We start from the raw sequence: 144,179 nt of genomic DNA on the forward strand, positions 1-144,179 counted from the left end.
TTTTTCTAACTATATATCTTTGTGATACTGAATTTTCTTCACATACTTCAACCAAAACAATATATTGCAACAGATTGAATGCAGAAGCAGATATGAGAATCAAGCTGTTTTCTTAAGCCAGACATTAAAGAGATTTTCAAAAATGCAGAGGGGTTGGCCCGGTGGCGCAGTGGTTAAGTGCACACATTCCGCTTTGGCGGCCCGGTTCGCCGGTTGCGATCCTGGGTGTGGACATGGCACCGCTTGGCACGCCATGCTGTGGTAGGTGTTCCACATACAAAGTAGAGGAGGATGGGCACGGATGTTAGCTCAGGGCCAGTCTTCCTCAGCGAAAAGAGGAGGATTGGCAGCAGTTAGCTCAGCGCTAATCTTCCTCAAAAAAAAAAATTTTTTTAGGAGTGTAAAGGGGTCCTAAAACCAAAAAGTTTGAGATCCACTGAAAAATGGAGAGAATGAATAAGTCTTCATCTCACTCCCGAATCTCAGCTTACAGTTTGTTTCTCTCCAAAGACAACCACTGTGGCCAATATCTTACCTTCCTCCACATTCTATGTATTTCTACCCAAAAGGTACTCACAATTCTGCACCTGGTTCTTTTCAGTAAGAAAAGAATGGACCACAGGAACCACATCAGCACCCACAAAGCTGCTGCATTCTTTTTAATGGCTGCATTGTGAGCCTATTTTATGAATGTAATGTGATCTGTTAAACCATTCCTCTGTTGCTGAACATTTGGGTTGTTTCTAAATTTTTTTTACTAATTTAAACAATGATGCAATGAACATCCGGAAAGGTTTTAAACACATAAAGGATAAGATCAGATTCACTTGTTAAAAAAAAAGATCACCCTGATGTAAAATCTGAACAAGATCCGTGGATTGTATCAATGTCAATTTCCTGTTTGTGGATATTGTGAATATTCACATATGAATCTGCATATGAATCTACAATTATCTCAAAATAAAAAATTTAATTAAGAAAAAAACTGACACCCATTAGGATGGCTGTTATCAAAAACCCCCACAAAACCCCAGAAAATAACTAGTGTTGGTGAGGATGTGAAGAAATCAGAACTTTTTTCCCCTTTCTTTTTTATTATTTATTTATTTATTTATTTATTTTTTGAGGAAGTTTAGCCCTGAACTAACAGCTGCTGCCAATCCTCCTCTTTTTGCTGAGGAAGACTGGCCCTGAGCTCACATCTGTGTCCATCTTCCTCTACTTTATATGTGGGACACCTACCACAGCATGGCTTGACAAGCGGTGCGATGTCCGCACCCAAGATCTGAACCAGTGAACCCCAGGCCGCCGAACCAGAACATGCGAACTTAACCACTGCACCACTGGGCTGCCCTGAAATCGGAACTTTTGTGTACAGTTTGGTAGGAGTGTAAAATGGTACAGCCACTGTGGGAAACAGTATAGAAGTTCCTCAAAAAATTAAAAATAGAATTACCATATGATTCAGCAATTCCACTTCTGGGTAGATACCCAAAAGAATTTAAAACAGGGTCTCAAAGAGATATTTGTACACCCATGTTCATAACTCCATTATTCATAATAGCTAAAACATGGATGCAACGCAAGTATCCATCGACGGATGAATGGATAAGCAAAATGTGGAACATACAATGACATATTATTTAGCCTTAAAAATTCTGCAACATGCTACACCATGGATGAACCTTGAGCACATTATGCTAAGTGAAATAAGCCTACAAAAAGACAAATACTATGTGATTTCACTTATATGAGGTATCTAGAGTAGTCAAATTAACAGAAACAGAAAGTAGAACGGTGGTCACCTGGGTGGGGTGGGGAATGGGAAATGAGGAGTTATTGTTTAATGAGTACAGAGTTTTGGTTTTGCAAGATGAAAAAATTCTGGAGATGGGTTGCACAGCAACGTAAATATACTTACTACTGACTGTACATTTAGAAATGGTTAAGATGGTCAATTTTATGTTGTGTTTTTTACCATAATTAGAAAAAAAAAACCTGAAAGAGAGCTGGTGAAACAAAATCACTCTGGCCACAGCAAGGCTTGGAGAGACCAGACTTGAGGCAAGGAAGTCTCGTAGCAGAACGTTCCTATTGTCCAATGCTGCGGCTTGAACCAAGGCAGTGGCATGGAGCTGAAGGGGCTGTGATAGACTGAAATATTGGTCCAAATCTTTGCTCCCTTGTAATAGAATTCTCTATCCACACCCTTGTCATAGTGGACAGAGAATACTTTGCCACCTTTGACTTTGCATTTGGCCATGTGACTTGCTTTAGCCAATAGGAACTCTATGAATCAGACGAGAGGAACCTTGAAATGTGCTTGCTCAGTAGGACTTGCTCTCTTGTGCTGCAGTTATCTGCCATGATAAGAACATGCCCCAGTAGCTGCTGCTCCTTCAGTCTGGGTTCTGGAACGAGTCTCTGGGAACAGACCATATGGGAACAGCCACTGGTCCAAGGAGAATGAGAGACATGTAGAGCACACCTGAACTCAACCTGTAGCTTGAACCTGAAGCTAAATCAGTCAAGCCACAGCTAACCCGCAGACCCATGAGTATGATAATACATGACTATTGTTTTAAGCTTCCGGTGTTTTTGTTTGTTTGTTTTTGATATAGCACAAATAATCATTTTATAACAGCATTTAGTGGGCTTTTACATCCTTAACCATCATTTTGCTGACAGCAAAGCTTGCCATATAGCAAAATATAACCCCCAAATACAGAAGATGCTCCAAAGGTAGTCAGGAGAGTGCTGAGATAATTAAATTCATGTGCAGACTGCTAGTGAAAGCAGAGTAAAGAATCCCAGGAGATCATTTCATGGATGGGAGCATAACAGCCTAAGACCTCAGCTGTAGTTCACGTCAGGATGTTGGTATAATCGCAGTAGGAAAACACGATCAATAGCTCTTAGCATAGTTTTCTGGAGTGACTTGAGTCTGTGGATTGAAACGAATATATTTATTACTGGTTGGGATTATTTGGTTAAGATGCCATTTGGAATAAATATTACCCTGTGATAATGAATCACGGGCCCTTGCAGGATGGATGGGGCCCAGAATAGTTAACTTGTCCCCAGATTAACTTACCACCAAGGAGGCAGTTGGTCTCCTTGAGGAAGAGTGTTACATGGAGGACCTGGTATTCATCTCTGTTGCTGGCAGGTTGGACATTCATTAGCAACAGTAGCCAAGTCAGCCTTGGTTTGGGAGCCTATGCTGTTTGTTGGGTCCATGCATAGCCTCCATTCCTTTGACTGTGGCTGCTTCCCTCATGTGTCCATTGTGCCAGCATCAGAGTGGCCAGTGACTGAACTGGCTGATGTCAGAGGGCCAAATCATCTGGTAGACTAGTGCCTGTGCCATGGTGGATAAGCTTCTGAGTTTTGGGGAGTCATTTATTACACAGCCACATTGTAGCTATAACAGACTAATACAGAGGTATTATCAAACTTATTATGGAAAATCTCAAACATATACAAAAGTAAAGGAAATAGTATAATGATCCTCTTCTGGGTACTCCTGTGTCATATGGCCAATCTTGGGTGGGTTGTTTTTGTTTTTGTTTTTGTTTTTGAGGAAGATTAGCCCTGAACTAACTACTGGCAATCCTCCTCTTTTTGCCGAGGAAGACTGGCCCTGAGCTAACATCCATGCCCATCTTCCTCTATTTTATCCGTGGGATGCCTACCACAGCATGGCTTTCGCCAAGCAGTGCCATGTCTGCACCCGGCATTGAACTGGCGAAGCCTGGGCCGCTGAGAAGTGGAACGTGTGATCTTATCCTCTGCGCCACCAGGCCGGCCCTAGCCAATCTTGTTTCACCTATACCCTTGCCCACTCCTCCCTCAAACTCTGGCTTATTTTGAAGCAATCTCAAGACATCATACCATTTCATCTATAAATATTTCTGTATGTAACCCTAAAAGATAAGGAATTCAACGAAAGAAGACAACATATTATTATATTAAAAAATCAATAATAATTCATTAATAGGAACAACTATCCAGTCAGTGTTGATATTTCTTCAACTATCTTATAATTTTCTTGTCTTTCATTTTCCTTTTTTTTGTGTGAGGAAGACTGGCCCTGAGCTAACATCTGTTGCCAATCTTCTTCTTTTTGCTTGAGGAAGATTGTCACTGAGCTAACATCTGTGTCAATCTTCCTCTATTTTCTGTGGGATGCTGCCACAGTGTGGCTTGATGAATGGTTTGTAGGTCCATGCCTAGGATCCAAACCCATGAACCCGAGGCTGCCGAAGTGGAGCATGTGAACCTAACCACTAATGCCACCAGGCTGGCCCCTCATTTTCGGTTTTTTAATAATTGTTTGAATTGGGATCCAAATAGTATCTATGTATAGTGCTTAGTCGACAAATCTTAAATCTGTAAATCCCCCCACCCCCACCTCTCTTTCCTTTCTCTCAACACTGTTTTGTTGAAGAAATTGGGCCATTCATCCTCGTAGTTTGCCACAGTTAGGATTTGGCTGATTGCATCCCTGTGGTACCATTCAAAATGTTCTTGTGTCTTCTGTATTTTCTGTAAATTGAACAAATTCAGGTTCAACTTTTTTGAATCACAAAACAACATTTTTGTCAAAGACAGACTGCATATATGACGGTGGCCCCATAAGATTAGTACCATACAGCCTAGGCGTACCCTAGGCTACACCATCTAGGTTTGTGTAAGTGCACTCCATGATGCTTGCACAATGACGAAGTCGCCTAACGACACATTCCTTAGAAGGTATCTCCACTGTTAAGCGATGTGTGACTGTACTCTAGGTGGTGACGTGTGCTTCCATCAGGAGGCCCCTAATCTCTGGCTGGCTCTCTTTTTGTGACATTTGCAGTCATTGATGATTGTTGGCAAGATTCACGAGGGGTTGCAAAATAGTGATATTTTAAGCATATCATTTCTTCTTCTTTTTTAGCAGAAATACTTTTACAAAGTGAAACTTCCCCACATTGTTTATTTAGTTACCCTGAGGGAGAGATCATATACAAAGACATGATAAATATTTGATGCTTTCCCTTTATTTACCAATTGCTTAGAATCGCCCTAAAAATGACAAATGAGTTATTTTAAAAAATGTATATGAATCAGTGGATTTAAATACATTTGATGGGTGTCAATCAATCCATTAAAGTTATTTGTCTCAGTGATACCCAAATAATCCTGCCTTTGGCTAGTGAAAGTGTATTCATGTTGGCTCCTGTGTTCTTTCGACATGATCCTGGTGGTGTTTCATAGCATCTTATGCTATGACAGGATGTCTATGACTCATCCATTACACTTCCTGTCCCAAACCCTGAGTGATCTACTTTCTAGAGGCGCTTCTGCATCAGTAGTGCTTGGTGATTGATTGAATGTCAGCAGTGCTACGGAGGTAGGTTGACTCCCAGTTTTATAACTTGCAGAGTTATATGGACAGTGGTTTTGCTTGCTGTGAAAAAAAGGAGCAGGTTTGGGGTCAACATTGAGGTTGGGCCACCTGGGCTAGAGGCATGTCTTGTGGCTCTGCAGCTCCATACCCCTCCATGCCATCCCCTCCTTTAGATACACATTTATCAATCCACCATCCTTGATTAAAATGCCAGGTCTGTGGGGGCCATACAAGAAGTGATTCTTGCCTCTGAGAGCTCAAGGTCCAGGTGGAGAGACAAGATTCCTCCTTCTGAAATAACAAGGGCTGGGGTCAGGAGACCAAAGTGGTCAGAGAAGACTTGAGGGCACTGTGGAGGAGGACAGACATCTCTGGCCATCCCAGAGGGCCTTGGGGACTTGAGCAGTGCAGCCCCAGTGCATAGGAAGGTTAATAGCTGTCACTTAAGGTGGCCACGGGGTAGCTGAGGATAATGGTACTCCAAGGCCCCAGCCAGCCACAAGCTTTCACATGGTCTACGGCACGTGTCAGCACAGCCATGTGGGTCAGCCATGTGGGGTCACTTTCCTCCCCTGGTGCCTGTGCATGAAACAGCACTTGTCTTCCCTAAATATGGCTTGGGCCCAAAAGAGGGATACATGTCCTATTGTTGCAGTCTGCTCAGCCTGGTAATATAACCCTCCCAGCCCCCAACTATGCACATACTTGCGCATTCACTCATGAAACACAAAGCACACGCATTCAAATTAATAAACACATTTACACACACAGTCATGCACAGCCACTGACTGCCACATACGTATACAGAGGTGGTTCAGAAGAGGAGACTTGGCTCTGCTCTGAGGGTGAAAAGACCTGCACTTGAATCTGAGCTCCTTCACTAGGCCACTGGTCTCTGGACCTCAGTTTACTGATCTGAAAATAAGATGTTAGCCTTAATGTTCCTGTCCCCAAGGTCCTTGCCCACACTGACAATAAGGTTCTATGGTTTTCAATGTACATACACAATTCATAGGAACTCTGGAGACCCCCCAAGAAAGGGGTTATCCCAGAGATACTCTAGTTCCCCTAGAATCTTCCAGTGATCTGCCCCCCACCCACCACCACACAGACATGTTTTAGCCAGAAGGAACCCTACACCTTCTGAAAACACAGCCCTCAGGCTCAACCTTGCTTTTTACCTTGACTACATCAACCTGAGGAGAGTGAAATGCTCACCAGGTGGGCCCTGGGCTGAGGTGAAGGGGGAGCTGGCCCTAGCTCTGTACCTGCTCCTGGATTCCCCGTCCACTTCCTCAGAGCTCCGGTGGAGACAGGAACTAGTCTACAAGGTTGAGGGGTTCATGATCTGCCTGTGGAATTGGGATTTGTCAGCATTGGCCTTCAAAGGCCTATCTGGGCCCTTGTACGTTTCCAGGACGGGTGAGAAAGCTGTGTGTGTGCCTATTGGCTCCTTCAAGCTCAGCTTGCCACTCCCAGTCAGCTGCCAAGGGACTCTCCTCTGGGGTCGAGGGTGTGTTTTGGGAGAAGTGCTATGGGGAGAAGGGAAGGCTTTTGCATAGAAAGGCAGACTATATAGTGAAAGGAGGGAAGCTCTGGGCTAAATCCTGGCCCAAAAACTTATACACTATGTGGCCTTGGGCAATCTCTCCAGGCCTCAGTTTCCTCAGTTATAAAAGGGGGACCAAAGTGATTAGCCTAGTATGGTTGTAAGGATTCACTGAGTTAATCCTGAAAATTAACACAGTGCCTGGCACAGTGTCTGGCACATAGCAAGTCTTAGAAAACAGGTAGCTGTTTATTTTATTATTACCGACTGGCCTGTTTTCAAAACAGGGCACAAAGGTGGGTTCTGGGAACTCCAGAAAGAGATGCTTGATTTCAACATTCAATAAATTTTAAAAGGAATATTAAAGTACGTGTGTCAGCATTATGACATTTACTTCTTTTTCTTCTTCTTCTTCTCCCCAAAGCCCCCCAGTACATAGTTGTATATTCCAGTTGTAGGTCCTTCTAGCTGTGGCATGTGGGACGCCACCTCAGCATGGCCTGACGAGTGGTGCCATGTTCGTGCCCAGGATCCGAACTGGCAAAACCCTGGGTCATCAAAGCAGAACGTGTGAACTTAACCACTTGGCCAGCCCCGACATTTACTTCTGTATCTGGCAATATGCAGACTAATTGAGTAGTGAAATCCCTCCCTAAAAATGCTGAATATCAGAAACTTGTATATCAAAGCACAGATGAAGTGGTGTTAAGTAAGAGAGCCAGTCAGAAGCCAGAATAACAAGAGAGCATGATCCCACCAGGGGAAGCCGGCAGTAGAGCCTGTGCTCCCCTGAGGGCCTGGGTTGTAAGTGACACCTCCTGGGCACCACTTCAGTCCTTCTGGGCCCCCTCTGATTCCGGCCACTGCAGAGGTGACCAGTTTTGTGTGGACTTTGACCAGCCTTGTGCAGGTGCCATTTCACCTTGGGCACTTGTGGTCTACCTCTCACTTCCTGTCTGAGTCTACTCTGACTCCACAGGGTACAATGTCCTTGGGAATCTCTTGGACCTTCACACATGTGCAACCAGGAAGGTTAATGTCTGTAGGGACACTCTTTTCTTTTTTTTTTCCGGTGAGGAAGATTCACCCTGAGCTAATATCTGTTGCAAATCTTCCTTTTTATTTTGAGGAAGATTAGCCTTGGGCCAACAGCTGTGCCCATCTTCCTCTATTTTGTATGTGGGTCACCGGCTCAGCATGATCCACTCCCAGGATCTGAACCTGCGAACCTGGGCTGCTGAAGCAGAGCGCAGCAAACTTTAACCACTATGCCATGGCTGGCCTCTGTGGGGACATTCTTGATCAGTGGGTGACAGAAGTAAATAATAAATGCTCCTCCCTTTAGTCCCAATTTCAGCAGGCTCCTCAGAAGATCCTTAGAGAATCAAGAACATATCAAGGTTGATAAGGGAACCTTGCACCGGCTTCTCTTCTTTCTTTGTTCCACTCTCCCCATGCCTCACTCCTGCTCCCTGAGATAACTTCCCAAATTAACTACATGCAAGCCTTTGGCTGAAGCTCTGCTTTTAGAAAAACCAAAACAAAGCAGGAAAGAGAAGAAACGGCCTTAGGTCTGGGTCTGGGAGGGAGGTTATCAAACACCTCTCCTCTTCTGCAAATTTGGAACTTCTCAAAAGGCAAGGCTCTAGGGGTGAAACAGGGAAAAAAGGAACTCACTCACAGAAGACTTTCCTGCATCCACTTAGCTCTGGGTGGAGCAGGAACACAGGGAATAAAAGAAGTCCACTGGGATTCCTGACACATGCAGAGAGAAGCCCCAGATCAAATTCCCTGTGCGACTGGAAAACCCCCAGGGCAAAAATTTGTTTAAAACTGGTTCTGAGTTGGAAGTACCCCTAGGTGGCTGGCAAAAGCAAACAAAAATCCTCTCTGGAAGAATACATTTTAAATATAGACTTCAAAGAATTCCAAGGAACATAAGCTTATAACCAAAAAGTAATAAAGTCATGAGGAAACAAACCAGAAGGATCATGAATTAGCAGAAATAACACATAGCAGGGTGAGACCTACAAATACTACATAAAATGAAATGATAAGATACAGTATAAAATAAGTATTTTAATTTGTTTAAAGAAGTTAAAAAAGATATTGAATATATGATGACAGAGCAATAAACTAATAAAATTAAGTAGGCATATTTGAATATGAATCAGATAAAGCTTCTAGAAATGAAAGCTGTAATAATAAAAATTAAAAATCTCAAAGGACAAGATCAAAAGCAGAATAGACAAAGTTGAAGAGAGAATTAGTAAATTGAAATATAAAGCTTAAGAAATCACCAAGATTCAGTAATGAATGATAACAATGTGAAATGTGAAATACAAGTTAAGAGACATGGAAGAAATTCAACATTTATTCATAATACAACCTCTCAGGAAACTATGAATTAAAAGGAACTTCTTCAATTCAACGACATCCACTAAAAACCTACATTTCCTGTCATATTTTGTGGCGAAAGACTGAATGCTTTCTAAGTTCAAAAACAAGCGAGGATGTCCACTCTCACCACTTGTATTGAACATTTAACTGGAAGTTCTAACCAATGCAATAAGTCAAGAAAAAGAAATAGAAAGGACACAGATTGGAAAGGAAGGAATAAAATTGGCTCTGTAAGCAAAAACATAATTGTCTATGTAGAAAATCACAAAGAGCTACCAAAAAGCTATCATAAGTGAGTTTAGCAAAGTTACAGGTCAACACAGAAAAATCAACTGTATTTCTATATATCTGCAATGAAAAATTAAAATGGAAATTTAAAAAAAAGTACCATTTACAATAGCACAAAAAACATGAAATACTTGGTATAAACCTAACAAAATATGTGCGAGCTCAGTATACTGAAAATAAGAAAACATTGATAAGAGAAATTAAAGAAGGTCTAAGTAAATGTTTATGGAGGGGCCAGCCCAGTGGTGTAGCAGTTAAGTTCATGTGCTCTGCTTCGACAGCCAAGTGTTTTGCTGGTTCAGATCCTGGGTGCAGACCTTCACACTTCTCATCAAGCCATGCTGTGGCAGCATCCCACATAGAAGAACTAGAAGGACTTACAACTAGGATATACAACTATATACTGGGGCTTTGGGGAGGAAAAAAAAAAAGAGGAAGACTGGCAACAGATGTTAGCTCAGGGCCAATCTTCCTCACCAAAAACAAATAAACAAACAAACATTTATGGATTGGAAAAATCAATATTGTTAACTTGCCAATTCTTCCCAACTTGATCTATAGATTTAACACAATCCCAATCAAAATCCCAGCAGGCTTTAACCAAAACAACTTAGAAAGAAACAAAAAAACACTTACCCTAATTTATTTCAAGACTAACTATAAAGTTACAATATTCAAGAGAGTGTAGGGTCTGGCCCCATGGCCAAGTGGTTGAGTTCACGTGCTCTGCTTTGGTGGCCCAGGGTTTTGCCAGTTTGAATCCTGGGTGTGGACATGGCACCGCTTGTCAGGCCATGCTGAGGCGGCATCCCACATGCCACAGCTGGAAGGACCCACAACTAAAAATACACAACTATGTACCAGAGGGCTTTGGGGAGAAAAAGAAAAAATAAAATCTTAAAAAAAAAAAGTGCAGTATTGACAAAAGATAGATACACATGTCAATGGAACTGTTAAAATAAACAAGGAGGCCATTAGACTGAGGTGGCTCTAATGCTTTGGCACCCTATGTGAGCAAACCAAAACCCAATCCAGAGTATATTCCTACAAATACCTCAAGGTTAAGAAATTGAAACCTAAGAATAACCAATCACAAACAGCCAGCTAGGGTTTCTCAAATAAGGCAATTGCTTAAGCTATAGCAAATCAAATAATTTCCCTGCTTTGCTTCCCCTTCTGCTCTATAAAAGCCTTTCCCCGTAGCCCTGCTGGTGGAGCACTCCTAACCACTTTCAGTTTGGTGCTGCCTAATTTGAATTGATGTTTGCTCAAATAAACCTCCCACAACTTAATGTACTTTAGTTTATCTTTTAACAGATCAGAATTGACAGTCCAGTTATACTCACACATATATGGTCAACTGATTCTTGACAAAGGTGCCAAGTCAATTCAATGGACAGACAATATTCTTCTCAACACATTGCACTGGCACAACTGGACATTCATTTAAAAAAAGAAATAAAGAACCCCAACCCATAAATCACACTATATTAAAAAATTAACTCAAAATGGACCATAGAAAGAAATGTAAAACCTAAAAATATAAACCTCTAAAAGAAAACATAGTAGGGGGGCCGGCCCGGTGGCACAGCTGTTAAGTTCACACGTTCCGCTTCGGCGGCCCAGGGTTCACCAGTTCGGATCCCAGGTGCGGACACAGCGCCACTTGGCAAAAGCCACGCTGTGGTAGGCATCCCACATATAAAGGAGATGAAGGTGGGCATGGATGTTAGCTCAGGGCCAGTCTTCCTCAGCAAAAAGAGAAGGATTGGCAGTAGTTAGTTCAGGGCTAATCTTCCTCAAAGGAAAAAAAAAAAGAAAACATAGTAGAAAAATCTTTGTGACCTTGGGTCAGGAAAAAGTTTCTTAGATACTACACCAAAAAGCATAATCCATAAAGAAAAAAATTAACAAACTATATTTCATAAAAATTTTAAGGTTTGCCCTTCAAAATACTATTAAATAGACAAAAAGGCAAGCCACAGCCTAGGAGAAAATATTGGCAATACTGTACACATATCTGATACAGTATTAGCATCCAGAATGTATAAAGAATTCTCAAAAGTCAATAACAGGAAGGGGGGCTTCTGGCTGAGGTGGCATGAAGTGGTTGGCAAAGACTCTCCCAGCAAAGTGTTAATCTGGACTTATTTTTCAGAAGACAACCTTTGCAGGGTTCTGGAAATTAACCAAAATCAAACAACAAATTGAGAAGAATTTATTCATGACAAAATATTCCACCTTGGAGTGAGAACAGTGGAAGTTTGCAGTCTTCCTGCTGCAGGCTGCTCCCATTGTCCCCTAGCTGGGTCACAGAGAATGATAACGTTACCAGGGTGGGGCCAGCCATGAAAACCAGAAGCAGATCCACGAGACGGGAGACACTTGGATTGAAGTAGGTGAAAACTTCAGCTGGCAGTATTGTCAGTAAAAGTGGGAAACAAATGGGAAAAAGCTGCAGATTTGCTAGCCTGGTTGGGGTGAGCAGCAGACCAGTGAGAAATTTAGTAGGGAGATCCTGGAAATTAGAGAGCCATAGAAGGGCTAGATCAGCTCTCCATACAGGCCTGGCTGTGGGAAAGTAGGCACATTTGTGGAGATCTATGAGAGCCCTAGTGGAAAGGGAAAGCCAAGGTAGTCTTGAGAAACTCCACAAACCACACACAGATCAACTGGCAGAATGGAAACCTTACAGATCCGAGGTGTTTGAGCACACCCTCTGTGCAAATTATTGGCTGATCACTAAGCTATGCAGATTCAGGGCAATCACTAGGAAGCCAGGATAAACATGAAAATAAGAAAGAATGGAAAAACACCCTAAGCAGATACACTGGTGGATGTAACCATAGGGAAGACAGAATCTGCAGTTTAAGTCCAGGCAAATTACAAACAAAATCAAAACTAAACCAAACCAAACAAACAAAAAACCCTTGGGAAAAATAAAAATCTTAACCCAGAGTTTCTATAAAATATTATCAATAAAAAATTATGAGATATACAAAGAAACAGGGAATGACCCAATCTGAAAAACAGAGAGAAAAATTGAAGAAAAATGAACCCAGTTTCAGAGATGTGTGTGACAACATTAAGCCTATGAACATACATGTAATGGAACTCTCAGAAGAAGAGAAGTAAGGGTAAAGGGCAGAAAAATGTTTAAAGAAATAATGGCTGAAAACTTCCCCAAATTGATTAAACATTAATCTACAGATCCAAGAAGTTCAACAAATCCCAAGTAGGATCAACAGACAGAGATCTGCACCATGATACATCATAGCCAAACAACTGAAAATAGAAAACCTTAAAAGCAGGAAAAGAAAATTACTCATCAAGTACAGAGAAACAATAATAAAAATAATGACTGAATTCTCAGAAACAACAGAAGTCAGAAGGCAGCAAGATAACATATTCAAAGTGATGGCAGAGAAAACACCTGTCAACCAAAAATTCTATACCCAGCAAAATTATTCTTCAAAAATGAAGGCAAAATAAAGACATCCATAAATAAATCACCCAGAGAACTGTTAGCAGCCTCACTCTAATAGAAATAATAAAATAAGTTCTTCAGGTTTAAAGTAAATGATAGCAGGTGGTAACTCAAATTCACAAGAAGAAATGAACAGTATTGGAAATGGTAAACATTTAGGTAAATAGAAAAGACTAGTTCTATTCTTTCTTTTCTTCTCTGAATTCCTTTTTTAAAAGATCTAAAAAATTGTGGTAAAACATAAATTTTACTCTTTTAACAATTTTTAAGTGCATACTTCTGTGGCATTAAGTACATTCACATTGTTGTGCAACCATCACCACTATCCATCTCTAGAAGTTCTTCATCTTCCCCAACTGAAACTCTGTACCCATTGAACACTAACTCCCTATTCTCCCATTCCCACAGTCCTGGAAATAACCACTGTGCTTTCAGTCTCTACAAATCTGACTACTCTAGGAACCTCATATAAGTGGCATCAGACAATATTTGTCTTTTATGACTGGCTTATTTCAATTAATTTCTTTTTAAAAATTGTATAAAGCAATAATTATAACATTATATTGTTAAGCTTATAGTATATATAAATGTAAAATATATATGAAAATAATAGCACCAAAGAAGAGAGAGGAAATGGAGCTGTATTGGAGAAAAGTTGCTATATTTAACAGAATTAAGTAAGTATAAGAGTAGATAATAAGTTAGAATTTTAATCCTTTAAGCAAGTACTAAGAAAATAACTTTAGGGGCTGGCCTCGTGGCCAATAGTTAAGTTCCCTGGCTCTGCTTCAGTGGTCCAGGGTTTCACTAGTTTGGATCCTGAGCGCGGACATGGCACCACTCATCAAGCCATGCTGAGGCAGTGTCCCACATGCCACAACTAGAAGGACCCATAGCTAATAATATACAACTATGTACCAGGGGGCTTTAGGGAGAAAAAGGAAAAATAAACTATTAAAAAAAAAAAGAAAAGAACTTTAAAGATACGGTTAAAACAATCAACAGAGGAATGAAAATAGTATACTAAAAATATTTGTTTAATGCAAATGAGGGCAGTAAAAGAGTAACAGAGGAACAAAAAAGACATGAGACATAAGAAAATAAATAGCAAAATGGATTGACATAAATCAAATCATATCAATACTTACATTAAATGTGAGTAGCATAAATACTCCACTTAAAAGATATATGGATAATAAAGTAAGATCCAAACAGATGCTGTCTACAAGAGGCACATTTTTAAATCAAAGGTATAAATAGGTTGAAAGTAAAAAGGATGGAAAAAGATATATTATGTTAATAGTAACCATAAAACAGTGGGAATAATTAAATTAACATCAGACAAAATTAGAGTTTAAGACAAGAAACATTACTATAGACAATGAGATACTCCATAATGATAAAAGAATCAATACCTCAGGAAGAAAAAACAATTATAAATAAATAAATATGCAGTTAATAGCAGAGCCCCAACATTTATGAAGCAAAATTGAAAGAACTGACAGAATTGAAAGGAGATACAGACAGTTCAACGACTACAGGAGGAGATTTCAATATGCCTCTCTCAGTGACTGATAGAACAAGTAATCAGAAAATCAGTAAGGATATAGAAGACTGGAAAAACACTTTCAATCAGTTTGACCTAACTTTTATAAAAAACTCAAACCAACAACAGTAGAATACACATTATTTTCAAGCAAACATGTAACATTCTCTAGGACAGACAACAAGACTCAATAAATTTTAGGCCTTTATGTTTTATACACAACTCAAGAAATTTAAAAAGATTGAGATAATACAAAGTATGTTCTCTGTACACAATAAAATTAAGTTAAAAATTTTAAAAGGAAGAAAATTGAGAAATCTCCAACTATTTGGAAATTAAAGCAGTCACTTCTTAATAACTCATGAGTCAAAAAAGAAAACAAAATGGAAATTAGAGAATAAATTGAACTGAATGAAAATTCAAACATAGCATATCTATATTTATTGGATGTCATTAAAACAATACTTAGAGACAAATTTATAGTTTTAAATGCTTATATTAGAGTGGGAGAAAAATCTAATATCAATAACCTAAGCTTTCTCTGCAAAGAGTTTGAAAAAGAAAAGCAAATCAAATCCAAAGTAAGAAGGAAAGGAATAATAAAGATAAAAGCAGAAATCTATGAAATAGAAAAAGCCCCAGGAAATCAGTGAAACCAAAAGTTGGTTCTTTAAAAATCTCAACAAAGTTGATAAAGCTTACTGGCCTGACCAAGAAAAAGAGAGGATACAAAAATTACCAAAATCAGCAATGAAAGAGGGGACACATCATTTACAAAAAACCTACAGCTAACTTGATATTTAATAATGGAAACTAATTGTTTTCGCCCTAAGATCAGGATTAAGGCAAGGATATTCTCTTCCGTCTATTCAACATTGTACTAGAGGTTCTAGCCAGTGTAATAAGGGAAGAGAAAGAAATTAAAAGCATGCAGATTGGAAAGTAATAAGTAAAACTGTCTTTAATCACAGAGGACGTGATTCTGTATGTAAATAATTCTAAGGAATGTACTTTAAAAACTAGTAAAACTGGGGCTGGCCCATGGCTGAGTGGTTAAGTTTGTGCACTCTGCTTTGGCGGCCCAGATTTTCACCAGTTCAGATCCTGGGCGTGGACATGGCACCACTCATCAGGCCATGCTGAGGCGGCATCCCACATAGCACAACCAGAGGCATTTACAACTAGAATATACAACTATGACCTGGGGGGCTTTGGACAGAATAAGAAGGAAAAAAAAAAAGAAGATTGGCAACAGTTGTTAGCTCAGGTGCCAATCTTAAAAAAAACCCAAACAACTAGAAAAACTAATAGACAAGTTTAACAGGGTCACAGTATGCAAGATGGATGTACATAATAAAAAACTTCCCACAAAGAAAAGCCAAGGCACAGACGATTTCACTGCTGAAGTCAGTCAAATGTCTGAAGAAGAATTAACACCAATTCCCCACAAACTCTTCCAAAAGTTAGATGAAGAGGGAACACTTCCCAACTCATTTTATGAGGCCAATATTACCCTGATACCAGAACTAGACAAAGACATCACAAGAAAAAAACCAAAACAATAGACCAATATTTCTTATGAATATAGATGCAAAAATCTTCAACAAAATACTGTCAAACTCAATCTAGCAACATCTGAAAAAGATTATACACCATGACCATGTTAGATTTCCCCCAGGAATGCAAAGTTGACTCAACATGAAAATCAATGAATGTAAGACTCTATATTAATAGAATAAAGGACAAAAACCATACGATCATCTCAATCACGCAGAAAAACTATTTGAAAAAATCCACCATACTGTCATAACAAAAATACTCAGAAAACTAGGAATATCCTTAATCTGATAAATAGCATCTATGAAAACCCCATAATTAGCGGTCAAAGATTGAAACCTCTCCCTCTAAGATGAGGAACCAGAGAACGATGTTCAATTTCACCACTTCTTTTTTTTTTTTTTTTTTTGAGCAAGATTAGCCCTGAACTAACTACTGCCAATCCTCCTCTTTTTGCTGAGGAAGACTGGCCCTGAGCTAACATCCGTGCCCATCTTCCTCTACTTTATATGTGGGACGCCTACCACAGCATGGCTTTTGTCAAGCGGTGCCATGTCCGCACCCGGGATCTAAACCAGTGAACCCTGGGCCGCCGAGAAATGGAACGTGCACACTTAACCGCTGTGCCACCAGGCCGGCCCCACAATTTCACCACTTCTATTCAAACCTTGTACTGGAGATAATAGCCAGGACAATTACAAAAGAAAAATGAAAGAAAAGGGTTTCATATTGGAAAGGAAGAAGTAAAACTTTCTCTATTCTCAGGTAACATAATCTTATATATAGAAAATCCTATGGAAGCCACACAAAAAAACCCATTAGAAACAATAAACAAATTCAGCAAGTTTGCACTGTACAAGATCAATACACAAAAACCAACTGCATACAATAGCCATGACAAATCCAAAAATGAAATTAAGAAAATTCCAATTATAATAGCATAAAAAATAATAAACTACTTAGGAATATATTTAACAAAAAATGTTCAAGACTTGTACACTGAAAACTATAAAACATCATTGAAAGAAATTAAAGGAGACTTAAATAAATAGAAAGATATCTCATGTTCATGGATTGAAAGACTTAATATTGTTAAGACACTGACACTCCTCAAATTTGTCTATAGATGCAGTGGAATCCCAATCAAAATCCCAGCTGCCTTTTTTGCAGAAATTGAAAAGCTGATTCTAAAATTCATATGGAAATGCAAGAGACCCAGAATAGTCAAAACAATCTTGAAAAAAAAAGAACAAAGGCAGAGGACTCACACGTCCTGATTTCAAAATTTCCTACAAAGCTACAGTAATTAAGACTGTGTAGCAGTGGCACAAGGATAGACATGGAGATCATTGGAACAGAATTGAGATTCCAGAAATAAGCCCTTACATTTATGGTCAATTGATTTTCAAAAAGGATGCCAAGACAATTCGATGAAGAAAAGATAGCCTTTTCAACAAATGATACTGGGACGACTGGATATCTACACGCAAAAGCATGAAGTTAACCCCTTCCTTACATCTACACAAAAATTAACTCCAAATGGATCATATGCCTAAATGTAATACCTAAAACTATAAAATTCTTAGAAGAAAACGTGGACATAAACTTTCATGACCTCGGGTTAGGCAAAGCCTTCTTAGATGCAACACAAAAGCACAAGCAACAAAAGAAGAAATGATAAATTACACTTCATCAAAATTAAAAACATTTGGCTTCAAAGGACACTATCAAAAAAGTGAAAAGACAACCCAGAGAATGGGAGAAATTTTTTGCAAATCATATATCTGCTAAGGGACTTGTATGCAGAACACAAAAAGAGCTCTTACAACTCAACAATAGGAAGATAAAAAATCCAGTTAAACAGTGGACAAAAGGTTGAATAGATATTTCACCAAAGAAAGTTTCTTAAAAAGTTAAACATGGGGGCCGCCCTGTGGCCGAGTGGTTAAGTTTGCGTGCTCCGCTTTGGTGGCCCAGGGTTTCGCCAGTTCAGATCCTGGTGCAGATCTAACACTGCTCATCAAGCCATGCTGAGGCGGTGTCCCACATAGCAGAACCAGAAGGACCTACAACTAGAATATACAACCATGTACTGGGGGACTTTGGGGAGAAGAAGAAAAGAGAAAATTGGCAACAGATGTTAGCTCAGGTGCCAATCTTTAAAAAAAAAAGTTAAACATGTACTTACTGTACGATCAGATAATTCCATTCCTAGTTATCTACCCAAGAAAAATGAAAACATGTTCACAAAGACTTGTCTGTAAATATTCACAGTAGCATTATTCATAATAGCCTAAAACTGGTAACAATCCAAATTATTTGTCAACTGATGAACAGATAAACAAAATGTGGTATATCCTTATAATGTAATACTATTCAGCCATAAAAAAGGAATAAACTATTGGTAAATGCTATAACATCAAAGAATCTCAAAAACATTATGCTACATGGATAAAACCAGACACAAAATACTACATATTTTACCATTCCATTTATACAAAATTAAAAATGCAACTCTATAAAGACATAAATCAGTAGTTGCCCTGGCATTGGGGTGAGGGCAGAGATTGAGAGCAATGGGCACAAGGGAACTTCTTGGGGTGATGAAAATGTTCTAGAACTGTATTGTGGTGATGGTCATAGAACTTCACACTTACAATGAGTGAATTTTATGGAATTTAAATCATACTTTATTATAGAAGTTTTTTAAAATCTTCAATCATAAGTCAAAAAAAAAAAACCACTCAGCTTAAAAAATGGGGGAAAGATTTTAACATAAACCTCACCAAAGAAGATATATAGATGGCAATAAGCACATTTTAAATGCTCAATATCATGAGTCATTAGGGAAGTGTAAATTAAAACCACAATGTGATACCATTACACACCTATCAGAATAGCTAAAAAAAAAAAAATGGAAAGAACAAAGAGCATCTGGAATTCTTATGTGTTACTGGGTAAGATTGTAAAATAGTGTGACCATTTTGCTGGGTAGAATTGTACAATGGAATAGGCACTTTGGAAGACACTTTGGCAGTTTCTTATAAAGTAAAACATACATTTATCATATGACCTAGGGAGATGACTCCTAGGTATTTACCCATAAGAAATGAAAACATATATCTACAAAAAAATCTGTATGTTAATGTTTATACCAAAGTTGAGGAGACAGAGTTGAGAATTTGGGAAGGAGAAGGCGACTGGAATCTGCAGGGCAGAGTACCACAGGCAAGAAAACTTCAGAGAGAAAGAGAGCTCCAGTGATCTGAAGTCTTCAGCTGAGTACTGATCAGCACATATTTGTGAGGAAGCGACCAAGGCCAAGGAAAGAACCACTGCAAAGGACAGGGGAAATAGTCACCAGAACCCACGGAGCTGGGAATAGGTCACATACTCAACAGCTGAATGGAAAGACCTCCTGAAAAACCAGGCATCAGACAGAGGTCTCAGAAGGGTATTGGCCAATGAGCCCTAGAATAAAGACTGCTCCAAACTCACGTAGAAAAGCTCATAAGCAAGTCTCAAAAGGGTCAAATTGTTTCCAAATAACTTACCTGTACCCAAGATTAAAGCTCAAAACTAAGGGACTAAGGCAGCTGTGCACATATTCCTGCAGCAGCTTGCACACAGCTTTTGGGATAAAGGATGGGCAGAAAAGACTCTCTCCTCCAAATATCAGGGATCTCTACTCTGCTCACTAATTGCTGCTTCTGATCACAGAGGTACAGACGAAAGGTGGGCAGCCATTGTTGTTGCACCTTCCCCATTGTTGCAAGCCCCTCCCCCTCCAGCTGAAGTGACTTCCATAGGATTTAAAGGGATGACATCCTTTTTTCCCCTTCATTTTTCTCTTTTTCCCCTTTCAGGAGCAAGACATTAAAGATTAGGACATTCAAAAACAACTGCACATAACAGGGAAAACTAGAAAGTGACCATGTAGGCCCAGGGAAAGGCTCAGAAAGATATGAGAAGACATTAAGTTTACACCTCAGGCTGTTCCTCAGCACAAAGACAGCAGGCAACAATCAAAAAAATGAAAACAGTAAACAAAAACAATAACAAAACCCAGCAAATTCTGGGGAAAGGGGAAAATCTGATTTCCAGAACTAGCATATTATTATATTCAAATATCCAATGTTCAACAAAAAATGACAAGGTATACAAAGAAACAGGAAAGCATGTGTGACCCAAAGGAAAAAAAATAAATAAACAGAAACTATCCCTGAAAAAGACATAATGGCAGATATACTACACAAAGACTTTAAAACAACTGTCTTTTTATTTAAATTTAAAGATCTAATTGTCTTTATTTAGTGATTCATGAATTGGGCAACATCCTATCCAGCAAATAGATAGGAATTCCAAGGAGTTGTACAAAATTTAGGTTTTTATAGGAAGAAAGAGGATGGGACAAAGAAGTTAAAAGAGTGGCTTATTTCAGGCAATGTCATCTTCCCTTAGGGGAAGACAGGGGGTCTTATCAGGCAGATTACTTCACTAGTGTTGATCAGGAAATTCCAGACTGATTGGTTTAAAATTCTACTCCTGGGAGAGGCTGAAACTGCAATTAGGTTAGGTACTAAGTCTTGCTGCCTCCTCCTCCTCATCCTCCTCTCCACCCCTCCCTCCCCCCCACATATTTGTAGGTCCTTCTGGTTGTGCTATGTGGGATGCAGCCTCAGCATGGCTTGATGAGTGATGCCATGACCACACCCAGGATCTGAACCAGTGAAATCTGGGCTGCCAAAGTGGAGCACGCAAACTTAACCACTTGGCCACAGGGCTGGCCCCCAGGTATTAAGTCTTGGTGAGGCTTAGCATAAGTGACTCCATTTTGATTCTGTTGTAAAACAACCATTTTAAAGATGCTAAAGGAACTAAAGGAATATGTGTAGAAAGTCAAGAAAACAAAGTGTGAACAAAATGGAAATATCAATAAAGAAATAGAAAACCTAAAAAGGAACCAAAAAAAAATTCTGGAGCTGAAAATTATAATAACTGAAATGAAACATTCACTACAGGGATTCAATGGCAGATTTGAGCAGGCAGAAAAAAGAATTGGCAAACTGGAAGAGACAACAATGGAAATTATTCAGTCTGAGGAAGAAAGAAAAAAAGATTGAAGAAAAGCAGACAGATCCTAAGGGACCTGTGGGACACAATCAAGTGGACATACACACATTTCCTGGGAGTCCAAAAAGGAGAAGAGAGAAAGATGTGGAGAGTATACCTGAAGAAATAATGGCCGAAAACTTCCCAACAATTATAAAAGCTAGTATCACTGCAACAATGGTTTGTAACTGCACTTTTTGTTGTCTACATGATTTAAGAGAGAATACATTTAAAGAAAAAAAGCAATATTAGTATAAAAACTAGTATTATTATAACTTCAGTTTGTAACTCCAAATCTTGTTTTCTACATAATTTAAAAGATTAATGCCTTTATTTTTATTTATTTATTTATTTAATTTATTTTTTTAAAGATTGACACCTCAGCTAACATCTGTTGCCAATCTTCCTTTTCTTCTTCTTCTCCTCCCCAAAGCCCCTCAGTACATAGTTGCATATTCTAGTTTTAGGTCCTCCTGCTTCTGCTGTGTGGGATGCGTCCTCAGTATGGCTTGATGAGCAGTACTAGGTCCACGCCCAGGATCTAAGCCAGTGAAGCCCCGGGCCACCAAAGCAGAGTACGTGAACTCAACCACTTGGCCACAGGGCCAGCCCCTGTCTTTAAAGAATTATTAGTTTGTTTTTGGGCACACAACGTATAAGGATGTAATTTTGTCACATCAGCAACCAAAAGAGGTGGGGACAGAGCTATAAAGGAACAGAGTTTTTGTGTGTTATTGAAGTTAACCTGGTATAAATTCAAATTAGTGTGCTACAACTAAAATGTTAAATGTAATTCCCATGGTAAACACAAAGAAAATAGCTATAGAATATACACAAAAGGAAATGATAAAAGAATTTAAACATTTCACTACACAAAACCAACTAAAGACAAAAGAAGACAAGAAATCAGGAAACGAGAGACAAAAAAGCAGTAAGGCATATAGAAAAAAAAATAGCACAAAGACAGAAGCAAGTCCCTCCTTATCTGTAATTCCTTTAAATATAAATGGATGAAAACTCCAATCAAAAGACAGAGATTGGCAGAATGGATAAAAACACATGATCCAACTATATGCTGTTTACAAGAGACTCACTTGAGATCCAAAGATACAAACAGGCTGAAAGTGAAAGGATGGAAAAAGATACTCCATGCAAATAGTTACCGAAGGAGAGCACAAGTGTCTATACTAATATCAGACAAAACCAACTTTAAATCAAAAAAGGTTACAAGAGACAAAGAAGGACATTGTATATTAATAAAAGATTCAATACAGGGCCGGCCCGGTGGCACAGTGGTTAAGTGCGCATGTTCCGTTTCAGCGGCCTGGGGTTCACCGGTTTGGATCCCGGGTGCCGCTTGGCAAGCCATGCTGTAATAGGCATCCCACATATAAAGTAGAGGAAAATGGGCACGGGTGTTAGCTCAGGGCCAGTCTTCCTCAGCAAAAAAAGGAGGATTAGGAGCAGATGTTAGCTCAGGGCTAATTTTCCTCAAAAAAAAAAAAAAAGATTCAATACAGCAAGAATATGTAACCATTATAAATATTTACACACCTATTGACAGACACTAAAATATATGAAGCACAACCTGACAGAAGAGAAGGGAAAATAGGCAGTATTACAATAATAGTTGGAGGCTTCAATGCCCCATTCATAACAATGGATAGAACAGCCAGAGGACTTAAACAGCACAATAAAGCAACCAGATTCAATGCACACACAGAACGCTCTACCCAACAACAGAATGCACATCCTTCTCAAGTGCACATGGGACATTTTCCAGGACAGATCGTATGCTAGGTCACAAATTAAGTCTCAATAGATTTTAAAGACAGATATCATACAAAGTGTCTTCTCTGATCAAAATGGAATATTAGGAATCAATAACATAAAGAAAACTGAAAAAACTCACAAAATTGCAGAACTTAACATGCTTTTTTTTTTCTTTTTTGCCAAGGAAGGTTCGTACTGAGCTAATATCTGTGCCAAGCTTCCTCTATTTTTTTTAAGATTGGCACCCGAGCTAACATCTGTTGCCAACCTTTTTCTGTTTCTTTTTATCCTCTCCAAAGCCCCCCAGTACATAGTTGCATACTCTAGTTATAGGTCCTTCCAGTGATGCTGTGTGGGATGCTGCCTCAGCATGGCTTGATGAGTGCTGCCATGTCCATGCCCAGGATCCAAACAGTGAAACCCCGGGCTGCTGAAGCAGAGTGAGTGAACCCAACCACTCGGCCCCAGGGCTGGCCCCAATCTTCCTCCATTTTGTATTTGGGTTGCCACCACAGCAGGGCCACCGATGAGTGGTGTAGGTCCATGCCCAGGAACCAAATCCAGGCCACCGAAGCAGAGCACGTTGAACTTAACCACTAGGATACAGGGATGGCCTTTCAATCAACACACTTTCAAAAAACCAGTGGATCAAAGATGAAATTATTGACCGGCCCTGTGGCTGAGTGGTTAAGTTTGCATGCTCAGCTTTAGCGGCCCAGGATTTTGCCAGTTCAAATCTGGGCATGGACATGGCACCGTTCATTAAGCCATGCTGAGGCAGCATCCCACATAGCACAACCAGAGGGTCCTACAACTAGGACATGCAACTGTGTACTGGGGGGCTTTGGGAAGAAGAAGAAAGAAACAAAAGATTGGCAACAGATGTTAGCTCAGGTGCCAATCTTAAAAAAAATTACAAGATGAAATTACAAGAGAAATTAGAAAATACTTAGAGATGAATGAAAATAAAAACACAGTGTACCAAACTTGTGGAACACAGAGAAGGCAGTGCTAAGGTGGCAATTGCTTACATTATAATACAAGAAAGATCTCAAACCAACAATCTAACTTTACAATTTAAGAAACTAGAAAAAGAAGAAAAAAATTAACTGAAAGCTAGCAGAAGGAAGGAAATAATAAAGATTAGAGCAGAGACAAACAAAATAGAGAATAGAAAAATAATAGAGAAAATCAATGAAACTAAAAGTTTGTTCCTTGAAAAAATCAACAACATTGACAAACTTTTAGCTATATGGTCTAAGAAAAAAAGAGAGAAGACTGAAATAACTAAAATCAGAAATGAATATGGAGACATAACCATTGATTCCATAGAAATAAAAAGGACTGTAAGAGAGTACTATGAAAATTGTATGCCAACAAATTGGATAACCTAGATGAAACAGAAAAATCCCTAGACACACAAAACCTACCAAGATTAAATCATGAAGAAATAGAAAAATCTGAATAGATCTATAGCTAGTACAGATATTGAATCAGGAATAAAAAAATCTACCAACAAAGAAAACCCTGGACCTGATGGATTCACTGCTAAATTCTACCAAACATTTAAAGAAGAACTAATACCAATCCCTCTTAAACTTTTCCAGAAACCTGAACAGGAGGGACACTTCCTAACTCATTCTATGAGGCCAGCATAACCGTGATACCAAAGCCAGACAAAGGCCCTACAAGAAAAGAAAACTACAGACCAATATCCCTTATGAACATTGCTGCAAAAAAACCTCAACAAAATACTAGCAAATAGAATTCAGCAGCATATTAAAAGGATTATACACTATGACAAAGTGGGATTTATTCTTGGAATGCAAGGATGGTCCAACATAAGAAAATCAATCAATGTAATACTCACGTCAACAGAATGAAAGAAAAAAAAAAAGCACGTGATCATCTCAATTGGTGCACAGAAGAATTTGACAAAATTCAACGCCCTTTCATGATGAAAACACTTAACAAATAGGAAACCACCTCAACATAATAAAAGCCATGTATGAAAAATCCACAGCAAACATCATACTCAATGGTGAGAGACTGAAAGCTTTTTCTCTAAGATGAGGAATAAGGCAAGGATGCCCACTTTCATCACTTCTATTCAACACAGTACTGGAAGTTCTAGCCAGAGCAGTTAGGCAAGAAAAAGAAATAAAGTCATCCCAATTGGAAAGGAAGAAGTGACATTATCTCTATTTACAGATTATATGATCTTATATGTTGAAAACCCTAAAGATTCCACAAAAGAACCCTGATAGATATAATAAATTAATTCAATAAATAGCAGGATACAAAGTCAACACATAAAAAAATCAGTTGCATTTCTATACTCAAACGACCAATCTGAAAATGAAATTACAAAAACAATTCCATTTACAATAGCTCAAGAGCAATAAAACACTTAGGAATTGACTTAACCAAGGAGATGAAAGATTTTTACAATGAAAACTACAGAACATTGCTGAAAGAAATTAAAGACTTAAATCAATGGAACTCATTCCACATTCGTGGATTGGAAGACCTAATACTATTAAAATGTCAATACTATTCCCAAACAATCTATAGATTCAATGTAATCCCTATCAAAATCCCAATGACTTTTTTTCAGAAATAGAAAAAGACATCCTATGGGGCCAGCCCGGTGGTGCAGCGGTTAAGTGCTCATGTTCCACTTCGGTGGCATGGGATTCGCTGGTTTGGATCCCGGGTGCCAACATGGCACCGCTCGGCAAGCCATGCTGTGGTAGGCGTCCCATGTATAAAGTAGAGGAAGATGGGCATAGATGTTAGCTTAGGGTCAGTCTTCCTCAGCAAAAAGAGGAGGATTGGCAGCAGTTAGCTCAGGGCTAATCTTCCTCAAAAAAAAAAAGAAAAGAAAAAGACATCCTAAAATTCAGATGGAATCTCAGAGGACCCTGAACCCCCAAAACAATCTTCAAAAAGGAAAACAAAACTGGAGGACTCACACTTCCTGATTTTGAAACTTACTGAAAAGCTACAGTCATCAAAACAATGTGGTACTGGCATAAAGACAGATATATAGAACAATGGAATAGAATAGAGAGCTCAGAAACAAACCCTAAGATATATGGTCAAATAAGTTTTGGCAAGGGAATCAAGACCATTCAACAGGGGAAAGGACAGTCTTTTCAACAAATGGTGTTGGGAAAACTAGATAGCCACATTCAACAGAATGAAGTTAGGCCCTTACCTAACACCATATACAAAAATTAACTCAAAATGGATCAGGGACCGAAGTGTAAGACCTAAAACAATAAAACTCTTGGAAGAAAACATAGGATGAATGCTTCAGAGCATTGGATTTGGCAATGATTTCTTGGATACCATACCAAAGGTACAGGTAACAAAAAAAATAGACTTAATCAAATGTAGTTCATGAAAATAAACCATGAAAATTAAAAAATTTTGTGCATCAAAAGACACACTCCACAGACTAAAAAGGCAATCCACAGAAAGGGAGAAAATATTTGCAAATAAGTTATCTGATAAGGGATTACTATCCAGAATATATAGAGAACTCCTAAAACAACAACAAAAACAAACAACCCAATCCAAAAACGGGCAAAGGGCTTGAATAGACATTTCTCCAAAGAAGATACATGAATGGCCAACAAGCACATAAAAGATGCTCAACAGCACTAATCACTAGGGAAATGCAAATCAAAACTACAATAAGTACCACCTCACACCCATTAGGATGGTTACTATCAAATAACAAAAAAGTGGCCAGCCCCATGGCTGAGTGGTTAAGTTTGCGCACTCCACTTCAGCGGCCCAGGGTTCACCAGTTTCGATCCTGGGCACAGACCTACACGCCACTCATCAAGCCATGCTGAGGTGGCATCCCACATAGAAGAACTAGAAGGATCTACAACTTGGATATACAACTACGTACTGGGGGCTTTGGGGAGAAAAAAAAAAGAGGAAGATTGGCAACAGATGTTAGCTCAGGGCCAATCTTCCTCAACAACAACAACAAAACTGTTGGCAAGGATGTGGAGAAAGTCAAATCCTTGTACACTATTGGTGAGAATGTAAAATTGTGGGGCTGGCCCCGTGGCTGAGTGGTGAAGTTCACATGCTCCGCTTCGGCGGCCCAGTGTTTCGTCTGTTCGGGCTCATCAAGCCATGCTGAGGCAGCATCCCACATGCCACAACTAGAAGGACCCACAACTAAAAACACACAACTATGTACCGGGGGGCTTTGGGGAGAAAAAAGAAAAATAAAATCTTTAAAAAAAAAAAAGGATGTAAAATTGTAAAGCTGCTGTGGAAAACAGTATGGCATTTCCTCAAAAAACTGAAAATAGAATTACCATATGACAAAGCAATTCCACTTCTGGGTATATGCCCCAAAGAATTGAAAGTAGAGTTTGAAGACATAGTTGTACATCCATTTTCATAGCAGCATTATTCGCAATAGCTTAAACATGGAAGCAAACTAAGTGTGTATTAATGAATAAATGGATAAGCAAAATGTAACATTTTATATATATATATATATATATATATACATACATACATACACACAACAGACTATCATTCAGCTTTGAAAATGAAGGAGATTCTGCAATATGCTATAACGTGGATGAACCTTGAGGACATTATGCTATGTGAAATAAGCCAGTCACAAAAAGACAAATATTGCATGATTTCACTTACATAAGGTACCTAGAATAATCATATTCATAGAGACAGAAAGTAGAAGTGCTTGCCGGGGAATGGAGGGAGGGAAGAATGGGGAGTTATTGTTTAGAGGGTACAGAGTTTCAGTTTTACAAGATGAAGAGTATTATGGGGTGGATGGTGGTGATGACTGCACAAGAATGTGAATGGATTTAACACCACTGAACCGTGCACTTAAAAATGGTGAAGACGGTAAATGTTATATTATGGATATTTTAATACAATAAAGAAAAAAAGAAACTGGAGACCCTCGGGGGCTACACTGTATTGACTACAAGCACCATGGGGTTCATAGAAGACTTCTATGTGGGCTGGTCTGGAAGGACAACTCAGGACTGGCAAGGAGTAGGAAAAGGGCCTGGCTCCTGGGGAGACTGGGAGGATGCCAGGTTGAGTGGAACAGAGGTCAGGCTGGAAAGCAGCGAGAAATTCCATGGCATAGTCAGAGCAAGGCTGTACTGTGGACATCACTAGTAGTGATATTTTAGAGAGGTCATCAGAAAGATAGTATGCAAGCTGGAGTGGATGCGGCAACCTGTTAGAAGCTGTAAGCAGGAAGAGCCTGAACCAAGGAGTAGTAGCAGATATAGAAAAGTGGGGAGAAAGAAAGACAGGAGGGAGAAAGTAAGGAGGGATGGAAAGAGAGAAAGAGAGAGAGGGATTGACTTAGAGAAAAAATGGTGAGGCTGAAGAAGAAAAAGGCAGAGATGAATCAAGGCTTCTCAGACAGTATTATCACAACAGAAAAGAGGTCCTTAGGAATAGTAATAAAACATCCTACACATGCTCATCAAACACCCCTGTCCCAACAGGAAGTCAAAAGAGCAGCTGTCCATACAATAGCATAGTAAAAGCCTTGTTCACTTACTAAATACCTAAACTGGACAGGTACTGTGCCATGTAGCCTGCCTGCTAGTGGTCCCCAGGCCAGTGAGGGAAGATGACCGTATTCTAACTTATAACAAGGGTGATACAAAGTGGGCGGGGGGCACAGAGAGGGTGACACTGGTGCAGCACTTAGGGAGAGCCTCCCCAGGAATCCACAGACACCTCCCAAAGAGGAAGTGCACGCTGCCAGGAACACGGTAAGGACGCACAGCGAGAGCCGCTGTATCTGGCCTGGAGCCAGAACTGGAGGAAGCTTTAATGCCTTCACCCTGAAAGTGATGACAGACCACAGAGGGCTGCCAACAAGAAAGCCACATGGGGTGAAACCGACAGGAGCGGGCTGCTGTGGTGCATCAGAACCTCTCCAATGCACCTATGCTGATGCACAGCTAGGAATTCCTACCAAGAAATGAAGTTGCACAGGAAGATCTGCTTGTCCACAAATTACGGGATGGGAACCTATGTAAGCTGCATCTCTGAGGTTGAGAAAATGCAGAGACTTGTCTGTGCCTTTTATAATTCCCTCCTGACCCACTGAGGCTGGCTGCTGGAATGGGGTGACATCAGTTCCTGCCTTCTGCTAGTTGGTCCACGAGATAAACTTTGGGGGGATGAGTCTTGTGGTTCCAATTCACACACAAATGTGTCCTGATTATGTTTCTGCTCCTGATGACAGCCACCCCAGGCCACCTGCCACAGAGGGCTTCCCTGTGACAATTGATAAGTTGATACAGTAGTGATGTTGCTACAATCTTGCCAAAAGACCTGCACTCTTTCCCGTGTAGGCAACATTCTGCTTGAGCAAGTGTCTGTGTCTGCACTATCTCACCCCTCCTCCTCCGCCCTCTCTGAAGCAGCGTACTTTGTTTGGTCGCCTTGCTAGTTCCTTGCTACCAAGTTAATAAATCTGACATACTCTCAAGAAAAAAAAAATGCCAGGTACATGAAGAAGTAGGAAAATACGATGCATAATGATGAGAAAAACAAGTCAACAAGACAGACCCAGAAATGACATAGCTAATAGAATCAGTAGACAAGGACATCAAAACAGCAATTATAAATGTATTCCATATCTTCAAGAAAGTAGACAAAAGCCTGAGCATAATAAAAGACATGAAATCTATTTCTAAGAATCCAAATATAATAACTAGATAAGAAAAGTACAATATGTGAGATTAAAAATACACTGGATGGGATTGGCATCCGACTAGACATTGAAGAAGAAATGATTAGGGAATTTGCAGACCTAAAAGTAGAAACTATCCAAAATGAAATACAGAGAAAAAAAGACTGAAAAAAAAGGAGCCAAATATCAGTGAGCTGTGGGATAACACCAAACATGTAATAGCAGTGCCAGAAGAATAGCAGAGAGAGAGGGACCGAAAAACGTTTGAAGAAATAATGGCATAAATTTTCCAAATTTGATGAAAATTACCAATAATTACAAAAAAAGCTCAATGAACACCAAACAGAAGTAACATGCAGAAAATTACACCAAGGTACATCATAACCAAATGGCTTAATACCAGTGATCTTCAAAACACACTGTTTACAAAATGAAAAGGCAATCCACAGCCTGGGAAAAAATATAAATTTAATGTCCAATAAATATGTCTAATGAATTTATAAACACCAGCAATAAAGTTAGAAATGCAATTTAAAAATTTACAATAGCAATGAAAAATATAAGGTAGTTGAAAAGAAATCTACCACAAGATATGCAAAATCTTTATGTAGAAAAATATAGCACCTTATTAAAAGGCAATAAGAAAACCAAATGGAGAGCAACACCATGTTCATGGATAGAAAGATTCAATACTGTAAAATTGTATTTCTCCCAAAATTCATCTATAGCATTATTACTATTCCAATAAAATCCTAACAGAATTTTTCACACATAAAAACAAACAAACAAAAGATTACTAGCCAGATCCTATAAATCAATTAGGGGGACAAATAATACAATAAAAAAAATTTCAAAAACGTGAACAGGCATTTCACAGAAGAGAAAACACAAATGACCCATTAAATTTATGAAAATATACTCAATCTTGTTAGTAAAAAGGGAAATGCAAATAGAACCACAAATTACCATTTCATGCCCACTGATTTCGAAAAAAATTAAAAGATTGACAAAATCCTGGTGAAATGTAAATTGCTATGGGGCTAGAAATTAGTATATTCACATCCAAGAACAATTTCGCATTATTTGTTGAAGGTGAACATTCATATACTTAGTAGTCCAGTAATTCCACTCCTGGAATTCAGTAAATTGCTATCATTTATAAATCCTGGAGACATGAACAGAATACTTCCAGAGCACTATTTATAATAGCAAAAAAATGGAAACAACCCAAATGTCCATTACATTAGAATGACTAAATCAATTGTGGTTCAATCACACAACAGGATATTGAAGTGAAATAGAAAACTATAGCTCCGTGCATCAACATGGATATAGGCAATTATATTTTCCAAGGATGGCCATCACAATATATCCCATCCCACATGTGCTTCTCCCCTTAGATGCCAATGACACCATTATTAGATCTTTTGTTATAGTCCCATAGGTCTCTGAGGCTCTGTTCACCGTTTTTTTCAGTCTATTTTCTCTCTGTTGTTCAGATTGGGTAATTTTTCATGTTCTAGTTTCCAGTCCATGGATTCTTTCTTCTGTCCCCCTCCATTCTGCCGTTGAGCACATCCACAGAGTTTTTAATTTTAGTTATTGTATTTTTCAGTTCTAAAATTTCCATTTGGTTCTTCTTTATATCTTGTATTTCTTTCCTGAGACTTTGTCTTTTTTCATTTGTTTCAAGTGTGTTCGCAAGTGCTTAGTGAAGAATTTTATGATGGTTGCTTTAAAATCTTCCTCAGATAATTCTCACACCTCTGTCATCTTGAGGTTGGCATCTATTCATTTCTTTTTTCATTCAGTGTGAGATCTTCCTTGCTCTGGAATGACAAGTGATTTTCTATTGAAACCTGGGCATTTTAGGTATTATCTTATGAGACTCTAGATCTTATTTAAAACTTTTGTTTTAGCTGGCTTCCTCTGACGCCAGTCCAGCAGAGGAGAGGAGGTGCTGCCTCATTATGGCAAGGCAGGGGTTAGAGGTCCAGGCTCCCCACGCAGCCTCTGTATTAGTCAGCTAGGGCTGCCAGAACAAAATACCACAAATGGGGTGGCTTAAACAGAAATTTATATTTTCACAGTTCTAGAGGCTGGAAGTCAAACATCAAGGTTGGCAGGTCTGGTTTCTGGTGAGCCCTCTCTTCTTGGCTTGCAGACGGCCGCCTTCTCACTCTGTCTTCACATGGCATTTTATCGGTGCATGTACATCCTGGCGTCTCTTCCTCTAGTTATAAGGACACCAGTCTTATGGGATTAGAGCCCCACTCTTATGACCTCATTTAACCTTTTTTGAAGAAGAAAAAGATTAGCCCTGAGCTAACCTTGGCCGCCAATCCTCCTCTTTTTTGCTGAGGAAGACTGGCCCTGAGCTAACATTGTGCCCATCTTCCTCTACTTTATATGTGGGACACCTGCCACAGTATGGTTTGCCAAGCGGTGCACAGGTCTGCACCCGGGATCTGAACCGGTGAACCCTGGGCCGCCGAAGCAGAACATGCAAACTTAACTGCTGTACCACCAGGCCAGCCCCTTTGAGATTTCTTTGTTTGTTTGTTTTTTGGTTTTCTTTTCGAGGAAGATTAGCTCTGAGCTAATATCTGCCGCCAATCCTCATCTTTTTGCTGAAGAAGGCTGGCCCTGAGCTAACATCCGTGCCCATCTTCCTCTACTTTATATGTTGGATGCCTGCCACAGCATGGCTTGACAAGCGGTGCTAGATCCACACTCGGGATCTGAACCAGCAAACCCCAGGCCAGTGAAGCAGAATATGCGAACTTAACCACTGCACCACTGGGCTGGTCCCTTTTTTTTTTTTTGAGGAAGATTAGCCCTGAGCTAACATTGGCCACCAATACTCTTTTTTTTCTGCTGAGGAAGACTGGCCCTGAGCTAACATCTGTGCCCATCTTCCTCTACTTTATATGTGGGATGCCTGTCACAGCATGGCTTGACAAGCAGTGCATAGGTCCACATCCAGGATCCGAATCAGTGAACCCTGGGCCACCGAAGCGGAATGTAAGAACTTAACCACTGCCCTACTGGCCGGCCCCTCATTTAACCTTAACTATCTCTTTAAAGGCCCTATCTCCACATACAGTTGCATAATGTGCGCATAATGATGTTTGATATCCCACATATGGGACAGTGGTCCCATAAGATTACCACCATATAGCCCAGGTGTGTAGTAGGCTATACCACCTAGGTTTGTGTAAGTGCACTCTATGATGTTTGCACAACAGCAAAATTGCTTAACAATGAATTTATCAGAATGTATTCCCCGTCATTAAGCAATGCAGGACTACAGTAACATTGGGGGTTAGGGCTTCAACATGTGAATTAGGGGACGGGGACACGATTCCGTTCATGACAGCCTCCATTGACTCTGGAGATGGGGTCCTACTTGTTACTGCTGGGAGGGCACGGGAGTTCTGCTTCCTACTAGACCTCCATTGCTACCTCTCTGGCTGTGAAGGGTAGGTGTGACTCTTTACTTTTCCCCACGTGGTCTCCACTTAGACCATACTATTCAGGATGGTAGTAACCTCTGGAGTGGACAAAGGAGATATGATTTGGGAGGAGACAGCAGAGGCTTCAAGGAACTGGAATGTTTTACTTTTTAATTGGGTAATAGGTATACAGATGTTAATTTTATTGTTATTATTTAAACTGTACATATATGTTATATAAGGCATACTCTTTTGTATATATGATATATTCCATAATTTAAAAAATAAAAGAATTGAAAAACCCAACCACAACAAAATAAAAACATGGTCTCGGTGCATAGAATATTTATAACGTAGTTGAGCTCCTCAGAAATAACAATCTACCATCTATGCTACTAAGCATTATCTATGTGCCAGGCATTGTGCTAAGCCCTTCACATACAACACTTATTTATTCCTCACAACACTCCTAGGAGGTAGATATTAACCCATTTTACAGATAAGGAAGCTCAAGTTCAAAGAGGTTCAGTCACTTGCCGAGAATCACAGAGATGGGATTCGTGCCTAGGCCTGTCTGCAGAGTTCATACTCTTCAACTCCATAGTACCCTGAACAAGGTTCAAAGTAATTAATATCATTCATTGTAACCATCGTGTACCATGCACCTGCCACAGTTGATGAAGTCTGATAGAGAATTTTATTTTATTTTTTTTATTTATTTATTTTTTTTTTAGGAAGATTACCCCTGAGCTAACTACTGCCAATTCTCCTCATTTTTTGCCAAGGAAGACTGGCCCTGAGCTAACATCCGTGCCCATCTTCCTCTACTTTATATGTGGGACGCCTACCACAGCATGGCGTGCCAACCGGTGCCATGTCCGCACCCAGGATCCGAACCAGCGGACCCCAGGCCACCGAGAAGCGGAATGTGCGCACTTAACAGCTGCGCCACCCGGCTGGCCCTGACAGAGAACTTTAGACTCCAACAGGACAGATAATGTTGCTTGGGAGAACCTTGTGGGTAAGGTGAATACAGTGGTGGCTGTACCCAAACTTGCCCAGGTCATGACCTGGAGTGGGTCAGGATCTACCTGGGTGAGCAGGGCTAGGGACTGGCCAGGCAAGAGCTGTGGCTGAGGCCTATCACACCATGTGAGCAGGGCAATGAAGGGCAGCAGAGTGGGGAGGAAGGAGAGTCAGAGATGGAGAACTGTGAAAGGTTTCCCACCTCCTCTTTCAGAGGGAGGGACCCCAACGATGGCGCAAGAGCAATTGGAGCTGGAGGGATGGAATGGTGTCTGAAGGAAGAAAGTACTAGGGATCAGGGCTAGTAATTGAGGCAGGAGCTACGCCTAGGTCCACAGAGACACCCAGACGTGGTGTAGCCTGCCCTCTCTCACTGCTTTCTCTGTGGCCTAGAATAGGGAGGTCATAGAAATTGAGTGATGGTGTGCTTAGGTATATCAGCCATGAAATGAGGCCCTCTTGGGGAGCTGCAGGTCCTGCCCTACGCAGCCTACCCAAGAAGTAGGTGACAAAGACCTGCCTGTCCACTGAGGAGAGGGAAAAGCCCGAGCCACCAGTCAGGAGTCCATGTGCTCACTGTCCATGGAGACAGCGGCTAGGGCCAACAAGATGGGATTTTTCAGGGAGGACTGTCAACCCCCACTATAAGGCCGCAGGCCCTGGGATGGGAATCCTAGCTGTATTGCAGCTCAAAGTCAAGCTCAGGGTGTTTGTACACCTCAGAGTCAGGCTGAGTCCCTAGCAGCTGAGAGCCTGCCTAGGATGAGGGACGCATACCCGTGTACCCTTTTGGATATCAAACATGGGGAGTTCAGGAGCAAACTAGAAAGAGTGACCAGAGTGGCAAGAGTCCCACACCTTTCCCCTTAGCACTGCTGAAAGGGCAGCTCTCCCAGTCCCAGTGCATCCTAGGGCTGGGCAAGGGCAGTCAGTTCACAGCTGGTAGTGACCTGGAACCTAGTCTGGTTGTATGAGTTGGGACAGATAGTCCCCTAGGAATCTGATTATTATGAATATTCCTCTTTTTCTCTCATAATACCTCTTAACTTAAAGTCCACATTTCTGATATTAATGTTTCCATATCAGCTTCCTTTGGGTTAGTGTTTACACAACACGTTGCTTTCTCATCTTTCACTTCCACCTTTCTGTGTCCCTCTATTTAAAGTGTGCCTTGTATAAACAGCAGGGTTGAATTTCGTTTTTTATCTAATCTGATAATCCCTATCTTTTAATTAGCATATTTATACTATTTACTTTAATTATAACTACTGACATAGTTGGGTTTATCTTGCTATTTGTGTTCTACTGATATTTCTACTTTTTTTTCCCAAGGAAGATTGGCCCTGTGCTAACATCTGTGCCCATCTTCCTCCATTTTATATGTGGGATGCCTGCCACAGCATGGCTTGATGAGCGGTGTGTAGGTGCCTGGGATCTGAACTGGCGAACCCTGGGCCACCAAAGCAGAGCACAAGAACTTAACCACTGTGCCACTGGGCAGGCCCCGTGATCCTTTCTACTTTTATTCCTCCTTTTTCACTTTCTTTTGGGTTAATGAAGTTTTTTAAAAACATATTATTTTATTTAGCTCTACTATTAGCTTTTTAATTGCACCTTCTTTGATTATCATTTTAGTGGTCATCCTAGAGACTAAAATATGCATCCTTGATTTGTTTTAATTTACTTTAAATTAGTACTTTTACAGTTAGTACTTAATGCAATAACTTTAAAACAGTTAATTCCATTTAGTCCCCTCCCATATTTGGTACTATTGTCATATATTTACTTTTATGTTAAAAATCTTATGAGAGATTACTGTTGTTTTAAATAGTCAATATTCACTAATAATTATATACATTTGTATATACATGTATATACAAAGTATATACATACTTTGCTATGCTCTTTATTCCTTCCCAGAGTTCCATCAAGGATCATTTCCTTTCAGCCTAAAGAATTCCCTTAAGAATTATCTGTAGTGTAGATGTGTACTAGTGACAAACCAAATTCTTTCAACTTTTGTCCATCTGAACACATTTATTTTGCCTTCATTTTTGAAGGATACTTTTCTAGGCATAGAATTCTACATTGGCAGAGTTTTTTCTTTTAGCACTTTAAAGATGTCATTTCACTGTCTTCTGGCTTCCATAGTCAGCCATCAATCGTATTGTTGATATTTTCTCCCTCTCTTTTTAAAACATAGTTGCTTTTAGGGGCTGGCCCCGTGGCTGAGCGGTTAAGTTTCATTGGTTTGAATCCTGGACACGGACATGGCACTGCTCATCAAACCACGCTGAGGCAGCGTCCCACATGCCACAACTAGAAGGACCCACAACGAAGAATATACAACTATGTACCAGGGGGCTTTGGGGACAAGAAGGAAAAATAGAAATCTTTAAAACATAGTTGCTTTTAAGATTTTCTACTTTGTGTTTCAACATTATCTTATATATAGAAAACCCCAAAAAATCCATCAGAAAACTAATAGAAATAATTAACAACTACGGTAAAGTTGCAGGGTACAGAATTAACTTACAAAAATCAGTTGCTTTTCTATACTCCAATAATGAACTTACAGACAGAGAACTCAATACAATTCCATTTGCAATCACAACCAAAAGAAGAAAGTACTTAGGAATAAATTTAATCAAGGAAGTGGAGGACTTATACAATGAAAACTATAAGATATTACTGAAAGAAATTGATAAGGACATAAAGAGAAGGAAAGAGATTCCTTGCTCATGGATTGGAAGAATAAACATGATTAAAATGTCCATACTATCCAAAGCAATCTACAGATTCAATGCAATCCCTATCAAAATCCCAATGACATTCTTCACAGAAATAGAGCAAAGAATACTAAAATTCATATGGGGCAACCAAAGACCCCGAACTGCTAAGGCAATCCTGAGAAAAAAGAACAAAGCTGGAGGTATCAGAATCCCTGACTTCAAAATGTACTACAAAACCAAAGTGATCAAAATGGCATGGTACTTGTACAAAACAGGCACACAGGTCAATGGGACAGAACTGAAAGCCCAGAAAGAAAACTGCACATCTACAGACAACTAGTCTTCAACAAAGGTGCCAAGAATATACAATGGAGAAAAGACAGTCTCTTCAATAAATGGTGTTGGGAAAACTGGACAGCCACATGCAAAAGAATGAAGATAGACCACTATCTCACAGCATACACAAAAATAAACTCAAAATGGATCAAAGACTTGAAGGTACATCCTGAAACTATAAAACTCCTGGAAGATAATATTGGTAGTACACTCTTTGACATCGAACTAAAAAGGATCTTTTCAAGTACCATGTCCTCTCAGACAAGGGAAACAAAAGAAAAAATGAACAAGTGAGAATTCATCAGACTAAAGAGCTTCTGCAAGGCAAAAGAAACTAGAATCAAAGCAAAGAGACAGCCCACCAATTGGGAGAAAATATTTGCAAATCATATATCTGACAAGGGGTTAATCTCCATAATATGTAAGGAACTCACACAACTGAACAATAAAAAAACAAACAACCAGATCAAAAAATGGGCAGAGGAGATGAACGGACATTTTTCCAAAGAAGATAGACAGACGGCCAATAAAAACATGAAAATACGTTCAACATCACTAATCATCAGGGAAATGCAAATCAAAACTACACTGAGATACCACCTTACACCCGTTAAAATGGCTATAATCACTAAGACTAAAAATAACAAATGTTGGGGCCATCCCGGTGGCACAGTGGTTAACTGCGTACGTTCCGCTTCGCTGGCCTGCCAGTTCAAATCCGGGGTATGGACATGGCACCACTTGTCAAGCCATGCTGTGGAGGTGTCCCACATATAAAGTAGAGGAAGATGGGCACGGATGTTAGCTCAGGGCCAGCCTTCCTCAGCAAAAAGAGGAGGATTGGCAGATGTTAGCTCAGGGCTAATCTTCCTCAAAAAAAAAAAAACCAAAACAAATGTTGGACAGGGTGTGGAGGAAAGGGAACCCTCATACACTGCTGGTAGGAATGCAAACTGGTATAGCCGCTATGGAAAACAGTATGGAGATTCCTCAAAAAACTGAAAATAGGACTACCATATGACCCAGCTATCCCACTGCTGGGTATCTACCCAAATTTGAAATCAATAATTCAAAGTAACATATGCACCCCTATGTTCACTGCAGCACTATACCCAATAGCCAAGACATGGTAGCAACCCCAGTGCCCATCAACAGATGAACGGATAAAGAAGATGTGGTATATATATACAATGGAGTATTACTCAGCCAGAAAAAAAAGACAAATTCATCATTTGCAATAACATGGAAGGACCTAGAGGGAATTATGCTAAGGAAAATAAGCCAGTCTGAGAAAGACAAACACCAGATGATTTCACTCACATGTGGAATATGAACAAATATATGGACAAAGAAAACAGTTCAGTGATTACCAGGGGAAGGGGGGTGGGGGGTGGGCACAGGGGCTGAAGGGGAGCATTTATGTGATGATGGTCAAGAAATAATGTACAACTGAAATCTCTCATTGACATAAACTATTATGAACTCAATAAAAAAATTTTAAAAAAAAGATTTTCTACTTTGTCTTTGATTTTCAGGAATTTAACTATGATGGGCCTAGGTGTAGTTTTCTTTATACTTATCCTGCTTGGAGCTCATTGATATTCTTTTTTTTTTTTAAGTATGCTTTTTGGTGAGGAAGATTGGCCCTGAGCGAACATCTGTTGCCAATCTTCCTCCTTTTTTTTCTCCCCAAAGCCCCAGTTCATAGTTGTATATCCTAGTTGTAGGTCATTCTAGCTCTTCTGTGTGGGATACTACCACAGCATGGCTTGATGAGCTGTGCATAGGTCCTTGCCCAGGATCCAAACCAGCAAACCCTGGGCTGCCAAAGTGGAGCAGGCGAACGGAACCACTCAGTCACAGGGTTGACCCCTCACTGATACTCTTGAATCTGTGACTTGAGGCTTTTCATTATATTTGGAAAATTCTTGGTCATTATTTCTTCAAATTAATATTTCTATCCTATTCTCTTTCTTCTCTCCTTGTGAGATTCCACACACATCTGTTAGACCTTTTGAGCATGTCCACACATCTCTTATGCTCAGTTCTGTTTACTCCTCTATTCTTTTCCGGTCTGTGCTGTGATTTGGATAATTTCTATTGATTGGTCACTAATCTTGTCTTCTGCTGTCTCATGCTAAACACATCCAGTGAGTTTTTAATTTCACATGCTGTATTTTGCAGTCTAGAGTGCCAATTTTTTTCATTTTTATAGATTCAAACTTTCTGTTTAAGTACTCAATCTTTTCACCCATTTTGTCCATCTTTTACTCTATTCTATTTAACATATTAACCTTACTTCTTTTAAAACCTTTGCATGCTAAATCAAACATCTAAATCATCTCTCAGTCTGTTTCTATTACCTCTTTTTATCTTTTGATTTTGTGTCACGTTTTCCTCCTTCTTCACGTATCTAGTAATTCTTGATTGTAGTTGCTACATTTAGAATCTGTGAATCATATTATCTTCCTCTAAAGAGTATTAGATTTTGTTCTGGCAAGCATTTAAATTACCCGCGGGTCACCTTTATCTATAGAGGCTTGGTCTGAGGCTTTGTTAGCGTGGGTCATTTCAGACTTCCCCTTTCTCCTAGTGTATAACCTTTACTACTAGGGTGTACCCTTCTAGATCCTAACTGAAGCTCTGGGGTATTCACAAAGATCTCTCCCCTCTGTCTGGGCTGAATTCCAAAGTCTCTCCAGGTTTAGCCTCTGAAGTCTGCCAACTCTTCAGCTTCTCAGTGGCTATTCTCTGCTAGGTCTTCCAGAGTCTTACCCTGATCATGTGCAGGTTAGGAGTTGGCCAAGGAACCAAAGAGAAGTTTTACAAAAATTTTTGCATCCTGCACTCTAAACCCAACTGCAGATATCTATCTGCTTGGCCCAGTGAGACTGTCACTTCCTGCTTAGTTCAGCTCTGAGCACCTCAGTTTGGAAAACGACCTCAAAGAGAAAGCTAAGTACTGTGGGGCTCACCTTGTGTGCACGCCTTCTCTCAAAGATCACAGCCCTGCATGGGCTTCTGTCCAGTGTCTGCAAACCGTTGTTGTACATATTCTGCTCAGTATTTATAGTTGTTTACCATGGAGGGTTTAGTCTAAAACCAATGACTCTGCCATGACTGGAAGTGCTTCCCCCAGGGATTTGAGAGGTTGAGGCTAACTTGAAACACTGTGTGACAGAGAGGCCATGAAACTTATGTCTGGACTCTGAGGTCATGCCCAGCAAACTAAAAGATGAAGAGGTAGAAACAATGAGTTTGTGGTAACTGTGAAGAAGAGAAAAGCTGAACATATGGTGTGGGAGTGGGGGGTATGAGAGAAGGAGACAGATCCTGAAGGAGGTTAGGGAGTACCATAGGACCATCCACCATGCCCTGTTGTCCTAACCCCATACGGCCCTGTACCCAGTGCCACACTCCAGCCCCAGCATCCAAGCAGCAGGGAGAGCAGAGTGGCTGGAGTGCCAAGCCTTAGGCCTCCAGTGGACCACAGGTGCCTCTGTGGGTGGCTGGGAGAGGGAGTAAGGAAGTAAGAACAGCCTTTGGGCCTTAGTCTCCCAGCCAGAGCAGCTGTGCGAGAGACCCTGGGAGGAGGAGGGGCAGCTCTCTTGGACTACCCTTCACCCAGAGGGAGGGAGCCAGTACCCATGTCTATCAGGAGCACCAGGACCTTCAATACTGTCCTCACTTATGTTTATCTGCATCTTTTTACATGACATTTGTCATTTGCTTGGGGTCTTATTTTATGCCAAGTTCACAGTCTCTACTTATTTCTCCCTGTTTGAGTGCAGAGGGAGGTGGACCTTCAGCTAAGTCCCCTTTGGGGAATTTCATTTTAACTTTCAGCATACCATCAGGGTTCATTATACCCAATCCTAATTTTTAAGTTTCTTTTTTGAGCAGTTCTAACTATTTGTAAGGATTGATATTTTATAACTTTTCTTCTTTCACAGAGGTTTTTCAAAAACCAAACAGAAATTTCACTTTTTTAATAAATAGAATGAAGCTTATTCGATCTTACAATTACCACATACATCCACTGGAGCCTTTATAAATCTAAAATATATTATGGGACCGTAGTGATCTTATTTTCCTAGATCTTAAAACATTTTGCTATTTCATCCTCCTAGGAGTTATTTCTTCATTATTTATCAATTATTCCAAACTATGCTTTAAAAAAAGAGACTAAAATAATAAGAAAACAGGAGAATGATGGAATTGCTGGAAGGGTGACTCAATAGTGACATGAATCATTACTATTCCACCATCTCTTGGTTTTCCCATTGTCTCATCCAAAGCTTAGACCACCTTTCAAGAAGGTGTAAAAGAAGTCTGGAGACATCACCTTTCTGTTTTTTTTAGCTTTCATTGCACACAAATGAGAATTCAGAACTTTTCATTTTCCTATAAAGAGGAAAGAGATGGGGCTGGCCCCATGGCCGAGTGGTTAAGTTCATGCTCTCCGCTTCGGCGGCCCAGGGTTTCTCCAGTTCAGAGCCTGGGCACGGACATGGCACCATTCATCAAGCCATACTGAGGCGGCGTCCCACATAACACAACTGGAAGGACCCACAACTAGAAATACACAACTATGTACCGGGGGGCTTCGGGGAGAAAAAGGAAAAATAAAATCTTTAAAAAAAAAATAAAAGAGGAAAGAGAGGAAGACTGACAGAGGAAGGCATTTCACATTCTTAGAGGAATCAATAGAGGAATTCAATGTGACAGATAGCAGCACTCTAGACGATCATGATGATGGTAAACTTATCAAAGAGCAAAGTCACAGACTATCAGTCTTCACATGAGGATATCCTAGATGAATTTTCTCAAATTCAAGACTTGTCCCATTTTCCCAGGGAACAGGGAGGAGGAGACCAGAGAGGGATTGTTCTTTTTCTAGAGTCACCCAGCTCTCGCTTTGTCCTGCTGCACAGAGATATGTGACTGAGGAAGGCTTTTTCATGGCATATAGTAGGTGCTGCCCAGCAAGATGGGACAGGGCTGGCCCTTGAAGTGAGGAGGCTGTCAAACCCCACTCCTGAGTGCTGGCTCTTGCCCAGCTCACCTGCCGCCCTTCCTTGGGCCTTGGGGCTCTTGAAGCTGTGGTTTTCCTCTGGGTGGTGACTCAGTGCCTGTGGCCTGCCCTGCATGTGATTCTCCCCTCCCCTGGGCCTCACTGACAGCCCTGAGCAAGAGGTGGCTGTGGTTTCCCCTGAAGCAGCAACCACGAACTCCCAAGCCCACCTCACCTACCCTCCACTCCCCACCCCACCCCTCAGTGCCCTTGGGGCATCAACTGAAAGAGAACTGGAGAGGCTTCACGCATCCATGGGACGTGGTTTTTATAATGAGCTTTACCTTTGACAGCATAAGAGTAGACAATATACCCAATTAATAGATGGGGAGGGTGAGGCCAAGATGTTTCAGAACATCTTGAAAGAAGCCCTATTCATTCATTCATTCATTCACTCATTCATTCAACAAGCATTCCTCAAAAGCCCACTAAAATCCAGGACAGTAGATACAGAGATGCAATGCCTATATCCCCCTTCAGGGAAGTACTTGTTGCCCAGCAACAGGAGTGCCATGGACTGTCAGCTCCTCTGAGGATTCCCTCAGCTGCAGACATTTGCCTCATCCTAGGTCATGCCTTTCTCTGGGCAATCTATGTCCAAAGACTAATCTAGTTGGAGTATAAAGGCCCAGTTATTTCAACCCAATGCAGGACTGTGATAGGCCATTCCTGCTCCAGAGCCCCCAGTAGGACAATGGAGGCTGGGGTAGGGCCTGCACTGTAGTTAGACTTCTCCTTCTGCCCAGTTCTGCCTCATCCCCCTCCCTTCTACAGGCATTAATCTCAAGAGCTCTCCCTAATAAACATCCTGCATGTCACAGTCTGCTTCCCAGAGAACCCACCCTACAACACTTGGCTTTCAAAGAGCTGCCAGCCTGGTGTCAGAGAGACACATAAGCAATCAAACTGGGGAGACTGGGCCCAGGGTGACAGCCACCAGAGGCCCTCAAAATAGGCTTTGGTGCATAGACAGGGATGATCTGGGGAGCGGCACTGAGGCAAGAGCCCAAGTGCCTCTTTCTACCCTAAAGCTACAGCCCAGCCCCAGTGGCTTGGGGGAGGGCACATTCCCACCTGTCTACCATGATTCTCTCAGACCCAGTCTGCTCTCATAAGCAGCCCCCACCAGGGAGGACGCTCTCCAACTTCTCTCCTCAAATACATACTCCTACTATGGGTCCAGGTGCCTCTTCCATCCCGAGTGCCTTGGGGCCAGCCAGAGGTAGCTACAGAGCCCCGGGGCTGCTCAAGGGAGCTGTTCTAAATCTAGAGGGCTCAGAAGGGAGAGGAGACCCTTAGGTCAAGCAGAGGAACCAGGATTGTGGGGAACACAGCTGAGTTCCAAACCCACAAAGGGAAACATGGCCAAGAGAGTAAGCAAGATCCCTGCACTGTAAGACTGGGCACATCCCCATATATGGTCCAACCTGTGCCTGCTATGCATCTGGTGATGAGAAACTCATGACCCTGTGCCCACTCCAACCAGAGGTCCTAGGGCTGAACAACTCAGATAATTAGGAAGGTCTTCCTTCCCTGGAGCCCCTCCCTCTGTCTCTCTGGGCCTTCCCCAAGAGTCCTCTTCTGCCTTGAGGGCCATGGGGTTTGCCCCCTCTGCTCAAGGCTGATCTTCAGCACCAAGAATCCACACTTTGGGTCCCTACTCTGCTCCCAAGTCACTGTGGGATCTCAGAAAAGTTCCTCTGCTGGGGGCCTCATTTCTCCATCTGTCCAGTACAGGGTCAAGAGAGGGAGTTTTTGAGCTTCCTGATGCCCTGACATTTTATGACTCAAGGGTATATCAAGACCATGATCCTGTGCCTGCCCCCTTCTGCCCCCTTGTCTTCTCCCCTCTAGGTTGCCCAGAACCAGGATCTGCCCCTGCCCCTCCCCTGACCTTCCACCACTCCTGGAGCTGACAAGAGATAAGAGTGGTTAAAAAGTCGGCCTTGCCTGCCAACTGACCCTAGAGGACTGCCTGGAGGAGGTGCCAATCACTAAGAGTAGGGCAGCAGCTGAAACAAGCTAGTGTTCTGGCAACTCCTGGAAATCATGTTGGAGAAATGCTGACCTGGTGAGAGATGGGAGTGAAGAGTCCAGGGTGGGAAACAGCCACTTCAAGGTTGTACTTGAACATTTGGATTAGTGAGGTTACTCCCTTGCAGCAGAGAAGCCAGAAAAAGTGCGGTCCATGGCGAACTCCTTTCTTTTGAGCCAGGATGACTCATCACAGATAATCTCTGCTCAAAGTGCACCACGGGTCCCACAAGCCCCCACCCACACAAGGAGGACCAGTGGGAGGGGACAGAAGTGGAGTGGGCACAGGCTGTGGCTTTGGGTCTAGTCCAGGATGGAGGGAAACCATGTCAGAGTTTAGCTAGGCCTCAGCTACACCAACTCTGCCCCTGAGACAGCACTGGAGAGGGATGGAACACAGCCATTCATGTCTTCTAGGCCAAGCCCAGCTCATGCTCAGTTGTAAATATTATTAAGGGAGTTAATGGCAAAGGGAGGGGGCTCAGTCTGTGATCAGCATGAGGGCTCAGAATGTGACCAGGATGAGAGCTCTGTCTATGATGACATCAAGGGCCCTCACATTAAGGATGACCCTCCAGGTGGGGCTCGGAACCAGAGAAACTGTGTAACAGGTGGGGTCAGTTGGAGGAGAAGGGAGACAGGGAAGCACGAGTGCTAAGAGTTACCTGGGTCTGATGCCAGCTGAGTGAACACAGGACAGGAGTGAGAACTCCAGCTCTCCCACTACCTGGCTGTGTGATTTGGGGGGTTACTTCCCATTTGGGGGGGGGGGTCTCTGTTTTCTTGTGTGTAAAATGGGGATATTTACTTCTGTCCTGCCTGATAACAACCATCTAAACTACATGTAACTTCATAGTTTACAAAACATCATCTTTTTTGACCCTCACAAGGACCCTTATCAATATCTGCCCCCGCCAGGGCTACGTCTAAGGGTAAGAATGCACTTTATGAGACAAGTGAAAGAATGGAGAGGGCTGTTTGCTCAGTTTTAAAAGGGAAATTACTTCAAAGGACAGGAAAATCTCAAAAAGGAAGACCCTTATCGTTGTCATGGTTTATCCTCATATCTCTTTCAATTAACTCTTATTTTCTCAAAGTAATCCGTGCAAACTGTTTACAGGGTCAAACTGTGCTAAAGGGTTATAATAAAATTAGCACTCTCTCACCGCACTCCATCCTGCTCTCCAAAAGCAACTTGGATTTAGTTGTTTCTTTTGTTTTTCATCTCCTAAATAAAGCATTTATTGCTATGATTGTTATCTCCAGAGAGGTCCAATTTAGATACTGTCTCTTGGCCTTTCTATCACGACAGATGAGGTCCACTTACACCCTTTCTCCTCTCCTTTCCATATCATAATACCACATTTCTTGGTTACATTCACAATCAGTAAGTAGTGTTCATTGCTGAACCAACTAAGATGCTATAACTACCTTTCTTCTCTTTGTAAACTTCTGTTTCCCTTCAGAGTTAATCACTGACTCATTTTTTTTATTTGCTTATTTTTTTTTGACCCATAGTTAAAGCTTCTCACATCCTGCAGATGCCCTGTAAAATGATTCTCAATACACATTTTCACTATCAGTTCCAGTTCCTTTTTAATTTTTTTTCTCTGAGACACCCCCCCTGGAGCCCTTGGTTCTCCTGCCTCCATCTGAACTAACAGCTCTCTAGATCAGCTACACAGCGGTCATCTTGGAACTTCTTTTTGCCAACATCCTGAAACACCCTTTCTTCTCTTTCCTTAAGGGATCTCCGGTTTTCCTGGATTCCATTACTTCTTTCTTGTGCCCTTCTATGGGTGGAGCACATGCTCCAGTAGCTTCCACGGAAGATAAATTTTTTCAAACGTTGCATACCTGAAAATGTCTACATTTCACTCTCATACTGTATTGATACTTTGGCCAGGTATACCGAGTTCTCAGTTGAAAATAATTTTCCCTCAGCATTTTTAAGGCATTGCTTCACAGACTTGTAGCTTCTAATGTTGCTATTGAGAGGTCTGATGCTGATCTGATTCCTGATCCTTTGTATAAGATCTGATGTTACTTTCTGGAATCTTCTCTTCATTTTTAAAAACAGGTTTATTGAGGCACAATTCACATACCATACAATTTACTCATTTAAATTGTACAATTCAATGGTTTTTCATCTATACATAGTTATACAACTGTCACTCCAATTAATTTTAGAATATTTTCATCGCCCATAAAAGAAACTTTGTATCCATTAACAGTCACTCACCACCTCCGCCAAAATTACTCAGCCCTAGGCAACCACTAATCTACCTTCTCTACATATAGATTTGCCTATTCTAGACATTCTTATAAGTGAAATCATTTAATATGTGGTCTTTTGTGACGGACAACTTTCACTTAGCACAATATTTTTAACTTTTATTCATCTTGTATCATGTACGAGTACTTCATTCCATTTTGTGCCTGAATAATATTGCATTGTATGGATATCCCACACTTTGTTTATCTGTTTGTCAGTTGATGGACATTTGAGTTTTTAAACTTTTTGGCTATTATGCATAATATTGCTATGGGCATTTGTGTACAAGTTTTTGTGTGGACATATGTTTTCATTTATCTTGGGCACATATCTAGGAGTGGATTTACTCATTTATATGGTATTTCTATGTCCAACCTTTGAAGGAGCAGCAAGACTGTTTTCCAAAGCAAGTGTACCATTTTACATTCCTACCAGCAATATATGAGGGTTCTAATTTCTCCATATCCTTGTCAACACTTGTTATTATCTGTCTTTTTTATTATAATGGATGTGAAGTGGTATATCATTGTGGTTTTGATTTTCATTTTCCTAATGATTAATGACGTTGAGCCCATTTTCATGTACTTATTGGCCATTTGTATATCTTCTATTTTTGTTTTTGTTTCTGTGAAGATTCTCCCTGAACTAACGTTGCCAATCTTCCTCTTTTTTTTCTTTTTTTGGTTGAGGAAGATTAGCCCTGAGCTAACATCTGTGCCAATCCTCCTCTATTTTGTATGTTGGATGCCTCCACAGCACAGCTGACGAGTGGAGTAGGTCACACCCGGGATCCAAACCTGCAAACCCAGGCCACTGAAGCAGAGCACGTGGAACTTCAACCACTCGGCCACAGGGCCGGCCCTGTATGTCTTCCTTGGAGAAAAGTCTGTTCAACTACTTTGCCCATTTTTAAATTGGGTTAAATTTGTCTTTTTATTACTGAGTTGTAAGAATGCTTTATATATTGTAGTTAGATACAAGTCCCTTATCAGATACATAATTTATAAGTACTTTCTCTTATTCTATGGATTGTTTTTTCACTTTCTTGATGATGTCTGTCATGGGTTGAATTGTGTTCCCCAAAACGATATGTTGAAGTCCTAATCCCACCCCTAGTATCTCAGAATGTGACCTTATTTGGAAATAGAGTCCTTGCAGATGTGATGAGTTAAACTGGCGTCAAACTGGAGTAGAGTGGGCCTTGATTCAATATGACTAGTGTCCTTATAAGAAGATGATGTGAAGACACACCTGGGAACCCTGTATCCGTTACCAGTCACTGTGATGCCAGAGAACACCATGTCATGACAGAGGCAGAGATTGGAATTAAGCGGCTGCAAGCCAAGGAATGGCAAGGATTGACAACTACCACCAGAAGCTAGGAAGTGGCAAGGAAGGATTCTCTCCTACAGGTGTCAGAGGGAGTGGCTCTGTCAACACCTTGACTCCCAGCCTCCAGAACTGTAAGACAATAATTTCTGTTGTTTTAAGCCACGCAGTTTGTGGTACTTTGTTACGGCAGACCTAGGAAATTAATATAGTGTCCTTGTAGTGTAAGTGCCTGGCATTAAGCTTTCAATTGCTGAGGCATCCATTTCAAAGACACCCATCTTGAATAAACATTACTAGCTGTATGACACAGCTACTAACTAAACAAATAGATAAGGAGCCAGGCTGTCCCCACCCACGAAGTTCTCCTTTTAGAAAGCCCTGGGTACCCTAGATAACTGACCACTTAATTGACTCCATTTTCCCCTTCCCACACCCTAATTCCTGCTCTTATGTTTTAAAATTGCCAATAAAGAGTGAACCCATGGGGGCTGGCCAGTGGCGCAGTGGTTAAGTGTGCATGTTCTGCTTCTTGGCGGCCCAGGGTTCGCTGGTTCAGATCCCGGGTGTGGACATGGCACCGCTTGGCACGCCATGCTGTGGTAGGCATCCCACATAGAAAGTAGAGGAAGATGGGCACGCATGTTAGCTCAGGGCCAGCCTTCCTCAGCAAAAAGAGGAGGACTGGCATTAGTTAGCTCAGGGCTAATCTTCCTCAAAAAAAAAAAAAAAAGAGTGAACCCATGAAACCCTAGACCAAGGGCAGAACCCCAGATCTGCGCTTTGTGTCTCTCTTTCTCTCTCTACCTGTGGCCTCACCGTGTGACCCTCAGGGAAGCTGGGCATCCTCCAGGATCTGTGTGTAATAAACTTCGGTTTTTCAAAGTTCCCTGATGGTTGTTACTGAGATGAATCTTGCAATCATAACAAGAACCACAAGGGCCAATCCAGCCTCAACACTGGCTTCATTTGGGGAAATGTCTGTGGGGGCTTGCCACAAGTAGGAAGGGCCCAGACAAGTGCCTCAGGCATTTCTAGTCAACTAGCATCACTATCAATAGGCTGAAACCAACATGAAACAGTCTTTTGAAGCAAAAAGGATTTTAATTTTGATGAAGTCTAATTTTTTAAAAAATATTTGATTGATTGATTGATTGATTTGAGGAAGATTAGCCCTGAGCTAACATCTGCTGCTAATCCTCCTCTTTTTGCTGAGGAAGACTGGCCCTGAGCTAACATCCGTGCCCATCTTCCTCTACTTTCTATGTGGGACGCCTACCACAGCATGTCTTGCCAAGCGGTGCCATGTCCACACCCGGGATCTGAACTGGTGAACCCTGGGCCACCAAAGCAGAACTTAACCACTGCGCCACCGGGCTGGCCTCAAAGTCTAATTTTTTTTAGATTTTTAGATATTTAATCTTTTTTTATGGAAGTTATGATAGTTTACAACATTGTGAAATTTCACTTGTACACTCTTGCCAGTCATCTTATAGATGCGCCCCTTCATCCTTTGTGCCCAGCCCCCATCCCCCTTCCCCCGGTAACCACTAAATAGTTCTCTTTGTCCATGTCTTTATCTTCCACATATGAGTGGAATCATACAGTGTTTGTCTTTCTCTGTCTGGCTTATTTCGCTTAACATAATACTGTCAAGGTCCATCCATGTTGTTGCGAATGGGATGACTTTGTCATTTTTTTATGGCTGAGTAGTATTCCGTTGTATATACATACCACATCTTCTTTATCCAGTCATCAATCAATGGGCACTTAGGTTGCTTCCACATCTTGGCTATTGTTAATAATGTTGCAATGAACATAGGGCTGCATAAGTCTCTCTGAATCGCTGGTTTGAAGTTCTTTGGATAGATACCCAGTAGTGGGATGGCTGGGTCATATGGTATTTCTATTTTTAGTTTTTTGAGAAATCTCCATACTGCCTTCCATAGTGGCTGCGCCAGTTTGCATTCCCACAAGCAGTGTATGAGGGTTCCTTTTTCTCCACAACCTCTCCAACATTTATTATTTTTTGTCTTGGTTATTATACCATTCTAATGGGTGTAAGGTGATATCTTAGTGTAGTTTTGATTTGCATTTCCCTAATGATAAGTGGTGCTGAGCATCTTTTCATGTACCTATTGGCCATTGTATACCTTCTTTGGAGAAATGTCTGTTCCTATCCCCTGCCCATTTTTTAATTGGGTGGTTTGATTTTTTGCTGTTGAGTTGTTTGAGTTCTTTATATATTATGGAGATTAACTCTTTGTTGGATATATGATTTGCAAATATTTTCTCCTAATTGATGGGTTGTCTTTTTGTTTTATTCCTGGTTTCCTTTGCCTTGCAGAAGCTCTTTAGTTTGATGAAGTCCCACTTGTTTATTCTTTCTTTTGTTTCCCTTGTCCAAGAAGACATGGTGTCCGAAAAGATCCTTTTAAGACTGATGTCAAAGAATATACTGCCTATATTTTCTTCTAGAAGTTTTATGGTTTCAGGTCTTACCTTCAAGTGTTTGATCCATTTTGAGTTTATTTCTGTGAATGGGATAAAAGAATGGTCTACTTTCATTCTTTCACATTTGGCTGTCCAGTTTTCCCAACACCATTTGTTGAAGAGACTTTCCTTTCTCTATTGTATGTTCTCAGCTCTTTTGTCAAACATTAGCTGCCTGTAGATGTTTGGTTTTATTTCTGAGCTTTCAATTCTGTTCCATGGATCTTGTGCTTGTTTTTGTACCAGTACCATGTTGATTTGTTTACTATAGTTTTGTAATATATTTTGAAGTCAGGGATTGTGATGCCTCCAGCTTTGTTCTGTTTTTTCAGGATTGCTTTAGCAATTTGGGGTCTTTGGTTGCCCCATATCAATTTTAGGATTCTTTGTTCTATTTCTGTGAAGAATGTCATTGGGATTGTGATTGGGATTGCATTGAATCTGTAGATTACTTTAGGTAGTATGGACATTTTAACTATGTTTATTCTTCCAATCCATGTGCATGGATTGTCTTTCCATCTCTTTATGTTGTCATCAGTTTCTTTCAGAAAAGTCTTGTAGTTTTCATTGTATAGGTCTTTCACTTCCTTGATTAAAGTTAATCCAAGATATTTTATTCTTTTTGTTGCGATTTTGAATGGGATTGTATTCTTGAGTTCTCTTTCTGTTAGTTTATTATTAGAGTATAGAAATGCAACTGATTTATGTAAGCTGATTTTGTACCCTGCAACTTTGCTGTAATTGTTGATTATTTCTAGTAGCTTTCCAATGGATTTTTTTAGGATTTTCTATATATAAAATCATGTTATCTGCAAACAGCAAGAGTTTCACTTCTTCATTGCCTATTTGGATTCCTTTTCTTTTTCTTGCCTAATTGCTCTGGCCAAACCTCCAGTCCTATGTTGAATAACAGTGGTGAGAGTGGGCACCCTTGTCTTGTTCTTATTCTTAGAGGGATGGCTTTCAGTTTCTCCCCATTGAGTATGATGCTGGCTCTCATATATGGCCTTTATTATGTTAAGGTACTTTCCTTCTATACCCATTTTATTGAGCATTTTTATCATAAATGGACATTGGATCTTGTTGAATGCTTTCTCTGTGTCTATTGAGATGATCACGTGGTTTTTGTTCCTCATTTTGCTAATGTGGGGTATCACATTGATTGACTTGCAGATGTTGAACCATCCCTGTGTCTCTGGTATAAATCCCACTTGATCATGGTATATGATCGTTTTAATGTATCGCTGTATTCAGTTTGTCAATATTTTGTTGAAGATTTTTGCATCTATGTTCATCAGTGATATCGGCCTGTAATTTTTCTTCTTTGTGTTGTCCTTGTCTGGCTTTGGTATCAGGGTGATGTTGGCTTCATAGAATGTGTTAGGAAGTGCTCCATCTTCCTCAATTTTCTGGAATAGTTTTAGAATGATAGGTATTAAATCTTCTTTGAATATTTGGTAGAATTCTCCAGAGAAGCTGTCTGGTCCTGGACTTCTATTTTTGGGGTGGTTTTTGATTACTGTTTGAATCTCTTTACTTATGATTGGTCTATTCAGATTTTCTATTTCTTCTTGATTCACTTTTTGGAGGTTGTAACAGTCTAAGAATTTATCCATTTCTTCTAGGTTGTCCAATTTGTTGGCATATAGTTTTTCATAGTATTCTCTTACAATCTTTTGTATTTCCATGGTATCCATTGTAATTTCTCCTCTTTCATTTCTAATTTTATTTGAGTCTTCACTCTTCTTTTCTTAATGAGCCTGGCTAAGGGTTTGTCATGTGGCATGTGGGATGCTGCCTCAGCGTGGTTTGATGAGCAGTGCCATGTCCCCACCCAGGATTCGAACCAATGAAACACTGGGCCGCCTGCAGCGGAGCACGCGAACTTAACCACTCGGCCACAGGGCCAGACCCAGTAGCATGTTGTTTAATCTCCACATCTTTGCCCCTTTCCAAGCTTTTTTCTTGCAATTATTTCTAGTTTCATAGCATTATGGTTGGAAAAGATGCTTGATATTATTTCAGTCCTCTTAAAATTTGAGGCTTGCTTTGTTTCCCAGCATATGGTCTATCCTTGAGAACGTCATGCATACTTGAGAAGAATGCGTAACCGGCAGTTTTTGGATGGAGTGTTCTATATATATCTAAGTCCATCTGGTCTAGCTTTTCATTTAACTCTATAATTTCCTTGTTGACTTTTTGTCTGGATGATCTATCCATTGGTGTAAGTGGGGTGTTGAGGGCCCCTACTATTATTGTACTGTTGTTGATATCTCCTTTTAGGTTTGTTAATAGTTGCTTTATGTACTTTGGTGCTCCTGTGTTTGGTGCATAAATATTTACAAGTGTTATGTCTTCTTGAAGGAGAGTCCCTTTGATCATCATATACTGCCCCTCTTTGTCTCTACCTGTTTTGTCTTGAAGTCTACTTCGTATGATATAAGCATGGCAACTCCTGCTTTATTTTGTTCACTATTAGCTTGGAGTATCATCTTCCATCCCTTCACTCTTGAGTCTGTGTTTGTCTCTGGGGCTGAGATGTGTTTCCTGGAGGCAGCATATTGTTGGGTCTTGTTTTTAAATCTATCCTGCCACTCTGTGTCTTTTGATTGGAGAATTCAATCCATTTACATTTAGCATGATTATTGATATGTGGGGGCCTAATGCTGCCATTTTATCAGTTGTTTTCCAGTTCTCCTGCATTTCCTTTGTTTCTCGTCCCATGTATTTCAGACTACCAATTCAGTTAGGTAGTTTTCTATACTGGTTTTCTTAGTTTTGTCCTTATTTATAATTTGTGTCTCTGTTCTAATTACTTGTTTAGTGGTTACCATGTGGTTTGTATAAAAAATCTCATAGATGAGACAGTCCATTTTCTGATAGCCTCTTATTACCTTAGACTAAGCCAGTTCCATCCCATTCCTCTCCCCCTTCTAAGCTGTTATTGTCACATCTTATTTCTTCTTGTGTTGTGAGCTTGTGGTTAAAATGACAAGATTATACTTATTCTTGGTGTTTTCCTTCCCTTTATCTTTAATGTTATAATTAAGCATTTGCTAACTTGTTCTTATGGAGAGCTGCAATTTTCTGATTTTGTCTATCTATTTATCTCCTTGCTCAGGGTTTTGTAACCCCTTTCATTTTTTTTCAGGTATGGGGGCCTTCCTGAGGATTTCTTGTAGCAGGGGTCTTGTGGCAATGAACTCCTTTAACTTTTATGTGGGAAACTTTTTATTTCTCCATCATATCTGAAGGATATTTTCACTGCATAGAGTATTCTTGGATGAAAGATTTTGTTTTTCAGAATTTTTAATATATCATTCCACTCTCTCCTAGCCTGTAAAGTTTCTGCTGAGAAATCTGCTGACAGCCTGATAGCGGTTCCTCTGTAGGTTATTTTCTTCTGCCTTGCTGCCCTTAACATTTTTTCTTTGTCATTGCCTTTTACCAGCTTTACTACTATATGCCTCGGAGTTGGTCTTTTTACATTGATAAAGTTTGGAGATCGATTGGTTTCTGTCACACGGATTTCCGCTCCCTCCTCAGGTTTGGGAAGTTCTCAGCTATTATTTCTTTGAACAAGCTTTCTGCTCCATTCTTCTTCTCTTCTCACTCTGGGATCCTAAAATCCTTATGTTGCATTTGTTAACTGAGTCAGATGTTTCTCAGAGAGTTTCTTCATTTCTTTTTAGTCTTAGTTCTCTCTCCTCCTCTATCTGAAGCATTTCTATATTCCTGTCCTCCAGACTGCTAATTCTGTCCCCCATAATATAAGCCCTACTGTTCAGGGAGTCCAGATTTTTCTTTCTCTCTTCTATTGTGTTTTTCTCTCCAACATTTCTGATTGGTTTTCTTTATAGTTTCAAGCTTTTTTGTGATGTAGCTCCTGAACTCATTGAGTTGTCTATCTGCATTTTCTTTTAACTCGTTGAGTTTTTTAATGATTGCTATTTTGAATGCTTTGTCATTTAGGTTATAGATTTCTTTGTCTTCAGGATTGTTTTCTGGGTACTTGTCATTTCTCTTCTGTTCTGGAGATTAAATATATTTTTTCCTACTGCTTGATGGTGTGTATTTGTGCCTCCGCAGAGAGATAGAATTTGGTTACTGCTTCCACTTGCTGCTACTGGGGGGAGGGGGCAGGAGCTGTGTAATCCGCACCCAGCAGGATCGCTGTCAGCTGTTCCTGACTGAGCATGGGCCACTCCTTGGGATCGCAGTGGCCCTGTGGGGTCTCCCAGCAACTGTGGGAACTATCACATGGGAGCTCCAGGTTGCTGCCGCCTGCTCCCACAGACCACCTAGACATGCTCCCTGCTTAGAGACTGCAGCAGTGTTATAAGCCTTCAAGGCAGCCAGGAGCTTGTTCGCCCAAACTTGCACCTCTGCCACTGTCTGGTCCTAGCTTGTACCAGCTATTGTGCTTGGTGGGTGGGGCCTCCCCACTGGGTTTGATTCTGTGCCACTCCCTGGGGCTGTGGTGGGATTGGAGACTCTCCCACTGGTGGAGAGAGTGATCACACAGGGGCTCAGGGCAGCTGTCATCTGCTTCCACGGCTTCCTGCCAGTTGTACGGACTGTGGACTTTCCCACTGGACCTAGGAGCAATCATGCTAGGGCTCAGGGTTGTCACTGCCTGCTCCCATAGCCCAACTGGGTCCCATTTGTCCCTAGGGCCCATAGCAGAGCTATGGGCATTTAAGGCAATTGGGGGTTTGTTTACCTGGACTCACGGCTGCACCACATCTGCTCCTAGATTGCATCAGCCTTTGTGCTTGGTGAGCGGGGCCTCTCCACCAGGGCAGAGCCAAGTCTCTCCCTGGGGCCGTGGTGGGACTGTGGATTTTCCCACTGGCCCAAAGAGAAATCACAGGGGGCTCAGGGCTGCAGTCACCTATTTCCACAGTCATGCCAAGGTGCATGCCCACCCTCAGGGCTGCAGCAGTGCTATGAGCACTTCAGCCAGAGAACAGTCACTCGCAGGTACTGGACTGTCTGGGGGCCAGAGAGTTCTCACCTTTCTCCACCTCCTCCCCAGGGGTAGTCCATCCACCTTCTGATGTACAGCAGTGCAGGTCTCTCAGCCATCCTGAGGTGCTGTGTCAGTATCCTTCGTTGATCAATGAATGTCCATTTAGTTGTAGTTTGAAGGTGGAGAGACAAAGGGAACTGCTCACTCCACCATGTTGCTGATATCACTCCTGATGAAGTCTAATTTATCTATTTTTTTCTTTTGTTGCTCATGCCTTTAGTGTCATATCTAAGAATACTTTATCAAATTCACAGTCATGAAGGTTTACCCTGTATCTTCTTCTAAGAATTTTTTAGTTTTAGCTCTTTTTTTAGGTCCTTGATCCATTTTGAGTTAACTTTCGTATATGGGGTGAGGTAAAGATTCAACTTCATTCTTCACATGTAGATACCCAGTTGTCCCAGAACCATTTGTTGAAAAGGCTATTCTTTCCCCCATTGGATTGTCTTGGCACCCTTGTTGAAAATCAGTTGACCATAGATGTATGAGTTTAATTCTGGACTGTCAATTCTATTCCATTGATCTGTATGTCTGTTATTGTGCCAGTACCACACTGTCTTGATTACCATTGATTTGTGGTAAGTTCTGAAATCAGGAAGTGTGCGTTTTCCAATTTTGCTCTTTTTTTTTCAAGATTGTTTGGCTATTCTGGATTCCTTGAATTTCCACATGAATTTTATAATAAGCTTGTCAATTTCTGCAAAGAAGCCAGCTGAAATTTTGACAAAGACTGTATTAAACCTGTAAATTAGATTAGGGAATATTGATGTCTTAATATTAAATCTTTCAATTCGTAAGCATGAGATGTCTATTTATTTAGATCATCTTTCATTTCTTTCAATAATATTTGAGTTTTCAGAGTATAAATTTAGCACTTCTTTTTAAAAATTTACTCCTAAATATTTTATTCTTTCTGATGCTATGGTAAATGGAATTATTTTCTCAATTTCATATCTATATTGTTCATTGCTAGTGTGTAAAATTACAGTTGACTTTTGTATATTGATATTATACTCTGCAAACATGCTGAATTTGTTTATTAGTTCTAGTAGCTTTTTAGTGGATTCCTTAGGATTTTCAGTATTCAAGATCATGTCCTCTGCAAATAGAAACTCCTTTCCAATTTCAATGTCTTTTCTTTCTTTTTATTGGCTAATTGCCCTGGCTAAAACTTTAGTACCATGTTGAATAGAAGTGGTGAGAGTAAACATTTTCATCTTGTTCCTGATCAGAGGGAAAAGTTTCCAGTCTTTTGCCATGAAGTATGATGTTGGCAGTGGGTTTTTCATAGATGCCCTATATCAGGTTGAGGCATTTACCTTCTATTCCTAGCTTACTGAGTGGTTGTTGTTGTTGTTTTTTAATAATGAAGGCGTGCTGAATTTTTTCAAATGCTTTTTCTGCATCTATTGAAATGATTGTGTGGTTTTTGTCCTTTATTCTATTAATATGGTGTAGTATACTGATTTTTGTATGTTGAGCCAACTTTGCAATCCTGGGGAAGATTCCCACAAGTCATGATGTAAAATCCTTTTCATGTTGCTAGATTTACTTTTCTAGTATTTTGATGATATTTTTTGCATCTATATTCATAAGAGATATTTTGTAATTTTATTTTCTTGTAATGTCTTTGGTTTGGTATCAGGGTAATACTGGCCTCATAGAATGAGTTGGGAAGTTTTCTCTCTTCTATTTTTTGGAAGAGTGTGAGGAACTGGTGTTAATTATTCTTCACATGTTTGGTAGAACTCACCAGTGGAATGTGAGCCTGGGCTCTTCTTATGGGAAGTTTCAAAATAACTAATTCAATCTCTTTACTTGTTATAGGTTTATTCATATTTTCTATTTCTCCTTGAATCAGTTTCAGTAGTTTTTGTCTTTCTAGAATTTTGTCCATCTCATCTAAGTTATCTAATTTGTTGTCATACAGTTGTTCATAACGTTCACTTACAATCCTTTTTGTCTCTAAGGTCAGTAGTGACGTTTTCTCTTTCATCCCTGATTTTAGTATGTGAGTCTTCTTTACCTTTTTTCTTGGTCAGTCTAGCTAAAAATTTGTTCAATTTTGTTGATCTTTTCAAAGAATTGACTTTTTTGTTTCATTGTTTTTCTCTTTATTTTTCTATTCTCTATTTCATTAATTTCCACTCTAATCTTCAGTATTTCCTTCCCTCTGCTTGCTTTAGGTTTAGTTTGCTCTCCTTTTTCCAGTGTCTTAAGGTGGGAAGTAGAGTTATGGATTTGTGATCTTTCTTATTTTTCAATATAGGCATTTAAAGCTATAAATTCCCCTCAAAGCACTGCTTTAGCTGCATCCCATCAGTTTTGATATGTTCTGTCTTCAGTTTTATTCACTTCAAAGTATTTTCTAATTTCCCTTCTTCTGTGGTTCATTGGTTTTTTTAGGAGTATGTTCCTATTTTCCACATATTTGTGAAGTTCTCAAATTTCTTTCTTTTATTGATTTCTAACTGCAGTCCTGTGGATCCAAGTTAGGATCTTTTGTCATTTCCTTACTCCAATACAGCTTTGTTTCCATCCACCTCCTCTGTGCTGTTATTGTCATACATATTACATTTCTATATGTTATAGACCTACCAATACAATTATAGACATATTGTATTATATAATTATTTTTTAAATCAGTTAAGAGAAGAAAGAAGAAATACACACATATTGTCTTTTATAATAACATAATTAATTACCTTTACCAGTATTCTGTTTTTTCATGTGGTTTTGAATTACAGTCTGGGGTCACTTGCTTTTAGTCTGAAGAACTTCCTTTAGTATATCTTGGAAGGTAGGTCTGCCAGCAATGAACTTTCTCAATTTTGTTTATTTGGGAATGTCTTTATTTCACTTTCATTTTTGAAAGCTAGTTTTTCTGAATATAAGATTCCTGGTTGACAGTTTTTTTCTTTCAGTATTTTGAATATGTCATCCTTCTGTCTTCTGGCTTCCATTGTTTCTGATGAGAAGGCAGTGGTTATTTTTATTAGGGTTTCCTTGGACATGACAAGCCATTTTTCTCTTGCTGTTTTCAAGATTTTCTCTTTGTCCTTGACTTTCAAAAGTTTACTACAATGAGTCTGGGTGTGGGTCTTTTCATATTTATCCTACTTGGAATTTATTAAGCTTCTTAGATGTTTAGATTAATGTTTCTCATCAAATTTGGGAATTTTTCAGCCACTACTTCTTCAAATGTTTTTATATTCTTTTCTCTTTCTCTTCTCTTTCCGGTACTCCTATAATGCTTATGTTGGTGCACTTAACATTATCTCACTTTTCTCTAAAGTTCTGTTCATTTTTCTTCATTCTTTTTTCTCTCGGTTATTCAGATTGCATATTCTCTACTAACCCTATCTTTGAATGTGCTGATTCTTTCTTCTACCAGCTCAAATCTACTGTTGCCCCCTTTTGCGGATTTTTCATTTCAGTTCCTGTACTTTTCAATTTCAGAATTTCCATTTGGTTCCTTTTTTAGAATGTCTATCTTTTTATTGATATTATCTATTTGGTGAGATATTATCATCATACCTTCCTTTACTTCTTTTTTTTTTTTTTTTGAGGAAGATTAGCCCTGAGCTAACATCTGCTGCCAATTCTCCGCTTTTTGCTGAGGAAGACTGGGTCTGAGCTAACATCTGTGCCCATCTTCCTCCACTTTATATGTGGGATGCCCGCTACAGCATGGCTTGCCAAGTGGTGCCATGTCCACACCTGGGACCTGAACTGGCAAACCCTGGGCCACTGAAGCAGAATGTGTGCACTTAACTGCTGCGTCACTGGGCCGGCCCCTAAGGTTTCCTTGACTTTATGTTTCTACCACTTTTTTATCACATTTTAAATTTCTTACTTGTTCTTTGACTTTTCCCCTTTTGTGGCATCTTGTTCTTGTTTCAGGACGCAGTATTTCTTCCAGTCTTCCTGAGATTATCATCAATAGTTTCTTTAAAGTTTTTTTCTGCTCTTTGCAGCATCCTTGTTTCTGAGATCTTTGTTTCTGAGTTCCTTTTTCTGTTGTTTTGGACTCTCTTACATATTGAAGACTTCTCTCAAATGTCTGGAGATTGGTTCTTTGTCTTGGGGCTAGACATCCCATCCTGAAGGCATGCTTATGGCACCTGGAGATCACTTTCTATGAAGGAGAAAGAGCCAGCATTGGAGTTGGACACATCTGGCTCAAAACCCTCCTCCACATTTTCCAGCTTTTTGGCTGAATGGGTAAATCCCGAGTCAGTTTCCCTCTTAATAAAATAAGGATAATAATACACCCTTGCAGATCACAGTTAGGCAAGTGCCTAGCACAGAACAGATACTCAGGAAATGTTAACATCCCACCCTTCCCCATTCAGAAGTTGATCTAAGGTACTTTAGTCAATCCTTATCATCTGCATTGACCATTGATGTGCGTTTCTTTTCCTTCTCTCTTTCCTTTCCTATTCAACACCATATACTCATGGTCATGCCTCTACAAATCATGGAGGGACAGATCAGTCCTGATAATAAAACTTTGCCACCATGCTGCCTTAAGCAGAGTGGTTAACAAGACAAATCTTGGTATCAAGTGGATCTGGGACTCAAGCCCTGCACTGAGCCCTGAAGTAACAGATATTATATAACAGCAAAGATTCACCCAGTGTCCCCAAGCCTTGGGTGAGACCCCTATTTACTAAAGAGATGGGAGGAGATGGGAACAATATGGCCCGAGGGACTCAGAGCCCACCCAAGAGGAAGACCCTCACTGACAACTGGCATCTGGACCCCAGAAAAGGGTCCCTCTCTGCTCTTCAAAGAAATTGGAGGGTCGTGTCTTAGGGCAAAGAGCACAGATCTTCAAATCTTCCAAAAGCCTGGAGACATGGTTCTCCAGGACAGCTGTTAGTCTTCATGTAACACATACCCACACTGCCCTGCCTCCCCACCTCCCTCCAACTCCCTGCTGCCCCTATTTTGCTGCTCAAGCCCAGGCCAAGGCTCTATTTCCTTGAGGGTACCATTCCCAAGCAAGGCCATGAGCCAAAAAGGGGGAACAGATAGGGTCTCTCAGACAAGGGCAACCAGCAGGTAAGGTCTTGGTCTCCAAGTGAGAATCTGCCCCGCCCTGCCCCAGAGCATTCCGCACCAGGATTCTGATTTCAAAGGCTCCCCTGAGCCAGGCCTGGCCCTATTCCTTCAGCTCTCTGAACCTGCCATGGTGGGTGCTCAAGCCAGGGATCTCTGGGCCCAGACGGGAGCTTGGCCAACTCCACGCTGTAGCCAGTGCCCTCTGGGAAGGGCATTCTATACAAGGAGTTCCACACATCTGAGCCCTCTGCTGAGAATGTGTGTCTTCTGGCTTGTGCATATCATCCTGGGGGTGGCAGGTCACCTGAGCAGAAATAGCACAGGGGCCGGTCCCGTGGCCGAGTGGTTAATTTAGCGCGCTCCGCTGCAGGCGGCCCAGTGTTTCATCGGTTCAGATCCTGGGCGTGGACATGGCACCGCTCATCCAGCCATGCTGAGGTGGCATCCCACATGCCACAACTGGAAGGACCCACAACTAAGAATATACAACTATGTTCTGGGGGGGTTTGGGGAGAAAAAGAAAAAAATAAAATCTTTAAAAAAAAAAAAGAAACAGGACACTCAGTGCTCAGGGCTTCTCCTGCACTCCAGTGACTCCATCTTTCATCTTTGTCACCTCTCCTGCATTTCTGAGGGGCAACTGGGCTCATATTCTGAGACACAGTTGGCAAACTCTACACTCCTTATCTAATGGGGCTCAAGGGGCACCTCCTATGGGCATTGCATTGTGCTAAGTCAGGTGGGGCGAGGCAAAAACAGCAAGCAGAATGCATCCCTATCCTCTAGCTAGTTGGAATGAAAGGCAATACCTGCCAAGTGTCCAATAATAAAGCTGTAGGAACCTAGAGGATGGAGCCATTTTAAAAGAATGGACCTGGAAATGTTCTCTTGATCTTGGTGGTGGTTACATGTGTATGCACATGCAAAAATCATCAAGCTTGTCCACTTAAGATGTGTGCACTTTTATATAGATATGTTTATACATATATGTATGTTATACTTCAATAGAGAAAAAAATTCTAGCTGGCCCCTGCCCCAGAACTCAGCAGAGAGTAGACAGGCCAAGTCGGGAGCAGATGGCAGCTGGCAGGACCATTGGGGAAGCCAGGTCTGGAGGCCTGCAGGTGGAAGTGGGAAGGAGTTGAGAGCATGGGTTGGAGCCCTTGTCAAGAAAGAAGGCAAAGGCCCAGGAACTAACAGAATATCAGAGACAGAGGGGACCAGGAGTGAGAGTTCTGGGGTACAAGAGACGGGGAAGCCCTTTCTTTAGGGAAACCAGGGAGTTCTGGGAAGCCTTGGTATACACACAGTTGATGGGGAAGTAGGGGAGAGATCTGTTGGCTTCTCTTAGGTTCTGATTGAGTGCGGACCACATGACAGGCAGCTGGAAGGTCCAGGGCACCAGAAAACACTCAGGATTCTGAAAAGGGTGCCCTGGGAAATGTTAGATGGTGACGAGATCAGCAGCAGCCAAGCAGGAGGATAGGGATGCATCCTGCTTGCTGTTTTTGCCTCGCCGCACCTGACTTAGCACAATGCAATGCCCATAGGAGGTGCCCCTTGAGCCCCATTAAATGAAGCAGTGTAGAGTTTGCCAACTGTGTCTCAAACCTACCACCCTCAGGATGATATGCACAGGCCTGGAGACACACATTCTCAGCAGAATTCCTGGTCTCCCCAAAGCAGTCAGAGCCCACCCCAGGCTAGCCAGGGTCAGCCCCACCATTGCGTGGCGCAAGACTCTGTATTCTGGGGACATGTGTGGTGAGTCTCCAACTCAGAGTGGAAGGGAGTGGGCAGACAGTATGTGCTCAATCCATGCTGAGGATTGAATCTAGACCACCCACTAAGACAAGCAGAGTCTCTTGCCACATCTCTGGTCTTCCAGCAGCTGCTCAGACAGCTCCAGAGCAAGAGCTCACTACCTCACAGTAGCTTACTCCATTTCTCTTAAGCCCTAAGTGCCAGGATGCTTTTCTCTCTAAGGGGTTGAACCTTGCCTCCAGGAGATTCCTCAGAGGTCTAGGACATACTCCTGTCCCCTGAGGCTGCTTTTCCCCACTCATCCAGTCTGGTTTTTGTACAGCCGTTCAGCATACTGGCTCTTCTCCTGCTGATGTTGGGCAGTAGGGGCCCTGAAAGGATCACAACCCTTCAGGTGCAGTCTGATCCAGAAGGAAGAATAATCACTTCCTTTGACCTGCATGCTATGCCACTATTAATGCAGCCCAAACTTTTGGGGAAGCTATATGCATTGTTGTGTGTTCTCATTTAGCTCATGGGAAAGAGAGGAAGCTCTCATTTCACAAGCACCTGCCTTGGTTTCCCACAGCCACTTGCTTTAACCCCCCCAGGGCCTGTCTCATTGGCTCTGTGCCCACCCCACACCCCTTCACTCACTACCCTCTGCCCTATTCATGACCTTTCTTTCAGATTTCCCAGCTAGCCCTCTCCTTCCTACCTTTGCACATCCAGTAGCTTCAGCCTGGAATGTTCTCGCTCGTCTTCCCCTGGCTAACTCCTGGTCACTCATCTTTCTTCTGCTCATTTCCTCCAGGAAGTCTTCCCCGAAGCTCCCCTCTCCCTTTCACTAAGTTAGACCCTGTGGTTAGCCCCTCATAAGACCCTGTACTTTTCCTTCATGGTGCTTATGAGAGTGTCTCCTCCTCCTTGTTTGATAAAAGTCTCTCTCTGCCGCTAGATAGTTAGCCCCTGAGGACAGAGGCACATCTGCTTCTGCACCTCACTGTATCCCCAACACTGAGCACAGCGCCTCGATGGGGTACGTATGCAGTAAAGATGGATCAAGTGAATGAAAGGATGAACGAGGCACGGTGATCTTTACCTGATTAGGCAATGCCTCTCAATGGCCACACCACTCCACCCTGCACAGATGGAGCAAGGGGATGTGGTGTAGAGCGTGGGCTTTGGAGACAGGCAGACCTGGGCCTGCGTTCCAGCACTGCCACTTAGCAGATTGTGCCTTTGCTGAGTCACTTCACCTCTCCCCTCCGAGCCTCAGTTTACTCACCAGCAAAATGGGGATGGTAACAGTACTCACCTCACAGGATGACAGATGAAGTAGTCACACATGCGAAGGGCCTGACACACAGTGCTCAGAACCTGTGAGTCTCCTTTCCAGCATGCTGGTGAGAGGAGGGTGTTCATATCCCAAGACCTCTAACAAGGAGGTTCTCATCACCTTGGCAGGGTCCTCTGCTGCGGGACAAGAGCAGTGGGGGCGGGGAAGAGGGTAGGATTGCTCTGGGAATTCTCTAATCCAGTGTGGGACCATCTTTGCTCTTGGACGGCCCCAGAGCCCCTTGATTCTGGTCCCTCTTTCAGAGCCACAGGAAAAGGGCACACTTTACATCTCCATTTTCTAGCCAGGGCACCCTCGCCAACTCCAAGCCTGGCCACTGCCCCTTACAGGGGGCTCAGGGGGCCAGTTAACTCTGGCTCTGGCTCCAGCTTGCTGGAGAGAGGCGTCCAAAGTCCTTGCCCTCCTAATGCCTTGGTCAGCTGGCTCTATTAGAAAGGGGTTCCTTTTTCTCGTGGAACCGCTTTCCTGGAACCGCTACCAGGGATGAATAAATGGAGAAAACCTGACCTGACTGAGAAGCCCTTCCAGGCACAGACTTGCACCAGGTGGGCCATATCTACTTCGTTGTGAGATGTGAGACTGTTGCTGTATCTGGGCAGAAGAGAAGGGAGTGTTGGTCCCTGGGCCATCAGAAAAATTACCCTGTGCTCAAAGGGCTGGCACTTGAAGTGTTAGTGAAAACTCTTGGAGCATCTTTAGGCCACATTTAAAGCCACAAATTGCACAATCCATTACTGAGCTTTCCCAGACTCTTTCAAGGGCCAGTGCTGGCCCCGCCCACACCAGTAAGCCCCACCTGCCTGCTCTGGCCCACCTGGACCCTCCCTCCTCAAACTAAACCCCTTCGCTTTGGGCTCTGTAGGATGAGGCTCCTCTTGCCTCCACCTACCATGTCCAACCTCAAAGCCAGACCCAGAACCAGGGTCAGACGCGCTGTCTGGTCCCAGGCCTTTGCACACACTGCACCCTACTCCTTCCCTCCCTGCCCTCTTTGCCAATACCTACACCTCCTTTAGAATTCAGCCCAGGTGGAACCTCCTGGGAGCCCCCTCCTCATTGCTCAGCCCTCCACTGCAGACTGGGCGGGCTGCCCTGCAGGGCTCCTTTGGCACCTAGCTTACTTACCTCCATCCCTTACCCCCTCCTCAGGCTGGTCTATCTGCTCTTTTGTCTACTTTACTGAACTGGAAGTGCCTTGAGAACAGGGCTAGGCCTTGGTCCAGGGCAGTGTCTGGAATACAATTTGAAAAACGAATGAATATGAGGCGGTTGTGCTTGTGTGGGGATGGGGGTATATGGGAACTCTGTACTTTCCACTCAATTTTGCTGTGAACCTAAAACTGCTCTAAAAAATAAAGTCTATTAGGGGCTGGCCCAGTGGCGTAGTGGTTAAGTTTGTGCACTCCGCTTCAGCGGCCCAGGGTTCACGGGTTCGGGTCCTAGGTGTGGACCTACACACCACTCATCAACCATGCTGTGGAGGCATCCCACATACACAATAGAGGAAGACTGGCACAGATGTTAGCTCAGGGACAGTCTTCCTCAAGCAAAAAGAGGGAGATTAGCAACAGATCTTAGCTCAGGGGCAATCTTCCTCACCAAAAAAATAATAACAAAGTCTATTAATTAAAAAACAATTTTTTTTAATGAATGATGAAGAAACACCATCAGCCCTTGATTATGCAACGTTGGCTTGCAGATGCCTCAGGCTACTCTACTTGTGTGAAGTGCCCCAGGCAGACTGGTCATCCCTGAAGGCAGGGAATTCCCTTCCCTTGTCAGTCCTGCCAGCCTGCAACCTGCCCAGGCCTGGGTGCACACAGGTGGTGTGCTCTGCCTAGATGGATGACTGGCAGCCAATTCCCTGCCCATCTACCTGTGATGCGGTAAGTCAAGGGGCCTGCAAAAGCCATCTGAGCTTTGGACTGGGCCCTATACTGTCTGTGCTATGGTTCCTGACCCACTTCTGGAAGGCCAGGCTGGCTGCTCAATGTGGGAGGAACTAGCCCTGAGGCTCCACACATGCATGATCTTGCAGACTTTCTGCCCCTAACCGAGAGTATTCCTGTATCATAAACCCAGAGGGAGCCCCAGAGGGACGGAGCTAGAACCACAGTAGACCAGAGAGGACTCTCCTGGCTCCCAGATACCTGCCGGTAGATCTCCCAGTGTTTCTGTTCACCAATCATAGAAATGGGGCAACTCAGTGGAGACTTTTTTATCCTAGAAATTCCCTGCCTTGGCTGTCACCTCACTGGAGGTCCAGGAAGATCACAGAAGTCTGCAGAAGACTGTGGGGCCTCCACCCTGCCCCAGCCCCGCACCACACACTCACTCACCTTCCCCAGCCACTGCTTGCATGCAAGTCCTGGGAGAGGCCACACAGAGACTGCGGGGATGGCCTGCTAAATGGTCTGTTAACACTCCAAGACCCAAGCCTTCTAGCTCTGTTTCTCCAGGTGGTCTCTTCCTCAGTCTTCCTTCAAAGGCCCTGGGGCCTGGGAGGCAGCATGACCCACAGAAAGAGCAAGGGCTTGGAGCCAGCCAGAGCTTCCCCACTGAAAAGCTGTGGGACCTTGAGAAAGTTAAGTAACCTCTTTGAGCCTCAATTTGCTCATCTGTCAACTGAGGATAATAATATTCACCTTAAGGATTGCTATGAGGATTAAGTTCTAAACGGTAGCTGTTACTTCACAGGGCGTGGCTTCTGAGCAGTACTTCCCTCTCGTGCCCTGTGTGTAGGGTGACCACACATCCTGGTTTGCCCAGGACAGTCCCAGTTGATGCCTATTGTCCCGGCATATTTATTGCCCCTTTTCACTCTCAGAAGTACCCACTTTGGATAACAATACATGGTCAGCCAACCTGTACCTCCTTCTATTCTCAACTCAGGTCCAGCCTGTGTAAACAGCACCACCCATTTCTACTCTCCCCTTTAAGAGGCTATGTCTTGGTTTGTAGTTAGGAGAATTTTTATACCCTTCTCTCTGAGCCTCAGGTTGTTATTTTTTCCAACAGGGTTAGCAATGGTCTATCTGGAAGGATGATTAGAAATTAAATGAGATAAGGTATAACAAAGCACATGTCTGGTACAGGCCAGATGTCAGATAAACACGTTCCCTTCTATGACCTTCTCTCCCTCGTTCCTGTCATGCCAACTTACCCCCAAGAGTGGGGCTGTAGAGCTCAACTTCTCCCCTACGATGAGAGTGTTTTTCAGAAGTTCTAGGTGACATATGAGCTCCCAAGCCATGATCTCTCCCGAGAGCAAGAAACGATCTTCACCTGCATTCCCAAGCTCCACTACAGGCTCTGAGGGCGTCCCAGCCTCTCCTTCCTGCATGCATCTGTGTGTTTCTGCCTACACTGGCTGTTTCCAAGCCCATCGCTAGAGCTGGAAACCCTTCAGCCCTCACCTACCTTGCCCACATGAACAGAAGGCACCTTTGAACTCTCTCCCCTCTTCAGGAATCCAGAGGCCTGAAAAGGAGTCTGCTGGGCCTCCAATCCCCAGGGACCAGCTATCTGGGCCAGCAGGCAAACGGTAACCATGTAATCTCAGCAGACAAAGCCACCATGAGACCAACCTGTTGCAGCAAGGGGGATGACATGTTCCCAGATCACACCTGGAGAGCTGCATGTCCTCCAGAGTCCCTGAAGCTCAAATCTCCCATCTGCCTCTTGCCCTCACACCCGCCTACTCCCGGCATTCCTTTGCTGTTAGACAACTGGCAGTTCTTCTGACCTGATCCTTCCCATTGCCTTGCCCCAGGTGGTACCAAACCTGCCTTGAATACTGTAGAATATTTGGCTCCACCAGGAAGCTCTCAGTGTAAACAACCTGTCAGTCACTAGGATCTGACTCCAGGGCTCTTTGTTCAGAGGCAGCTGTGTGACGTTTCAGATTTTCGTGCTGCCCTAGAGACCACAATATATGTATGAAGGAAGCTATGGGAAGAAAAAGGTAATGAAGCAGCTACTAAATTGGGACTAAAAAAAGTGGTATTTGGTGGTGGTGGTGGTATGCGGTGGATGGGATGTTTCCACGGATCCCAGGGAAGTGAATGCTAATGAGGGCAGCAGCTTGTTTGGAGGTGGCTGTAGGGCAAAAAGAGAAACTGCGGGGCCGGCCCGGTGGCACAGCGGTTAAGTTCACATGTTCCGCTTCTTGGCGGCCCGGGGTTCACCAGTTCAGACTCCGGGAGCAGACATGGCACCACTTGGCAAAAGCCATGCTGTGGTAGGTGTCCCACATATAAAGTAGAGGAAGACGGGCATGGATGTTAGCTCAGGGCTAGCCTTCCTCAGCAAAAAGAGGAGGATTGGCAGCAGTTAGCTCAGGGCTAATCTTCCTCCAAAAAAAAGAGAAACTGGCTGGGGGACCCTCACCTTCCCATCTATAAAATGGAATTAAATATACTAGTTGACTCTATCATGAAGCTGTCCTGTTAGGAGGGTGAATTGAGATCAAAGAAACTCTTAGCAGTGTAGGGAACACAACACATACACATAACCTGAATATAATCTGGGGCTCCCTATGGCTCAACCCTGCAGAGAGTCAACTCAGAGAAGCACACACTGGCAAAGAAGTTTAAAAGGAACCTCAATCTTTCTTTGGGACTCTTGAAGAACATGAAAGTGTGTCCAAGTCACAATCTTCAGCAACATTCCTCAAAATCCCTTTATTTCCCACCCTCATCTTCCTGTACCCCTTAGCAGTTCAGAGACTCTTTTAAGCCAACCCCCAAACTGTACCCCAACTCGTGGCCAGCCTGCATAGCTCTGCTGCCACACCTCCACCCAGGCTCCTCTCAGGAGTCATTAAGGAGTTAACTGAGTCTCTGCTCCTTGCTTTAATCCCTCACCCCCTTCCCCCCTTACCAGAATTTGCCACAACAACCCCAAAAGTAAAACTCCTTTCCTTTTTCCTCCTATCTTCTCAGTTCTGTATCTCAATCTGTTTTCTCTAATTCCACACCACAAAATGCCTGGGAACCATGAGGGAAGACTTAGCGATCCTGAGAGAAAACACTGTGGTAAGCAAAGCAAAATTCTTTCTAGTGGGTGGGACTAGGGGCTGTCAATAAGTCTTGCACCAACAGGCAGGCACACAATGGTCATGAAGTTCCCATCCCCCCCACTAGCCACAAGGATAGTGGTTTTTACACTTGCTAATCATGCTGATTCTCCTTCACTTCATCCCCCACTTTTGCACCCCTCCCCTTCCAGAACCATGGGTGTGGCCAAGGCCTTCAGCACAACCTGGCTGCCCTGGCTTAGCATCTGGCTTCCTCCCTGACTCCAGCTTCTCAGTTTTCCAATCTGTCCTGCATACACCACGCAGCTGAGCTTTACCACACTCCACACTCACCGTGTGCCTCTCCTGCTGAATAGCTCCCAACTTCCCTAACACATGGAGTCTAAGTCCCCATCCAGGTGTCCCACATCAAGTGTGTGGCAGCGCGTCTTCACCCATGGTACCCACCTTTAACTGCGCTGGTCTTCCAGTAAGCACCAGCCCCAGTTCTGCTCCCTCCAAAAGCCCACCCTGACTGCCCCTCAATTCTGAACGATGGCACTTAGAGTCTGTGCTACACGGTCTCGCTTTTGATTTTCTCTTTCATTTTGTTAATTGTTTTAAAGCCTTGAGTCTTATTCCCATAAGACCATTAGCTCCCTGAGATCAGGGACCTCAACGGCTTATAAGGAGCACCCAGGGGTATTCAGAAGTCATCTTCCTCTACTAGCTCATGACAAGAAAAACAGACCTGTTTCTACTCCAAAGGCTTTGATGGAACTCTCCAGATGCCCCTGCCAAGTCATTTTTAAGAACCTCTGGATAAAGGGCAGAAGGAACCCTTTTAAAAATGTATGTAATTATTGCTTTTGTGGTAGATAATGTATTCATCTGGCTCAAAACATAAAATGAAGTTGGCCTCCCACCTTTGTTTCTCAACCACCCAGTTTCCCTGCCAAAAGGCAAACAGTAGACTGGTTTCTTGTTTATTTTTCAGTAGGTATTTGATGATATGCAAGCAAATATGAAGACATCCTCCTTTTCTCCCCTTTTTTTATACACAAGCTAGCATGCAATACACATTATTCTGCATCTTGCATTTTCTGTTTAACAATGTGTCTCAGACATCATCCCATATCAGTTCCTAGAGAGCTTCCTCACACTGTCTTGTGGCTATGCAGTGTTCCAGCGTAGGAACAACTCTAATTTATTTAATCAACTCCTTACTGTGAGACAGTGAGGGTGTTTCCAGTCTTTTACTACCATATACAATGCCGCAACAAATAGCCTTGTTCAGACATGTCACATACATGAGTGTATTTGTGGGACAAACCCTACAAGCAGAATTGCTGGGTCAAGGGGTAGGGTGCATATGTAATTTTGAAAGACATTTCTAGATTGTTCTCCAAAGAAGTTGTATCCATTTGCACTCCCACCAGCAATGTATGAGGGTGCAGTTCCCCACACCTCGCCAATCTCCTAGGTGAAAACTTTCATTTCAGTGTAGTTTGATTTGCACTGCTCTCCTCATGAATGTGGCTTAGTAGCTTTTTATGTTTCAAGGACATTTGCGTATGTGTGTGTGTGTGGACTGTTTTTATTCTCTGCTCATTTTTTTGTGTTCTTAGTTTTTTTCTAATCGATGTATAGGAGCTCTTTATATATGAGAGGAATCAGCTCTTTGTTGTACCAGCTGCAGATAATTTCCCATTTGTTGTTTGTCTTTTGGCCTTGCCTTTGGGCTATTGCTAGGTGGAATTGCTTATTTTTCTGTAGTCAAATTGATCAGTCTTTGCTCTTATGGCTCCCAGGTTGTGTGTCTTGCTCAGAAATGAGCAGGACTGCCCCCCCATACACACTTTTTAAAAATTTTTTCAGTACAAGGAGCTTGGAATGACTTGCTAGGTTTTGTGAGGAACAGGATAACTCCTGCCCCCCAGGAGATCCCAATTTTAGGGGGACACAAAGTAAACTGATGGTTACAATTCTGTGTTATAATAAATAAGAGGAGGCACAATGGGAACCTGGGCAAGGACTACCTAATCCAGCCTGGGTTGGCCAGGGAAGGCTTTCCAAAGGAGGTGGCCCCAGGTACATCAGAGGCATGAGTAGGAGTCAGCCAGGTGAAGAACGTCCTTCCCGTAAAAGTGGCAGCATGTGCAAAGGCAAGAAGCGAGAAGCAACAGGGCTCAGTCAAGGTTGTCCAGTCGTGCAAGAAGACAGGGAGCCCTGCAGGGTTGATGTGTGGTTAGAGGTGGAGTTACAAAGGTAGGCAGGGACAGATCACGAATGCCAAGTGTGTACTGCCCAGGAGCCAGGGCCTTACGCTGAGGCAGTGAGGAGGCAGCAGAGGGACACATGAGCAGCGTGGAGGAAGAGCTGGAGACAGCCCAGTGTGGAGGCTGGGCTGGGGCTCGAAGACTTCTGCCTCTAGCCCAGCAGCAGCCACAACAGCCTAAAGAGGCTCCAGGGTGCTAAACAAGAGTGCAGATTTCAGACCCAAATGTTCTATTCTGTCAAAATTCCAGAATTCTATAAAAATCATCAGAGAAGCTAGCATCTTCTCTGAGAAACACTCCTACCCAAGATGACAACTTTAAGAGCTCTGACTCTTGGTGGGGAAGGCCATGGTTATCACTCCCACCGGAGTGCCTCTCTGGCAGATGGGGCCAGGTAAATGCTGCTCAGACACTAACTGCCTTCTCCTCTTAGCTCCAGCCTGGCTCAGGGAACAATTGGGCTCTTCAGCCCCAGACAATTCATCCAGACCCCCATTCAAAATGGGCAACAGGGATGCAGGACTGGAATGGCAGACCCCTAGGGATGGGGCCTCCAGCTGACCCTCGTCTTCGGGGACATCTCTTTCCTTCCAGCCAGCAAGGCTCAGTCCTGCCACAGCCATTTGCAGAGGTACCAGGCAGAGGCCTGTGAACTTCTCTGCCTCTGTGGCCTTTTAAACCAGGTATTTTGTAGCAGGTCTCCCTAGCAACTGTCTTCCCTAAGGTGCCCAGCACAGAGCCTTGCACACGATAAACACTCAGTAAATGGTAGCACTTTCTGTGAACACTGGAAAGCCTCACCATTCACTAGCAGTTTGCTGAGAGGAAGGGTGATGTGGACACGAGGTGGGAAGCTGGAAACCATTTAAATGGAACTTTGGGATTGTCTCTGGATTTCAGTTACCAGGCCCTCCCCATGCCTGACCCCCAACCAGCCAAAGAGGTTGGTTCTTGATGCTACTATTTTAGCTATATTTTCTTTAGTGACCTAAGGCTATTTTATCCCAAAGGATCATTTGATTAAGTCAAGTGCTGTAGAGATAAAGGCTCTTGGAGGCTGCTGGAGACCTAGGTTCCAGCAAGCAGGCTTCCTGGTGCCCCTCAAAGGCACCTCTACCCTCAGTGGTCCACAGGTATGCATGGGGTGCCCACTCACCCCTGGCCCAGAAGGCAGGAGGGCAGGAAGCCAGCTTCAACCTCAGCACCAAACAAGCAAAGAAGCCCCTCCCCACCGCAGCCACCAAACAGCAACTGGGTCAAAGGCAGGGCAGTGGAGGGTTTCTAGGGCAGAGCACGTGTCTCTCTGGAATCTACTTCCCCAGTTCACATGGGGGGAGGGGAGAGACAGACACCCAGGCCCCATCTCAGGCACAGCAAAGCTGCTGAGGACAACACCAGGAAGCAAGGGGCCTGGGTTCTAGGGCAGATTCCAACGTTGCTGGCTGGGCACCTATCACTTGCATAAAGGCCACATCAGCTAGGGTCAGGATTTTATTTTTCCTAAAATGAGACAGTCTATTTCAGTAAATGTTGAGAAAGCTCACTGGTATGTATACATATCTAGCTTTAACTTCTGTTTATTTGACATCGAGGCACTCAGTGGGGTGTTAATCCTTTCAACACTCCATGAGAGTTGGATGATAACACATATGAGGAAAGTGAGGGTCTGAAAGGCTGAGCTCTGAGCCAAGGTCCCACTGCTAGTATGTGGCAGAGCTGGGACTTGAACTAGGGGCTGTCTGGCTTCAGAGTCCTTTGGCCTTAACCACCACATGACATGGGGACTAAGGAGTGCCAGTCAGTCATCAGCCCAGACCCTTCCCCAGCCATACCTAGCAATGCCTCCAATCTCTGAGACCACAGAGCGGCTATAAAGGAAGGACAGAGTCTCCTAAATGGTCACTTTATTCTCCAGTACCCCTGATCTCACGGCATGGTCTCTGGGGAATCTCAGGGACTTGCCAACTCACAGGCTTCCCTGACTCTGCGTGGTACTTGGGCACCCTACCAAGGAGCTGAAGCTCCAAAGGCCTGGCCAGGGGCCCACCATGCTGGGGATCTTCAGCTTTGGCTGTTTCTAAAAGCAGCTCTTGGGCACAACGTAGAATCAAGGTTTTTCAGTCACTCCTCGGTCCCTCTCCCAGAGCACAGGGACAATACAGCAGCTTGCTCCTCTTGCTTGCTATGCCCATCCCAGGACAAGGTGGGGAGGGGCTCCAGAAAGTGAGTGTCTTCTAAGTGGGAAGGAATTGAGACCTGGGCCTTTGGTCTAGTTTAACCTGGGGCAAGTCAGACCCCTCCGGAGGCTCCAGAGCAGGCCCAGGCTGGACCCCTACTCAGCAAATGCAGGACTCTTCATCATATTTTGCCAACATCCATCTTCTTCACCAACTTGGCCTGAAAACACGCTGAGTGCAGAGGGACACACACGACAGAAATCCTGGGTTCAACTCTGCTGGAAGCCACCGTGCAGGGAGAGAATCTCTTTCACTTTGTCCACAATGGTGCCCACCTCAGCCATGGCCCCCAGACCTAGGAGCAAAGTTCTGCTGTGGCCCTGCAGACTGAGGCAGGGGATCATCCCTCCCCGACCCTGCTCAGTACTTCCCCAGTGCTCAGTGCTCCACCCAGAGCCCAGTGCCTGAGAAGGCCAGGACCGTCTCAGCCTGAGCCAGACCCATCAATTCCCCTCAGAGACACCCCCAGGACAGACCCCAGGAATACTTATAGTAGCCATCATGAACTGTATATGGGCTGTGTGCCAGGGATGATACCAGGCACTTTACATACACTATCTCATTTAATCCTAACACCTCTAAGAGGGAGGAATTAGGACTTCTATTTCCCAGATGAGAAAGATAATATCGGAGGTAAATGGTTTTGCCCGAGGTCACAATAGGCTAGGATCTGAACCCAGAGCTGACTCCAAAGCTGAGCCCTTCCGCAGCCCTGGGCTGTGAGAACAGGCTTTGAGCCTGACCAGATGCCCACCTTGGTCTCCACACACCAGCTTCTTGGCCACACAGGGAATCTCAACATAGCCGAAGGCCCTGAGCTGGCCCACCTGCTGAGCAGTGATGGGGTGCTCCCACATGGCGGTGTTCATCGCTGGGCAGAAGAGCAGAGGCTTGCTGCGGTCCCAGGCCCGGATGACACAGGTCTGTGAAGAAGGGCCAGAGGTAGGGAATAGGTGGGTCTGCTGCTTTGCTTGCCACCCCTCCCCAGCCCTTCCAAATCCTATGCACCGTCCTCTGGGCCGTAGCCAGCCATGGACTCGGGATGACTGCTATCTGCAGGGAGCTGTCTCATGTCCCTCAGGAGGTAGGGATGTGTCTCCTGGCCCCTCTCCACCTTCCCAAGGCTCTTGCATGGAGCCCTATACAGAGAAGATGCTCCACCAATGCACACAATGGCCCAGCCACCTCCAAGCAGACCTTCCGTCCTGTGCAGAAAGGTCTCCTTGTGCCCAAGCATAAGGCTTCTTCACAGTGGGCCACACCTCACAGAGAAGCAACCCTGGAGAGCAGAAAGCAGGCTTTGCAGATCCTCACAAAGCTAAGGACCAGAATGCTCATCAGGTGGGGCCCATCTACCCTGATACTGGCTCTACTTTGAGGCCAATTAAAGCTTGGCAATGAAAATAACATCTTACGCATGACAAAAACCCTCTTGCATATATTATCTCATGAACCCTCGCTGCGACCCTGTAAGCTGCACTCCCTGGAGGTAAGCAGTTATCCAAGCTCACACAGAGACAATCATCTGGGGCTTGAGGCTTTGCACACCACCCATGTGATCCTCCACCACACCGTGCAGCCTCACTACCTCCTAATTTTCAGGTCATCCACTGAGTCACAGACCAACGCAGCTGTGAAAGGGACTGACCAGCTCACAGAGTCCTTAGTGCTGTGGGCTGTGAAATCACATAGACTGGGGTTCAAATCCCGGCTGTGCTATCTACTATTACTGGCTGTGAGAACTTGGACAAGTTATTTAATGCTTGGAGCCTCAGCTTTCTCTCTGCAAAAGCTCCTGCTCACTGGGTGGTCATGAGGACAGAGGGTAAAAATGCTTAAAGCTCGTCTCACAGGGCCTGGCACAAAATACAGCCTCCAGAAACAGTAGCCCCTGTTATGGTCACAGGCATAGACTCCCTGGGCCAGGGGCTGCCATGGGGAGAAATAAACTCTGGGGTCCACAGGAGTGAGCTCCCCCGTGCTCTAACTGCTCCAGCACCTCCTCCTGGGCCGTAGGCCTCTCAGGGAGACAGTAGCTGGCACACCCCTTCCCTGACGTGGAGCCGGTCTAGGAAATGATGGGGGAGTCCAGAGAACAATGCCACAAACAGGCTAGGGCCAATGCCTCCCCTTGGTGCCCTTGCCCTCTCCTGGGGACAGGAAGGAAGCGAGACAGCACACAGCCTCAGGATCTGGCTGCTTGCGTAGTTTCAGACACCAGCGTTTATTTCCCACAAGTCCTCCTAATTTGGCAACCAGGCTATGAGTGGATGGTTTCAGTCATGCTTCCTCTTGGTCCTGTGCCACCTGCTGCTTCTGTAGAAGTCATGAGCGTACCTAGAAGAGCCCCTGGACTACGTGCAGGGTGGGGTGGGGGCTGGGTTGAGGTTTCCAAGTGTCCTCAAAGCAAAGCACACCAATTAGAGCAGAAACCCAACACATCCATGTTCTATACCTCTCTAGCTCTTCCCACCTCAGCTCAGCACTTCCTAGACAAACCACAGCTCTTCCGAACCGTCCAGCAGCAGGAGGGATGAGAGGAGGCACCAGTTCCCATGGTCACTTCTGTTTAGCCAATGTGGTGTTCAGCACCTCAGGCTCTGGCCCTGGGAATCTGCTTTGCGGAGAAAAGGCCTGGATCCCTGTGAGGAGACCAGCTCCCAACTAGACTATGACCCAGGGAAGTCACCTCCTCTTTCTGGATCTGCTTGGCTATTTGGCACAAAGAAGGGGCAGGGCCCGAGTGGGCAGAGGGCAGAGGAGATGCACATTGCCTAGGCCAAGGTCCCAGAGGCTGGGTGCACAGGTTCATACCTAGCATGCTGCTCTAACTGCACCCCAAGTTCTGGACACTGGAGAGGGAAAGATCAGAAAGAGGGAGGCAGCAGGGTGAGCTTCTTTTCAGGGATATAAGCATGTTTTGAGAGAGGACAGAGCCACAAACCAAAGATGATGACAGATTAAACTTTATAAGATTTGCAATTCCTTGAAATATTTGTGCTTTCAAGTGAAACCCTTTGAGGCAAATGGCCTAGGGCCTGGTCTTGGGAACATACCCCACTGCTCAGCCGACTCAAGAGGAGGGAACCCCAAAGATTTCATGGAAGGATGGCAGCTTTGAAGAAAAAAGGGAAGCAGAGCTTTTGAGAAGGAAGGAGCCCTCAGAGAGCCGTTCCAGGCCAGGCGTCACCTCCTAGAGGTCAGTGTGCTTTGCCACATCAGCTGGCTGCTGACCAGCCAGTGGGAAGCCTGGAGGTTTGGTGAGATGGTACTGTTACACACAACTCTGACCCTCTTAGGCAACAGCAGCCAGGAGCCTCACCTGTTCCAGCTGCCCTGTCAGCCTGGTACCAGCTCCACAGGGAAGCCTTCTTGGTAACACTGCCCCAAGGCTTGCCCTTCTCTGCACTCCCTACCCTGCTCCTGACCACACAATCTGGGTGTTGCTCTCCTCCTGGTCACCTGTGCTCTTACTCAAACGATGCTTAAATCACCAGGAGACTCTTCAAGAAGTACCTTAAGCACCCATCAATAAACATATGAGGAGACTAACGTCTTATCTGACCTCCAAAAATCATGACCCCGCTTTGCTATTCACTTCTTCACCATATTAAACTCTGAAAAACTCCTGGTTGTTTGCCAAAGTCAAATTACTAATTACCTCATACACATAATAAGTATTTATTGAATGCCTACTATATGCCCAGCTCTGTGCAAGGTGGTGACTCCATTGTCAACTGGGGTCATTTAAGACTGTACCACAAACCAGAGCACATTCCCTTCTCACCTGCATGGGTGACCAAAAACCCTCCCCTTCCAGACTGTGTGTCTTGTGTGTCCCTCTGCCTGGGGCCTGGTTTAGGGTAGGTAAAAGCTCAATGAATGAGGGCAGAGGGGCGAGAGGGAGAGGGAGAGAGAAGAGAGATCATGCTTAAACCTTCCCAGGATGATCATATAAACAAAGGTTCTTTAAGGACAACAGCTCCCTAGAGGTCCCTTAGGCCTAAGACAATCCCTACTTTGTACAGCTGGACTTCTGTTCCTCTCTTCCACATCCATCAGCTTGCACCTCTCACTTTGTCTTTCTCCTCTCTTCCCCTCTAAGCTTTCCATAATATACAGGAAAACCGCATTTCAGCCTTGTGGCTAATGCTACAGGAGAGATAAGTGAGCCTGAGGGATCCATGAGGAAGTAAATACTCTTATCAGATTGTCCATGTGGATATGCAGATTCTGATGAGAGGGCAGGCAATGGGGCTGGGTAGGGAGACCAATAGAAGAGCATGTCAAGGGCAACCCATGAATGAAGGACAACGGAGGAGGAGCTGAGCGTTGTGTGGCAGGTGAGAGGCAGACACCCTCAGAGAGCATCCACAAGTCAAGTCACTCCATCAGGACCAGGTCTTCTGCCCACTTGCCAGAGTGTAGGTGAGACCAAGGTCGGGGTGGGGGCGGTCCAGGGCGACTGTGTTCTAAGCAAACCAGCCCCACTATAAAAGAATTCCAAGGTGAGAACCTTGTACAAAGGCAGTCTGTACTTTAGCAAACTGCGAGTGAGGCCGAGGGAGGGAGGAGGGCACAGGGAGTCACTCACAAGCAAGTTGTCACAGATGCCACTAGCCACCTTCCCCAGAGTATTGGCATCAAGAGGGGCCACCAGCATCAGATCTGCCCACTTCCGCAGGTCAATGTGGAGAACTGGATCAGATCGGCGTTTCCACATCTGGGAGAGAGAAGGGAAGGGGGTCACTGGGCCAGCCACTCTTTCAGTGTAGAAGGAGGAAGGGGGAGGTGGAGGGCCAACGCAGGCCGGGTACACTAAGTCAGGAACCCGAGGGTGACCCTGCATCAATCCACTTGCAGTTGCCTCTCACAGCTAAGCTGGTGAGCATTGACTGTGGAGCCAACAGCCTGAGAGAAACCAGGCCTGAGGAAACAAACGCCCCTTGTCTCTCCAAGCTATTCCCTTTATGGTTTGGTTTTCAAGAGAACTGACATCTGGCAGGGAACTCCTGGCCTGTCTGCTTGAGGCGGATGCTTGGATTGTCTAAGCCAGTGGAAGGGCTCTGGAGCGGTGAGAAATGGAGGGGGTGGGGCGAGGAAGACAGGCCAGCCAGAAATGTTCTAGGCTGAGAATGTTTAAAAATGCCTGGCAGGGCACCCCTGTGAGGCCCACACTCGATGTCTGGTGAATCGGCCCATGCCCGCCCCTCTGCGGGAGAGCAGATGCAGAGCCCAGTGGCCGTGGGAAGTGAGGCGTTCTGGACAGCCCTGACACTGGGAGCCACGTGGACAAGGGTGGTGGGAACAGAGCTCCTCTGTGGTTTCATCAGCCCAGATAAGTACAAGGACACTCAACCTCAGGCACAGGGCCAAAGCTGAGCTTCGCCTGGGGTGGGAGGAGCAGCAGGCCTCCCACAGGCCAGAAGCTAGACAGATGTTTTTCTCATCACCTCTGCCCAGAGGGCCCTGACCACTGACTTGAGCCTGGCCTATCTGCTCCCACCACCAGGACTAGAGGCTGCAGGGAGGACAGTCCTGTCCTGTTGGTAGAAACGCAATGGTACTCAGCCCTAGGGGCCCCCAACACTAACCTCCCATTCATCAGCATCGCTGTAGAGGGTGACAGGAACATCCTGGGGAGTGTAGAAATGTTTGGCTCTCTCAGTTGTCACTACTGCTACTTCCAGCTGTCACCAAGAAAAAGTGGAGGTGGGGGGAGGGAGGGAAAGAAAAACTGTTACCAGAGCCGCCGGGCTAGAGGCCACACAGGGCCAGACCAGGCAAGGGCTTTCTTCACAGCCTAGTTGTGGCTCACCCTTTGCAGCAGTGAGCCACATGTCTGCATAGCTACTTCCGCTGTCACCCAAAGGTCAGGCCCCCCAGGTGCAGCCGTTTCACTTCCCTTTTGAGGGCCTGCTGAGGAATGAGTCACCAACTGCCCAGTGCATATAAAGCTGCAGGCTCCCGCTGCTCAGGCAGAGTGAGACGAGAGACAGATGCAGGCAGGTGATGGGAAGGGAACCCAAGGCAAGAGGGCCACAGAGGCCATGGCAGGCACGAGGGGCCACCCTGAGGAGGGCAGAGGGCCTGAGTTCTGGGTCACGCTTCAGCCCTGCCCACTGCAGGCCAAGGCACTGGGGAGCTGGAGCCCTGCACGTCGTGTCTGCACTCACATCATAGCAAGAAAGCAGGCAGAATCCCTTCACGTACTTCTAGGAACAAGGCTTCATGGGCTCCAGCTGCAGACAAGCTCCAGGAAAACCAAACCTGTGTGCCCTACACTCAGGGGCAAGAATGAAGTTTACCTTCACATTGGTCATTTACTAGATAAATTAATAATACAAACAAGAAGGATGATTAAGGTGCTTAACGAATAAATGGCTGTGAGAAACAGTACCCAGTAGTGTGAATGGCTCTAGAAGGGTTGCTTTCATTTGTAAAATGAGAGGTCAGACTAACAAGCTGGCAGAGTAGAGGGTCCCAGAAGAAGTGGCTGGGAGGGGAAGGGTCTAGGAAATCACACCTTTGGGGGACATTTATCTAGGAGGGAGAAGAGTCCAGAGTGACAAGGACACAATCATTGACTAACCAGGGCAAGGGTCGTGGGTGGCAGTGTCTGGGCCAGATCCAGCCTGCAGAAGTGCCATTTGGCCTGCACGGGGTTACACACATTTTTGAGCCAATACATACAAATCAGGAGATTTCACAGAGGAAATCCAATTTCTTGGCTTCTCTTGAAAAACTGTAAGCTCTGGCACTGCTGGGCCCACATTCCCACTTGATAATGACTTGGTGGCATTGAGTAATGGCGCCTCTTTGGATGCCCTTGGATGGGGCAAACCCATGATAATTCAACCTAGTCCCTGCCCCTCCCTATCATCTCACCAAGTCCCACTCTGCTCATTTGTTTCCTGCCTTGTGTAGGACAGTGTTCTACTCTGCACCCAAGAGCAAAGCTGGGACAAGGGAGTAGAAATCTCAGAGAGGCAGACTGCAGAAGAACTGCAGATGGTCTGGCGTTCCCAGCTCTACTGGAGAGCTCCTGAACCTGTCCATTCTCCCTCTCACTCTTCCTTAGAATCTACCATCCCCAGAAGTTACATAAAATCTCAGAGACCTTTTCTTTTTTTTTTCCTAAGGAAGATTTGCCCTAAGCTAACATCCTCTATTTTTTAGTATATGGGCCACCAGCACAGCATGGCCACTAACAGAGCAGTGTAAGTCCACACCCAAGAATGAACCCAGGCCACCAAAGTGCAGCATGCTGAACTGAACCACCAGGCCACCAGGGCTGGCCCTCAGGGACCTTTTTAAAGGTCATTTAAACCAAACTCCCACTGAGTTTGTCCTAGAGGGATCCCCTCTAGGACAGCCCTGAACAAGCCTTGGTAAAAAGCCCTCCCTTCACAGAACCCAGCCCTGGAGAAATAAATCTGACTAATAATGAGTTCCAGAAAGAGAGGACAGAAAAACAGAGAGGAGAAAATTATGAAAGAAATGAAATGAAATTTCCCAGAACTGAAGAACTCAGAGGTGGGAGCCATCTCTTCTGCCTGTAGGGGTCTAAGAAGGTGTCGCACCCTTAGGCTCAGGGCACCTGGAGTACCAAGTCCCTGGCCCACTGAGTGTCTGTCAATGGAGCCTGAGCCCACATCAACTCTTCTGGAAGCCACATTCTCCTGCTGATATTATACATGGGGTTTGCAGTCAGCAAAAACTCAAAAGGGTTCTTCTCATCCATGTTGCTACTAAGCTACAAGCCCCAACTGTACCTGCCCAGTTACTTTCTGGTCCCAAATGCAGTCCCTCACACTTCCCTGGTAAATTCTACCTTTCCAGGAGTTGGTCCCTGTTTGCTTGGTCTACAGAGAGCTCCTGAGATCTCAATCCTGTTCCTCCTGGCTTGTTCTCACCCAGCACCCTGAGACATGAATCCAAATCATGAACAGAACAAGGTCATGAGCAGAGCCTCCCCATGAGGTCCACAGGCTGGATGTGGCAGGTGGGAAAGAATCAAGAATGAACCCTTTCCAAGTAGGATCTTTCACCAGTTATAAACACACTGACAACATCACCAGGTAGTCCAGGGGGGTGTCCTAAGATTCCATCAAAGCCCTCACCTAAATCTAAAATACTTTGTCTAATATCCAAAAACTAAACTAAAATTGGTATGCCTTGTTCCCAATCAAGCCCCAGTGACATCATTTTCTAAGTGCTTGCAAGCCTGGTCTACGGTAATTTGTGGAGCCCATCTCCTTTGCCTTTTGGATAAATGGACACTAGTCATCTCCAGCCTCCAGCCCCTCTGCTGTTTCCCATACATCCTGTAGGTCACCAAACACAACCTCAGTACCCCAAGACAGAACGTGCCCAGGGCAGGACAAGAATCACCCAACTTCAAGTCCCTTCTACCACCATTTGTCCTACTTTTTCAAGCTCAAAAGAAAAAACGAAAACAAAATGGGACTCAAGAGTCCCTCCCACTTCTTTCTGTCCCCTCCTAATGTTACACCATTGGCCTCCAGGACAAAGCATGTTTTCATTGTTCTTTTTCCAAAGTATGTAACAGCCCCTTGGTCATCCTGAGTTTCACAGCAAGCTTCAGCTCACCCTGGTGCCTCTAACCATATTCTACCTTCCTCTGTGGTTACAAGTCCTCCTTTCCATTTAACTGCTCTCCAATTTCCTTCAACAGAGGGCTTCCCAGGTAGCCATATCAGCTCCGGTCACTGCCTTCTGTTCCTCATAGGGATTGCTTTCCTTCATTTCTAAGAGCTTCCCAACCACTTAAGAATGTCCCAGTTCATCCTCTCTCTATTCTGAAATTTAGAAGCTGCTTCCTGAAGAGCTAGTTCCCCTACTCTCCTCAACTCCTAAACTGCCTGCCAGTTTTCAAAGTGAGGACTGTGCCCAGGGCCAGCCTTCAGAAACATTGCCAGTTTAGTAATAGCCCTGTTCAGAGGCTCCCTCCTCCCTCCCAGCTCTACCTTTTCTTTCCTTCTACATCCACCTCATGGTCTCACAGCCTTCATACTGCCTCCCCTGGCCCCTGGGGAGTTCCCACCAGGGGTCCAGGTAGGCCTCCAACCCTGGGCACTAGCCCCTGCTTGAGATCTTCCCTCAAAGCTCCTCCCCCAGTCTCTCAGCCATCCCTCTCTGGCTTCTCTCCCAGGTTAGTCATTGTTAGGGCACTTCCTGGGGTCAATGTCTTTACCTAAAGAGTAATGTAAAGAGTATGTGATGAGCCATCTTCCTGATGCCCCTCCCCTGACCCCGATGAAGCAGCCACCTCTCCTTAGCAGTGACCCTGACCCCAGTGCTGTCTGGCAGGCCCAGGCCAGTTTTTCTGGTTTTAGAGGGATGTCACTTGATCTGATTCATCAGCCCTACGGGCTTTGTTCTTTCATTTTCATTCACTATGCCAAAAGGTCCTGAGAGCCAAGGTCTGGGCCCTGGGTTTGCATACATTATACACACACACACACACACACACACACACACACACACACACACACTATGTTGTGCTACCTTCTGACATACTAAATAACTCAGACTATTTACTCATTCACCCTGACCTTTCCCCCAGCAAATGCTAAGGAGCCCTAGTGGGGCCGAAAACTCCCGAGGGCAAGAGCCCTTCTTGGCTTTTTCTCACACCCTCCTGGGTGCTGGTAGAAGCAGGGCTGGGCATAAACAATCTCCCACACACTACAGAGTTCCTGAGAGGCAGCTCTGTGCTTGGTCCCCTGGCGAGACTCCTGCCAACAGTTTTTATATCTAATATGTTTAACCTGAACCTCTTTGAGTGATGTGATCAAGTCTTAGCCAGACCCTGTTATATAAGCTGCCTGCATTTTGCCTGGCATTTATAGAGATTCCTTCCTGAAATCAGTTAGCAAGTCTGGTTTCCTTTTCTCTGAAGATACATCAGCAATCCCATCTGGAGCTCCTGGAGAGTCGGGGGGGGGAAATGCAAACACAATTTGGGGTGATACCTCCACTTCTACTTTTAGTCTGACCCAGGCTGCTTCTGGGGCAGATTATCAAAGGGACCTGTAGAGAAGCACTTTCACACCCACAGGATGAGACAAATCCCATGGCCTGAATTTCCACCTCCAACCCCTCTGGCCTCTACCCACTATAACCATGAGACCTGCACCCCCTCCCCACATTATGACAACCAAAAGTGTCTCTGGACATTGTCCAATGTGCCCTGAGAGGCAAAACGGCCCCAGTTGAGAACCACTACTCTAGAGAAATATCCAATAGAACTCTCTGCAGTGATAGAAATATGTCATACCTGTGTGGTCTAGTACGGCAGCCACTAGCCACACACAACTATTGAGCACTTGAGGTGTGGCTGGTGTGACCAATGAATTGAATTTTTGGTTTTATTTAATTTTAATTATTTAAATTTAAATTTGAATGTGGCTAGTGGCTACTGTATTAGATAGCACAGCTCTGGTATATACAAATAAAGAAAAGCCCCAGCTGAAACCCCCAGCTGAGTGGCCAGAAAAGAGCAAGTGTTTCTCCTAGGGCGTGTGATGATGGCTCCACAGGAGACTGATGAAGATTCTAAAGAGGAAGCACCAACCATGACTTAACTTGCCACAAGGCAAGGAACCCAGAGATTTGGTGGCTCAGGCCTCTGGGCTGGCACATGCAGCAGAGGCCCCTGACATTGGTGTTGACACTGGCAGTGCCCAGGGCCTGGGGGCCAGCCAAGAAGCTGACACAAAGCTGAACATGGGGGTAAGGACTCTTGGTGCCCAGGGCAGTCAGCACATGGGGCAGGGAGCTGTGGAGGAGGTGGCCTCATTAACGAATCCCTGAGGGAGTTCTGGTTGGCTGAGTGGGTGTCCCAATGCCTCCAAATGATGTCTCGACTCTGCAAACACTTACTGAGCAGACTATATGCACGGGGGCCAGAGCTGGTAAGACATGAACTTTGCCCTCAGTAAGGTCTCAGTCTAACAAGTAGGTAAGGTATATATGACCCTTGACCATAAAGCAAGGCAGACCAGGTAAGAGTCCACAATTTCCTGGGGATTCTGATCCTCACAGCCTTCGTTTGCTTGAGCAGAGAATGCCCATGCTCCAGATCTGAGCTCCTCAAGTTCACCTGCTGATGGGAGTCAAGAAACCTGGCCTCGAGTGCCAGTTCTGCCAACTCAAGGGCTGGGGGACCTTGGGTGAATTCCTCTTCCTCTCTGGCCCTGGTTTTCCCTTTTGAGCCATGAGCCATTTAGACTATACGGCCTCCAGGGGCCCATCCAGCTCTCTCTGAATTGGATGAGCCATCTAGCCCTGTTGTGACCCTTGCCCTTTCCCACCAGGCTCTGTAGGGGAAGTCGTTCTCTCATCTGCCTCCAAACGGGCCTCCTAGGGGAGCTGGTATTCTGGTCACATCAGCCCTTCCTGCCATTCAAGCAGCACCAAGCCGCCAATCCCTCTGTGCCCTTCCCCAGCTAGAGAAAATTCTCTAGATGGAACTAGACAGGCAGACTGCAGAGGCCCTCCATGGAGACACTGTTCTGGGCTGTCAGGGAGGGACCCTACAATACAGGACCCCTCAGTCCAGGGCTGGCTCCCTCTGACCAATGGCCTGCAGAGCTCACTCCCTGGAAGAGCCGGCCAGGGAAGGAAGGGGCCAGCCAAGCCAGCAGAGGCCCAAATAAATGCCTCAAAGCACTACAGTTGAAAAGACCAGTTTCTACAGCAGGAACACAGAGCAGGTGGGCAGCCCCGGCCCAGAAAGAAAGGAAAACCTCAAACCAGCCCTTGTTTCTCCTGCTCTCCTTTCCTCGGTGAGCATTAAAAAAAAAAAAAAAAAAAGCACAAAGTTACACAGAATGTTCCATAATATCCCCACCAAAAGCCCCACCAACTTTAATAATAGAATAAATAGACACAGAGGTTAAAAAGTTAAAATTGAATAGAATGATACAAAACGAAAAATGCAAGCTCCTTTCCTGCCCCCATCTCTCCACAAGGGTAACTGCCTCCAGGGAGAATTGCAGGCAGTAACTCAGATATGTGAACAGACAAAAGGAATCATACCATATACCAGTAGTTGGCAAACTTTTTCTATAAAGGGCCAGGTGCTATTTTAGGCTTTGTCACAACTACTCAACTCCGTAGTAGCAAGACTGCACGGGTAGTACTTAAATGAGTGAGTGTGGTTGTGTTTCAATTAAACATTACGGACACTGAAATTTGAATTTCGTGTAATTTTATGTGTCACAAAATATTCTTCTTTTGATTCTTCTTAACCACTTAAAAACGTAAAAACAATCCTTAGCTTGCAGGCCATACAAACACAGGCAACGAGACTAGGTCTGGCCTGTGGGCTACGGTTTACTGACTCCTGCGCCTTGCTCATTTCACTTCTATCTTAACGATTGTCCCACATCAGCACACAGAGATCCATCCATTCTTCTGAACCACTGCCTCATAATCCATTGAGAGGCTGGACCACAACTGCACCACAGCTTCTCTATTGTTGGACGTTTGTTTGTTTCCAGCTTTGTTTTGAAATGATGAATAATGCTATAATGAACATCCTGGTACATATGGTGACTTTTGTACCCTACAGGGTTCAATGCTATGGGTGAATCAAGGGCTGTGAACACTTCTGATTTCTTTAGATATTGCCAAATGGTCCTCTAGAAAAACAAAATTTATTTCCTACTGCGTTTGAGTGGGGCCCTCTTTCCCTCACCCATGACAGCCCTGAACGTCCCGACAGGCATTCTAGAATCTTATCCTTCTCTAAGCCCAGGGCCTGGCAACCTCCTGAGTGGGAGATTTTCTCCACCTTTGGAAATCCCCTTCTGGCTCTCAGGCCTGCTGCCACCTGCTCTGGCAATAGCTAGAGCAGTGTCTGTCTTCTCCTCCCAAGTGAGAAGGGTGCCAACCAAAGGGCAGAAACTGAGCTGACAGCTCCGTTGTAACTGCTACCCAATTACAAGACAGTCACGGCACTGCAAAATGCCCTGAAGCTCCTGCACCCCAGGACCTTCTCCCAGGCTGCCTTCAGGTCCTGGTCCTTTTTGCCCTCACATCTAGGATCTTCCACCACTAGTGCCAAAAGAGGCCTCAGAGATGGCTCATGTGAGTACCCACCCCCCACTTCATTGCACAGATAAGAAAACTGAGGCCATAAAGAACTGACTTGCCCAGAATCCCAGCATGAGAAATCCTCTATGCTCGGCTACCTCTCTTGAGGTAGGGCTGGCCCCTGAGGTCCAACTCCCCCCACCTCACATAAAGGCTCCAAGATTTCTTTGTTGTTGGCCACTCTCCCCAACTGCTATGTGCAGCATGAAGCCAAATCCACCCCTCTCCATCACCCCCTCACAGTCCCCTGGTCTGGCTCTAGGTCAGTGGCTCTCCTGGGATGCCCAGACACACTGGTGAACCATGATTAGTTCTGAGCCAGGTCTGCAGAATCACCTAGCTCCCTGCAGCCCACACCCCAGCTGCTTGTTTGCTAGCCAAAATTCAGTATGCCTAAGGGAGCTCCGGAAAGCCCTGAGCATGTGAACCCATGACTTAGCAGGCAAAGAGCTGAGAATGACTGTTCTAGAGAACAAAGACTGCTCCTAAGGGTAAGCCAGAAAGGCAGCAACAGGGAGATCAGTACCATCAGGGAATGTGAGGAAAGGCCACTGCCTCAGGGCCAACACAAGGCAATCCAGGGATCCCTCTTGGTTACCAAACTCACAATGACCCTACCGAGGAAACCCAGTTCTTTGGTGAACTGCCTCCCTGCAGGATGAGAAGTGAGAAGGATGCGGGCCCCTCCACACGAGCAGTCGGACTGTGGCTTCATGGCTCTTTCCACAGGGGCTGTCTCGCCAACTCAACACCTCACACCACGTGGCTGGCCCAAAGGACATGACAACAAGGGGAAAGGAGAGGGTGAACGACAGGAAATAAATACCATTAAGTGCTTCCGTATGCCAGGTGCTGCACCCAGTTGTTGGTACAAGACAACAAACTTTCATCTGTGTCCCCTGCCCCCAGCCTTAACAAGAGCCTGAGGTGATGGGTGGCAGTAATCATACTTATTTTAAAAACGAGAAAGGCAGGCTCCCAGAGGCTAAGTCAGGGAGTCCTCTGCTCCAGGTCAGTGCCCTGTGGCTGCCTGACTTTAGGGTTCAACTGCAGCCAGGGAGGGAGAGCCAAGTCCTGTTCCAGACATGGCCTGTCCCTGCAAGAGGGGGGCTAAAAGGCCTGGGGCGGGCTGCAGAGCCTCCCTCCTTCAGGCAACCCTTTCCTCACATCCCTATAATGCTGGCTGCGTGGGACAGCAGGAAGTGGTGGAGTTGCCATTTCCCTCCGCTCTGAGGCTGCCCATCTGTTTCCTGGGATAGGACTCCCTGCCCCCACCACCCACAGTCCGGAAATTCACTTGCTCTGGGGCTATGGGAAAAGGGAACTGCCTGGCTCCCTCCCTCCCCAGGGGGCACTGGCCAAGGCTGTCCCTGCTGCAACCCCTTCCAGGCCTCCCGCCCTCACGGCTCCAGCTGGCCAGCTGCTACCAACGGTTCTGGGCACATGAGGGGTGGTAGGCCCCAGGCGCTACTGCCCCAGCAGCACCAGTGCCTAGCCTCAGAGCAGCCAGGAGACTCTCCTCCCTTTACCCTGCTGGTCTGGCTGGCATCCCTGGCTGCCTGCTTCACTGCTTGTCCTAGCCTGGGGGGTAGGGTGAGGGGGTGACTTTCTGGGTAGAAGTTTGTAGAAAGTAAAAAAATGAAAGATTTCCCGCCTCTGCCTGTAGTCTCGACATGGTCATCTGCAAGTGAGCACTGCCCCCTGCTGGACATGCTGGGAACATCCACCTGTGCTACCCTGTGTTGGGTGCTGTGCAGAAAAAAGCAAGGAAAAAGCACCGCCTGAGTCCCAGCAGCTTAACAACACCCCACAAAACCAGCGTCCGACAACACAAGCAGTGTCGAAGGCAACCCATGCTTCTACATCTTGGTCAAGATTCTCTCCTTGACCAAACTCTAGTCAGGCTCCTCTGAGACACTTTGTCAACAAGGCCTCTCCTTGAACCTTGTCCTCAAGAGCAATTTCTGCTAAGTCAATTTAACCAGAATCCCCCACCCTCAATATCTGATCAGGCTGGATATCTCATCAGACTCCTCATCCCCCAGCACTCCCCAGATAGTGTCTGATCACCTGGCCTGCCTTCAGCAGGAATCCTGCCAGGACGGTTTAGCCAGAATCCCCCGACCCGTGATGTTCCCTCTGGAATTTTTCATCCGCTGACCCCTATGTGCTCCTGGCTATAAATCCCCACTTCTCCCTGTATTCGGAATTAAACTCAATTCTATCTATATGGAAGCATCTTTTCCTTTATTGCAATAGTTTTTCTGAATAAAATCTGTTTTTACCACTTCACTGTCCAGCTCCGGTTTTTCTTTAATACACCAAGTGAGTTTTAAAAGGAAGGCAGCAAGACCGCATTGGCTGAGGCAGGTCGGGAAGGCTTTTGCACGAACTGTGTGTGCAGAACTTGCAAAGGCCGAGAGAAGCAGGGAGGACAGTGCAGCCTGGCAGGGGCCCGGCCAAGCAAAGGCCATCAGGGTGGAGCATGGGGCAGTGGCAGATCGACAGACGAGTGAAGGGCTCTGGATACCAGACGAAGAAGTGGGGTTATCACCTGCTGGCTTTCACATTGTTTAAAGGCTTGAACTTTTCCTGCAAAAGAATCTGCACCAGAACCCCAATAAACACAACTGATCAAAGTTGAGGTGGTCTGGCCAAGGACAGGGGGCTAAACCCTCCACCCCAAATACACTGTGGTGGCCCATGGGCATCTCTGAACACCTGAAGAGCAAAGTCTGAAACCAGAGCTGTGGGCAACAGGGAGTCCCTGAGGTTCCCGTGCTTTTGGACTGAGAGGACAGCCACGGTGTCTAACAAGGAAGGAGACTAGAGCTGCCGTGTTCAAGATGGAGTCAAAGCAGGGGTGGTGAGCCCACGGTAGCAAGGGAATACTGAGAACTTGCTACATTTCTCCAGCCAGCCCTCTTCCCACACCAAGACCTTAGGGAATCTCAGGGTCAACATATGGGAACACAAACCCTCTATTTACCAGGGTGTTCCTTTCCCAATCTCCCTTCACACTCTGTCCACACTATCTAATCTAGCTCCTGGTTATACTGTCACACTGGTCTCTGTCTCCTGTGTCCCCCACATACCAAAGCACACAGAGGGCTTCCACAAACACTACGATTAAGAAAAAGAAAAGCCTGAGCACTACTCAAAAATGGGCTGGCCCCAGGAGCAGCAGCTGTCTAATATCAGAGGCTGCCACGTTTGTCTAGTAAGGATACTCACGCCAGGAATGTCCAAAAGCCTTGACACCAGAAGAGGCAACTTCAGAGCTGCAACACTCCCAGTGACACCCACAAGAACACGGAACTGTCTCTCCACCAAGGGTGCAGCAGCTGGACATGAGGCCCTTGCTTCCATGTGGGGTCTGGCGGCTTCAAGTTCAGGGAGCCTGCAAGGACTGGGCTCCATAAAGCTCTGTCAGGATTTAGGATCTAAAAGCAGAACAAGGTGTACCCATTTCATTCATACATTTGACTGAAATTATTGAGAACCCTGTGTTAGACCCTGGACGAGATGCTGGGATTCCTAAGTGGTCAGCAGTCCCCACTCTGGGAGCAGACCATTTGATAAGAAGGTCAGACACCTCGTCACACACAAGTCAGTTACAATGTAATGTGGCCAGTGCTGTGAGGAAAGTCTATAACCAGGGGCTGTGGCTGCCCAGGAATAACAGTCTGAGGATGTCAGATACCACAAAAATGACATATAGGTTGAGCCCTGAAGGACAAGTAAGTTTTCTAGAGAAAGAAGGAAATAACTTTGCAAAAAGGAGCAATCTTGCAAAAGTGAAGCAGCCTGAAGGAGGGTGGCAGGTTTGGGGAACTGGGAGTAGCTTAGTAGTGATGCTAAAGTGTGATGGGGGGCAGGAGGTAAGGCTGCAAAACCAGGTCAAGGGCAGAGTGTCAAGGGTGGTGAGGGCCCGGTGAGTTTTCATTTTAGAAAGATGGTGCTGGTGTTGGAGACAGTGTGGAGAGGGCCCTGGTGGTGGAGAGATTGGAGGGGGCAGGGGAAGGAGCTACTGCAGTGGGCTGGGCTGGCTGACTGACTGAAAAGAGTGGTAGGACAAAACGGGTTTCAGGGATGCCTGAGATAGAACCCTAGGCAACAAGGGAGCTTGGGTACTCCAGGGAGCTGAGAGATTTGCCTCCTTGTCTCTGTCCCTGTGGATCAGACTGGGCACCACCCTACTAATCCAAGCCCAGGAAGAGACAAGCATAAAGGGGATATAGGCCACCCCATGAAAGCAGCTTCTTGGTTTCTTCCTCTGGACCTCAGATATTTCTAGAATGAGTGTCCATGATAATATGGCTGATGGACACACCAAAATATACACTCTGCAGGTTGGGCCAGCAAAATGTACTCATGCCATCAGCAACCACCTCTGAGGACCAATTACATCTAACCCTGGACAAAAGAATTGTGCAAGACAGCCAATGCCTTCAGGGAATCTGTAGATGAGTTGAGAAAACAAGAGTCACACCTGAAATCATCTGAGATGGGTTCTTCTCTGGGACGCACCTTTTTGGTGATTATTGATTCGATCTGTTCCTCAGCTTCCTTGCCTCTCCCTCTCCATTTCCCCAACACCATCACCACCGCCACGAACAAGCTCCCTGAATCTGTGACCAGGTCTAATCGCCAACTGCCAGGCACCTTCCAGGTCCTGAACTGCTTAATGAATAATAAACTGTACCCTCTAAAGGAGGATGGGGCAGAGGACAGAAGCCTGGCCTGTGAATCAGGAGCCCTGGGCCCTGTCCATGGTTGTGCTCCTGACCTGGTGTGTGACCTTGGCCCAGGGTACTTCCCTCCCTGAACTTGTCTCTTCATCTGAAAAATGCAGAGGTAAGACCAGGTGATCTCTGAAGCTCCTTCCAGCAGAAAACTTCTGAGTCAATGCATAAAAGACAATGGCAAGGGCTCTCTGTACAAGAGGGTCCTGGAAGATGCACTCAAAATGGGCAGAATCAGCAGAGGGAGGGGACACCAAGGCAGACCCCGAGGAGGAAGTGCCTGTGAATTGCCCAATGGCTAACTCTGTGGCTGCACTCACAGAGGCCTCCTTTTCACTTCACAGACCCCTTGGTTCCCTAGGGCCTCTTTGCCCAGTATTTCCTTTAAGACTCAGGCACATACCCACATGAGCTGAGGATCATGTTGGGGTCCATTATCCCACTCCAACTTCAGTCTCCCAGAGGCCCAGACCCTTCTCAGCAGGGGTTAAGCACAGGCCAGTTCCCCAGAGCAAGACACCTCCAAAGTTCCATTTGCCCACGATCTCAATCTCGGCTCTACATGAGGGCCTCAGCCAGGGCCGTGCTTGCCCAGAGCCGAACTGAGTCTATTCCAGGGCCTGGGAAGCCCTGTTAGCAACTGGCAAGGTCTAGAGGGCCTATTGCCAGGTTCTTCCCAGAACTAATCAGCATGCTGATCAGCGCCCACACTGGTGATGGAGGCACATTCTGGACTCTCTAGGGAAACCTACCTGCCAGATCTCAAACCTTGACCCTGCCCCACCCTAGCCAATTAGTGCTATGACAAGGAGATTCCTGCAAAACCAGAAGCTGAACTTCACCTCTGCAGCCCCTGAATCTCCTCCACATCAAGCTGATATCATTTTAAGGAACAGGTTACTTAAAGCAGTCAGTTAAACTTGGGGCAGGAATCCATGTTGGTAACTTCAACTACTTCCCTACAGTAGATAGTACAGCCCAGGATTTACTACTCAGCCTACTGAGCAAGCATTGCTAAAGGCCAAAGCCTACTTACCTTTCTAGAAAACGGTCGGTGGGTGGGGAGGCATATGTACTTGAGGAACAGAAAGGGGATAATTTAACCAACATTTGAAAGCAAGGTCAAATTGTTTCAATCAGACAGTCCCATGGAGGGTGATAGCTGGCAGGAGTTCACTATGTTTACTTTCAAAAGTGATCAAATCCTGAACTAGGAAGTCTGTTACTCTACCCAGTTCCTGTTAGAACCACCTATTTGCACAGCCAAGGTAGCTGCAGACAGCACCTCAGTTATTTCCCTGGGCTCTGCTGAACTCATAGGAACTCTTGTGCAGCAGAAAGAGTTGGCAACCAGAGAGGTTAGAGGTCTATGATTACTGAGCCTCAAGCTCCCAGGGCACCCGCCACCCAGGTAAGCCACAGCCAAAAAATGGCAGCTTCTCTCCTTTAGAAAGACAGGGCTAGATAAAGAGCCTCAGCTTGTGGCAGGCTTGTGATGAGTAAATCTTCCCTGATGAGTTTAATTAGGGTGGAGTTAAGTAAACGTTTTGGAATACTTGCCAGTCACAATATGGGCAGGTGTCGAGCAAAGGGAGAATGAGAGCTAAAAAGCGCCAGAAGTGGTATGAGCCCAGCGAAACACAGGAAGGAGGGGGGTGGAGCCTAGGACAAAGCAGAATCAAACTCCAGCACTGGGGTGGGTGTGAGGAGATGAGCAGGGATCCAGGATCCAGGATCCATTAAGAGCTTGAATCCTTTAGCCTGATGTCAAAGGCCCTCACTACAGGCCCCAGGCTTCTGCTCTGGCCTTATCTCCTACCCATCAACACAGTCTACTCTCTGCCTCAGTAATAATGAACCACTTGTAGCCTCCCAAAGTGTCACTCTGCCCCCAAACTCAAAGTCATTAAAAGGAGTCTCGTGGCCACAGGGGCACTTTAAACCCCTTCCCCCAAGGAAAGGCAAGGAACTCTTCAGGAGAGCTCAAGGCCTTGGCATTCTGCTAAGACTGCTCTCCTCTCAAACCAGAGGCAGACATGCTTGACTCTGATGCTCCTGTAATCCCAACAGGCACCCTCCCTCCTCACAGCCACATGTTGGGAATATATATATATTATATTCACACACACCGGCTACTAGCAAGGGAGTGACTGAGTACTGCCACCTCAACCACTGGGAAAGATGTAGAAAACCCCTGCTCCCAAGACACCCACCACCTCCCCAACCTGGGAATCTCTCCTGCCCATCATCTGGCACAGCCCTCCAATACTTCAAAGGTCAGTACAAAGTTTTCCTCTGACAAAATTTGGCCTCGCTAATTTTTAAATGCCGTTTAGCACATTTCGGCGGATCTAAGGGATAATTCTAGCGCTCCAGGGCTTTCCTTTTTCTATTTTACCAACTTTAAAAACATAGTTTGTACTTTGGGGAGCCCCTATTCCTTTTTGGAAGCAGGCTGATGGTTTCTGTTTTTAAAAGACAAGCAGTAGGTGTGGGGAATTGACAGGGCCACCTTTTATACGAGATGAAACAGCACCGGACAGTCTCAGAGCATCACAAAGCAGGGATGGCAGCGCACAGATGCAAATCCCTCGCTTCAGGCTCCAGCAAGGAGGGGCTCCCGAATGCTCCAGCCCCACGGACACAGGTAGGAAAGGGAGGTCCCCCGCCACACACACACACAAACGGTCTGGAGCAGACCACACACACACACACACACACACAGCGGTCGACCCACAGTCGCGAGCACAGCTTCGTGGGCACACATGGGAAAGTCAGGTCACTCACACACACACACCCCAACCCACGGAAAGTGACGTCACATACACACACAGTCGGGCTGACCCAAACTCGCAAACAGTGATTCTCCAGGCTCCCTCCCGCCAGGAGGACATAGCCTAGGATACCCCCATTGCCTCCTCACCCGCGCCAGGCGCGTCTCGGGGCCGCCCCCAAATATCGCGGTAGCTCGGTCACTCCTCCCGGTGATTCCTACTGGTACGCAACGTCACGAGAGGCCCTGGCAGCCTACGCGCTCGTGCAGCCTTCTGGGAGTTGTAGTCCATTTCTCTGCCTCCTGGTAGTTGTAGTCCACTGGGGGGAATCCTGCTGCGAACCCTGGCTTCGCGTTCTTGGTGTCTGCTGTGCTGTAGCCTGGGTCTGGTGTAACCGTGCGACCCCTCACCCTCCACCCCCATCCCACACAGACACAGTGCTCATCACTGCAGCACTTCATACTGAATATTTACTGAGCCTTTTCTATGTTTTAAGTGCACAGGATACAGAGATAAATCGGACTCTTCTCTGCTCTTGAGACAAGCAGAGACACAGAAAACTACGGACTGAGGTCCCTGAGGAAGCAGTGGGGACTATGCAACTAGAGGCAGGGAAGCACAGACTCTCAGAGAAGGAGTCACTCAAGGTGAATCTTGAAGGATGACCAGGAACTTAGAGTACCAGGACAGCACACCAAATGGAGGACAGGCATTGGGCAAAGGGAAAGCAGCAGGAGAAAGCACGTTGGGTATGCTTCCCTGCCTTCTTCATTCTTCGGCATCCACAGGCCACTGGTCCCCTTGTGTTCTGTGAGGCTGCTCAATCAGCTGCCAGTCTCTACTGATGAGAGCTGAGGTGGGGCCTTCTGTGCTCTGCCCCTGCCCTTGCCTGCAGGAGCCGTCTGGGCCAAACTGACCCCCACCCACTGATCCAGCCTTCTACTTCCTCCTCAGGGAGCTCTGAACTCCTCCTCCTGATAGGCAGGAGGCCTTTGTGACAATTTCAAGGCTTACTCAGGGCTGCCTCAGAGAAAGAACCACACAGAGGTGTGTAACTTTTGGCCCCTGGGAATGACAGGCCCCAGACCCATTTGACCACTCCTACCTCCATGCCCCACAGCCCACGGTGAAGCTCCACACAGGCCCACATGAAGACACATGACGCAGCAGGACACACAGGGCCAAATGTTCCCCTTTATTATGGTTCACTCAGTTACCACAGACAGACACACTGGCTCAGGCAGGTCAACTGCCAATTGGAGAATGGTCTGTGTCTCCCAGAAACAAGGAGGAGCAGTGGGCACCACAGAATGCAAAGGCAGGTCACTGGCTGGCTGCAGACCTGAAGATTCCCAGAACTGACCTGGGCCTTCCTCCACCCAACCCCCAAGCCAGACCATCTAGCAAAGATAAATCTGTGCCCAGTCCCCACTTTTTATACTGGTTCCTCCCCTCAAAGTGCATAGTTGCCTGGAGATGCAGCATCCCAGGGCCTGGACAAGCCAGGCCACACACAGCTAGCAGGCCTTCCCAAGGGCAGAGCCAGGGCATGGCCATATAGGTCTGAGCCAGGAAAGAGGAAAGGCAGATAGGATAGGAGATCGACTGGAAGTGGCATCCAACAGGTCGTGGATGTTGGGCTGGCAGCTGGACCACAGGCCTCCTAGAGTGACCAGACAGACTAAGAGAAAGGGAGCCAGGGGTCTCTGGTGGGGGAGAGGGAAGGGGAGAAAGAGCCTAAACCTAAGATCTCTTTTCAGGTACTAAGGGCTGTAATTGCTTTCCAGAAAGTGATAGAGGAGACAGCCAATCACACTCTGGCCCAAGCCTAAGGGACCATTAAGAAGAGAACTTTCCAGAGGTCCTGGATCCTCTTACAGAAAAATGGTATGCCTGGAGCCCAAAGCTCAGGATGGCACCTGAAATTCCAGGTGTTGGGTTCCAAGCTGGAGCCAGCCCTGAGTGGCCAAGCGGGGTTTGGTTTTTCAGGCCAAACAGCCCAGGCAGAAGTTGGGGTGGGAAACAGGCAACTGCTCCTTAGGTGGGAACCCACTTCCCTACAAGCCTCAGAGAGAGCAAGGGCCTCCACCAGCAACATTCTCACAATGCTTGGCATGTAACAGCCCCCCAGACCTGAAATCACTGTCCTGGAAGGGAAACGGGGTTCTGACAGGATGAGGGAGGGCAAGAATCAAGTCTGGTAGGCAGAGGGAGCAAGTAATCTTCATTAAAAGAAAAAGCCAGAGAGCCTCCCCTCCCACCCTGCCTACCCTGAAATCCATCCCGGCCCTTGTGCTTGTGGATAGGATTGGGCCTGTGCTTCTTGCTAGGCCCTGAGTTCAAATGCCCAGAACTGTCCTGTGACCAAGAGCAAGCTGGGGTGGGGGTGTGGGGCATGCTCCCCTCTCACTGGTTCCTGCCTGCCTTCTCCTCTGCTTTCCCCTCCAGGCCTAGGCCTCTGAGCCTGTCCCTTCTACCAGACCCAAACAGAACAGCTACTGCTCCCAGGAATCCAATGGTCATTCAGAGACACCTAGCACCTGCCCAGTGGGCTTGGGCCAATAATTCCACCCAGGAACCAATAATTATTTACATACCCTCTGCTCCAGCTGTACCTTTACACCTGAAAATTGCCTGGACACCATCCAGCTCTTCAGGGAAGGCAGTGGAATCTACCCTTGTGGATGGCAGACACCACCTGGCACATGGAGGGGGAAGGTAGAAGGATCAGGCCACAGCAGCTGTGGGTGCAGGGAGGGACATAAGCAGAGGGGCTTGAGGGAGCTCTGGGAAGAGAAAGGGGAAGCAAGGCAGGGAAAACAGGAGCCTGCCCTGGCAGGCCAAGCTCTGAGAGTCAAGGAGACAACCCAACATTTCCATTCCCTGGGAGGCAGGTACCCAGGTGGGCTCTGTGTCTCCGGCTATGTGCCTTCCCACATCAAGGCTAAGGCTCAGCTCCCCAGCCTGCTTCCTTGATATGGGAATGGGCTCAGTCTCAGGAGCAGATACAACAGGGATACTCAGCCTTGGGGAAAACAAAGAAAAGCCACATGGGGAAGAGAGAGACCCTGGGTGAGAGAAGAGACCACAGGGAATATGAGAGCAGGAATAGAGGAGAGGAGGAGGAAGTTGAGGGGGAGCAGACCCGGATCAGAAGGAGCAAGGGAAGATCCCCTGCCTGTCTGCGCCCCCCGCCAACCTACCACCCCCATGAATGCTAAATACTGTTGCTTCCCAGGAAGACCAGAAGTGGAAACAGTTTCAGTTCATAACCCTGGGGAGGGGGCCAGGCTCTCTGCTGTGCCTCCCCCCTTCCCATGAGGGGTCCCTGGGTCAAGGTTAGATGGGGCAGCCTGGTGGAGGATGGGGGGCTGGCTTAGTTCTAAACATACATCTAGCACCACAACAACAGAGACCTTCACTGCACACTATTTCACAAGGGGACACAGACACAGCTACTACCGCACAGGACAGCTCCCCTTGCAGCCCACAGCTCTAAGAATGCCAAGAGCAGAATCCAAAGGGTGTTTGGGGCCGGGGATGGACATATACATATATATATATATATATATATATATATAACTCTGATTCTTTGTACAAAGTTGGGGAGGAGAAAAGGGAAGGGGGAACCCTGCTTGGTCACCACAACAGACAATGTGGCTTCAGCCCCCATCCCACTGGCTCCCAGCCCTGCCTTCCAGTAGGCTCAGCTGGCTCACATCTCATTGGAGTATGTGTAGTTGGGGGTGGTGGAATACTGAGTCTGCGACTGATTCATGGCACCCTGGGCCGCCCCCATGGCTGCATTCTGGGCTGCCTGCTGCACGTGTGGGTTCTTCCATGCCCCTGTGGTCCACTCCTCCTGAGCTTTGCTGAAACTCCCCCCACTGCCCCGGTAGAATTTATGAACCTGTAGGAGGAGGAGCACAAGGAAGAGTTAATCAAAGGGAAGAGGCAGCCCACCAAGGAAAGACATGGGAGCCAGAAACAAGTCACTGTAAAAGCCAATCCCCCCCCACCCCACCCATGCCCTGTACACCAGGAGCAAAGCCCACCAAGCCATTCCAGAGTGAGTCCTTTGGAAGACCTCTGGGTCCTCCTATAACTTGGACAGATCACAGACCCTTCCCAAAGCCACCCTCTCACCCTTGAGGTGACCACGTACCATGCTGAGGGCGATGAAGGAAAAGACAGCCACGACCGTGAACATGATGGTGGGAATGAGCATCACCACCGCTGAGCCAATGTTTGTTCCGAAGAAGGAGATGGTAGCGATCCAGCCACTGCAGGAAGAGGCCAGCTGTGGGGCTACCCACCATGGTGAGGGGTAGCTGCCCCACTAGAGCAAGGGACCATCTCATTGTCACAGGGAGGGACCATACCACTGGATGCAAAGGGACCACCTTATTGATATCCAAAGGGCCTGTGTCAGTGGTTCAGGAAGAACCCTTTCCCATGGCTCAGGAGACGAGCTCCTCAGACATAAGGCTTCTTTGCCTTAGGTTCTCTCATGATGCTTGACGCCCCTCAGTACCCCCAAAAACCACTGCAAGGTTCTCCTTCCCCTCTGATTCTATGGCTGTGTCTACTACACTATCCTGAATCCTCACACTTCCAATAACTTATGGTGTCCCCACAGGCTATACAGCTTAGCACACAGAGGTAAGCAAAAGACACAGCCAAGGTGCCACCCATGCGAGCCCTGGGTCAGTCACGGACACCCCAGTTTCTTACCAGACACCCCAGCCTGGGATGCCCACAGCCTGGATGATGCTGATGACCAGCTGAGCCATAAAGGTGAAGAAGAATGCCATGAAGCTGAAGGAGCTGTCAGTCCTGCAGCAGAGGAGATGGCTCCTGTCACTGGGCAGAGAGCCAGGGCTTCCCTGCCATCAAGACTCCCAAACCCTTCCAAATTTAAGTGAGTACACAATGGACAGAAGACATTTAAAGGCCTTAACTGAGAGGCCAAAATGGGACAACGTTTGATCCTTGCAAGTTTCCACGTGGTAGTCCTGTGTGTGCATAATTACATAGGGAGAGATCTCCTCACATATGGACCACTCAGTGGTACGTGGATGGTTGGTCCCACTGGCACAGAAATAGATGGGTCCATTGTGGCAGGAATAAACAATCCCATTGTCCACAGGATGGACTACCCCACTGGCACCGAAACATCGAGTTCCACAGGTACATGGATGGACGGTCCCATTGGCACAAGAATGGACACCCTATTGGCACCAAGATAATAGCCTCATTGGCACATAGATGGATTGGCAAAGACATTTAAGGCCCCATTGGCACTGGGATGGATACTCCATTGGCACCAAGACAGACAGCCTATTGGTACATGGATGAATAGTCCCATCGGCATAAAGACTGAAAATCCCATTTGACACAAGGTAGACACCCATTGGCACCAAGATAGCTAAGCCAAGTGATACATAGATGGGTAGTCCCTTTGGCACAGAGTTGTATGACCTCGTTAGCACATAAATAGTGTCAGTGGTACATGGATGGCTGGTTCCACTGGCACATGGATAGATGGTCCATTTGGCACCAAATCTGCTAGCCCCACAGGTACAAAGATGGACAGTTCCATCCAGACAGGTGGTCACATTGGCAAAATTTAACATGAAGCTGCCTAGAGAAAACAAAACAAAAACAGGCCTGGTCTCTATGTTGCCCCCACCCAAAGGGAGAGTAAGGAAGGAAGGAACTAAGAGGAAGGCTCTGACTCCCAGCCCTCTCACCCTGGCCTAGAGCTCCCAGGAAGCCCAAATCCTACCTGGCAGTCTGAGCTGAGGCTGAACAAGTGAAAGTGAGTTTGGGGAACGGAAAAAAAAAAACAGTGAGAAAATATGTAGAGAAGAGACAGGGGAGATGGGCAGAGACAGGGTTAGGAGCCAGGGTCAGCACCAACCACTTACTTGAAGGCCTTGTAAATGGGCCGAAACCAGCAGACGTAGGAGCAGGGTGTGAAGAGGATGAGCCAGAGAAAGGCGAGGCCAAAGTTGGTGGCTCCCCCGCCTCCGATCAGCCACGCGAGACAGCCCACCAGGTTCACGGCCAGCGTGACACTGTTCACTGCAGACAGAAGCACACACAGAGACAGACACCAGACATGCACACAGACACCCAGGCCCATGCAGAGATACATAAGCACCCAGACATGGACACACACACCCATAACTCAACACAGACAAACAATCAAACACATGCAAACGGTGTAAGTGGAGAGATGCAGACACACACAAACACACATGCAAACCGCATTCATACAGATTCACGTCAACAACCCACATCAGTGAATATACACACACAGATACATGAGATACACACACACATATACACACAGAGGGAGTACAGACTGTAAGAAAGAAAGCTGGGAGCTTAGACCAACTCCCCTCCCCACACCTGCTCCTGGGATCTGAGAAATTCAGAGAACAAAGAGTCTCCAGAGCAGGAACCCAGAGCCTCAGCCCAGCAAGCCCCGTTGAAGTGCTCCAAAGACTCAGAGTGGTAGAAATGACCTTCCCCTTCTATGAATGGCCTCCTTACATCTTCTCTTGTGAGGTAGGGGCATGAAAAGGGGAAAGTAAAAGGCCTTGTGGAAACATCTCTTCAAGCCGTCTTACGATCTGCCCTGCAGGTAAATGGGGCAGGCAGCAGTGGCTGGGATCTCAGTCTTTATCTAATCCATTTCTTAGAAAACTATCATGCCACCTCCCCCAAGAAGTCTTTCCCTTTATTACTGCAACCTTATTCATCTCCCATCCTTGGACTGTTCTCAAGGTTCCCCAAGTACAAATCTCAGCCCATCAACCAGACTAGAAGCTCCCAAGAGCAGGACCCAGGCGTCCTCTCCTCTGTGCCCACATAATCTAGCTGAACCTCCAAATCATGGTATCACTGAGTCACAGCCAGCAGGGACCTCAAAGACTCCTCCTCTGATGCTGGCCCTAACACACACCCAGGTCTTCTGACATCACGGTACTCCCTTCCTCAAACATTAGGCTGAGTCCCTTTAAGGCTCCAAAAAGACCTGCTGAATAAACAGAGAAAGGTGGGCTCAATCTTGGCCTCAAACGGGCTGGGCATTTATGGCCTTGGCTTCTGAATAGAACCCTTAAGCATCTCAAGGGTTATACACATTTCCTTGGGAGCAAAGCATCTGGCAGGTGCCTAGTGAGGACTTAGGAGGATATATATAGCCGTTAAATCCAGCTCCTGGATGAGATCTTCTCAGGGGCAGAGTTCCCAGAGCCCAGGGTCAGGTGAAGTGCTTTCCAAGTCTGGCCGGATAACACAGTCACCTGTGCAGGTACACCCATCCCGGGGCCCCTCTTAATGAGAGTGAGCATTTCTTCCCGTGCTCTTCAGCTGTATTTCCTCCATCTCTGTTTACTGCCCCCAAATTTCCTGGAACCTTGGTGCTGTTACTGATTCTATTTGCTCTTTACACAGAACAGACATTAACCTGTTTTTACGTTGGTTCACATCTCTCTTCCCAGTCCCATCTCTCTCCAGCTCACTTGACCTAGCGCCTCTACTGCAATTATTCTGCCACCTCTTTGGAACGGACATCCATGGACTTGGCCACTTCCTCTTTAGCCATCAGTGTTTTTCTGTCTCCACTACTGTCTTTGTCCAACTTAGAGTCCACAATTCGTTACACTCATTTTCTTATTCCTTCCCCTGCCCTGTCTTCTGGTCACATTCACCCTGGATGAACACAACTCCCATTTGTACCTGAGCTGAATGTTGCTAGGAAAAAAGGAGCCCGACAGAGAAGCCTGGAAGGACTATAAACTCATGGCAGCCAACCTCAAATGGACCCTGTGCATGGCCCAGAAATCTTAGGGGTCATGTTTCTTTGGATAATGTCCTCACTCTCTGTCCACAAACGTGCTCTCATTCTAATCCTACTCTCCTCAAAGCTCCCATCCCCACTTCTACATCATATTTGTTGGAAAAAAATGGAAGCCATCAGAGGCAACCTCCTCATTCTCTTCTCAACATCTACAGACCTACCCACACCTGCCCCATCCTTTCCTTCTCTCATGTTAGAAGGGGAAATATCCCTTCTCTACCCATCCAAAGGCCAAGCCAGGACTTGAAACTGAGTCCATCTGTCCCCATACTCTTTCTCCCATTCCATGAAGGACCTGCTACAAAGACAGTTTTCTTTACCATGTTCCTGGCACAACCAATCATCTCCCCAGGTAAGCAGCTAAGTGCTGGCCTGACTCACGGCAACAGCACACGTGTCAGACCCTGGAGATGGTCACGCTGCAGGTGTCTGGGGTACCTCGGGGCCAAGACCCAGCATTGGACAGCCAGGCTACCCTCCTTGCACATGCCTAAGAGGTACCTTTGACCAGCCCGGGCACGCTAAGTCCCATCCCTCTAAGACGACACCTTTCCCACCAACCTGCCATACACCATCAGAAACCTGAGCCTTGAAATTCCTGACTTCAAAATCTTAGAACATTAGAACTCTAGACTCTTAGAAGTGCAGACCACACAACACAGAGCTGCATGGAACCACAGCAGTCAATAAGCTAACACCTTCTTTCTACGAATGAGGAAACCTGCTGCTTGGGAAGTGGAGTGACCAGCCCAGCTTGCTCCCATATCTCCCAACTCCCAGTTGAATGCTATCCTTTGTGAGCAATTTTCCAGAGAAAGCAAGAAAAATGAGGCTTTGAGGGAAGTATTCCTCTCCAGAATCCTGAGGCAGTCACCAGAGATTCCCCTGAAAACTACTCCAGTGGGAAGGGGAAGGGAGAGAAAGAAGAGAGGAATTACACTGCAGGCAGAGACCTATCTAGATGTTCTGTGAATAGATGAGGAGAGGCCTGCTGACGCCCAGCTGGGGAGTCAGGCAATGAGAGGAGCCTACTAGGAGTCAGGGAGGGAAAGGCCTAGTGGCCCATGCAGATGCGGCAAGTGGGGCTGAAGGACAGCCGGGCCTGCAGGTATCCCACCCCAATGCCCAGCACCCACCAGCCTTCCTCCCTCCTCCACCCCACCCACCCTGGCCCACCCCCATCCCACAGCACTCACACATCCACAGGTAGTAGAGGCGCTTGGTCATGCTCAGATGCTGGGGAGGAATGTCTGCCTCGAAGTCTTGGTAGAAACATGGCTTCAGCGGGATGAATTTGGGCAACGGTGGGAAGTTGTTCACTTTCTCTGTGGGCAAGGCACATTGCATGGTATCACTTTGAATGTTCCCCTCCCCGACAATCCAATATGATCATTCTTTCCCTGGCCTGAGCTGCCTTCTCAGCCCCTGTGGCCACAGGCTACTTTACTAGCCCCACCTAGCCATCCCTGCTTCCTTGGGTCTGCTGTGAGGTTCCCAAAGTAATTAAAGGCCCTGAGGCAGTGTCACTGTCTCTCAGAAGAATAAAAACAATAAATGCTATCCATCAGGGCTGCGGAACCCTCTTCAGCTGGGAGACAGTTCTGGGCAGAGGAAGCAAGAGGTGCGAGTCTGGGGGGGCTCCAGCCTGCATTCCAATATTCATGCTTTGGGCAAGTCACCACCCCTGGGACCTCAGTTTATCCACTAGGGTGGAGGCTGAGCTAGAGAGTCCCTAAAGGTCCCTCCAGCTCTGGCATTGTACACCTGAGCCTTTGGAAACCAGACAATTCAGAAACCATTAGAGAGCAATGGTGACAGAGGAGACAAGGAGTGAGCCACCCGTGCCACTCAACAGTCAGATGGAGAGTAGGACCAGGGCATCAAGATGTTCCATCCCTGGTCCCCAGGGTCAGAGGTCTGACAGAGGGCTAGACACTGTCTTGGTGAGGGTCTCGGATAGACAGGCCTCAGTGGGGAACCAGGGAAAACCTGGGGACTAGAGAACAGAAAGACCCTGCCCTCCAAAAACTAGGGGACATAAAAGGACCCAGAAGAGGGTCACCCACCCTATGCTTACTACCATATCCTACCGACAAGACCCACCCTCTCCTTACCTGCCATGATGGCACCAGCCGGCCCAGCAGCCTGCCTATGCCTCTTTGTCCTGAACTGGAAGGAAAGAAAAGCCAAAGAAGGATGAGGATCATGACCCAGCCCAACCCAGCCTCTCTCTCATCCCCAGGTGGGCTGGAAGCTCCCTGGGGCAGGACCCACCTCATACTTCCATGGTGAGATGAACTCCGTTGAGGCAGTTCCTACTTCACAGAGCCACCATTCTACCAGCTACATCCTGCCAGGGACTCCTGCCCTTTGCCTTCAGAAAACTCCATCCAAGGGTGGGAAAGGAACCTGGGGGGGGACCTCATGCAGGGAAAGCCAAGTGACAGAGAAAGCCCAAGGGTACCACAGACCTCTGTAAGAAGAAATTTATTCCTCAACTCTGAACATGGCAGAGCCCTGGCCTCTCTCACAGGCTGGGCTCCCCTCCCCTCCTGCTTTTGCCTTCAGTCATTTGTTCACTTATTGGGGATTTACTATCTGCCAGGCAGTGGGGAGACAGCACAAGTAAGACAGATGTAGTCCCTGCCTTCTGCATGAAAGAATCAATAACCTGTGCAGTAAATAATATAAAAGGGAAGGATGGCTGCTATTAAAACATGCACAGAATATATCAAGGTGATCTAACCCAGTCTAGGCAGTCATGGAAATTAAATGTAAGCAGTAAGTGAAAAACCTGAAGAATACAGAGGAGTTGCCTGGGGCAGGGCAGCCTTCTAGGCAGAGGGGAAAGCAGGCACAGACCCTGATGCAGGAAGGAGCTTCACACTTCTGAGTAAGGGCAAGAAAGCCACAGTGGCCAAAGCAAGGAGTGTAAATGCAGAAGCAGCTAGAGAGGAGGCTGGAGAGCTGAGGTGGGCAGGGAGTGAATCTTGAGGCCCTTATAAGGCAAGTTTGAAGTGGTCCTGAGATGGATTTTGGGAGCAGGGGGAGGGAGGCCATCAAGAAGCCTCCTTGCCAACTTAAACCACTGAATGGACGGTGGGGCTATTTACTGAGAACCCCATCGTGGGAAACACCATGAGAAGAGGCTCAGGGTCCTTGCAGAAGACAAGAAGCTGCGTTACAGACATGCCAAGTCTGAGGTGCTGTGAGACCCCCAGACAGGGCTGCAGCCGCCTTGTAGGCATTGGGAATATTCCAGTCAGGAGTTCAGTGAGAGGCCTGGGCTAAGACATACATTAAGTAATGGTTGGTGACATATGGCAAGGAAGCGAATGGGCAATCATCTTGCTAGAACGGTAACTTTGGTGTATATAAATATATGTATATGCAAAATAAAAAACAGAAGATGGTCTACAACCAAGCGCTAAAGCAATGCAACACTTATACATTGAGCAGAGATTTCTATAAAGTTTCAAACCAGGCAAAAACAACTAGAAGTCAGGAGAGTATTACCCTTGAGGGGGCAGAAGCATCTGGTAATGGTCTGTCCCTGGTCTGGGTGCTGGTTACACAGAGGTGTTGACTTTGTGAAAATTCATCAAGCATACAATTATGATGTGTGCACTTTCCTATGTGTTATACTTCAATTAAAATTTGCTTATGGGGCCGGCCCTGTGGCCGAGTGGTTAAGTTCACGTGCTCCACTATGGCAGCCCAGGGTTTCTCTGGTTCGGATCCTGGGCACGGACATGGCACTGCTCATCAGGCCACGTTGAGGAGGTGTCCCATGTACTACAACTAGAAGGACCCACAACTAAAATATACAACTATATACTGGGGGGATTTGGGGAGAAAAAGCAGAAAGAAAAAAAAAAGAAGATTGGCAACAGTTGTTAGCTCAGGTGCCAATCTTTAAAAAAAAAAAAAAAGAATTTACTTAAACCCAGTACAGCCACAACGGAAAACAGTATGGAGATTCCTCAAAAAATTAAGAATAGCACTAGCATACGTTCCAGCTATCCCACTGCTGGGTATTTATCCAAAGAACATGAAAACACAAAAGCATGTCAATACGCCCTCATGTTCATTGCAGCATTATTCAAAATAGCCAAGACTTGGAAGCAACCTAGGTGCCAGTCAAGGGACGAATGGATAAAGAAAATGTGGTATAGATACACAGTGGAATACTACTCAGCCACAAAAAAAGATGAAATCTTGCCATTTGCAAGAACATGGATGGATCTTGAGGGTACCATATTAAGTGAAGTCAGTCAGAGGGAGAAAGTCAAATACCATATGATCTCACTCATAAATAGAAGATAATAACAACAACAAACACACACATAGAGAATAGACTGGACTGGTGGTTACCAGAGGGGAAGAGGAGAGGGAGGAGGACAAAAGGGGTGATTAGCCTCTGGGTGGTGAAAATGATGTAATCTACACGGAAATTGAAATATAATGATGTACACCTGAAACTTATATAATGTTATAAACCAATGTTACCTCAATGAAAAAAATAATAACAGGCCGGCCCCATGGCCTAGTGGTTAAGTTCAGCACACTCCACTTCAGCAGCCCAGGTTCAGTTGCCGGGCGTGGACCTACACCACTCATTGGTGGCCATGCTGTGGCCATGTCCCACATACAAAATAGAGGCAGACTGGCACAGATATTAGCTCAGGGAGAATCTTCCCCAGCAAAAAAAAAATAATAATAATAAAATAAAACAAAAAACAAACAAACAAAAACCCCCAATAATTCCCCTGGGGAAAAAAAGAAAGTGTGCTTAAAAAAACCCTCCTAGAGTTCCAGTTAAATTCCATTGGAGCCATTAAAAGTCTGGGCAATTATAATCTTTGTGGTTATAATTTTGTGATATGAAATCAAACACAGATATAAAAACCCAACAACATTTACCACAAAAGGAAAAAAGACAGGCATGACAGAGACCCACATGAAATGATATCCATACATGGTTGCATTCATTGTAGCATTGTTTGTAATACCAAAAGATTAGAGACAATCAACATGTCCATAACAGGGGACTGATTAAACAAATGGTACAATCAGACCATGGACTGCTCCAAAGCTCTTTTTAAAAATGCTCTGCAGCTATTTAAAAAAATACTGATATTGAAAGATCTCCACAACTATTAGTCATTGAAAAAAATGAAAGATGGAGAACAGTCTATATATAATATGCTACCTTTCATATTAAAAAAAGGAGGGGAGAGGAGAATAAAAATATTTTTTCCTTTTGACCCAATAATCCTACTTCTGGTTATTTACTCACAAATAAGAAACAACAAATACACATTATTCAACGTGACACTATTTTGCAATAGCAAAACATTGGAAGCAACTTAAATGCAACTGTTTGAATAAACTATATGGTTTATTCAAATGGACTACTGCATAGATGCAAAAAAGAATGAAGATGATCTCTGTGAACTGCCATGGAATGATTTCCAGGATATGCTAAGTGAAAAAAACAAACTACAGATGAGTATAAATAGTATCCTACCTTTTATGTAAGAAGGAAGGAGAAACAAGAACATGCATATAAACTTGCTTATTTTTGCAAAAGAAATGCAGGAAGAGTAAACCAGAAACTAATAAAATGACTTCCCACATGATGGAAGGACTAGGATGAGTAGTGAGACTTCTCTGGGTAAAGATTTTTACATACTTCTATACATATAATATCTTACACATTCAAAAACTTACACCAGAAAGAAAAGAAAACCCTAAAAATGAAATAAACAAACAAAAAATAATAATAAAGCTCATAAAGCTTGCTGTAGAGCAAATTGGTAACAATCATACAGAGAAAGGAACTGGCCAAATAACTTGATCAGAGTACTCTGTGTTCTCCTAGAAGGATATATCTCAAGGAAAAAACTAACTGGAAAGAAATCTTAAATATTAGCAGGTTTATTGTTACTCTTGGTACTAGTATGGTGGTTCTGAAACTTTGTCACGTGTAACTGCAGGAGAGAGCATATGAGTAAATGTGCTGTTTTGGGGAACCTGGGTTCTCACTGTTAGAGTTTGGAGACAGAATATGGAATGTGAGGTGAGAAAGAGCCCCTCGATGCTGAATTTGAATTGGAGGTATCTGTATGAACTCATGACTTAAAAAATATATGTGGCTGGTCCCAAGCCAGGACAAGGAAATACAAGGTTAGCCGAGAACGTCTTGTGGTGCCAGAAACAAGCAGGTATTCAACTAATGGGGGCATGTCAAAAGGACACCAGTTTGAAGGGGCTACCACCAGCCATATCTGGACAATTAAGAGTACCAAAAGCAGGGGCCGGCCTGGTGGCACAGCGGTTAAGTTCTCACGTTCTGCTTCTCAGCAGCCTGGGGTTTGCCGGTTCGGATCCCGGGTGGGGACATGGCACTGTTTGGCACACCATGCTGTGGTAGGCGTCCCACATAGAAAGTAGAGGAAGATGGGCACGGATGTTAGCTCAGGGCCAGTCTTCCTCAGCAAAAAGAGGAGGATTGGTAGCAGCTAGCTCAGGACTAATCTTCCTCAAAAAGAAAAAGTATCAAAAATAATGACAGTGATATATTATAACATACTGAACTTAAAAAATAATCCATGAGTCTAAAGTAACAAATCTTATTTTAAAAAAGAGAAAGAGGAAGGAAGCAAGAAAGTTTTTCTTTGCAGAAGAATGCTGGCTATAAGTGTAGAAGGAGTGACAAAATTAGAAAATTTCCCAGGGCCGGCCTGGTGGCATAGCGGTTAAGTTCTTGCATTCCGTTTCAGCAGCCCAGGGTTTCCTGGTTCGGATCCCGGGTGCGGACCTATGCACTGCCTATCAAGCCATGATGTGGCAGGCATCTGACATATAAAGTAGAGGAAGATGGGCATAGATGTTAGCTCAGGGCCAATCTTCCTAAAAAAATGAAAGAAAATTTCCCAATTTTGCAATCACTAACATAATAGCTGATTCGGGCAAGGATTGTCAATGGCTGCTAAAACCATTGGGCGAAAGATCTCTGGGGAGAAAGAGTCAGAGTGTCAAAGTACCAGCCCAAAGATGAGTTACTAATTACAAAGGGGAACAGGCACTTTTACTGTGAAGAAAGCTAGCAGATACCACCTTAACCAGGTGATCAAACTTAACCTCACCAATAATGGGACTCCCAAAGTGATGCACCAAGAGGGGCACAACATCTCCTTTGTAGCATGCCTGCCCCAAAATGTTTAACCTGAATCAAATCATGAGAAACAATCAGACAAATCCAAGTTGTGGAGCATTCTAAAAACTGGTTTAGATTGTCAAAATTTGCCAACATTCTAGGGGCTGGCCCATGGGGTAGTGGTTAAGTTTGACATGGTCTGCTTTGGCAGCCCAGGTTTGTGAGTTCAGATCCTGGGCATGGACCTACACCACTCATCAGCCATGCTGTGGTGGTGACCCACGTATAAGGTGGAGGAAGACTGGCACAGATGTTAGCTCAGGGCTAATCTTCCTCAGCACACACACACACAAACACACACACACACAAATTGCCAACATTCTAAAAGACAAAAATATTTTAAAAATAAAAAGATAAGGGATTCTCTAAACTAATGGAGACTAAAGATACATGGCAACCAAATCCACTATGTAAACCTTGATTGGATCCTGGTTCAAGGGGGAAACACTATAAAGAACATCACTGGGATAACAGAGCAAGCTTAAGCATGGAATCTAAACTAGATAGTATTATTGCATCAAGGTTACATTTCTTGGGTGTGATAAGGGTATTGAGGTAATGCAGGAGCACGTCCTTGTTCTTGGGAAACGTGCTCAAGTGCTGAGGGGTCAAGTGTCATGAAGTTTGAAACTTGCTTCAAATAGTTCATAAAATAAGAAATGATGGATGGATAGACACAGACAGAATCAAAGCAAATGTGGAAAATGTTAACAACCGGTGAAGCTGTATGAGTGTCTCTTGTACTATTCTTTCAACTTTAGTTTAGTGTAAAAGTTTTCAAGATAAAAAGTTGGAGAAAAACATGAATAATGTCAGTAACGAATTATAACACACTGAATGAAAAGAATGCACAAGTCCATGATGATATACAAAAGAAAGTGAGGGGAGAAAGGGGAAGTCCTAATAAATATAGAAAGAATGACAGAATTTTTTTAAATCACCATTTGCAATCCCTTTATAAGAACTGATACAGGCAAGGATCATCAGTGGCTGCCAAAACCACTGAGTGAGAGGTGGCTGGGGAAGAGGAGAGTCACACAATCTGAGTGTCACCCCCCCCCCCCAGATTACTTAGTAATCATAACAGAGAAAAGGAACTTCTATAATGAGAGGATCTGGCAAACCAAGTGACCAAACCCAGCATTTCTGATAATGGGATGAAAGGAAATTACGTGCCTCCTGATGAGATACACACAGAAGGACACAAGATCATCTATGTAGTATTGTTGCCAAAATGTTTAATCTGAAAATAATTATGAAAAAACAATCTGACAAATCCAGATTGTGGGAAATTCTCCAAGACAAATGTGAATGTCATGAAAGACAAAAATTGGTATGGGACTCATCTAAATTAAAGGAAACTAAAGAAACATGCAACCAAATGCAACAAGTGATCCTCTAGTGGATCCTGGATTTTTAAATCACAGTTATAAAGGACATTTTCAGGAGAAGTAGAGAAATTTGAATATGGATTGCATAGTAGATATCATTGTTCAATGTTAAATTTCCTAGGTGTTGTGGGTACACAGGAGAATATCTTTGTTTCTAGGAGATGCATGCTCAAGTATTTACAGATACTGTGTCTTGTCTGCAACTTTCAAGTGGTCCTGCAAAAAGAATTAGATAGATAAAGCAAATGTCACAAAATATTAATAATTGGTGAACCTATGTGAAGTACCCTAGTACAGGTGTCCATTGCACTTTTTTTTTTAAACTTCTTTAGCGCTGAAAATTTTCAAAATAAAAAGGGGAAATATATATTTTTTTCTTTGGTAATATATACAATATACAAAGAATCCCTAGTAAGATATCAAGGAAAAAATAATTGCAAGTGCTGGCCTGGTGGCATAGCAGTTAAGTGCGCACGTTCCACTTCGGCGGCCCGGGGTTCACCGGTTCGGATCCCAGGTGCAGACATGGCACCACTTGGCAAGCCATGTGGTAGGCGTCCCACATATAAAGTGGAGGAAGACAGGCATGGATGTTAGCTCAGCAAAAAGAGGAGGATTAGCAGCAGATGTTAGCTCAGGGCTAATCTTCCTCAAAAAAATAATAATAATAACAATAATAATAATAATAATTGTGAATCACTGCGGACAGAGAAACTGAATAAATGTGGAATAGGTGGGAGGAAAAATTTTCAATATGTATCTTTATATCATCTAATCCAAGATACCATCAATTTTAAGATAGATCATTATTTTATTTACCAAAAGACAGAAAAAACACTGCCAACTTGTAATCGTAAGATGCCAAAAATCTTAAGACAGACATTAAAATGTTTTCAGAAATATCAAAATGTTCATCTTAGAATTGATGAAATTTGGGACATCTTTTTGAATTATGAATCATGCAAATGTATTACCTATTCAAAAAAATAAATGAAAAAAAGGCAGAAGAGGACGAGCTGGCAAAGAACGAGAAGGAGCAGCGAATGAGGCAGGAGGAAATCCAGGAGAGTGTGGAGTCTCCAAATCCAGGAGTAGAGAGTGGACAAATGTGACAGATGGCACTGAGCAGACCAGCATGAAAAGGGCTGGACTAAAAAGATTAATTACTCTCAGCAATAGCAAGTCATCTGTGACCCCAGCAAGAATTATTTTGTTGGCCATGGAGGGGTTGGGAGGGTGGGTGGGAAGAGCAGCCAAATTAGAGCTATAATTGAGCAGGTAAGCTGAGGGCAGGTATAGACAGCTCTTTGAAGAAGCCTTCCTAGGAAGAGAATAGAGATAGGGTACTACAGGTGGGATACAGGGGGAGCTCCAGGGAGGGCTGCAGCTGAGAGTTGTTTGTTTAAGATGGAAATAAGCTAGAGATGTGAAGGATCCAGAGAACAGCTGTAATTACAATAGAGACAGAGGTTGACAGAGGAAGCCCCAGAGAAGGAGAGAAGCATGGAGTCCCATGGCAAGGGGGTGGGACAAGCCTCGATCCTAACAGGTGAGAAGCAGAACGTGGATGCGAGCAGATGCAGGCAGGTTCGAGGCCTTGGAAAGGACAGAGAGAGTCCTGGGTATCTGCTTCCATTTTCTCTGTAATACAGGAGACAGGCTGGAACTGAGAGGGAGGAGGTAAGAGCAGAGGGCCCAGTTAAGTCAACAGACAATTACAACACAGCCTGAGAAGTGATCTGGGAGAAGTACAAAGAGCTGTGGGAACACAGAGGAGCACCTCCCTGGTCTGTCCGGGAGGAGCCAGGGAGGGCTCCATAGAGGAAGCAATATCGGAGCTGAATTCTGAAGGATGAATAAGAGTTGGCCAGAGAAAGAGAGAGTCGGGGAAGCAGGTGTGAAGGTCATGAAAGCAACAGCATGGCATATTCAAGGAATAGAAAGAAGCAGAGCAAGGATGAAGCTCAAAGCGGAGGGAAGGAAAGGCAAAAACAGGGCTGAAAGGTGGGACTGGCTGGGTCATCCTGGCCTTGAAGGCCATGGGCAGGATTTGGGCTTTATCCTCAGAGCCTTGGGAACCATTGAAGGATTCTGTTCTTCTTCTTTTAAAAAATACAGCCTCAAAGTTCTGTAAAATAAAGTGAAAATATGTTGCTTTTTAGCTATGTATAAAAATACCTGCAAGCTAAAAAAATCAAAGTGCATAAAGAAGAAAATAAAAGTTCTTCCAAACGTCACCTTCTCAGAGACCACTCCTTTAAACAGTTTGACCTTCAGGTTTTTGGTTTTGATTTTTAATGTATATATAAGCATATATGACAAAAATGAGATCGTTTTATACGTGCTGTCTTATAACCTGTTTTTTTCTACTCAACAATATCTCATCAAAATTTTTCATGTCAATAAATACAGATTATCTCAATCTTTTTAATGACTGGCCAATCGGGTCAACGTCCCTAGCCATGGAGCAGTCATGTGTGACATGGGCTGATTTGGCAGTTAAGAGGTCACAGCTTCAGGGAGTGGTGGGGTAGAGGCCAGGCTGCCAAGAGATGAGGAGGAGGAAGAAGGGACAAGTCTAGCAGACTAGCCTTTCAAAAAACTTGGCTGAAATTTTAATACACACACACACACAAAGACTATCAGTGAAAACACTGTAACACCACACACCAAAGGATGAATTGTAGCCATCTCTTGAAAGTGAGATTATAAATTGGTTCTTTTCTTTTAGATAATTTTCTTATAATCTTAAAAAGATAATTTTCCAAAAATTTCTACAGTGGTTTTATATCCCTTTTGTAGTAAGACAAAGCCATAGTTTAAAACAGCAGCAGCTAGAGGACATGGGGTTAGAAAGGTTTTTCCAGATAGGAGACTTGAGCATATTTATAAACTGGGAGGAAGGTATTGGAGAAGATAGTGGTGGGGCTGAAGATAAAGCAGAGGGGGAAATAGCTGATGGACATTGGAACCTCAGGAGACAGTAAGGACCAGCATTCATAGCACGGGGTGGGTGCCTTAGGTTAGGAGCGCTCCTACAGGGATTTGAGAAGTGAGGAAACATGCGTGGGTCCACCGCCCACACACCCCTCAACCACTCTGTCTGAGAGTCAAGGGCTTCGGGAGAGTAGTCCAGTTTGGAATACTCCTCCCATGGAATGGAATGGGGAGCTGATGAGAAGAGGGGAAGGGTTTCTAGAAGTGATGGAAGAACAGCTGAGGTTGGAGACCCTATTTGGAAGCAGAACCAGACTGCCCCGGTATGTGATAGCCCCCAGAAGCTTTACACATTCTGAGGGTGGAATCCAGAATAGAGGGGTCTGCTGCTGGAGCGGGACACATAGGCAAAGTGGCATGGTCATTGAGGGCATGGGCCAGAGAATGGTGAAAATCCTGGACCATGGGGTCCAGGAAGGACAAGGAAGGTGTTATGCTCATGGAATAGAGAAAATGGAGGTGTCAGAGAACTAGACATCTCCATGAGGTCACAAAGCAGGTAAAGTAGAAGTTTGACTGTGGTCAGAGAAGGATACTGGAGGTTAAGATTTCAGAGGTGGCCACATGCCAATGATGACCAGACTGAGGTGTGGCTGGCAGAAAGGGTAGCTGAAGGAGGCACTGCCTCCCATGAGACAATGGATGTGAAGTGGAAGACTGTAGTCCAGCACCAAAGTTCTCCAGAAAAACAAGGAAGAGAGGCGGGGGAAGGGTAGGTAATAACTAGATTGTAGGAGCCTCAAAAGAGGAAGCTGGGTCCAGCCTGACTCCTGTTCTGGTCCCAGGCTATCTCCCAAGAGTGTGCCCATGGTTACAGAGAAGTCAAAGTGTGGGTGGTGGGAGAAACCAGAGCTCAGGGCCAGACTTGTATATGAAGGTTAGGCCAGAGGGAATTTAGGCTTGGGAGGGCTGCAGGAGGCTGAGGTCACAGGAATGGAAGCCTCCAGGCTCTGATGCTCTTATTTCAGGGCTAGCCTTTATACTTGTATGTATGTGAGAGAGAAAGGGAGAGGCGGTGAGAGAGAGGGAGAGGGATGGAGGCGGGGGTGGGGGTGGGGGGAGGGCAGCGGGGGGCAGGGGAGAGCAATGACTGGCCTCTACAAACCAAAGTTCTTAGGCTGCAAAATGGGAGAATTAGCAATTTGTTCCTCAATTGAGTCTTTCATAATATTCGGGGGTTTGGGGGAGCACTACATATCCCACCAAAGATGCAGGCCTAAGGAAGCACCTCTTTAGTTATCAATAAAATAGCAAATACTACCTGAATTTTGTTCCAAAAACCCAGATAAAATTTATTCCATTTCTTACTGTGAAGTTGGGAGGACGGAAGCTCCCACAGTGGAGAGAGTGAGGTCCATGGCAGAGAGAAAGGAGCCAAGCCAGGCCTCAGATCAGGACAGAGACCTGGGGTTAGTTCCAAGGCTCCCTGCTCACCAGACCTCCGACCTCCCTCGTCCCTATCATGAGCCCCTCATCCCTATCATGAGCCCCTCATCCTTGGCATAGAAATAGTCATTTTTTCCCTTCCTGCCCAGAGCAGCTATCTGGTAAGATGGAAGTTTCCCCTCTTGCTCTACCTCTGGTCCTCTTATCCCATCCCCACCCCTGAAGTCCCAGAACTATGAACCATCCTCAAAAAACAGCACTTTCCCGGCATTGCTATCACTGTCCTATGATGACTCTTCAGTAGCCCCTACTGATCTTGTGCCTGGCATTCAAGGCCTTGTGTCAATCAGCTACAAATTCCCATCTGGCACCCTTTGCTTCTGTACCATAGGATGATTTGTTTCCCACTCAACCCAGCTTCATGCAGGAGATCACATCTAGCCACCCCCTTTGCTTCCAGTGCCCCTACACCAGAGCCCTGTCAGCTCCTCTAAGTCCTACCATTTTCTCACATCCTACCTCTTCTGGGAAACCTTTCCAGCCATCCCTGCTATGCATCCCACTCATTAAATTCTAAACCAGGGGGCCAGCCCGGTGGCACAGTGGTTAAGTTCGCATGTTCTGCTTTGGCGGCCCAGGGTTTGCCAGTTTGGATCCCGGGTGTGGACGTGGCACCACTTGGCACGCCATGCTGTGGTAGGCGTCCCACATATAAAGTGGAGGAGGATGGGCACGATGTTAGCTCAGGGCCAGTCTTCCTCAGCAAAAAGAAGAACGATTGGCAGCAGTTAGCTCTGGGCTAATCTTCCTCAAAAAAAAAAAAAATTCTAAACCAGTTATTGGGCACCAAGTGCTCATTCATTCTCATCCAATCTCTTCCTTGCTCCCTCATGGATGGGCTTCTAGGAGGGATCCAGAACAGAGCAGGGCACAGAGCACAATGAATTGCTTTAGACTTGGACACCCTCCCAAGGGGTGGGAGTGGAGCAACTGATGCCCTCTCCCAATCAGGCTAACCCCACAGCTTCTGTCAAGCCTGCTGTACCACACTTCCTCCAGGAAACCTTCAGAGACTCCACACTGGCAGCAAGGAAGGAAGTGCAGCCTGTAGAGGAAATGCTATGGGGGGGGGGGAAGGGGAGAAAAGGGAGAAGGGAGCGGAGGAAAGAAAAAGGAAGAGGGAGAACTGGGAGGGATGTTCTAAACTAGAACAAGCAGCTTCCTCAGGAGAAATCAGTACTTAGTCCTATTATTTCATCCTTAGAGAAAGGTGCTGGCAAAGAGACGCTCAAGAAGGGAATCAACTTGTTCAGAGATAGCCAGCCAGCCAGAGAAAGGCTTAAAGAAACAGCTACAGAGCCCAAGGGCCCTATCCAGAGCTCCCCTCCCAGGACCCCATTCATTTTCCATGGAGTTTGCTAGACCTAAGAAGACCCTCTTGCTGTGGCCGACTCACTAGAGACAGTCCTCTCTCAGCTCTGGGGCTTCCACCTTCAGGCTCACCAAGCCTAGATCAAATCTAAACTAGCAAGACTTGTGTAGCCCAAACAAAACCTCTCTGCCAGTCATGCACCTGCAAGAACCATCTCCCTCTTTCAGAGCCCTGCCCAGCGGAGTTAGAACAGGTAGGGCACAGGCTGCAAAATTCTCCAGACTCCCCAACTCCATGACCACAGCCACGTGGCTGGGCTCACAGGCCAGGTTCTCCAATAGCTGTGCTTAACTCCCACCTCTGTGCCTTTGCCCAGACCATTCCCAGGGAATGCCCTCCCCTGCCTCTCCTCCCATGCAAATTTCACCTCCTCCAGGAAGTCTCTCATTAACTGGCTCTTGCCTCCCTTTCTCCTTGTTTCCGCAGGAAAGTCTGCCTGGCCCTCCATGAACGCCAGATCCCAGAGCTGGAGCATTACCAGTTTGAACCGCCTGAGACGGTGAATTCTCAGTCTGAGTCTCTACTTGGTTCCCCCAACCCCCAGACCAGGAGCTCCTGGAGGCAGGGACAGGGACGGTTTCCCAGACACCTCACTGTCATCCTCATGACCGACCCCTGCCAGCGCTGGAATGTGCTACATCCGACACTGCCAACACACCACCCCAAAGTCCTGGTGGACCCCAGGCGCAAGCCAATGCACCCATCCCCTACAACCCTGAGGCGGCTCAGACCGCCGTCCAAAGGTCGGCCGTCTCCGGGAGGGGGCGGGGGTGGAGGGTGCGGGGGGGGGGGGGTTGGAGCTGTACAACATGTGTCCATTTGCAGGCGCCTCTTGTGAGGAAGGACCCAAAGAAGGCCACAGTTAACCCGCCTCCAGTCGCCCCCATCCCTGTCCGCGAGCGCCATCCGCAGAAGAGGAAGCCAGTTTCCAGGGAACGCCAGGTGGGGATGGAGGGCCCAAGGCCCAGGCTCCAGCATCCAGGAGTCTGACGTCACCCAAGACCCGGGTTCCCTCTGAGGCAGCCGGGGATGGGGATGTTGGGGGTTGGGGGCCTAGGGGCACCCCGGGCGCTCTTCTCCCAGCCCAAACAGAGAAAGTCACCTCGACTCTCTACCTCTCCAGCAGCGTGGTCTGCTCCCTGCATTCAAAGGTGAAGCGTAGGGGGAACAGAGCTGGGGAGGGGGTGACCCCCCTCTCGCCCTTCGCCCACCTTCCCTGCAAAGCCCTTCTCCGGGACTTGAGGCCCGGGACTTACCCGCCGCTACCGCTCGGCTGCCGAAAGGCCGCCGCGCTGCGCTGCCCTGAGCTGCACCCAGCGTTGCAGCGCGGAGCCGGCGGCGAGCCGCTCCGGGGCTGGAGGCGGGGAGCGCGCGCGCGCACCTGCAGCCGGCTCTTCGCGTGCGCGCGCCGCCCCAGCCTGTAGCAACCGCTCTCGCGAGACTCCTGGGCCACCTCTAGGGCTTCTCTTCCTGCGCTCGCGAGAAGGAAGGCCTGGCCGCCCCCGCGCCTCACAGGAGCTGTCCGAGGTGCTACGTTCCTGGGCCCTGGCCTGATCAGGTGGCTGATGGGCACTGGGGGGACAAGAGCGCCGCGAGGACGTGGAAGAAGAGACTCAGAGATGGGAGCCTGGTGCCAACAGCCAGAGCCTCAGCTTCCAAATCTGTAAATTGGGGAGAATAACTACCCATGCGGTCCCAGGGGCCACTGGGATGTACCAGAAAGGAGTGAGAAAGAGATTTGTGAGCAGGAGAACGTGGTGTTTGATGAAGATCTTTCAGATCCACAGGCCCAAAGTGACAGAGAGGGGATGGAGGATGGAAGATCAGAGATGAGACAAGAAGAGAAAGAGGAGACAAAGAGTGACATAGACACACGGATCCACGGAAAGATAGACATAGAAAGACAAGAGAGGAGAGCCACAAACATAGACATAGAAACATGGAGAGACAGAGATATGGAGACATGGAGAGATCAAGATTTGGAGAGAAAAAAACATGGAAAAAAAGAGGAGAGAGAGGGCCTGGCCCCGTGGCCAAGTGGTTAAGTTTGCACGCTCCGCTGCAGGCGGCCCAGTGTTTCGTCAGTTCGAATCCTAGGTGCAGACATGGCACTGCTCATCAAGCCACGCTGAGGCAGCGTCCCACGTGCCACAACTAGAAGGACCCAAAACTAAGAATATACAACTATGTACTGGGGGGCTTTGGGGAGAAAAAGGAAAAAAATAAAATCTTTAAAAAAAAAAAAGAGGAGAGAGAGAAAGAGAGCATGATGAAGTGAGAAAGAGATAAAAAATAGGGACCAGCAAGCTACACAAAGGAATAGAAAGACAGACTTAGAAAGAGAAAGAGACACAGAAAAAAGAATGAAAGAGATTGTGATATGCAGAGATGAACACCTAAAGAGAGTAGAGACCAGAGTAAATGTTTAAAAACCCAGGACTAATGACTGTTGAGTGAGACCCACTTGGAGAGATGGGGCTGGGAGTGAAAGATAAGCTTTTATTGTCAGTGTGTTTACATTGTAAACCTCCTGTGGGATCTTTACAGCAGGGACACCCTCTATCCTGCCAGCCAATGGCTCCTGCCCGCCACTGTGCCCTCCGCCCACACCATCCTGGGCCTGGAAGGGGGCCTAACTGGGTGGGAGACACTGCAGGGATTCTTTGCCCAGAATAAGGGCCCATTGTCTGGCTCCAGCCTGCTGGGAGTAAGGCCTCACTCCCACAGCTGGGATAGAAAGGGGGCAGGAGTGAAGAAAGACAAACAAGAACTAGCATGAGAGAGGGAAGAGAAGGGGGCAGCCACAGAGGCTGTGGAAGTTTGAGCAGGAAGCATAACCTAACCACCGGGCCAATCAGGAGTGAAGAATCAGGGACTATAGGCAGGACAACGGAGTTCTGCTGTTAGTCCTGGCCCTGGTTCACCCACATGGTCACTGCGCTCTATCCCTGCTATAATGCAAGCTTTGGCTGATTTACAGAGCTGTGGGGAGGACCTAGTGAGTTGACGAATGGGAACCTGAGGAGGTTATCAAGCATGGCTCCTATAGGAGAGATGTTGGGAGTCCATGTGGGCCTCAGGAAAGATATAGGGGTTCACATGAGCCTTCAGGAGAGGGGTCTGAGGTCCACATTAAAGTCTACAGGGGAGATGTATGGGATTCACATGGAATTTACAGGAGATATCTTGTGGTTCATGTGAGTCCTACAGGAGAAATGTTTGAGTTCCCATCTCATGACCACAGATGACTTTTCCCCCAATCCAGAGAATCAGAATGGCCTCCTATCTGGCTAACAACTGAGGCAGGAAAAGTGCCCAGGTCCAAAGTCAGAAGCCCATCTTTGTCCCAATGGATTGTGCCTTCAGAATTTGGGTAAATGGAAAAGAACAATGCTTCAGTAGTGACAGTCATTTAAATAAAGTTTTATTTAACAAGCACTTGCTGATCACCTATTATGTGAAATGGTATAGTGAAGTGGTTAAGAATATGGACCTAGAAAGCAGACTGCCTGCCCCTTCCCAGCTATGTAAGTTTGAGCAAGGTACTCATTACTAAACCTTAGTTTTCCGCATATGTAAATAAGGATGATGATAACAGGACCAATATCTTAGAGTTCCTATGAGAGTGAAATGAATTAACACATGTAGACACATGTAACACATGGGACAGTGCCTGGTACACAATAAGTATTTAATAAGTGCTAGTTCATAGTGTGTGCTAGGCTCTGAGGACATGTCTATCTCATGGCGGAGGGCAGGAGTGAGAAAGCCCAAGCCAAACCATGCAATAACACATTTAAAGCTTTTTCTCAAATGTGGTGAACATCACATGCTATTCACCAAAGCATGTCTTATGACTAAGGCATGACAGGGATACATGCTCCCTCTAGAGGATGCAAGGCATAACAAATAGTGGGGATGTTTAATCCTATTGCAGGGAGGGAGCAAGTAACTGAGAGCAGTAATCCAAATCACCCACAGGGCCAGCTCCAGGCTGTTTGTCTTTTCCTGCCCAGCTATGGCTGAATGAGGCATGTACACCCAAGGGTCTCTGGAAGAGTATGTATGTTACAGGCCAGTAAACAACTGAAAAGAAAAGAGGACTAGCATTTACTGAACCCTTAGTATGTCTGAATGAGATGCTAAGCCTCATGACTATCCAATGAAGTAAGTGCTTTTATCCCCATTTTGTAGATGAGGAAAGTGTTGGAGGAGGCAATTGAGTGTATGTGACCACCGGTTGACCTGAGAACTGGACCCAGGCAATCAGAGGCTCCTCATTCACTCCTTTGTCCCTGGAATGTACTTTCTGCCTACCGTTGTGGTAACTGTTCTAAGGACATAGCCTTGAGAGATTAAAATGTTGTTGAGACCGTCTGGATAGTGTATGTGACTGACCCCAGTTAAGATCTCTGTATAAACTTTTAAGATTCTGGTGGATGAGTGCAGAGATCTACCGGTCTTGTTGCTGCCCAAGACATGCCTCATAAGTTCCCTGGCTTGTTAAAACTACCGCCTACCAATGTGGAGTGGTCTGCCTCTTTCTTTAGTCTCTCCTTGCCCTCTGTGCACAGGGGTCAGTTTACAAACCAACAGAAAGTGAGGTTCAGAGAAGTAAAGTGATCTGCCCAAGGAAATAGAATGATGTATCCAAGAAATGGAAGAACCAGTATCTTTAGATTGGGTTTCCCTAGAAGCAGACACTGAGATAAGGATGTGAGTACAAATGGTCTATTTGAGAGATGATCCCAGGAAGCACTAGTGGAGGAGTGGAAGGAGTTAAAATAAAGAAATGAAAGGAAACCAATTCAAGGTGCAATCATGAGCAGGTTACCACTGTGGGCAATAGTGGTCAATCCTACCGGGGACCTCTGGGACACAGTGTAGAATACAATGCAGTTGTCCCACCAAAGGAAGGAGGAAACTAAGTGTTGAGGGCTGCTGCTGGCACTTCCAGAGTTCCCTGTGTGCCTTCTGAGCAGAGAAAGCCCTCAGGCAGAAAATCCCAGGGGCTTGCAGTAAGAAGCCATCAGGAATAGCTACAGGGGTATGAGGAGGGCACTATGTAGTGGCATTTACTAACAACCAAGATCAAAACCCAAGTCTGTCTGGCTCTCAAGCCACAAAATGTTGCCTCCAAGGTAACCCATTAGTCCTGTGAAAGTTTGCAATATGGAGCTTCCTTTCTTTAAAAAGAGTGTCCTGCTCCCCCAACCCCGCTCCATGCTCCTGGTCTTATGAGATGCCAAGTCCCTGACACTTAGTATGTATGACTGATTTCACAGCACTGAGTGTACAGTGACACACATTCTTGCCTGCAGAGCCATGGTGATGTTAGAGCAGCTCATCCAGTCCTCTCTCACTACCCAGGTGGGCAATCCTGAAGCTCAAAGAGTTCCTCCTAGACCTCCCTGTACAGTGCCTCTCTCCTCCACACCTCCTCCCCACCACCCCACTCTCTGTTTGTCTTCTCTCCCTAACCAGACCAGGCAACACAGAGAACTGGAGAAAGTACTTGCAAACCATATATCTGATAAGAGACTTGCATATAGACTATATGAAGAACTCCTACAACTCAGTAAGAAAAAGGCAAATAACCCACTTTAAGGGCAAAGGATCTGAATAGAAATTTCTCCAAAGAAGATACAGAGGGTTGGCCCAGTGGCACAGTGGTTAAGTTCGCATGTTCCACTTCGGCAGCCCGGGGTCACTGGTTCAGATCCTGGGTGTGGACATGGCACCGCTTGGCAAGTCATGTTGTGGTACGCATCCTACATATAAAGTAGAGGAAGATGGGCACGGATGTTAGCTCAGGGCCAGTCTTCCTCAGCAAAAAGAGGAGGATTGGTGGCAGATGTTAGCTCAGGGCTAGTCTTCCTCAAAAAAAAAGAAGATACACAGATGGCCGATAAGCACAGGAAAACATACTCAACATCATTAGTCATCCAGGAAATACAAATCAAAACCACAATGGGATGCCACTTCACATCTGCTAGAATGGCTATAATCAAAAAGACAGAAAATAATAAGTATTGCTGGGGAGGTGGAGAAATTGGAACCATCATACCCTGCTGGTAGGAATGTTAAATGGTACAGTCACTTTGGAAGACAGTCTGACAGTTCCTCAAAAAGTTTAACATAGAGTTACTATTTGACCTTGCAATTCTACTTCTAGTATATACCCAAGAGAAATGAAAACATATGTTCACAAAAGTCTTACAAATCCATTGCAGCTTTATTCATAGTAGCTAAAAACTGGAAACAGCCATGAACAAGAGAATGGATAAACAAATTATCATATATTCATACAATGAAATATGACTCAGTGATAAAAAATGAATGAGAAACCGATATATACAACAATATGGATGAATCTCAAAAATATGTTGAGCAAAATAAGCCAGACCAAAAATATATACTATATAACTCCATTTATATGAAATTCAAAAACAGGAAAATTAATATGATAGGAATCAGAACAGGGGTTGCTGGTTGGGGAGAGAGGTAGATTGACTGGAAAGGAACAGAAAAGAAATTTCTAGGGGCTGTCCCCGTGGCCAAGTGGTTGAGTTCACGCACTCCGCTGCAGGCGGCCCAGTGTTTCGTTGGTTCGAATCCTGGGTGCGGACGTGGCACTGCTCATCAAACCACGCTGAGGCAGCATCCCACATGCCACAACTAAAAGGACCCACAACGAAGAATACACAACTATGTACTGGGGGGCTTTGGGGAAAAAAAATAAAATCTTTAAAAAAAAAAAGAAATTTCTAGGGTGATGAAAATATTCTAGATCTTGTTTTGAGTGGTAGTTAAAAGGTATAAAATTATCAAAACTTGTCAAACTGAAAACCCAAGATCTGTGTATTTGATTGCATGTAAACTATAAGTCAGTAAAGTATTGTTAGCATAAAGAAAATGAGGATTCCTGGGGCAGCTTGAGTCTAGGGAACAAGATGATTCCAGACCTCCAACCTCTTGCCTATATAGGACGCCGGGGTCAATGGCCACCCCTCACTTTCCCTTCTACTGTCAGTGCCTCCAATAGACCACTGGGCAGCACCCACGTCTGCAGTGACTTACACTGGTAAAGCTAATTCTCCACCAGTGAGGTTGCTCTGCTGGCAGCTGGAAGTGCTGGGCCCTGGGTAGTTTACTGGCCTACACACAGCTCATGGTCACCATGCCACCTCTTGCAGCCCAGCCATGAGCTCTGAACATGCACCACCCACTGCTCACTTGTCGAGTTAGAACAGGAGAGCCCACTCAAACTGGCTCTCACTAACTGTCCAGAGAGAAAAATGCCCTTCACAAGTCACAGCCTTGGGCATTGGCTGAGCCCCTGGATGCCAAATCCACAGGACACATTCCAGTCCTCACCTGCCCGATCACTTGGATGTATTGCAAAGCCAGTCTTTTACCTCCACTGTCTCCCATCCTCCTCCTCAGCCAAACACCTTCTCCCCTAGCAACCTCACCCCTCCCAAGTCCTCAGCTACCTCTGAGGTGCCTGGCGCTCCCAGAGCTCTGCTGCTGGTCCAAATTCTCTTCTGCCCTCAAGCCCCATCCTAAACTGGAACCCCAGATCCTTTCCCTATTTTTGTTCCTCCCCCTGTGACCCTGCCTCCAAAATGGCCCTGTTATCAGTAATAAGACGTATTGACATCATATACTTCCTGAAATGATTCACAGACTTCTGTGATATTCTTGCCAAAAAATGTATAACTTCAGTCTAGTCACAAGGAAACATCAGACAAACCCAAATTGAGGTTCATTCTACAAAATAACTGACCAGTACTCTTCAAAAATGATTGTGCCAACCCAGTCACCTAAGCCAGATCCCTGGAAGTTAAGTCCTATTAATTCTGCCTCCCCATATCTTTAGAACGAATCCTCCTCTTTGTATCCCCACAACCACTGCCCTATTCCGTCATCTCTGCAATAGTCTCCCCAAAGACATCATCTCCTCTAGTCTCTCCCCACCTGACACCCCTCAAGCCATTCTCTTCTAAGCAGCCACAAAGATCTTAATCATGCCACTCTTCTACTTAGGGCCCTCCTGAGGCTCCCCACTGCTCCTGTTGATACATACCCTCTCCCTAGTTTGGCTCATAGCACCCCTGACCTCGCCCCTGGCCACTTCTCCAGCCTCATTTTTTGCATGCCCTCCCCTTCAGGCATTCCAGCCACTCAGAACTGCTTGCAGGTCTAAGAATTCAGATTCTCTTTCACCTCCGTGCTTTTGTACATGCTGTTCCATCCTCTCTTCCCCTCACCTAACTCCCGTCCTTATTCCTTTGCCCAGAAATTCTTACTCTTCTTAGGTCTGGGGTCCCAAAAACCCTCTCGAGTAAAAACTGCTCTTTCCTCACCCTCCAGGTATCACAGGGCCAAGAGGAGCACCCCGTGGCCTGCTGGTTTCTCTTCTGCCTGCAAGCATACCACACCCTGTGTCCCTCAACTTCCCACCTCTGTCCCTATTGTTTCTGTCAACAACTAGGCTTTGCGCACATTGTTCCTCTGGCTGGCTGATTCCCACTAATCCTTTGAGTGCCCACATGAGTCTCACATCCTCTGGATGCCTCCCTGGCCTAGATGCTCTACTTGGTGCTCAGCATCTTCCCTCTTTGCCACCCACTGCTGTGTTGTTACTTAAGTGCCTGACTCCCCATGAGGCTGTGAGTTTGGGGCAGGGATGAGGGAGCAAGCGCACATCTGTATTGCTCACCATCACCCCGCTGCCAGTCTCAAGGAAAGGAGACCAGGGTTAAGTGGTGTGTTTGGTAAATGTTTAAAAACCAGCTCTTCAGGGAAAAATGTATACATAAATGTACACATACATTTAGTATAAGTTTTGCTGATATAAAGGATGTGTAACATACAACTTACACCTCACAAAATATACCATACTCTTTATTGTAAATTCCACATAGCCAATTGATTCTCACAGAATGCTTTCGTTGGTTTTTCCTTAACTCTTATATCCATAGCCACCTACAGTTACAATTGATGAATGAGTGTACATAATTAACAAAACAATAAGTCAAGTTCTTTTGTAGTGTTTGCTAATTTTTGTGATGCAAGTACTTCCGCTCTGGCTTATTTTGAGCTACCAAAACGATGTCGCTGAAGGCTAAGTTGGGCAAAGATGCACCACAGCACACCATGATTTAGTATTTCCACCACACAGATGCAAGAAATGTAAAAGCTTCAAGAGTACAATAGTAAAATGTCATAAAATTATTAGAAAGTGATGAGTTTTAAATATTTATTACCTTGGTTTTAATATAAGTTACTTAGTTGCAAGTTAATATAATTAAATTTTTAATAATGGTAGTGTTTAACAACCAGAACACAAAATTGAAAATTTAAAAATTGGCTCTCATGAGCCAGAATGAGCCGCTTCTAGCACATCACTAGCCCTCAATTTTTTCTCCAGGCCCAATCTTGCAGCCAGTCTAGGCTTTTGGGCTCCTTGGATGACCCACCCAGTGCCTTGGACTTTTGACTCCTCCTCACTCCAGTGACCTTTGTCTCTCCTTCAGCCACCCACCTGTTCCCGTGGCCTCACCATAGGCCTTGTCATCATGTGGAATGGTTTTACCCAAGAATCACACCCTACCCTCTTGCCTCTGGACTGTAGCCTTCTCTCCTTCCAGTACTCTCTGCACCCCCACACGTGTCCTTCAACCTTGAAGGACATCGTTCCCTGAGCCGTGTTTATTAGCCAAATCCTGATCCCTGGAACATTTCTCCTTTCTGCCCATCCTTCTGCTGGATCTATACTTAAGCCTTTCACTCTGGATATATAGTAACTGCACAATACAGCAATTCACATTTAATATTATTGTTTCAGTAGAAGCCCTTTTATCTGATGCAATTGATACCAGAAGTTGGTCAATTAAACAAAAAAGGAGTATCATAAAAAATGATACATATCTGGACATTTTGTTTTAACTTAAAACATATAAATGCGTATTAACTTGCCAATCTTTTGCTGTAATGCCAAGGCTTTTTCTTTTATGGGTCTGCTGATTGGAATTCCACATTTCTTTTCCTGCATAACAATACCCATAACAAATTGTTTAGACTTCCCGATTCTGTAAAGTGGATAAGAGCTTAAGGATACTTGCAAAGCAATCTAAGTGCAGACTATTGGTTTTCTACAGAGTTTTCTAAATCTTTTACAGTGTTCTAGCCAAGCCAAACTCAACAGCTTTTTTTTTTTTGTTTAAGATTTTTTTTTCTTTTTCTCCCGAAGTCCCCAGGTACATAATTGTGTATTTTCAGTTGTGGGTCCTTCTAGTTGTGGCATGTGGGATGCTGCCTCAGCATGGCCTGATGAGCGGTGCCATGTCATGCCCAGGATCCGAACCAGCGAAACCCTGGGCCACCAAAGCAGAGCACTCGAACTTAACCACTCAGCCACAGGGCCGGCCTCTCAACAGCTTTTTTAAAAAATACTTATTTATTTATTTATTTTAAGATTTTATTTTTTTTCCTTTTTCTCCCAAAGCCCCCCGGTACATAATTGTATATTTTTTAGTTGTGGGTCCTTCTAGTTGTGGCATGTGGGATGACACCTCAGCATGGCCTGATGAGCGGTGCCATGTCCGCACCCAGGATTCGAACTGGCGAAACCCTGGGTTGCTGAAGTGGAGCGTGCGAACGTAACCACTCAGCCACCAGGCTGGCCCCCCCAAAAAATTTAGTTTTAATTGTGGTAAAAAAGCACATAACATAAAATTTACAATCTTAACCATTTTTAGGTGTACAATTCAGTAGTGTTAAGTATATTCATATTGTTATGCAACAGATCACCGGAACTTTTTCATTTTGCAAAACTGAAACTCTATATCCATTAAACAACAACTCCTCATTTCTCCCTTCCCCTCAGTCCCTGGTAACCACCATTCTACTTTCTATTTCTATGAATGTATTACTTTAGATATCTCTGATAAGTGGAATCATACAGTATTTCTCTTTTTGTGAACAGCTATTTTTTTTTAGCGACCATCTTTTTCAAAACTTTCCAAAGCAGTAAAGTTAGTTTTCATAGAAATAACAATTTACTTTCCTTTTGCACTCATATTTCTATGGTTTAGTTACACTTAATTAAATTTTGTACTTACAATAACGAGCACAAAACGCACTAACATGTTTAGGAATGTGTTACTCAGGGTCCTCAGAGAAGCTGACACCAAGACAGGATTAAATATACACATTTATTAGGGGAAACCATCTATTAGAGAAAGTGAGGAGGGAGCCAGGAGAACCTGGTAGAGTCATCAAACCATGCTACAAGTCTGACCTGAGTGAAGGAAAGAGGGAAGGAAGGAAGTTGGGTAGAAGCATCTTAGACTGTAGTACAGTTCTAAGGAAAGTTCGGCAAGGCCACTGGGGAGACCTCCAGCCAAAGCCACCCATCCTTTGTCTGTCTCCCAGGAGTGGACCTGCTTTAATATCCCACCTGCACTCATTTATTAGCTGGGAGCAGCCCATGGGAAATTTGGTCTTGGCACAAATGCAGTGATGGATTTCAGAGTGCAGCAGCTGGGTCCTTTGACTAATTATGCTCCCTGCAATAAAAAACGTGAAAAGCAGGGCCGGCCCAGTGGCACAGCAGTTAAGTTCGCAAGTTCCGCTTCAGTGGCCAGGGGTTCACCAATTCGAATCCCAGGTGCGGACCTATGCACCAATTGTCAAGCTATGCTGTGGTAGGAGTCCCACATAAAATAGGGGAAGATGCGCATGGATGTTAGCTCAGGGCCAGTCTTCCTCAGCAAAAAGAGGTGGATTGGTGGCAGATGTTAGCTCAGGGCTAATCTTCCTCAAAAAAAAGAAAAAAGTGAAAAGCCATTCTCATGGCCACCATAGGTAACAAACAGCTGCTTCTTGGTGTATTAGGTATGGATTTAGCTTGGCTACATGTAACAGAAAACTTAAATGACAGTGGCTTAAACAAGACAGGTCGTCTTCTTCTCACATAATGAGAAGTCCAGGAATAAGCGAGTTGGTTCAGTGACTTAAAGATTCAGGGTAGGGGCCAGCCTGGGAGTGTAGTGGTTAACTTCACGCACTCAGCTTCCATGGCCTAAGGTTCACAGGTTCAGATCCCAGGTGCAGACCTACACATTGCTCCTCAAGCCACACTGTGGCAGTGTCCCACATGCAAACTGGAGGAAGACTGGCCCAGATGTTAGCTCAGGGACAATCTTCCTCAAGCAAAAAGAGGAGGATTGGCAACAGACGTCAGCTCAGGACCAATCTTCCTTACTAAAAAGAAAAAAAGATTCAGGGTAGAAGTCTCTGCAATTCTCTCAGTCTTTCCCTCACACTTTTGAGATGGCTTCTCACCTGCAGCCATCATGGGTATACTGCAGGCAGCTGGAAGGAGGAAGAGCAGAGGGCCAAAGTGCATGCCAGCTGAGTCTGCACCCCCATTTAATCATCTTTCCAGAAAGCTCTATGCAACAATTCCCATTTATCTCTCATTAGCCTCAACTGTCACATAGTCACTCCCATTTGGCAAGGAAGTGACAACGTGACACACTTTAGCTTTTTAGCTGAGCACGTTGTCTCTGCCAATAAAATCAGAGTTGTATTACTAAGGAAGAAGGGGAGAATGGCTACTGAGGAGGCTGCCAGCCTTGTCTGCCACACTTGGTGAGCACAAACACACTAGAGAGCAGCCTGCTACCAACTGAGCACATTCAGGGGACTGTGGGCTTCATTCTGCATGTTGTCTGCAGAGGCAATAGGGAGTTCAGTTCATCCGATGACTCAGTGCCATGGAGGTGGTGATGAGCACATCTACTGGGTTATTTTTGTTTCACTAGAGTGTGAGCTCCACTGAGCAGGAACTGGTCTTGTGTTGTTCACTGCTGTATCCCTAGCACCCACAATAGTGCCTGTTACATAATAGAGATCCAATGATATTTTGAATGAATGAATGATTAATAACAGTGTTGCTTCTTTTTTCAATAAACTCTGTCACCTGACGTGGAATGTGAAACCTGCAAAAGCCCTTTGGGGATAATTCTTCGTCAATATTGCCCATTCCATTCATTCTCAGCAGGTAATCTCAACTCTATCAGTGGGAAAAATTAACCAACTTCCCTGTGTATCCTTTCAAACTACTTGTCTCAGAGGAAGAGATATTGCTGTAAGCTGAATGTTTGTGTCCCCCTAAAACTCACATGTCGAAATCCTAAACCCAAGGTGAAGGTATTAGGAGACGGGGCCTTTGGGGAGTCACTGGATGGCTCTGCCCTCATGAATGGGATTAGTACTCTTGTAAAAGAGACCCCACAGAGCTCCCTACCCCTTTCTGCCAAGTGAGTATACAAGGAGAAGTCTGCAGCTGGGAAGAGGGCCCTCACCCGACCATGCTGGCACCGTGATCGCAAGCCTTCAGAACCATGAAAAATAAATTTCTGTTGTTTATAAGTCACCCAGTTTGTGGTATTTTTTTTTTTTAAAGATTGGCACCAGAGCTAACAACTGTTGCCAATCTTTTTTTTTTTTCTGCTTTATCTCCCCAAACCCTCCCCTCCCCATACATAGTTGTATATCTTAGTTGTGGGTCCTTCTAGTTGTGGCATCTGGGACACTGCCACAACGTGACCTGATGAGCAGTGCCATGTCCGTGCCCAGGATCTGAACCCTGGGCCGCAGCAGCGGAACATGCGAACTTAACCATTCGGCTACAGGGCCGACCCCTGTGGTATGTTTTGTATAGCAGCCCAAATGGACCAAGGCAGCTGTCTCTCCTCCCTCTCCCAGGCTAACACCAGTCCCCGAATTGTGCTCTGATTCCCACCCCTTCTTATCTCCTCAGGGAGTCTGATCCATCAGTTATCCTCTTTCCTCAGTGCTTTCAACTTCTCCTTCTTTCTTCTATTCATTCTTCCAACATCTCCCAAAATAAAAAGCAAAACCATTATTCCTCTGTCCACAGCCCATTCAAGCTATTGTCTAACTCCCATCCCTGGATGATTTCAGCCACTTCCAGGGCAGTAAATATCCCTCGTGTGCTGAAGACTCCCTGATCAGCCAACGTTTCTCAGCTGTAAGTGTGAAGAAGACAACTCTGGCTAACGTGAGCAGACAGGATATTTACTGGAAGGGTATCAGGTAAGTCATATAACTAACTCTCTTGCTCTAACTCAAGACCCATCAATCATAATTCTTGTCATTATCTGGCCTCCCTTTTTTAGGGGTGTGATTACTCAGAGGCTGTGACCGCCGGCCTCTTTACCAGTTTGTATCTAGTTTATTGATCAGACTCTTGTGAGCTAGTTTGCTATAAGACAGCCTCATTTTCATGAATTGGTAATTTTGTGGCTATTCACTATTTAATAAGAAGAAAAATACTACTTTCCCTGCTTGACTTTTAATTTTAGAAACTGAAGCAATTTGTACCAGTATTATGCTTGTCACTTTTGATTTCAAGGATCTGGCAGCTGCTTTATTCTTTTGTTACTATATGCAACTTACTACAAAAATAAAAACATTGTTATGCATATTCTCCCAAACAAATGAAATCTTTTTGGATCAATTAAAACAATAAACAGTCAATATCATACATGACTGTCCCCAGAACATTTCTGGTCTTCCCTGACCTCAGAGATTGTTGCCCTGGCCTTGTTCCTCCATGAGTGCATGGACCACTGTGACACTGGGCTCTTTTGTGCACCTCAACTCCTCCCTGGGTCCAGGCCCCTCAGCCTCCTCCTAATTCTTATCTTTCTCTGGAACTGCTGACAATCAGCTTCCCAATCCTGTAACATGGAGAACAATTTAGCCTCTCTATTTCCTACCCTCTCAAACTTCTTATTCTCAGAACTACTTTACATTCTTAAAAATTTTTAACCCCATGGAATATTTTTTTTTTTCAGATTTTATTTTTCCTTTTTCTCCCCAAAGCCCCCCGGTACATAGTTGTACATTCTTCGTTGTGGGTCCTTCTAGCTGTGGCATGTGGGACGCTGCCTCAGCATGGTTTGATGAGCAGTGCCGTGTCCACGCCCAGGATTCGAACCAACGAAACACTGGGCCACCTGCAGCAGAGCGCGCGAACTTAACCACTCGGCCATGGGGCCAGCCCCAACCCCATGGAATATTTTAAATGCAGTTGTTTACCAATATTTACTGTATTATAAATTAAAACCAAGAAATTAAAAAAATATTTATGCATTGATTCATTTAACAATAATAAACTCATTACATGTTAACATAAAAAATATATTTTGGGGGGGCTGGCCCGGTGGCATAGTGCTGAAGTTCGTACACTCCACTTTGGCGGCCCATGGTTTGCTGGTTCGGAGCCTGGGTGTGGACCTACACACAGCTCATCAAGCCATGCTGTGGGAGCAACCAATGTACAAAAAATAGAGGGAGATTGGCACAGATGTTAGGTAGCTCAGGGACAATCTTCCTCAAACAAAGAGGGAGATTGGCAATGGATGTTAGCCCTGGGCCAATCTTCCTCACCAAAAAAGAAATATATATATACATATTAATTTAAAGCAATTATATTCTCCAAAACAAAAAACACACAAAGGGGGGCTGGCCCCGTGGCCGAGTGGTTAAGTTCGCGCGCTCTGCTGCCATGGCCCAGGGTTTCGCTGGTTTGGATCCTGGGCGCGGACATGGCACTGCTCATCAGGCCACATTGAGGCGGCATCCCCCATGCCACAACTAGAAGGACTCACAACTAAAAATATACAACTATGTACGGGGGGGGCTTTGAGGAGAAAAAGGAAAAATAAAGAAATAAAAAAACACAAAAAAGTAGCGAGAAGATTGGCATTGTTTACAATTTTGCAGATCTCTTTAATAGCTGGCTTAATAGAAGACAGCTGGAGTCTCATATCTACTTCTGCATTCAATCTGTTGCAATATCACATGTCAGTGCAATCTTTGGAAAATTCCACTGTACATTCATAAGAGAATAAGAATGAAAAAGGCAAATAATGTCTTAGTATTGTTACAAAAATAGTTTTTATCTCATACATTCTCCCTCCTCAAGAAAGAGTCTTGGGGACTCCCAAAGATCCCTGGATCACACTTTAAGAACCACTGTTCTAAACCATGTCCTGGGGGTGGGTTGCTGACTCTTCACACCTAAGGAAGCCCGTCATTCATTCCCTCAACAAATATTGTGCACCTACTGAGTATCAGATACCATGCTGCAAGCTGGAGATGCAGCCAGGAACAAAACAAAGTCCTTGCCCTCATGGAGCCTCCATTCTAGTGGGAGGAGACTGGTAATAAACAATAAAAAAATACAGTTATGTCAGGTGATAATAAGTTCCACAAAGAAAAATAAAGCCAGAGAAGGGAATAGAGATTAAAGGAGGGGGACTGTTATTTTAGGGTGGTCAGGGAGGCCTCTGGAGAAGGTGACATTTGAGCAGAGCCTGAAGGATATGAGGGAGAGAGCTGGGGGCACATTAGAGGGACAGAGGATATCAGTTCGCAAAAGGAGCAGCAAGTGCAAAGGCCCTGATGCAGAAGTGTGTTCATAGTGTTTCAGGAAAAGCAAGGAAGCCAGTGAGGCTTGAATGGAATGAGTGAGGGGAGGTTGGTGGGAGATGAGGTCAGAGGAGTGCTCAGATTCTGGATACACTTTGAAGGGATAATGATGATTTCACTGGATTCATGCCCCTCTTTGAGGCTGCAGCAGATTATATTCTCCAAAAAATGGCCATAGCAATATTTCTAGTCCCACATGCTCTCCCGGAACCTTGCCATTCCCCATCAAGAAATGGAATCTGCTTCCTTTCTCCTTGAACTTGGGCAGGGTTTAGTAACTTCCTTGATAAACAGAATGTGGCAGAAGTGACATTATGCGACACCCAAGGCTGGATCATAAAAGGCAATGTGGTTTATGCCTGGCTCTCTTGCTGCCATTGGATGCTTGCCCTAGAATCCAGCCACCATGCTGTGAGGAAGCCCAAACTAATCCAAGCAGAAAGATCACATGGAAAGGTCCACATGGAGATCTGAGGCTTCCAGCTGATGGCCAGCAAGAACCAACAGACACATAAGTGAAAAAACTTTCAGATTATTCCAGCCCCAGCCTTTGAGCCTTCCGGCTGGAACCACAGATATGGCGGAGAAGAGACAAACCATCCTCGCTGTGCCCTACCTAAATTGCTGACCCACAGAATCTGTGAGCATAATAAACGATTGCTTTACACACCTAAATCCTGGATAATGTGTTATGCAGCAGTTGATAACTGGAAGAGAGGCCTCTTAGCATCTTATGTGAGCTTTCTGAAGTACTAATCTAATCAAGACAGACCTGACTAAAATCCTGCAATGATTTCATAGGCTAAAGTCAAACCTGGTCAGCCCACCAGGGTATTAAAAGAGATCTCAGCAATCACTTGGCCTTCTCTCCTCCAGGTTATGATTGGGTAGCTTTGGGATTCAGGCTGATGGACAGAAGTAGTCCCAAAGTAAGTTAATAAGAAGGAAATAATAGTCAGGCATGGGCAGTGCCTAGTTCCTGATGCTTTTCCTCCAATGAACAGAGTTCACATAAACCCCAGAGAAAGCCCATGGTCTCCTTGCCCTGCTACTGCCTACCCCTTCCTCCTGCCATAAAAAGTCCCTGGTCATGACGGATTTCCAGGTGAAATCCTTAAAAGTTTCACATAGAAGTTGCAACCATGGGCCACACTGACTTGCAGATACATGTGTTTTAAAGATATGAGTTGGTTGACATACTGGACTGTCCATAGTGATGGCTGCCATCTCTCTACAGGTTCTCATGCCTATATATGCATGTCAGGCCTTCCCCCAAGAGGCAGAGTTTATTTCCCTGCATCATGAATTTGGGCTGGACATGTATCTTGGTTTGACCAATAGAATACAGAGGAAGAAATAATGTGTGACTTCTACACCTAGACCTTATGAGGCCTTGCAGCCCCCATTCTCATCTTTTTGGGATCAAGCCACTCCAAGAAATAATCTTGAACTTATTAGAGACCACGTGGAGAGAGGCCCAGCCAGAACCCCAGCCATTTCAACAACACCAGCTAAGGCACCAGACATGTGAGTGAAGCCATCTTTGGTGTTCCAGCCCCAGTAAAGCTCTCAGCTGAATGCAGATGAATGAGTGATCCCAGCAGACACCACATGGAGCAGAAGAGCTGCCCAGTGGAGTCCAGTCAAACCACAGGGGCTGGATAATTTAATTAATTGGAAATAACAAATCATTGTTATTTTTAGCCATAAGGGGTTTTTTTAAATTTTTTGTTTTTGATTGTTTTTGTTTTTTAAAGGTATGCTTTTTGGTGAGGAAGATTGGCCCTGAGCTAACATCTGTTGCCAATCTTCCTCTTTTTTTTCCCCCTCCCCAAAGCCGCAGTACATAGTTGTATATCCTAGTTGTGAGTCCTAGTTCTTCTGTGTGGGACGCTGCCACAGCATGGCTTGATGAGCTGTGCGTAGGTCCACGCCCAGAATCTGAACCAGCGAACCTGGGCCACCAAAGTGGAGCACACAAACTTAACCACTACGCCACCAGGCTGGCCCCAGCCACTAAGTTTTAAGGTGATTTGTTACCAGCAATAGGTCGCTGAAACAGTTGACAACATTTAACAACCTGAAACTGTCACAAAAACAAGAAATTATTGGCTTCTTTTTTGAAAACACTGGATCTGCATTGCTCACTTGGACTTCAGGGCAGAATCTGAGAGGTGTGCCCACAACCCACAGTGAAAATCTGTGGGTACAACAAAACAACTGCTTCAGAGAAAGGAGGAGTTACGCCTGCTCCCATGACTTCTCCAGGGGTGGAAAGGATGGGAACTAGTGACACCCAATCATAACTTTATTATCTTTCCTGAGGCAAGTTCACCAGGCAGATCATTAATCAGCAAGTACACATAATTTCTGGGCAAAGAGAGAGTCCTCCCAGGATTTTTGCAAACAAAATACGCTCTTTTTCGCTTGTTGAAATATATAACTTTTATCTTCTGGGACATTATGTACAGGGTACCTTGTGATTTACTTCAGAACAATAGACAGGAGACACACTTGGGTAACTTCATCTTTTGCTCAAGAGAAGGGAAGACAATTAATTATCTGGTGGTGACAGAGGACCATCATGGCCATAAAGAGCATTTGACCAAGTAGCTCTCTGAACTGGGAAGAACCCCAATTTATTCAGCTTGATTTGGGGGCTCTGTTCTGGGCCAGTAGGGTGTGGGATGGGGGTTACAGAGATGTTATGTGAAAAGAGCTGTTTCCAGTCTCACCACCACAGAGAGGTGAGGAAGGCATAATTGCCAGGTAGAGAGGTGACACAGAAAAAAGGGAATCATTTCCCGGCTTCTTTCCAGTGCTCCAGACCTTAGGGGCCTCTATAGCAACACAATTACATTGTTTATCATAAGCATGACTCCAGCAGGATGTGATGGGAGAAGGGCTCTATATATGCAACACTCAAAAAAGCTGATACAACCACTCTCCATTGAAATGAAGCAGGAAATGTTAAATCACACACAAGCAAAATAAAAACCACTGGGCTGGCATTCCTGCCTGTCAACAAACAGCTAGGACCCATGAGCCCTGGGTGCACCGTGGAGGTTGGCAACCTGCTCTGCCTTTCTATTTTTTTACCCTGTCCTCCAGGTTTGCCTCAAGCTGTACTGCTCAGCAGCTGAGTCCTAGGGCAAGGGATTTAGCTTATATCTGCGAAGTGGGAGTGATGACCCCCATGGAGATACTAGGGGGATAACCTGAGACAATTCCAAGAAGTACTATCATCATCATCATCATCTCCATTTTACAGGAGAAGAAAGGCACAGAGAGATTCCATAGCTTGACCAAGAGCACAGCTATCAAGGAGCAGAGCTGGGACTTAAACCCAGGCAGCTGGGTTCCAGCATCTATGGACTCTTAACCACCCCACTAGCTGCTTCTGGGTATAGATGGGCAAGTATTTTGTAAGTTTACAAAAACTCAATGCACCCCCGAAGGATAGCTATAATTCTGGGAAGGCATAAACCAAGCACCCCACCTCTACCCCAGGTCAAAGCCAGAGGAAGAGCCACTCTGGTGTCATCCAGTGCCCCCCGCCCATCCCCCCCACCCCCACCCAGGCAAGCACCTGGCCAAGCAGAACTCTACCCTGGAGTTCCAGGACTTTCATTATGGACAGCCAGGGAGGCCTACAACTGATGGCTCTCTGCCCTGCTTCCCCTTCCTCCTGCAGGTGGTCTGGTACCATGATTAACAACAGACTCTGGAGCCAGACTGTCTGACTCTGGATCTGGCTCTACCTCACTAACGAAATGCAGTTGCACATAGTGCTTGCTGTATTAATTGAGTTAGTACATGTAAGTGCTTAGTATGTGTCTGGCACATAGTAAGTGCTGAGTAAATGTCAGCTGTAATTGGCAACTATTCCCTCACCTGATCAGCTCTATACCTTCCTCCCACCCCAAGGTTCTCAAACATCCTGACTCTTGTTTTTGATCAATTCCGCCTTTGGAATTAGGAGTATGACCTTATCTTTAGATGGCAAAGCTGATCCAAAGGGGGAAAGCAATGATGGGGGATTTCAGGCATCAAAGCAGGCTCTTGGGAAGTCTTTTGAGGACAAGCACTCTCCTGGGAACTCTAACTTTGTTCAGGTGGTGGCTTCTTACTATACTCGCCTCTGGAGTCTGGAAGGAAGTTGGGGAGACACCCAACTCTTGGGGAGCTAGAGAAGGAACTCCAATGGCTTCTTTTGCCTCCCCTTCCCCCTCCTACCCCTCTCCTCACTCATTCTAGGCCCCACGTATCCCCTCTCCTCCTCTCCCTCCCAGGACTCAGGTGACTGTCTGCTAGGTGCCGTCTGCTGTCTATAGGTGACTCCTAGCCTGTCTGCTAGGAAAGCAGTTGAATTTCATGCAAGGTTAATGGCTCTTGTCCCTAAATAGCACCATCACTGGGTCTGCAATGCAAACCCCCATTCCCCATCTTGGGGGCTAAGCCAGCACAGGAAGAGGAGCATCCTGAAGGCAGAGGCTTGGCTGGTATTGGGACTCCTGGGTCTTGTCCTGGCTGGCCCAAGGGGAAAAGCAATGACTGGAGGTGACATATGGTGAGGAGGCTGGACTGAGGTGGAGACAGAGATGGGGAGCTGCAATCAGAGCAGCACCCCAGGACCTGAGACTCAGTCTAAGAGAAGAGGTATCTGGCCTGGACAGGGACTTCTGTATGGTAGAGCTCTCCCCCTCTCCTAAGCCACGTTCACCTCCAGGCATCATTGCCCAGCAGTGTTAAATTTATAAAGAGCTCTGGGAGCCATAATCCCACTCAACCTTCAGGAGAGCCCTATAAAGCGGTGACTGCTCTTATGCCCATGACTTGAAAATAATCTTAGAAAAGTTGTCACTCATGCATCCATTTAAAAAACATTTATTCACTGCTTGCTGTATGCCAGGAAATAAGTTCAGCTCTCCCGATTCAAGGTCTTTCCACATATTTGCTTCAATATGTTGATTCCTGATTCCCCCCCCTCCTAAATTTGCCCCCAAATACTCCCCTTCGGAGGAGGCTGGGCCATAAAAGGCACTGTGGCTCCCTGCTTGTTCTCTCTCCCTGTCTCATTGCTCACTCTGCAGGAAGCCAGCTATTATGTCATGAGCAGATCTAGGAGAGATCCATGTGAACTGAGGCCTCTGACCAACCTGTGAATAAGCTTGAGAGTGGGTCCTCCAGACTCAGCCAACATCCTGACTGCAGCCTCAGGAGAGGCCCTGAGTTAGAACCACCCCTATAAGGTGCTCTTGGATCTCTAGCCCTCAGAAACGGTGTAAGATAATAAATGTTTTTGTTTTAAGCTGCTGAGTTTTGGGGTAAATTTTTTTTTTTTGAGGAAGATTAGCTCTGAGCTAACATCCACTGCCAATCCTCCTCTTTTTGCTAAGGAAGATTAGCCCTGAGCTAACATCTGTGCCCATCTTCCTCTATTTTATATGTGGGACGCCTGCCACAGCATGGCTTGATAAGCGGTGCATAGGTCCGCACCTGGGATCTGAACCAGCGAACCCCGGGACCCCAAAGCAGAGCAAGCAAACTCAACTGCTATTCCACTGGGCCAGCCCCTGGGGTAAATTTTTTATGCAGTAATAGATAACCAATAATCTTCCCCACTGTAGGAACCCCCTCTCTCTGCAAAACCAACTCATACCTTTACTGGGAAGCTCAAATCCTTTAAAAGTTTCTTTTTCTCTTATACTCAGGTAAGGTAGTAAAATGAGTCAGAGCACATACATTCAAATATCTACAGTTGCTGCTTTCTAGCTGTGGTACATTGGGCAAGTTACTTAGCCTCTGTGTGACTCAGTTTCCACATCTGTCAAACAAGGATGGAAAGGAAAATTGTGAGGATTAAATAAGAGAATAATAGATCTGTGAGAGTAACTGGCCCTGTGCTGGGCACTGGTGGATGCCTGATAAATCTGAGCTCCCTCTGGTCCCCTCTAACTTTCCAGTCCTGACTCCTTTGCATGCTCCCAAGTCCCTGCCCAGAGAGGCTAGGACAGGACCAGGTGCTTTAGGAGCTCCCATCCTCTTCCCACCATTGGAGACAGAGGAGGACGAGACCTGCCCTGCGCCAGGGATTTTCTTCCAGTCTTGGGGTGAGAGGAGATCTGTCCACTAGAGGCGAGAGACAGGATATACTTCTGGAAAGGTTCATTTTCAGAGCAGAGGATGATGCCGTGTTGGCCAGGCTTGGGGTCCAGGCTAGCCACCCCACCACCTCCTCTGAGGGTAAAAGGAGTCTAATTTGCCCCTCACTAGTCCCTAACATATTAGGAAAATTGCTATTTCCAAGGCTTTGTCCATTTCCTTTCCTTTTCACGAGCTTCTTTTCTCCCTTGCCTCCCTTTTTAAATTTTTAAAATTTATTTTAATCACAAATAATATATGAAAAATAATATTAGTCAATATTTCCTGAGAACTTACCAGCCAAGTTTCTAAGATTGTTATGTGTCTCACAACCACTTTATGAGGTAGGTTCTGATGTTAGCCCCATTTTATGGCTGAGAAAACCAAGGCATAAAATGCCCAAGGTCACAGAGGCAAAAAGAAGCTAATGAAGCTCGGGCTTCAAGGTCAGTACCTCAGTACACAGGTTGTTCCAAGACTCTGCTTAACTTTGGATTCATATTTAGTAGTTCTTTTCTTAAGGACGCCCACAGAAACTGGATGTGGCCTCAGAGGTAAGAGACAGTGTGCTGTTTTCTTGCAGATATTTAAAAAATATATTTGCATCTATAAACACGCACACACGGAAATAGACTCGCCCCCTTTTAAAGAATACTTGCGGTCCTACTGTGGGTATAGCCGGCATCTGGCTCTTTTAACAGAAAATCTTGACTGCCTTTCCACGCTTCTAACCGTCGCAGGGTGTTCGCCACAGATGCTCCAAGGTATTTACTCACCTTCGCAGAGTTGAGCCCTCCACTCCCCTCCCAGCCGCGTCCGCCCGGGCGCCGGGGTTCCTCGCTGCCTCCCCGGGTATTCTCCCGTCTCCCCGCTCAACCGGGTTTCCTCCCTCACACCGCCCCCTTCCCCTGGCATTTTCGCTCTCTCCTCCGCCCGCATTCCTAGCTGCCTCCGGCATTTCTGCCCCCTCCCTGCCCCGCCCCGGTACTTCACCGCCCACCCGGTTTTCTGCCGTACCCGCCCCTCTCCCGCCTCCACTTTCTCCCAGCCAACCTCATTACCCTCATTCTCAGTACCCCCCATCCACGCGTTCCCCCCACCCTCCCAGCCAGCCCTGCCACTCCGCGGCCCGGCAGGGGTGCACAGCCGGCGGGCTACGACGCGCGCTGACAGTGTAATGAATGGCTACAGCGGTAATTAGCGACCCGGCGGCTAATCACGAAGTACATTTACATTTTAAGTGCTGCAGAGGGAGGGGGGAAAGGGAGGGAATCGGCGGGAGGGCATGCAGGCCTTTTCCACGCTCTCCCTTCACTGACTGGGGAGCGAAGTGAATCCGAGTCTTTTACCGCTGGCGGCAGTTGGAGGGGGGTTGAGGGTAGGTGCCTTCGAGGGCCAACCCAAGCGGACGCAGAACAGCCCCATCCTTACCCTACCCTCGCCAAACCTGGATCTTCTAGGCCTTTGCCTCCAAACTACAGACTCCTGCTTATATCCCCTCCAAGTGAACGTTCAGCCTAGGCTTGCATCCCCCCCTTGGATGGAGAGCTCGCTTCTTCCCTAACCAGCCTATTCTACCGTAGATTCCAGCCATTCAGGCACTTTTTCTCGGGCCTAGCCGAAACTGCCACCTTTAAGTCCCACAACTGCCTGGGTCTTGCAGAGCCTGAGGGTCCCCGCGCCCGACTACGCGCTGCAGACAATCTTTGTGTCTTCTCAAGGCCGCTGTACCTCCAGCTTCTATGGCTGTTCCTCAGGGGGCCCGCGGGAGAAGGGCAGCGGCTAAAGTCCATATTTGGAGTGGACTGCGACCTCGAGGGCCCTTAATCCCAACGCGCGAGCAAGAGATCGGAGAAGGGGCGGTCGCTCATACGTTGGGGCGCAAAGATCCACCTGTTCCAGCAACTCCCAAGGGGCGGTAATGGGGTCAGCCCCAGGTTCTGAACAGCAAGGGCCGAGAACTAGAAGATACAAGATGCTGAGGAGGCGAGAAGAGCCTGAAGATGGAGAGGGGGACCGTGACAGCCCTGTCTCATGAGTGGGGCCCAGCACCCCCAAGCACTGGTATGCCCCCAGCACTTTCAGAGTTTCCCGCCCAAGGCAGCTCTCCGTGCGCCTCCCCGCTACACCCAGTTCTAGTCTGCCCCATCTGGATCAGGCGCCCCACTCTCTCGTTTCTGACTGTGCGTGTGTGTGAGAGGGGTGGAAGGATGAAGGGCGATGCCCCAGGGCAGTTCTAAAGAGGGGCCAGCTCCTTCTCAAACCCCCTCCCTCTCATCAGCAGTCCTTCAATCCCAACCTCACCCCTCCCTTCACTGCTCATCTCTCTTGGGAGGAGATCCAGGGCCACTTTCCTCATCCCTTGGAGTTCCCTGAGAGGGGCACCCAGTAGCTTCATAATACCCCCAAAGCTTCAACTTCCCACCTTCCGCCATTCTCTCTCTCAAAACCTGCCTTCATCGTCTCCTTTTTGAAAAAAAGGATCCCACTGAGTCTCAGGGGGCCAAGGCTGACTGACAACGAATTCCACTTGGGAAGAAGGGACTCACGTTAGCAGGGAAGCATGCTCGGCTCACCCTAAAGCATGCAGCTCTAATGGTGTGCTTTGAGGCATGGGTGGAGGGAGCTTAACTCCCCTGGAGAAGGGGTCTCCTTTTCCCATTCACCTCACGGAACAGCTTGACGCAGAGCCTCACTCCCCACACGCAGGGGTGTACGGGGGTCCAGGAGCCTCCAGCTCCGGTCAGGCGCACCGAGGCTGACATCTCGGTTTTTGGCTGCCCTGCGAGGACCACGCCGTGAATAGTCGTCCGAGGGTAGGCGCGGAGCGCAGCCGGAGCCAGCGCCTCCCGCACTCTGCTGACCGTGCACAGGCTGTCCTTGAGGCGAGAATACTGGCTCGGGAGCGGAAGGGACAGAGTAGGGGAGTTCTCTGGAGGATTGGAGGAAAGAGGCCCCAGCAGCCTACTTAGAAATCTCTCCTTGGGAGGGGACAAGGAGTAGCCTTCAATTTGAACGCGGAAGTGCTCGGGGACCCGACTTGTGGCGGCATTTGCATCACAAACGCAGTTCTTATTTAGGTTGCCCGTTTATGAGGGTTGGCTCGGAGACGACTGATGGAGATCATAAGGGAACTTCGCTTGACAACCCACCGCCTGGCGTTGCCCTTGCGCCCCAGCGTGTGCACCGCTCCCACGCCCCCGTAGCTGAGGACCCGACTGAATCCGAGAGGATGGCGAGGCTGGGACCCGGGCAGGCTGGGCCGAGTTAAGGGCGGGGCCTGGCGGAAGGGGCGGGGGCTCCCAGGCTCCCAGGCGGGGCCTCCGCTGAAGGTGCGGAGCTCAGGGTGCCGAGAGCGCGGAGTAGAGCAGCGCCCACTGGGGAGAAGTGGGAGACAAGGATCGCGCCGTCCTAGCCCGCCTGCCAGCGTCCACGCGTCTCCTGCATCTTTACCCCTTCCCGGCCCTTGCCGGACGCGACTGGCGGCCATGCAGCCCCGGGGTTGAGGCGGCCCCATGGCGAAGCTCGCGTCCCCGCGGTCCTGGCAACGACGGCGCATGGAGAACTTCCGTAAGGTGCGCTCCGAGGAGGCGCCGGTGGGGGGCGGGGCCGATGGGGGCGGCCCGGGCTCTGGCCCCTTCGCGGACCTGGCGCCGGGAGCGGTGCACATGCGGGTCAAAGAGGGCAGCAAGATCCGGAACCTGCTGGCCTTCGCCACCGCCAGCATGGCGCAGCCAGCCACGCGCGCCATCGTCTTCAGCGGCTGCGGTCGGGCCACCACCAAGACCGTCACGTGCGCGGAGATCCTCAAGCGCCGCCTGGCGGGCCTGCACCAGGTCACGCGGCTGCGCTACCGGAGTGTGCGCGAGGTGTGGCAGAGCCAGCCACCTGGGCCCTCGCCGAGTCAGAAGCCTGGCGACCCAGCTACCAGTCTCAGTGTAGTTAAGAACGTGCCCAGCCTCGCCATCCTACTTTCCAAGGATGCACTGGATCCGCGCCAACCGGGCTACCAGCCCCCTAACCCCCATGCTGGCCCCTCTTCCCAGCCATCCGCGCCCACATCCAAGAGGAGCCTAGGGGAACCTGCGGCTGGAGAAGGCTCCGCGAAGCGATCACAACCTGAGCCAGGTGCCGCGCAAGAGGACTAGACAGCCTGAGAATTCCCGGCTCTGGGCCACCTAGATGGACCTTGAGACGCACCTTCAGCCTTTCAGGCCTCGGTATTCTGGAGCCCACAACCTGGACACACCTCCTCAGACTGGCAGCATGGACCCCAAGGCGACAAGAGAGGGACCCCAAGGAAGCTTCCTGGGCTGGTTGCTCCTCCACCTGTGTTGCCTGAAGACGCAGAACTCCACCTTCAGCTTTTTTGAGCCATACTGGGACCTTCTTCAGGAGGGAATGGTGGGCAGGGGGACTCGAGCCTTGCTCAGGGACCCCGAGGGTTAAAGGTACCCAGCATTCAGGTGGGGGCCTCTGAGTGTGGAAGCCCAGGAGAGCTCTTGTAATCACCCCCACCACTAGCAGCAGAGGGCAAGGGCTGAGAAACTGCTTGAGGAGAGGGGAGTCGGAGTTGTGGGGGGGCCCTATTCTGCCCCTCGCTCCAGAACACAGTTCCCTTTCTAGTTTTCCTTCCTCTACTTTTAAGGAGCATCCTGAAATCGTGGCAGGGGCATCTCCATGGCCTCTAGCTCTTTTAACAAGCCCCCTACCCCCGGCTGGCTCAGAGGGAGAGACCCAGGACAGAAGTCTCCATGCCTGCTCCCCTGAGCCCCACAGCTAGAGTCTTGCTTCCAATAAAACAAATGCAAAAATGGCTCTTTCCCCAGGTTTTTTCCTAACCACGGTGCAGAGACTGCTCCGGCCTGCCCCCTTGTGTCTCAGTCCTCTCCAGCTTGGAATCCTTAGCTTTTGGTGTCTTCAGGGTCAGGCACAAAGATTGGAGAGCTTCAAAATGGTGCAAGGGACACGTTGGCTGGTTCCTGGCTTTTCCCTATCTCCCAGCCCTTGCTGGCTGGTTCTAGCCTCAGGGGCTTGTGGCCCAAAGGGTGCCTTTGTCCCCTTGTGCACTACCTCTAAGGGAAATGGAGCAGCACATTGCTTTTCTGGGAGGGGAAGGAAGCCGAGCATTGATGAACTCTGCTGAGGGTCACTGTCAAGGGTGGCAGACCCCACTGGGGTCCCTAAACCTGCAGCCTCCTGCCAATAGACAGCCTTATTCAGAAGGC

At 45.6% G+C, this 144,179-nt stretch overlaps 3 protein-coding genes across 12 annotated transcripts in view; 1 reads left to right on the forward strand and 2 right to left on the reverse strand.

Moving 5' to 3' along the window:
- Nucleotides 1-31,625: 31,625 nt before the first annotated feature.
- PPCDC (phosphopantothenoylcysteine decarboxylase) lies at nt 31,626-94,495 on the reverse strand. 9 transcript variants are annotated; one of them, XM_070497759.1, is made up of 7 exons: nt 92,233-92,271; nt 90,944-91,131; nt 89,686-89,894; nt 78,921-79,016; nt 77,921-78,049; nt 74,081-74,249; nt 72,979-73,621 (listed from the first exon to the last, which is right to left on the reverse strand). In XM_070497759.1, the coding sequence occupies exons 3-7, from the start codon at nt 89,869-89,871 to the stop codon at nt 73,536-73,538; spliced, it is 666 nt and encodes a 221-aa protein (XP_070353860.1). In that variant the 5' UTR covers nt 89,872-89,894; nt 90,944-91,131; nt 92,233-92,271; the 3' UTR covers nt 72,979-73,535. The 9 variants fall into 9 exon arrangements, with proteins under 9 accessions (XP_070353864.1, XP_044620421.1, XP_044620423.1 ...); XM_070497763.1 differs by lacking the exons at nt 72,979-73,621; nt 90,944-91,131; nt 92,233-92,271 and adding exons at nt 31,626-31,666; nt 94,120-94,257; XM_044764486.2 differs by lacking the exons at nt 72,979-73,621; nt 90,944-91,131; nt 92,233-92,271 and adding exons at nt 69,811-71,039; nt 94,120-94,257.
- A 3,052-nt stretch (nt 94,496-97,547) lies between these two features.
- Nucleotides 97,548-117,704, reverse strand: SCAMP5 (secretory carrier membrane protein 5). Of its 2 annotated transcripts, none has more exons than XM_070497792.1 (7): nt 117,528-117,704; nt 103,958-104,012; nt 103,040-103,168; nt 99,901-100,057; nt 98,705-98,806; nt 98,136-98,253; nt 97,548-97,880 (listed from the first exon to the last, which is right to left on the reverse strand). In XM_070497792.1, exons 2-7 carry the CDS (start codon nt 103,962-103,964, stop codon nt 97,686-97,688), a joined length of 708 nt encoding a protein of 235 aa, XP_070353893.1. In that variant the 5' UTR covers nt 103,965-104,012; nt 117,528-117,704; the 3' UTR covers nt 97,548-97,685. The 2 variants fall into 2 exon arrangements, with proteins under 2 accessions (XP_070353893.1, XP_070353899.1); XM_070497798.1 differs by lacking the exon at nt 117,528-117,704 and adding an exon at nt 104,118-104,184.
- Nucleotides 117,705-141,994: 24,290 nt separating this feature from the next.
- The window catches only part of RPP25 (ribonuclease P and MRP subunit p25), an 8,294-nt gene continuing 6,109 nt past the window's right edge, over nt 141,995-144,179 (forward strand). The window contains exon 1 of the mRNA XM_014841379.3: nt 141,995-144,179. This exon is cut by the window's right edge and continues 887 nt beyond it. Coding sequence (XP_014696865.1) covers nt 142,467-143,099 — 633 coding nt within the window. The 5' untranslated portion in view covers nt 141,995-142,466 and the 3' untranslated portion in view covers nt 143,100-144,179.

This window comes from Equus asinus, chromosome 2, assembly GCF_041296235.1.
Source record: "Equus asinus isolate D_3611 breed Donkey chromosome 2, EquAss-T2T_v2, whole genome shotgun sequence".
Taxonomy (NCBI): domain Eukaryota; kingdom Metazoa; phylum Chordata; class Mammalia; order Perissodactyla; family Equidae; genus Equus; species Equus asinus.

Coding starts and splice junctions, on each gene's coding strand:
- SCAMP5 (XM_070497792.1), bottom strand. Junction 100,058..103,039: donor CCTCTACTACCTGTGGATGT/GTGAGTGCTGTG, acceptor TTCTGTCTGCAG/TGAACAGTGTCACGCTGGCC. Junction 98,254..98,704: donor ATCCCAGGCTGGGGTGTCTG/GTAAGAAACTGG, acceptor CTCTTCCTGCAG/TGGCTGGATCGCTACCATCT.
- PPCDC (XM_044764486.2), bottom strand. CDS start 89,871: ATGGAGCCCAGTCCTTGCAGGCTCCCTGAACTTGAAGCCGCCAGACCC. Junction 78,050..78,920: donor GCGATGCTGATGAATGGGAG/GTTAGTGTTGGG, acceptor TCTCTCTCCCAG/ATGTGGAAACGCCGATCTGA. Junction 71,040..74,080: donor GCTGGTGTGTGGAGACCAAG/GTGGGCATCTGG, acceptor TCAACCCTGCAG/GGCTCCCTGTCTTCTTGCAC.